Genomic DNA, 105,962 nt, shown 5'->3' on the forward strand with positions numbered 1-105,962 from the left:
GTTAACATTTATTTATAAATAAATAATTTCATTATTTTGACATTGACAATACATAGATAATATCACAAAATAGTAACGTCAATATTATAAGAGGATTTTATTCGATTTTTTTATTTATTTATTTTATTTGATTCGCCCAAAAGGGGATTTTGGGATTTACTCGAGCGCGGCAGATCAATATAGTGCGGAATACCTTACACAGTTGAGTATCTAAACCTGTAACTGTTTATTAATTCTATAACGCACGAGTAAATCACCATTTAGCATCATGGGCTCCGCTACTATTATTTCACATATTATAATTTCATATTACATATAAAATTTGGATTTGTCCAACATTTACACAGTTTGGGGGTAGCTAGAAGTCATGAGAGAAGCACGGTGAGCATGATCCTAGATAATCTCACCCCTCCGATAATCTTGATTTTACTCAATAATAAAATTAAAATAACGTCTTGTACTCAAACTCGCCTTCTTCCATGTTATACAGCAGTAGATCTACTCCTGTAATACTCGTGGAGCACGCGGCATCGCTCATGTCGTGCGCAGTGGAGACGAGCGGGTGGCTGTCAAGCGGGACCACGCGCCTTATTCACGTCCAAACGCTCAGGAACCGCTGTTAGTGACGTCTCGGCGAAACGCACACCTAAACGCGGCCTTACCCGTCCATTCTGTATAAAACAATACAAATATGCTTCAGTACTTACAAAAAACTCACATAACATAAGGTTCTATCAGTTTCGATTTGTTTTTCATCTATTGGAATACGCATCAACTTTTTTTCAATTCTTTTTTTTAATTCAACTTTCGCATGTTTGTATTTTAATTGCTTGCAAGCGTATATATACACTCGATATTATATGTCAAAGGATGCTTAGGACTTAGGACTTAATCCACTGAACGAATGCGAACGGATGCTTAAGCATTCCAATGTCACCAATCGTAGTTTTTTTAATCATGATGCGCGTCCTTATTATGTCCAAAACCATTCAGCGAATAGACGCTGATAGACGTTATTAGGCCTTTAAGAACGATCTTGTTAAGGCAACCTTTATTATATGAAGACAAGCGATAAGATAATAATTATCTTAATGAAATAAAAAAGTTGGTGGCATATTGGCGATGTAAGTAATGGTTAATAATTCTAATAACGCAAATGTCTATGGGCGGTGTCCGTCTGCATCTTTTATAAATAAATCTATATTATGAGTATATATAAATAATGATAAATTTTATTATGTAATTTATATCTCAGAAAAAAAAATACTTATTATGATTGAAGTGTTTTTTTTTGCATGTTAGTTTAGCAAAATGTTCAAATAAATTTTCTATACAATAGAATTAGTACATAAGATGAGTAGCTGTGTATCTTAAAACTCTTCTAGCTATTTTGAATATCAAACACCATAAACAAGTAATTTATACAAATATCGAAGTTTTCATTTCCCGTGGCGTAGGCCTTAATTACAGTACAGTAACAGCCTGTTAATGTCCCACTGCTGGGCTAAGGCCTCCTCTCCCTTTTGAGGAGAAGGTTTTGAGCTTATTCCACCACGCTGCTCCTATGCGGGTTGGTAGAATTCACATGTGGCAGAATTTCAATGAAATTAGACACATGCAGGTTTCCTCACGATGTTTTCCTTCACCGTTAAGCACGAGATGAATTATAAACACAAATTAAGCACATGAAAATTCAGTGGTGCTTGCCCGGGTTTGAACCCACGATCATCGGTTAAGATTCACGCGTTCTTACCACTAGGCCATCTCGGCTTAATTGAATGTTTTCAATTATTTACTAAAGCAATTATTTACGTTATCTATAGATTTTAGTACAATATATGAGCTGATATTGAACACATCAAATTACTGTTTACAGTACTGTTTGAACACATCAAATTTATATTTTTTTATACACTTACCCTCATTTCGTTATTAATGATTAACACATTAATTGGCTTATGAAAGTTTTGTTGTATTTAAAATTTAACTATAATACTAATTGTTTCATTTAAAAAAGTTTTTTTACTTACCTTAACAGACTTATCGAGACATGCACCAGGTGTATTGTTGTTCCTATGTTTCACAGAACTGGAGCCTGAGTTGGCTGAAACAAAAACAGCATTTCATAATTAAACAATACTACAATCGATTGAATATATTTCAAGCATTTAAATAACATAAAATTGATTTAAAAATGTATCTTTGCATAAATTCATACTCCATTCGTAAAAGATATGAGATAGATATTTCGAATGGTGAATCCTAATTAGCTAACTAGCTAAAGTCCGTCATAATGTCAAACGCATAGCAATTTGCAGATACAAACATTTTCCTATTACTCAAGTTAAAAGTCAAAAGCAAACGAGCATACACGATCCTTTTTTTATGTTTAAAACTTGCAAAACTCTGCAGACGTTATCTTGTTTATTTATTGAATTGGGAAGAAAACGGCAAAAAAGCGGTATATGCTCCAGCGCCATCTAAAAACCAGTTGGTAAAAATACATGAAATATGTTGGTTTTCTAACGATTTTTCTTCAGCGCTAAGCACGAGATGAATAATAAGTATAAATTAAGACCATGAAGATTGAGTGGTGTTTGTCATCTTGCGTCATTTCGGCAAAGTAATTATAGGTTTATAATTAATTTAGCTTTTTCATAATTCTTCAATTAGTTGAATTAACTAAATATATTATTAATTCGTGTCATAGTTAAACCATGTTCTTGTGGTCTATTTAGGTCACGATTTACTTGGTTTCCGATCCCAAATTCCAGAGGATTTCGCAACAGAATAAAAAAATTAACCGATTTATTTTAGGCTGGACACGCGACGTGAGCCCCTAATAGGATATACAGTCTATTCCATCTGAAAAAGGAGTCAAGATCAAGAAACCATAGATTTAAATATTTTAGTACGCGATCACGATTAAACACTATAACAGTTTTTGATTAATTTATTATCTTTATTTACACTACAATACAATAGAACACTTAACTGCTTATATCCATTTTAATTCCCAAAGTTCTGATGTTAGCTTCGTTAAAATTTAATACACTATTTTATCATGAATACAAAAGTTTCTACAGCAAAGTTTTTGTCGATTAAGCTAGTAAAATCAACTTTCATCAGTGTTCAAATATCGGCACGGATATAAAGCGAAATTATTTAAAACGTATATATACCATAGGACGCAGCGCGATTCTGATAAAGTTTTAGTATATAATATTATTATATAAGTTTCACCCACTTTATATTTAGACTATTAATGAAATCAGCGAGAATGTCATGTGTTCTTTTTTATTCAAATAGATTATTTGATTATTAATATAATAACATTAAAATAAATTATTCGGTTCTTGTATTAAAATAAAGCCAACGTTTTTTTATTTTTCTGATAAATTTAAATGTTATCAACATTTAAAATCAATAATATTACGTTTTAATTAATTCATATGAAACACATATTATCATTAACCTTTAAGAGAAGCTTAGAGGATATCAGTTAACAGAATTTTTATTTTTTATACTAATATTGAATGGATTTTATCAAGATTAAGTTATAAATCTGATTTTAATATATAAGACTGAAAGGTTTGGGTTTTTGATCACTAATATCAGGATTTATCAGTTTGATTTGATATAATCTCTTTGAGACATTATTGAGAAAAAATATAAAATGTATAACAAGAAGATACGACTAACGTTAGGCTAGGATTAAACATTCACACGGTAGCATGCGCAAGCGATCCCGTGGCGCTTCTCGTTAAGACGAACAGTGTACTGCTGGTTTTTTAATGGGTATTCCAATGTTCAGGGCACACTCGGTGCCATGGATACCGGCGAGCTCCACATACTCCCCACCATTCCCGTGGAGGAGGGGCATAATGCGTTTTTTCTGCATTAAAAAAAGGACGAAACATTCATCAGTAAACAATACTATCTCATGTTTCGTTACCAACAACCTACCAACCTACAATAAAAGTCAAATCGTTTATATAAATGGAGGATGAGATTTGGATTATGAACAGATCTTTGACGGACCGCTGGACCGTACAAAATGGAGCGCTAGGAAAACACTTTATATTTACGTCAAGCTTTCAGATGCCTCATATAAATCGCCTTTGTAAATCCAAATTGTTTATTATATAGCAACTTGTATGTGGCAAAATTATTTGTTTAATTATAAATTTTTAATAGAATCTTGATAAGACATGGTAGTAGTGAGATAAGTCTATAATTATTGGGATCCGAAGAACTATAATATTTTGTATATAATAATGAAGAGCTTTCAGACAAATCTTGTAATCTAAATTGTTTGAAAATTATTTTATTATTGAACTCAAGAAACCCAACAACACGAGTAATCCAATTATTAATTCGGGTAAAATAATTAGCTCGGGTTACTCTTAGAACTTTTCTAATTTCCCTCTTTTTTACAACTCGCTTTAAGAAGGAGTATTTCGTTATTTTTATTAATAAGGAATGCTTAAAATTAATCTGTCTGTACATGGAAGATATATGAGTAAAACTATTATAAAGCCTTTATTAACGCAAAAGAACCCAGAACAATGATTGTTAGTATTTGTTTCTGTTTGTCTGTGCCTTTGTACGTGCTAATCTTAGAAACGGCTTAACTGTATTGGTTGCAGTTTTTACTAAGTAATGTGGCAAATTTTACTCAAAATTTAGTATTTATTTTATTTAAATCGGTTTATAAATAAAAAAGTTATGTACGCGTTAAAGCGCGCCGCTTGCCGCACTGTTGCCTAAAGTAATGATAGTTATTTGCAGCGAACGCACGTATTTATACGCCGGAGATACACGGCGCTCCTTGATAAGCCGCTGTCTGTATTCGTTTGTAACATATTTTGTTAGGTTGGGATAGTAGCTTATTAAAAAAACTATACATATTACGGATTTAAAAAATATATAACAATATATGTAATACACATTTATTTTGTTTTTCGATACTATATATTCAACTAGCTATTACCCGTGGCTTTGTCCGCGCGTACAGTACGTATGTAAAGGATAAATTATTGTATAGAAGTCTGTGATTTTAAAGTAAAAGCATGAAGTATTAGTCTGGTTAGAACACTACGACCAATACGAGTAGAGAATTTATGAAAAATGTTGCTTAAACGGGGAAAATTTATTCCTTTTGAAAGCTTCCGTTGCATGCGTTGCGTCAACGGTTAAAGTTACACAACAATCATGTATAACGGAATTGTTTCTTTTGAATGGTTCTAAAAAAAGTCCACGTTAGCGTATGTCTATCTTTTTTTTTAAGAATAAGAAGGCGGACTAGCATATGGGCCACCTGATGGTAAGTGGTCACCAACGCCCATAGACATTGGCATTGTAAGAAATGTTAACCATCGCTTACATCACCAATGCGCCACCAACCTTTGGGAACTAAGATTGTGCCTGTATTTACACTGGCCTTGCCCGAACAACAACAATACCAAGTACTGCTGTTTTGCGGTAGAATATCTGATGATTGGATGGTACCTACCCAGACGAGCTTGCACAAAGCTCTACCACCTGCAAACTTTTATGGTTGACTCACGATAACCTATTGGATGATTATCAAATTTGTTTTGCCAGTAGAACATTTACTTACTGTATTAATAGCGGTTACTTATTTAGTTTTATTAGTAGTTGGGTTGTATGTTAAATAGGTAGTCTCAATTGTTAGTAATTTCCAAAAAAAAAAACATGTGATTCTTGTAAAAGTTCTTATCTATAAAGTAATAAATCTAAAGCTCAAAAATCAAACAGTTGGATTGGAGCGTCCGACGCTCGCAAGATGTACGTACATATTAAGTACATTTCTCATTTCTTTTATTTTTCTCTTAAGAATTTCCAACTGTTTCTGAGCCAACATTTACGTTTCTAACAAAGAAAAACAAAAGTTCAATATTAAAAATCCTCTATGGAAGATATGAAAATGTTAATAAGTTCACTGACGCTGTATTTGATAACAAATCAAAAATCTTAGACGTACCTAACAGTTCATAGGTCTTTCCAAATGAAACTTGAGTTTTTTTATTGTAGTTTTAAATTACCATAAAGTTTTAATAATATATCGAGTAATTAATTTGAGTTCACTATTCGCTCGGAACAATATATGGATCGATATAGAAGTACATTGACATATAACCACGCTTAATAACTTAATTATAACTTGGAACACTTTATAACAACTTCATCGTGGTATTTAAACTGCCAGGACGATCCAATGTTACAGGTCTTAGAGCGTAAATAATATATATAATATGTGTAGTGAGTGTAAAATTTTAAATTTGTTTTTTCTACTTTTCTGGCAAATGTCATTTTTCTTACGTCCGATTTTACCGATATATCCGGTTATTTTACCGGATGGTCCCAACTATTTTTTCTTTCTGTAGACTTGCCTTGATAGGTACCAACTATATTTCATAAGTTATTACGCGAAACATCAATAAAATCTGTATGGATATTATGTTAAGTTTTGTTGTTTTTCTGATTCCAACAATACATACATATCGTTTTTTTTTATTTTTATAGAATAGGAAGGTGCACGAGCATATGGGCCACGCCCTTAGACATTGGCATTGTAAGAAATGTCAACCATCGCTTATAGCCAATGCGCCACCAACCTTGGGAACTAAGATGTTAATTACACTGGCTCACTCACCCTTCAAACCGGAATACAACAATATCAAGTATTGCTGTTTTGCGGTAGAATATCTGATGAGTGGGTGGTACCTACCCAGACGAGCTTGCACAAAGCCCTACCACCAGTAAATTTTTTTCGCATTTTGCGAGTTACAAGTATGTTATTAATGTAATTAAGCTGATTTATACCAAAATTACTATCTTATTTTTAATTACAAATAAGTAAAACAGACATTAACATGATAAATAATTAATAGCTTTAGATTTATTACTTATTTATTCATGATTTTGATAGTAACTTGATTGCGTTGTAATATAAATTTCTGTCGCTAACATTAATAATTAAAGCAGCTTTATAAGATATCAATATGATATTTGTAATCATTATATTTTGTAAATAAAAATTCATAAAGAGAGAATATTAAAAAGAAAGCAAAGTTATAATAGAAATAAAAGTAAAGAAGATTTAACGTTTTTTAATTGAACTTTAGAAATTATGTATATATTATTATTGCGAAAGCTTCTATGAAAATACTATTCTCCCAATTCTATGAAATAGCGAACCCTTGATTTATTTAAATAAATTAGAAAAAAAAACCATAAAAACCATCTTTGTTCAAAATTAAAGCAATATTTTTTAGAGAAATATTAATAATTTTTACTTATAATTATTAGACAAAAATCATCAAAAATAAAAGAATTCCATTTCTGAATTATAAGACGTAGTACGAGATGCGATATCAGAAATATATACCCTTATCTGTTATTTGATTTCGTGCCATAGTTTTGACAAGGCAACCTAATACTGTTGAATAGGGAATTTAATAACCTTTCGTTTCATAAAAAAATATTAAATAACCCAGGTATATTGATGACACATGTGTACCTGTTTGTACCTTGCAAATGCATAGTTGTGCTAAAGCGTAAGTAAACAACCTATATTTTTCCAATTCCTTGTGTAAAATTCTCTCGACTAATGTTAAATTTTCATCAATAACATATCGAGGAAAGTGATCAAAGTTAATATTAATTAACAGCGTTGGCCCGTGATTTAGCTAGACAACCCATTTGCGATTTATCAATGTACATATTATCTAACATATAAGATTTGTAATCAAATAACAGATGAGGGTATATATTTCTAATAAAGTACTTATCTTAGACTATTGTTTAATTCGATTGGCTCAATATACTTTTAAGGTTTTACAGCAATCAAAACCAATAACATTTATATAGAGACCTTGACTCCAATGAAATTTAAGATTTAATTATTTATATATAAAGAATTATATAGGCATAAATACAGACTATCTTAAAGTATCGGAATTAACTTATGTTTTATAAAGGACTATTTTTTTATTCCACTGCTTCATACTATGTATTATAATTTATTTCTACTGTGTACACAGTATGCCACAGTAGACCAACCACTAAAGTTTTATTTAAAATTATTTAACCTTTGGCCATAAAACTCAGAAATTGAATTATTTATTATTGATAATTAATTTATCTCACAGTTAAAAACTCAGTAAATGTGTAACCGAGCTTCTTAGGTCTTCTTTCTGATATATATATTTATTTAACATGTGTGGCTGTTAATATCCCACTGCTAGGCTGACACCGCCTCTCTTTATTGAAAATATTTGGAGGTTATTCCACAATGCTGCTCCAATGTGGTTTTGGTAGATACACATGTCAATGATTTTCACCCGATACTATTATACCTAGGGTAGGTAGGTGGTACGGCTTTGTGCAAGCCCGTCTGTGTGAGTATCAACCACTAATGAGATATTCTGCCACTGAGCAACAATACTTCGTATTGGTGCGTTTCGGTTTGAAGGGTGAGTGAGCCAGTGTAACTACAGGCACAAGGGACTTAAGATCTAAGTTCCCAAGGTTGGTTCATGGGCTCATGGGCGATGTATGGAATGGTTGTTATTTCTTACATCGCCAATATCTATGGGCGGTGGTGACTATTTACTATCAGGTGTCCCATTTGCTCGTCCGCCTGCCTATAACATAAAGAAATACTATACGTACTAACTAATCAAAGAGATTAATATTTTCCCAAAAACAATTTACTAGTTTTAATTGGTTTGAATAAACTTGATGGAACACATTAATACGTCAACTTAAAGACTTGACCTTGAACGTCCCCACTGTTGCGATGTGATTAAAAATTAAAACTCATATCACATTTATTTCAAATCAAACTCGTTATTTTATTTCTCGATTTAATACGTTTCATCTTAATCCGTTTTTACTTTTTCTTTTTTGAATTGTTCTTTACCCGTCACATTCTCGAATCTAAATTTAAATAAAAATCAACATAAAAAGGAGGTTACATTCTAAACACCCACCGCAACTTATTCGAATCCTACTATATTATGACAGCTCTAAACAGTGTCTTCTGTCTGTATATGCATAGTGCATGACACTTATTTTAAAAGTTTTCTACAACATCGTGTTACAAAATCTACGTTTGCATGTCTATATTTTAAAGCCTTAGAACAGTATAAGGGTTAATAATTGGATCTGTGAACATTAAAATTGGATAACTAATGAGTTAAATAATTAAATAATTCACACAGAATATGAAGCTATTATCAACGTAATGAGAAATACTAGAAATAAAAAATAAAAAATAAAAAATAGAGTGAGATAAGGAACGACTGGTTCGTAATCTTTTATTTGTACGTCAAAGCGAATAAGGCTTAAACTATAAATACTTAATATAATACAAACAGCACACAAATTTCCGCACACACTCAGATTCAGCGTTTATGTTGACTGGATAAGCAACTTATTTATTTATTTGGTGTTGAAGCAAAATGTGTGAAAGAAATATATACAGTGCGAAACTTACCACAATTTTATTTATATTAGGTGAGTATTTTGTTGTTTAAACTATATTAAGTGTATTTGTATTAAATAAATATATTTATAGATTTATTGAATATTCATATAACTTAAAAACACATAGACTTTATAATTATAGGATAATCGTGTTATCTATTACTGCAGAACCCTTCGTAGGGTATACAATTTTGTTTCTACTATAAGATTCAGCAATTATTTTAACTTTATCTACCAATATACTTAAATATTAAGCAAACTTTAATAAATAAGTCTTATTACCCAACAACATAGAATATAAAATAATATAATATTCGTTGATGTTTAAACGAGATAAACAGTAATTTAATTGTATTAACATATAACAAAGTAATTTACATTTTTAAGCAGTGGTTAATTTACATTTCATTATTGTGACTTGATTATCCAAAAGTGCTTAAAAGAACTTCGAGTGAAGAATAATTTGATAAAATTGTTATGTTTAAATTTTAATAAGTGTTGTAGTTGAGTCTATACCTGGCTGGTGATAAAGAAATAAAGTTAGTTGTCAAAGAGGTGATGTCTATAATTTACAACATGGTGACAGCGGTTGATGATGCACGGAAAAAATGGAAGCAACAATTTTTACTATTTTTGAAAGCTTCAGGAGTACATGCAGAATCAATGATTGTTCAAGCCAGTCTATTGATAAATCTCATAGGCCCAGACGGATTTGATATATATCAAATTTTTACATTTAATCAAGAAAATGATCGTGATGATGTAAATGTGTAATTAAAAAAGTTTGATAGCCATTTTAATGTTAAATCAAATGTCACATTGATGAGATATAAATTTTTCTCACGAAACCAAGCGAGTCGATTCAAGAGTACGTTACAGCGCTGCGCCTTCTAAGTAAAAGTTGTGAATTCTTGACATTAGAAGAGGATTTGATCAAAGATCGAATTGTATGCGGTGTTCATCAAATTACGATTAGGGATCGTTTACTAAGATGCGATGAGTTAAATTTAGAAAAAGCGATAAAGATTTATCAGGCAGAAGAAATATCAAAGGAAAGTGAACGTCAAATGAGCAGTAAGAGTGGTGGTGGTAACATTAATGCGGGTAAAAGGCCTTGTTCAGGGTGTGGTTATGCACAATGTGATATAAACGGCGAGTGTCCGGCACGATATCTTCGGTGTTTTTCTTGCGGTAATCAATGACACGTTGCGCGTATGTGTAAGTTGTATCGTTTTTCAAACTGCTCATAATAAGGTCAAGCATGTGTATGAAATTGAAGATGACAATAATTCTAGTAATATCAAATCTACCGATGATATTTTTTTAATTTCTGTTATAGCAGGTAAAAAAAATACTTCAGATTACTGGAGTCAGGAACTTATTTCTATATATGGAAAGGAAAATTTTAAATTGGATACAGGAGCTGATTACAACGTTGTCTTATCGTAGATTTAAAGAGTTAGGATTTAATGATAATATTATAATTAAAAAAGAAGTACCTTTAGTATCGTATACACAAAACACGATACCAATAAAAGTAATTTGCTTTATGCCTTGGTTATATAAAAATGTGATATTTTTATACATTAAAATTTGCATTAGCTTCGTCTTCCTTTGGTATCAATTGTGCATCAGAAGTGTTTCATGGTAAGTTAAGACAATTTTTAGAAGATCTTGACGGAGTAGAAAGTTATATTGATGATGTTATTGTTTGGGGTGAAACAAGAGATATTCACGATAGGCGTTTAAAGGTATTATTAGAGAGAGCTAGGGAAATTAATTTGAAGTTTAATAAGGATAAATGTAGATTTTGCGTGGACGAATTTTAATATTTAGGACACGTTTTTAATGCCAAGGGCATAAGTCCGGATAGTGATAAAATCAAAGCGATTAAGGAGATTCAAATACCAAAAGATAGAAGAGCTTTGGAAGTATTTTTAGGTGCAGTTAATTATCTATCGAAATTTATTCCCAATTATTCGAAGTTAGCTATTCCTCTGACAAATCTTTTGAAAAAAGATAACCAGTAGCGTTGGGAAGAAAGCGAATGTTTTGCATTTGAACGATTAAAAGAAGTAGTCACGGTTGCTGGTGTTTTGGCGCTTTATGACCCATGTCAGCCCGTTGTAATGTCAGTAGACACGTCATGTAACGCCTTAGGAGCTGTATTGCTGCAGGGTTGTCGCCCTGTAGAATATGCCTCTCAAACGCTTACTGACGCACAAAAAAGGTATGCACAAATCGAAAAAGAAATGTTGGTGATCGTTTTCGTATGTGAGCGTTTTTATCAATATGTTTATGGTCAAAAAGACGTAGTTGTGGAATCTGATCATAAACCATTAGAAAGTATTTTTTAAAAACCTTTAATGTCTGTCCCAGCAAGATTGCAGCGTATGATGTTACGAATTCAAGGCTATGATTTAGTTGTTACGTACGTTCCTGGAAAGTATATGTATATTGCTGACATGTTGTCCCGAGCAGCACTTCCAGAACGTTATAGTGATGAGGTTCATAATAATATTATATATCAATTACAAATGATAGTTGGAAATATACCGATGTCTAATGACAAGTTAAGTTTAGTAAAAAGGGAAACTAAAAACGATCCAGAATTGCAAATATTATTAAATTACATTAATTCGGGATGGCCAAGTCATGAATCTAATGTTTCTAATGAAGTTAAATCGTGTTGGTCTTTGAAAGATGAATTGTATGCTATAGATGGAGTCTTGTTTAGAGGTAACGTGGTGTTAGTACCGTGTGCATTGAGGAATGACATGTTAAAGATTGTCCACGAAGGATATTTAGGCATCGATCGTTGTAAAAGGCGAGCGAGGCAAGTTAGTTTTTGGCCTAGTATATCCCGTGATATTGAGCAGTATGTAAGGCGTTGTCGTATCTGTCAAGAACACATAAACGCACCTTCAAAAGAACCCATGCTATCGATAGATATTCCTGAACTCCCTTGGGCTAAAATAGGGTCAGACATTTTTGAATTTCGTAAAAAATATTACCTTATAGTAATAGATTATTATTCCAACTTTGTAGAAGTTATCTATTGAATAATGTTACATCTGTTACCTTTATAGATAATATGAAAGAAATATTTGCAAGACATGGTATTCCTAGCGTTTTGATAACTGATAATGGCCGCAGTATTGTAGTAGAGAATTTAAAAAGTTTGCTTTTAAATGGGGATTTGATCACGTTACTTCTTCTCCGAACTATGCACAATCGAATGGGAAAAGTGAACGCACGGTGCAAATTATTAAAAATATCTTAAGAAAATCGCTCTCAAGTAATGGCGATTTTTTTTAGCACTTCTTAATTACAGAAATACTCCTAGAGATGGTTTGAGTTCTCTAGCTCAGTTACTAATGGGTCGAAGATTACGTTGTCAGCTACCTGTACATCCTAATATATTAAAACCTAAGCCTGTTGATCCATTAGAGTATAATACTATGATTAATAAATAAAATAATGCTAAAATGTATTATGATCAACGTTGTAAAACTCTACCGATTTTAAACGAAGGTGACTCTGTTATTTGTATTGATGGAAAATATAGGAATAGAGCTAAAGTGGACATGCTAACGCTCCTAGATCATACATTGTGCAAACTGATATAGGCCGTAAGTTTAGACGAAATCGTCGTCATTTAATAAAATGTAAATCTAATGTAAATCCTGTATACGACAACAGTTTTGAAGTGTTTAGTGACGCCAACGAGTATGTTAGTTCATCAGAAAATTTCCCTGTGGCTGAAAATTTTGAATATTTCAAACGATAGTTGCATTGAAAAACCTATATCCCCTAGACCTTTTCGTAGAGCCAAAGAAATTGCTAAGCAACGTCTGGCTCAGAATATATCTAAATAAATTATTTGTTTTAGGTCAACAAATGTGTTGATATTTTTCTCTTCAGCTATTGTTATATTTAATTTAATTAAAAGGGGTAGGTTTTGATTATAGTTATATTAATTAGTAATATAAATTATTTTAGTACTTAAGTTTTTGTTTTGTTTATCTTTAATTTTAATTAACTTAAAAAAGGAGAAGATGTTGTAGTTGAGTCTTTTTGGTTATAATTATTTTAATTAGTTATATTTATTATAACTTATTATTTAGTACTTAAGTTTTTGTTTTATTTAACTTTAATTTTAATTTACTTGAAAAAAGGGAAGATGTTGTAGTTGAGTCTATACCTGACTGGTGATAAAGAAATAAAGTTAGTTGTCAAAGAGATGATGTCTATAATTTACAACAATAAGGTACTTGATTATGACGGCCTGGTGATTCGAACACCTGAATCTTAACCGTAGCTTGTATATATATATACATATATATACATAAGCCGAGATGGCCTAGTGGTTAGAACGCGTGAATCTTAACCAATGATCGTTGGTTCAAACCCGGGCAAGCACCACAGAATTTTCATGTGCTAAATTGTGATTATAATTCATCACGTGCTTGAAAATGAAGGAAAATATCGTAAGGAAACCTGCATTTGTCTAATTTCATTGAAATTATTTCATATCTGTATTCTATCAACCCGCATTGGAGCAGCGTGGTGGAAAAAGCTTCTTCTCCTCAAAAGGGAGAGGAGGCCTTAGCCCAGCAGTGGGACATTAACGGGCTGATACTATTACTGTATACATATAAGTGCTTGAATATAGATAGCGGTTCAGTTTAGATGACGAACACTTTTGTTTTGTGTATTAGCTATAGCTAAATTAATTATATAAGCTTATAAATATATAGAGGCATACATTCTTATATATACATGACTTCATTACATTTATTATTGTTTCCAGTATTCCCTCTGCATGCTCTCGGTCAGTCACACGATGCTACTCAGCATGATGTTAATGTAAGTAAAGTATCACTTAATTATAGTAATAATAGATACAGAAAACGGAAGTATCTCTATATAGCCCTTATGGTTTCAATATTTTCTTCTTCTTCGTTTTTTTTCTTAGTGAAAATACGATATTTTTTTTTCCTAGCGTTCGAGACCAATGTTCAATGGCGTAGAAGTCGCAGACATAATCGACTTCCAGTTTGATCAAAAGGAATTATGCCAATATAAGAAAAACGACTTAAAAAGAAATTTCAATTCCCCCAATCGTAGAATCAGCGAAGTCAGTAAGTAATCATGACTTTAAGACAAAATAAAAAAGAATGTAATTCGAATGCTTTGATTGTGATGCTGCCTGGAAATAAAATCATATCAAACTCTAAAATGATAGTAAGATACTCCAAATGCTCGGACAAACATAATTACAAATATAACAACTATTTCTATAACTGACTTCGATGATGGTCTAATGGAAAAATTGTTGTTCGTTGAACCCCCTACAAGTCGAACCCATGTCAGTTTGGCTAGTTTATAATGCGCTTTTGAGATCCTGGTTTCAAAGATCAGGCCAGTAAAATGTTATTGTGTTTTTCTGCTAATCGATTTTCATTCTACAGTCTGGTGCTTGGACTACAAAAGGACGTAAATCCATTATTCATTTCACGCTACTAGATGGTACTAATTATTCTAAAGGAAAAATTAAAATGCATGTGCAATTTAACTATGATACTTCGAAAAATATTTTGAATTAAATTAAACATTACATTCCTTTCAGAATGCCTTGAATATGTCTGGGAATCGTTACAGTCTGAAATCGAAATAGAACAAAATGAATTATGTTGTAAGTAAGAAATATTATTTAATTTTCCGAACATTTAAAAAAATAATACAGACCCGGACACTCAGATTTATGACTTTAATTATATCGTTTGGAAGTTAATTAGCTAAATGCTGTGTCTTCGTCACACGAATCAATGATGAAAGAAAGAGAGATGATGTCTTACTTATTAAAGTCACATACACATGTGTGTATGTGACTTTAATAAGTAAGGCCGTTAATGATTACTTAAGGCTGTCTTTATTATAGATTTTACATGTAAAATCTATATACAAGGAGCGTCTGAAGTAATGCTACATTCACATAACGGTCTGTTTTACAGGCTCGTTTAGCCTTATCTAGCCTGTAAATGAATCACTGCTAGGCTAAGATCTTCTCTCCTTTTGAGGAAAAGGTTAGGAGCTTATTCCACCATGCTGATCCAATGCGGATAGGTGGATACACATGTAACAGATTTTCATTCAATACATTTAGATTTCCTCATGATGTTTTCATCGTCGAGAACGTGATGAATAATAAATAAAAAATAAATAAATGATAATTCAGTGAGTTTTACCCGGGTTTGAGTCCATAATATTCAGTTAAGATTCAGGTGCTCTAACCACTGAGCCATATCGCCTCATATCATTATAATTAATATAATAATTATATTAATATCATAATTAATATGCTAAGTTTAACATATTTTAAGAATCTTATTATAATAATAACAAGAAGATCAAAAGAATGTATTGACTTGCGAAATTTGTCATTAATTTACCTCTACTTCTCGTGGTTATACAAGCAGTTAGTTATAAAATAGAAAAATTGTGATTTTTGAGATTTATATACATATTTAAATTTAATACATTAGCTGTCCCAAAACTAATAATGCTAAGTAACAAATATTGACCAAAAAGGTAAATAGGTAGTTTTCGAGATTTTTACTTTTACTTTAGGCTTTTTGTTTTTCACGCTAGGCTTTGTGGTAGGTGGTAGGTACCCCCCACGTACAACAGCAATAAATACTTTGAACAATACAAAGTTCCAGTTTAAAGGGTGAGCCAGTGTAACTATAGGTACAAGGGACATAACATCTATGTTTTCAAGGTTGGTGAAGCATTGGCCAATGTCTACGGCAGTGGTGACTTTATTAAAAATGATGTTGTCTTTATGGCTCTTTAATTTTGGAATTGCAGCATTGTAGTAAGTGTAAAGTTGTTCCTAAAAGTTGTTTTTTTTTTATATAGAATAGGAAGGCGGACGAGCATATGGGCCACCTGATGGTAAGTGGTCACCAACGCTCTTAGACATTGGCATTGTAAGAAATGTCAACCATCGCTTACATATCCAATGCGCCACCAACCTTGGGAACTAAGATTTTATGTCCCTTGTGCCTGTAATTACACTGGCTCACTCACCCTTCAAACCGGAACACAACAATATCAAGTATTGCTGTTTTGCGGTAGAATATATGATGAGTGGGTGGTACCTACCTAGACGAGCTTGCACAAAGCCCTACCACCAGTTCCAACGATGTTGCTTCAGATTACAGTTGCAAGGCTAACATTTTAAACTGTTTCGATTCAACATTTTTCAATGCTTCTTGCAGATAAGATTAGTAAGATTTTGACTTAAAATGTTTTTTTTTTTAATAATTAATTGAATCTGTTAGGTGGGTACTTAGATAAATGAAAGGATGGAGTTGAGGACCCAGGGGGAGGTAGAAGTTTATATAATACTACATAATTAGGTTTATATGTTTTCAATCACATGAGTCAAATTGTTTCTTCATAAGAGCTTATTAAGTCATTTGATATAGTTGGGCAGATCAACATCGGACACAGAGCTGTTTCTTATGGAAAATTCCCACACCTGGTAAGTAAAAAATGGATTGTAGTGACTTTCATATAACAATTTTAGTATCTTGTCAAATTTAATTAAAATTTTTTATACATAGGGTGCGTTAGGCTGGAGGTCAGCTCAAAATAACAGTGAATGGGTATATAGATGTGGAGCTACCCTTATTAGTGAGAAATTCATGTTGACTACTGCCCGCTGTTCATATGTAACGCAGAAAGATATGAAAATCGCGAGCCGCACACCAGAAGTGGTGAAAATTGGTGACAAATTTATCGTCAATGTAAGTAATGATTATTGTCATTTTGATTAATTTCTAGACTAAATAATGAATGATTATGTACCAAATTTGAGTTCATAATCATAATATGTTATGTCATCAACGAGACGAACGAGAACATTGTGAGAAAATATGTTCAAAGCCTATTAAAATCACAAGAAGACACAACCTTGATATTGAATTGACATGATATCATTAGTCGACTTCTTGGATATATGATATTTGTATAGATTAATATATGATATTTGTTATGGATTCGCGAAAATATGGATTTTTGAATATTAGCGAAGTTGTCATCGGAACCCTTGATAAAAAAGTGTATATTATACTCGTATAAGTAGATTAGTACCGGTGCCGGAACCGGTGGTATCACTTGACGATTCAAAAGTACTTGTAAAAGTCTATTTGAATAAAAAATATTTTAATTGTGAGTGAAATAGTGTCGTATTTTCTATACATATAATGAAAAGGTAATCAATCGCTGACTGTACATGATCTGTATCAACGCAATAGAATCAAAACAATGATTATTACAATTATTGTCTGTTTGCCTGTTCGTTTGTGCACGCTGATCTTAAAAACAGCTTAACTGATTTGTGAAGTCTTCTGATCGACTGTTTTTTTTTCTATACTAATATTATAAAGCTGAAGATTTTGTTTGATTGAACGCGCTAATCGCAGGAACTTTTTGAAAAAATATTTTAGTTTAGGATACACCATTTATCGAGGAAAGCTATAATAGGAGCGGAGCATCAATGAAAAATGTTCCGTTTCATGTATGACGGAAGCGTTCCTCTTGAAAGGTTAAAAAAACTCACAATAGCATATGTCTATCTTTTAACTGATGATGATTCACTATAAATTTTTGTTTAATAGTTAAAATTGATTCTAAAATAATGCATTATTTGCAAAGTCGTTTTTATGAAAGATAACGAGGTAAGATCATAAAGAGTTTTCAGTACATTTCATAGTTTTGACATATTTCAACAGATAGTTGAGTAGGTTGTTTGAAAATAACCATACTAAAGTATTTGTTTTCAGTTTGTAAATAACTTTGTAAGTTAAAGTTATAGGTTGGGTAGGTATTTCGTTTCGTCGCCGCGTTAATTTTTTTCTCATTGTTTTGTTAAATTTATACTTAGTCGGTTAGCTGATAATAATTGTATGTTTTCCTATCTAGATCAGGCGCGGAGAAAACCAATAAATACTAATATCCCACGAAATAAAAATTAAAAAATGTTGTATACACTGAAATATTATAAGTCTGCTCTTAGTGATTTATTTAAGTTATACGCGTGTGAAACCGCGGGCACAGCAAGTAAGCTAAATGAAATGAACTGCTCGTAGTGCATAATATAACAGAGTTGTTATCAAATCGCATGTAATATATACATCCAGGTTTTCTTTATCTTTACTCCTTCTTCGATCGGAATGGGCTTTAAGATAGATATATATAGTTTAACTCAAGGGATAAGATCGAACGTGTGAATATTGACATATAAAACAAATACATTACACAATGTATTCTGCAAAAACTTTTTTGGCGTATAGTTGTTTAAGTCTAATGAACTAGTTTGAAAAAAGGACTTAAGAGAATTCTTCGTAAAAAAATAAAAAGATTTATTCACCTATTATATAAGATATAAATGCTTAATTTTTCGATTTAATTTACGTGCATATAGTTATTTGTTAAATGTAATGATATATGTGAATATTATAAATTTTTAGAATTATCCTTCGGGTATGCAAAAATATCGCTATACTGACTTTAGCGAATTAATTTTAGATATCAAAAAATACAGAGGACATGTGAGTTGACAAAAAATATTCGATTTGTTCATGAATAGAATACAATAAATTATGGGTTTCAACTTCTGATCTACTCCTGAATTTTTAACTGTATATCCAACTGCATAGGTAATATTATAGAGCACAAGTGTGTGCGTGACCACAGGTACGACATGATTACGCTCTGATTATCCGATTGGAGGGCATTTTTAAATAACATGTGTCGACGGTCTACCGAAAAAGACCGGGGAAGGAAGCATCGGCGATAGGCGTACCTTCTCACCCCGCTATAAGCGACGCTCGACTGGGGGGATTTCCCTGTTCCCCGGGAACCCCAATAGATATTTGAGACGCGCATAGGTGCCTATCGTGGAGCGTCATGCAGACTAAGTTTTTCTAGCGAAAAAAAAGGAATAGTATACAAGCGATTGTGAAAATTCTTAAATTTCATACTCCGGGCTGTTACTAAGAATCTTATGACAAAAAAAACAATAACCATAACGAATAACTCTTTCTACACCGACTTAGCATTATAACCTAGAACCTATATACAGCCTTATAAGCTAGCCACTAGACATACAAGATATTTACATGATATATACAGTTATACTAAATACATACATACTTTTATATTTATTACGAACATACGTCATTTATCTTTAAACATACAAATTGCAGAGAATAGACAATTATAAAGGACCACAACATGTACCGATTCTGAGATTTATAAAACATGATCAATACAAAGCTCCAAAGCGATACTTTGACATTGCTATAATTGAATTGGCTAAATCTGTGAGCATCGGTCCACTTATTCGGCCAGCATGTCTATGGAGCAGTTCTGATACGAGTCCTTTAAATAAACTTAGTGTTATCGGCTGGAGAGTCACTGATCCTGGTAAGATATAGATTGAGGCCTTTTTGCTACCATTTTTAATATAAAATTTGTGCTTAGCTTGGTAATTGTACTAATAATCATATTAATTGACTGCCTCGTTGGTCTAGTGGCTTGATATAAGGCCGCAGACCCAGAGGTCCTGGGTTCAATTCCCAGGTCGGGCCAATAACAAGTTATTGGGTTTTTCTGTCAGAAAAATTCTCAGTAGCAGCCCGGAGTCTGGAAGTTGGAAGTGTGCATGAATACATTTTTTACAGAAACCCGACAAACAACAACGGAACTTCAAGTAAATCTTATTGATGACAACACTTGCGATGAAATATTAAAGCCCAACCGTAACAGACACTGGATAGGTCTTGCTGACCACCAAATATGTGCAGGATACCTTTCTCGTGAAATCGATACTTGTCGGGTAAGATTAACGTTTACAATGTGTGTGTATGTATTGTGGATGAAGGGACGAAACAGAACAAGTTTCAACGAAACATAGTAACGAACAAAATACAATTTGTTTATCAACTTCTGACGGTACACACTAAGGGTTACAATATAGTTTTTAATATTATTGTTACTTTACTTTATTTAGCATGAAGGAAATGCACTAAACTGTACTTCGAGTACATCTTTAAAAGGAGACACATATAAAGTTCTACCTAAAGGCCACTTAAATAAATAGTTATATTTGATAAGTAAAGTATCTCCTTTCGAAGATCAGAATTGGAGATTTTGTTCGGAGCGTTTTCTATCACACTGTTTGTGAATATACAAATGTAGTGGTAGATTTTCACCCGATTTATGCAGGCTTCAATATATGAAGACTTAATGGTATTTGTACCAGTTTAAAGCTGCAATCTTCGGATAAAATGCACGTGTTTTAGCCACTGAGCTTAGCTCGGTTCTTCCATGTTTAAAATATCTAGCAAATAATTACTATGTCAATATTTATTTTTCAGAATAATTAAATGTATTTTTGTGGTTAGGTTGTTACTTATTACAAATATATACAATAAATAATATATATATATATACATATATACATCTATCTTTAAATTATCTTTTTGATTTTTTAGGGTGACTCAGATTTTCCATTGCAAGCCAAAATGAATCTCACACAAAAATGGCCCATGTATTACTTAGTTGGTTTGACGACATACGGCATCAGCTGTGTACCAGGTATCACACAACAAAAACAAACACCGAGTGTTTATGTCATGACTTCGGCTTTTATCGACTGGATTGAGAGCATAGTCTGGCCAAACGCCAAGTAATTATTTGATGTATCTCTCCTTATATTTCTTACATATGTAATCGGAATTAATTACAAGTTCTTTTTGATTTTGTTTTAATAAATGTCATTTAAACTGAATAAATATTAACTTTATTCAAGTCAATGATATTATTGTGTTTCCATATATCTATCACGTACATATACGAACGGGCCATACACGAACACAATTAGTGCTATACGTGCATAGTTTTAATAGTATGACGTTAGTTGTCGTTAATAGAGGAAAGTCCATATATTTTTAGATGAGTTCAATAGTTCACCTCCTAATTAGTTATATATATATATATAATAGTAACTAAATATAGTCTTAGTTTTGACTCGTGTACGACTACTGGCAATATTGACAGTGACATAAGACGCTTTGACAGTTACATGTCTTATCGTGAGTATGTACATAGAGCAGGGTTCGAAACTTATAAATCATTGTATTGAGAACACTCGACCGTGCCGCACGTGCACACTGACCATGTCGGACGAACAAATTATACATAGTACCTCGGCTTCTGCAACATATATATATATATAAATGTTATATTAACCGTTTAAGATAATGAATTATAGTTTAGAGCTGAAGGTCGCTTAAAGTAAAGTAATAATATACATATCTATGCCAGGAGACTTTTTTTCATATCAATGAATATACGCTATAAACTATTTAAAAATTAACGTTATATTATGTACATAGCATTTAAATAGCGCAATGGATCACAATGGGCTGTCTAGCGGGTTCGACCCTGACCCCTTATTGTTCCCTCTCCTAAGTCAAGTTTTACGCTTCATTGGAGTGATAAATAGGAATAATAATAAGTGCTTAATAAAAAAAAAATTAATTCTTAGATTTATATCTAATTTTTTTTTCTTAAATTTACGTCTAATAAATTGTTTTGTCGAACATTTACCAAAAAGAAAACTTTTTTATAACCTCTAGGAATTTTAGTCTTAAAAATACTTACCGGCAGTATCGGAAGTAGAAGCGGACCAGCAAAAGGTTCGCTTGAAGAACCTTTGAATTGCACCACTCAGACGCAGCGCGTACGAACCGTACACTAGCGGATTCATGCAGGAGTTGGAGACAGCCATCGCAAAGAGCAGGTCTTGAACTTGATTTGACACTTGAGATGCTGAGTCCCTGTCTACCATGTACCTGCACATAGTATTTCAAAATACACATAATCGTAGGGATATGGGCCATAACATTTTAATTATCAAGATTGTTGACGTAATGGCGATGTAAGGAATGTCTTTTGGCGACCACTTGCCATCAGGTTGCCCATCTACCATAATGATAAATTTATAAATATATATATTTTACGATTTATTTCTATAGCATTGTTATAACGTCGAGATAAACCATCTTTTTTAAAAAAAATATTTGCCGTCACGGGATGCCTAGTAGATCTGATTATTATTATAATCATTTATAGTGACAAAGTGTATCTATATAGTGCACGCCTCGTACTGTCTCGTTGGTCTAGTGGCTCGATGTAAGGCTGCAGACCCGAAGGTTCTAGGTTCACTTCCCAGGTCGGGCCAATGAAAAAGTTATTGGGTTTTTCTGTTAGAAAATTCTCAGTAGCAGCCCGGAGTCTGGAAGTTGAAAGTGTGTACACTCCCGTGCCTCGGAAAGCACGTTAAGCCATTGATTCTGTGGCTGAACTCTTTCCGGTCGTGTCGGATTGCCGTCCCATCGGATTATGAGAGTTAGGGAATAGAGGGTGCAACTGTGTTTGTGCACACACTTGTGCACTATAATATATCCTGCGCAGTTGGCTAATCTCTCTTGAGATTCGCCGCCGTGGTCGAAATCGGTCTGGAGGACATTATTATTATATAGTACAAGCGTATACGCGCCACGCACACACGAAAGAGTCTAATGACATAAAGGAGCTTCATACCGTTTACCGTCACGGCATACGAGATCACGGCCTCTTAAAGCACAGCAATAGATTTTATCATCAAAAATCTTTACATGAAAGTTAAATTTGCAATATTTAATTTATATTATTAGGAAAACTAGTAACTTTACAATCAGGTGGTAAGTGGTTACTGTCAACCATAGTCACTGGCATTGTACGGAACACATAAATAAATCACTTCTTGAAACATCAACGTGCCGCTATCCACGGGATCTAAGTTCCCTTGTGCACTTAATGCTGTAATAACTCTGGCTCACAAACTATTCACCACGAAACATATATCACACTTTCCTATCATTATATTTACATATAATAATGATCGTACACTATACATAAAAAATATAATCAGGACCTAAATATGTTTAATAGACTTTAAAAAACATATAAATAAAGGAACAAACGTGAAATGTAACGAAAGACGCGATAATAATTTAAACGTGTTTTATTATTGTTTTTTAAATATAAGCTCTTATTAATGCAAATCGACGATTCAATCATTGGTGCATTGAATGATAATAAGTTTTAAATCATATATATTCTCAGTCACGGACGCATTAGCAATTGAAATATCTGATTAGGGAATTAAAATTGCTTGAATCGCTTCGAAAATTCCATCACACGATCTAGCCTGACCTTGAATAGGAATACATATCGGATCAAGCGGTATGTTAGGTCAATTAAACTATAATATTAATTAGTAATTAATAAACTAAGCTAATTCACGCATTGACGTTAAAGCGGCATCAACAATTTCATAATGAGCGAGAGATTGGCCTATCTCTTGGTGGAAGGACTCATCAAATATTCTACCGCCAAACAGTAATAATTAGTATTGTTGTGTTCCTGTTGAGAGAGTTAGTGTAACTAAAGACACAAGGGACATTACGCCTCAGTTCCCAAGGTTTGTGGCACATTGACGGTGTAAGGTATGGTTAATATTTTGTACAGCGCCAATGTTTATAGGCGATGTTGACCATTTAACACTAAGGGGCCCATCTGCCCGTCCGCCTTCCTATTTAATAAAAAATACCCTAACTAATTCAATTGGGGATTTATAGTTATTTAAGCTAAAATTCAATTTTATTTTAAATCAATGCACTCGTATAAAAGGACAATACGATTCCGAATTCTAACATCGACGCAAAAATATTTGATTAGCAAAGGAATTTTTCGTTAGTATTTTTATTGTGAGTTTAACGTATTGTTGTTTAAAAATACATAGGTTCGAATTTTAAATATTTACCCACGATATTTTAAATAAATGTATGTTCAGACATAAAAAATGTCCTTAAAAGTTACGAAAGGGACAGAATCTTATAATCGTGAAGGACGTTTTTGTATATAAAATGTTAACTACCTAATTTATGAAATCCAAGAGTAATCAAGATGATTGAGTTTCAGCTTCAAATCTTACCACATAGTGATGGTGGCGTACGGCAGCCAGCACAGCGCAAACACGGTTACAATGGTCACCGTCATCCTTAGAGTGCGACGTCTTGCTCGTTCCAGCACCCGTCTGTCAGACCGTCGGAGCCTTACTGTATTTATGTTATGCACGCAATTTTCTAAAACAAAAAAAAAAAAATTGTAAAAGTAACATTCATAAAGATTAACTTACGTATTAAGTTTGTTTGTTTATTTTGTTTGATATCATGAGGGTTTGAATTCTTGGTTCGTATAAGTACTTTTAACGGTATAGATGGGCCTTGGATAAAGTCCCAGGTCTGATCTGTAATAAGTTATAGGGGACTAGTAAACTCCAAATAAAAGTAAGCCTGTTGATTGTGCGCCTGACCTTTTTTAGTTCGTTTCGAATTTTGTCCCAACCGACTAGTAGAGAAATGACTCGTATATTTTGTGCAATTACATTTTCACACATACCTATGCACTAATATGTCGCTTTTATAAATCTTGTTTACGCGAAAAACTATAAATATGTACAGCGTACACTTATAATTGATTAACATATCAGAAATCGTTTATGTGTGTATGTTGTGTGTGTTATTGTGTAATTTGTATATTGTTTTGTGCTTTTTAAGTAAATATATATACATGTATATCCTGCGTATTTGGTCTATTATGAAAAAGACCGCCTGGGCCGGTATCGATACTGCTCGTTGATTATATTCGTTATTACATAATACATTTTACAGCGATGCTGAAAATAAAATTCTTTAATTTCATTATAATTAAATACACTTATACTGGTGGTAGGACTTTGTGCAAGCTTGTCTTGTGGGGTAGGTACCACCCACTCATCAAATATTCTACCGCCAAACAGCAATACTTAGTATTGTTGTGTTCCGGTTTAAAGGGTGAGAGAGCTAGTGTAACTAAAGGCACAAGGGACATTACGCCTTAGTTCCCAAGGTTTGTGGCACATTGACGGTGTTAGGAATGGTTAATATTTCGTACAGCGCCAATGTTTATAGGCGATGGTGACCATTTACCACCAAGGGGCCCATCTGCCCGTCCGCCTTCCTATTCTATAAAAAAATACAATTATGTACTTATAAATTAAAATAACTACTATCAACACGCAATCCGTAAAAAGAATTCAAAGTCTATCAGTTTCGCGCCATAAAGAGTATCTGTCAGTGTTCTTGTTGCCAGATTAAAAATAAAGATTATTATTGTTTAATATAAAATGACAGATACTCGCCAGTAATATTTAATAATAATTCGTATCACATCTAATATTATATATTACAATCTGATTTAGTCTTAAACGACTGGGTCACTGTAATTCACAGCAATGCGATATAAAAGGAGAGCCCAGTCTGGCCGCCTTCACAGGAATATATAATAATAAATAATAAAGCTCAAAATCATTGTACGAACTCTGCGAACATGCCAGGTGCTTATCCCCATTTAACACGTAAAATAATATATTTTGTGTTTATATGAGAATTGTTTGTATAGAAGCTGCTAACAGAAGTCCACGAACATTTTTTTTAATAAGTAATTTAAAAAGACTTAAGTAACGATATCACCGGTTTGATCTCTTATTTAAAATCTTTTTCGTTGCAAATAAAAATGTGAGTTGCAATATTATAAAAATGTTCGTTATTAAAAATTGCTGTAGTTAATATATTCAGTAAAATATATATTCACGATCAAACCTATATTTTAGTTGTCTTTAGTAACTAGATTTTTTAATTATCTACTACAATTTTTACTACAATCTGTGTTCACATAGTTGTTGGGTTATAACTTGGCTTGCTTATAATGTTTACTTATATATTAAATGTGTCTTTAGTTATAATCTGTTTTGTGGACCATAAATAAATAAATAAATAAATAAATTAAAACTTTAGAAATGAACCTTTGAAAGAGGTACATATTTTTTTGCGTTTTTCTTTCCTTAGTCAGGTCAGATAGATAGGTTATATTATTATTTTATTTATATAGGTCAGGAAAGAAGCTTAATTATATAAAATTGACTATTCGGCATTTACTAACCGAGAGGTTTATTGTATACCGTGAGATAGGTTATGTAATGTTTTTGAATAATAATAATGAGATAAATATTTTACAATAGCTTGAGATGAAAAATTTGTCTTAAATCAAATTGCCCTTATTTTTGCCCTTTTTTAGCCTATGTTAAAAAATAATTAGCACCAATTCCGACAAGCTTTCAAACCAAGGCAAGAAATGAAAAGCGATTGTCCAGTCTAAGGAGCCCTTTATAATATTTACTTTGTCTTATGTGTACAACAATAAACCGTAAAATATTCTATTAGTTGAACATTTTTTATTATAAGCTTTGAGTTGAGTTTGAGTATTTATGTGTGATGACATTTATCTCATATTCTAGTTGATGAATTAATATAATAAGTCTCTGGCCTAAAGAGATGAATTATATCTCAAAGTCAAACTTATAACTTGGCAACATCCTAAAAGTATTTACCTACTTCGACCCTTATTACATTTATACTGGGCTAGTTTTCGACTTGTTAGTGGCATATATATGTATTATGTACAGTATTGAAAAGTTTAAAAAGTTGATAGAAATTTCAATAATTTAAAACATTAATAAGTACCTAACATTCCTCTTAACATGAGACGAAGCTTTTGTCCAGCACTATACTACACTACACATTTACAGAATTCTTAATTATAGTCGTATTGAATTTTCATTTACATTTTTTTTTTTTTTTTTATATGCATCGATATTGACAAGATCACATAAATAACAAGTTCCTTTTTTAATGTTTATATTGCATGACTTGTATTAACCGAAGATAATAATAAACATTATAATTGGGAAATGTTATTAAAATAAAGTAAAATGTAAGGTAAACTTGTTAATTTTCTACAGCTGGTCTTAAGCATTCTCCTCTTCTGAGGGGGCTATAGATCAGCACTGAGATTGGCACAATACTGCTTAAGTATTAACGTCGTAATATTGCTATTTTTATGTAAAATTTGAAATTTAATTATAAATTGATCTAAATTGGAAATTTTATTATAAATTTAATAAAATTTCTAATTTTTTTATATTTAAAATGTCACAGCGACTTGACGAAATGCCACTTCACTCAAACTTCATGAATCTTCAAAAATCGGCGTGAAAATACTATTTCCCTTCACTTTTTAGTAAAAAAAAATTGTAATTAAAGAAAATTGAATATATTTATTTGATATTTATTATACGGAAACGGAAGTGATTAATATTATCTGTTATTATATAATTTGATTGATTTTGATTGCTTGTTTTCACTGTCTATTGAGTTTCCAATTATTTTCCTACAAAATATCCCAGCCAATGAATTGGTTTCGTATCGTTATTACTTTTATTTAAGATTAAAGATAAAATATATATTTTTTGTACTAATATCATAGATGTCAAATTAATGTTCCTTCTTTGTTTTATATCAGTTCAACTTACCCGAATTTTACCCGAAAATTAGTTATTTTTATGAAATTTACCATCTTGTACTGTACCTGGGTTGTACCTGGTTGGTGGTGACCACTAACCACCAGATGGCTCATTTCAACGTCCGCCTACCTATTATAAAGACAAGACATAGACAGACTAGATTAGATATGAGAATTGTAATAAAATTAGCTTTTAGTTGCAAAAGTTGCAGTGTAGCGTTATCCTGTAAGAATGATCGGTTTCGTACTTGGGTCAAACAAATGATCAATAGGTATTAGGAAGCGTTACATAGTAGGATATACAAGCCAACATTGTACTACGTAGCGGCTTTTTTGTTCTTTATCTGCAAACATTTTTTTTAATATTGGATCGGTCAATTTGATCTTCGATCCAACCAGTCGAGGGTAAAGCAATCCTAACAAAACTATTTATTCTACCAATGAACTTGCGAGTTTTGTAAAAAGTTATATAAACGAATATATATACATATGTTTTTTTTTTTTTTTATAGGAAGCCAACACAATGTACAATGTTTTTACATGTCTGTCCCAGAAAATAACAATTCAAAATAATGACACTTATTAACACTATACATCGCAATCATAGGCTAACTCATCATGCAATTTCACATTTTCAGCTAAACAACACCTATACAAATAAATTAAAGAAGAATAAAGAAATTATATTATATATATACATACATACACATTATATATAAACATATATACACATACACACACACAAATACACATATATATATATATATATATATATATATATATATATATATAAGAAAAATAAAAAAATTATACACAAAAAAGTTGTTCTGCCATATAAATTATATATATATATATATAGGCCTCTGCATCTTTGACAGATGATTTAAGCGGCATCGCGAAGGCACTTGCGTTCATGACTGAAAAGACCAATGCGAGAGAGGATCCCCCGGCCGCACTTCCGACAAGTGTATGCGCCCCCAGATGGGCGGGGGTTTGAAGCCCGCTCATAACGCCTAGTGCGTTTTTCTTTTATTAGTTTAAACCAGTCATTGTCATGCTTTGATTGACCTTCGTAAATAAGGCGTCGCCACTTGGCACGGTCCTCTGCCAGTTCCTCCCATCGATTGCTAGGGATGTTAAACGCAACCATATCACGCTTAGCGCAATCTTTGTAACGGAGCATAGGCCGCCCAACAGACCTCTTTGCATCCACAACCTCTCCCAGTAGTATTTGCCTTGGAAGACGGGTCTGCTCCATTCGATGCACGTGTCCCAGCCACCGTAACCGTTTTTTTTTGAGAATGGCCATGATGCTAGGCAGCTGTGCCTTGCCTAGAACAGACTCGTTTGTCACGCGATCCTGCCATGTGATGCCCAGAATGTTCCGAAGACAGCGCAAGTGAAATGTGTTTAGTCGGCGTTCTTGTTTTGCGTACGTTGTCCACGTTTCTGCTCCATACAAGAGTGTGCTTAGGACACATGATTGGTAAACAAGCATTTTCGTTTTTACCGTAAGGTGTCTGTTATGCCAAGCCCTTGAACAGAGCCTCCCGAACATAGAGGCTGCTTTGCCGATGCGGAAGTCGATCTCTGCATCAAGCGAGAGATTGCTTGACAAATGCGACCCAAGGTACCAAAATTTGTTAACCACCTGTAAAGGTGCGCCGTTAAGCAAGATGACTGGTTGCTCTAAACATCCTTGCGCTAAAATAACGGTCTTCTTGCAGTTTATGGACATTGAGAAGAGGTCGCACGCTCTGGCAAATTTGTCCATTAGACTCTGGAGTTGAGCTTGGTCATGAGCAACGAAGGCAGCGTCGTCAGCGAAGAGGAGACTATCTACAAATAGGTCCTCCCTGTAGCGTTTGGACTTGAGCATTGAGATGTTGTACAGCCTACCATCGGTTCGCGTGTGTAAGTGGACGCCTTGCTGTTCATCTCCAAAAGCAACCTTCAGAAGCACCGAGAAGAATATTCCGAACAAGGTGGGGGCCAGTGCACAACCTTGACGAACGCCACGGCGTACGTCGAATGGCGTGGATGCGTTGCCATTGTGCAGGACGGTGACTTCCATACCTTCGTGGAACGATTGCACTATCCTTAGGAGTTTTGGGGGGCATCCAATTCTGACAAGAACCGAGTACAACCCCTCTCTGCTCACGGAGTCAAAAGCCTTATTTAGGTCTACAAATGCAATGACTAGGGGGGTGTGTTGCTCCCTACACTTTTCTTGTAGCTGTCTGAGTGAAAATATCATGTCGACAGTTGACCGTTGGGACCTAAAACCACATTGTGCTTCAGGGTATACGCGGTCGGCGAGCCTTTGTAGTTTGCCTAAAATGGCCCTGGCAAAGGCTTTACCGACGATGCTAAGAAGAGATATACCGCGGTAACAGTTGCAGTCGCCACGATCGCCTTTGCCTTTATAAAGAGTGACGATGTTAGCATCTCGCATATCCTGAGGGACGTAGTTTTCTTCCCAGCACTTAGCCAGGTGGTTATGAAGGATGGGCAAGAGGCACTCAAGCTTGACGACTTCGGTGACAACATCGTCTTTTCCGGGGCTCTTTCCGCATTTGAGCTTCTTGACGGCCAGATAAAGTTCCTCTACTGTGGGTGCAACGTCTAGCTCGTGCCAAGTTGCCAGATTCGGGACAAGCTCCATTGCTTCTGGCTGAATATCCACTGGGCACGAGTAGAGCCCCTTGTAGTATTCTACCCATCTTGCCATCTGACGGGTGCTGTCTGTTATAACAGAACCGTCGGTTTCCTTGAGAGGTGCCGTCTTTTTTGGAGTAGGTCCAAGAGCTCTTTTGATGCCCACGTACACCCCGCCAATATCCCCCGCGTTTGCGCACGCTTGGATGCTTTGGCAAAGCTCTGTCCAATACGCATTTACAAAGAAGCGCGTGCTACGTTGGAGTGAGGCTTTTGCCTTCGTGAGATCTTTACGCGTCGCATCGCAAGGGTTAAGGCGAAAATTTAAAGCGGCTTGGCGTTTCGAGTCAATCAAGGGAAGTAAGTGCTCCTCGTTTTCTTGAAACCAGTCGTAAGATTTTGCCTTTTGATAGCCAAAAATCTTGCCTGCAGTGTCAGTGAGAAGAGACTTGACTTTTTCCCATTCGACTCGCGCTGATGCCGTACTATCCCAAGTTGCAACTTCTTCGCGGACGAGTTCCCCAAATGACTCCACTACTTCCATGTCACGAGTCTTGAAAAGATTTATCTTTTTACGACCGGGTGGCTTGGAAGAATGGACTCTTCTAGGGACAAGTCGGACTTTAGTAGCAACGAGGCTGTGATCGGTGTCACAATCGGCACTGTGAAACGCCCGCGTGTGGAGCGTTTCCCGTAGATCCCTCCTTCTTGTAAGAGCAAGGTCTAATTGGTGCCAGTGTTTAGATCGAGGGTGCATCCACGAGACTTTCCGCATCATTTTGCCTTTAAAAAAGGTGTTGGTAACACACAGCTGGTGCTTTGAGCAAAACTCCAACAGTCGTTGTCCGTTGTCGTTAAGCTTCCCTATGCCGTGTGCACCGAGGCATTCAGGCCAGGCTGATGTGCCCTGACCGACGCGGGCATTAAAGTCACCCAAAATATGCAGTCTGTCAGTTGGATTTACCCTGCGCACTGTCTCATCGAGCTGGCCGTAGAATTGATCCTTGGTCTCGGGTTTTGAACTAAGCGTCGGTGCGTAAGCGGAAATTAGCGTGACAAAGCCGCTTTTTGTGTTTAGACGCAAGACCATAATTCGCTCGGAAACGCCTACAGGTGTTTCTATGGCGTTGATGAGATGGTTTCGAACCGCGAAACCTACACCATGCTCTCGTGTTTCCAAGGAACTCTTGCCCTTCCAGTAAAAAGTGTAGTTAGCTTCACGCAAAGACCCTTCGTCTTCAGTTCTGGTCTCTTGTAAGGCTACAATATCAATATTGAGCCTTGTAAGCTCCACGTCGATACTGTAAGTTTTGCGCAGTTCTTGGGCGCAATCGGAGCTTCCGTAGGTGTTCGGGAAGCCTGTCCTCATCGTTCGGACATTCCATGTCGCAAAGCGCATGTAAGCAGCGTTGGTGTGGGTTTTGGGATTTATGTTCCTTTGAGCAGGTGGTTAATGTCACAGCGTCAACGTCTAGCTGTAAGGCTTGTGTTCCGTTCACCCAGGCGGAACAAGTTAACGCTGAGGCGGATCAGTACCTTATTGATCGGGGGCTGCCCGACTTAAAGCAGGCGGTAACTGATCAATGGATCTACGATGGATCCTCCTACTGTCAAGAGTGGCCCCTGGCGTCCGCACTTACGCCTATTCGTGCTGACTTATAACCGGTGACTGCCACTCTCCGTGTTGTTTTCCACCTGCAAGACAGGTGAGCGAAGTGTCCTCTCCGTGGATGCTGCTACGCCTGGGCCTGGCGACTTTATGGCAACACGGGCTTGCCCAGTACCCATGCCACCCTCTCCTCCTCCCCAGCAGGATCCGCAGGAATGACGAGTCAATACGTGTGGTGCTGGTTTGGCCGCAGGTGACTGGCTTACGCCTAAACGGAGGCACCGCTCCGGGTTTAATATTAGTTTTCCTTCTTCTTCAATTCATCATACGAGTTCAGCTAATATTAAATTTTTCTTAAGTTATGTAACCATTACGGCAATTTCAGTATCTGAAAATTATTGACGATTATATTTTAACTATGTTCTGATAGAAATGTTTTAAAAAGTGTAAATTCATTGTAAAGTGTTATCTATAAATTGGCTCATTAAACATGAATTTTGTAAATTACTTGTTTATAAATTTGGGAATTAAGTACGTAATGTATATAAGATAAGCGTGGTAAGGTATGTAAATAAGTGCCACGTTGGAATTGTCACGTAGAGTAAAGCGGCTCGGCGAGCAGGCGAGGCGCGCGGGTGGCCGGCGGTACGTCATGCGCTGCGTGCAGCGCGGCGCGCATGCGACTCTTAGCTCTGGAACGTAGACAGCACAGCGCTATTACAGCAGTGAGCGCAGCGAGTGGCAGAGCAGCGGCTAAAAGCAATAGCGCGCGCTGTGCCGGTGAGTGCTGCGTGCTGCGCGAGGGCCCGCAACCCGCCACGCCGCGCACGCCATGCTCCAATAACACCGCTTGCAACTCGTCTCCCGCAGAGCGCATAGCGGCGCGCGTTGCCTTCGGGGTCAGCGCCTCCCCTGTGTCCGTCTTGCGGAATTGAAAGCACGGCCCGACGTTGTCATAGAAAGCTGCATGTGGAGAGTCGTGTATTTGCAGTTTCAAGTTGCGGGGTTCAAGAATTTTAGAAATTTGTTCCTTCAGGGAAGCGAGATATAAATTATATGTACTGAATTTTTCGGTTTTTAAAAAAATAACGAGTTTATTGTAAGTGTGTGGGGGGGGGGGGGTTGCGATCTATGACCGAAAATGGAAAGGAGCGCTGTAGACAATGACCGCCGATAAAAATAAAAAAACACCAACCATTTATTTTCTCAATTCAATGTATTTGATTAATGTAATGGATTAATTAATTTAAAATTAATTAACTAGTTTAGGATAAATATGTATTACTTTTTTCACTTTACATTTAACTTTTAATCTGTTCAAGATCGAAATACATTACGCCTAATATTATTTAGTTTATCTTCTCGAATAATAATATAAATAATATATATAAATTCTAGCAGACCCAGCAAACGTTGTTCTGCCATATAAATTATATCTACTGAATATCTTGGTTTTTAATAAAAAGTAATGTATTTATTGTAAGTGTGTGGGGATGGGCACTATGACAGAAAAAGGAAAGGAGCGCTGTAGACGATAACCGCCGATAAAAACAAAAAAACACCAGCCATTCATTTTCTCAATTCAATGTATTTCATTAATGTAATGGACATATTCATTGTTTGATTAAAAGTTAAATGTAAAGTGAAAAAAGTAATATATTTTTATCCTAAAGCAGTTAATTAATTTCGAAGAGCAATTGAGTGTACGATATTTTTTTTCAGTGCTTCTTTAGCCAACACAAATAAACTCGATGGCTTGCCCACCCGAGAACATGCCACATATTGAACATGCCAATTGTCCATGTGATAAACATGGTGTGTCCAATTCTAAGCCACAAACGGACATGATTGGCCTTGCGACTTATTGATTGTCATTCTACATATATACATATTATATGCATAAAGCACCACCCTGCGAATTTTTTCATGCGTTTATTATTTTTTTCTTAGGTTATGTCTACAGATTTTTTGTGTGAGTGGTGCCTCATCGTACATTCGTCCCACATTATGAGACCGAACTTTTGAAATAGCTGGACCGTTATTTGTTTTATTTATAATATTGGTAAATGGTCACCCCCACTCATATACATTAGCACTATAAAAATATGAACCATCCCTTACATCGCGAATGCGCCAGCTCCTAAGATATTAATTTAAATTACTTTTATAATTTCAGTGAGGCAACCGCGTTTTTTATTGCCTTTCAATCGATTCAATTATTAGCAACTAACTGTTTCTATTAAAACAAACAAATTGCTGCTAAATATTTTTTGAAATATAATTTAATATTTTACACAACTCGATATGATTTATTTCACACGAACTATATAAACAAACATAGTCTGTTCAAAGGTGGCGCTGCTAACAGAATTCAAATGAAATTAAGTTTTACTTATTGCATTAAATAATTAAATTTGATTCAGAATAATAATATTATTTCTAAAGGATTTTATTTTGAATGATGTCAAAGTAATAAATTAAACATCAAAAATGTCTTTAAAAGTTTCAAACAATCAAAACAGTCTACTATAAATTAAATATTGTTATAATAGCTTGATAAATAATGGTCATTGATTTTGTTTTTTTTCCGATAGTTTTTTTATCATTTCTCTGATTATAATGTCAATAGTAAACACTCGAATCATGTGTATATTGAATGTATGTAATGTATGTATACTTGAATTAATTTACATGATTTATTAACTTATTTTTCAAGATTACATTATTTATACTTGCTACAATTTCGTTTTCTTGACTTTCCTCCATAAAATTGATGAAGACACGATATAAGTCCCATGTAAATTAAAACGATAACAAAAAAACAATATACGGTTGGGGAAGAAGGGACCCGGGAAGGAACGAAGTCTTTTGCTATATGTTTTCGTGTGTGAATGGATTTCAGGAACAGCCTTGCTACTGGATACGTGCCGATGAGCACACCGTTCAATGGTGACATTCCCACACGCACATTTTCGTTATTTTGTTGGATTTGTTCGTCTTTTCTTTCTGCTCTATTACCACGCATGCTTGATGCTTTATTAGTTCGACGGCCCAAATGGACCCCCTTGCGATTTTCTGGCAGTTTTCACTGTAACGCACACACAAAAATAGACCAAATTGTTGTATTTACTGGTAAAAACGGTATACTGGTAATGATCTTTTAGTATTTTACTAACCTTTTCAATATCATAAAACACGTTTATATTTCTTATCAATTAAATAAATCGTTAAATATTTTGCAAATTTTTAAGTGTCAAAATGATGCGAAGCTTCTTGTGAATGACGTGGACGAAAGTTCGATGAGGTTCACTATAAGTAATTATTTTGATATTGTTCATACAAAAATTCTAAAATCGTGTTTACAAAATGGGATGATGGGTTAGTATGGTGAAAATTTGGGGTTATCTGTATTTTTTGACACTAAATCTAAATAAAATACAAAATTTGAAAAAAAAACTGGAAACCCTTAACACCTAACGGTATGAAATATACTTTACGACCGATTCTGATACCTCCCAAATATACATTACAAATTTCATAAAAATCGGTTGAGCCGTTTTGGAGGATTTCGACTACAAACACCGTGACACGAGATTTTTATATATTATATTAACAAAGCTTAAATATCTGCTTCTTAAACTGTCTGTGTTTGAGATGAAAAAGCTTAAGTACCGAAATAATTTAAGTAGCATGGCTTTCTCCTGAAATTAACACGACCATAACAGAACGAACCGCCAAAAGAATTTTAAATGAAGTTTTCTTGAATGTTCTCAATAAATTCTAAGAATATTTTATGAAATGCCAAGTTATTTTTTTTTTCGAATATTTCCTTACGTTCTATTTACATTTTCTTTGTAATAAATCTTTATATTAAGCTTATACAAAGCTTGTGCTATGGAAACCAGACAACTGATATACTACTTATACTACTTTTCTTTTGTAAATACATACTTATATAGATAATTACACCTAGACTCAGGACAAACAGACATGTTCATGCACACAAATGTCTGTCCTCGGTGGGAATCGAACCCACAACCTTCGGCGTGAAAGGCAAGTATCTACCAACTACGCCAACCAGCTCGTCAAAAAAAATGAAGCAAAATATTAACGCGTTCGTATAGTTTGTCATTTACACGATACTGAAAACATTTGTTCCTAACAACATACATATTCGTTAGCATCTTTCTTAAGATTCTTTTTTTGTTATTGACGGTGTAAGAAATATTAACCATTCCGTAAATCGGAAATGCGCCACCAACCTTGGTAATTATGATGATTTGTCCTGCCTGTAGTTAAACTGGCTCATTAATCCTTCAAACCGGAACATGACTACGAGTAAGTATGGCTATTTGGCGGTAGAATATTGATGAGTAGGTGGTACCTACCCAGATGGACTTGCACAAAGCCCTACCACCAAGTGTAAGATTTCTAAGATTACTGTAACGCTTTCCAAATGAGAATTTAAAAAACAATTATCAGTCTTACATCGTTTTTATGTAAAATGATTTATATTTAAATAAGAAACAAATTAAGAAGTGTTAAGGAAATAATGACATTTCAATATTGTATCAGAAACTTTTTTTTTGTTTAGACAAGCGTATAGGCCACTTGCTGGTAAGTTTTTTCGTTTGCCCTTGGTGTGCTTAGTGCCTTACACCTTCAAGACGCCTCCAACTATGCAATTTAGGATGTCAAAATCCCTTGTGATTGTAATAATTGATTACTTAATCTCTCAACTGGAAAACATACAAAGGAATTAATGCTGTCTTGCAAAGCAAGGCTCAATTAACCTATATAGATATTATTTGTCCATTTCCAAGTAAGGTATGTATGTATGTATGTATGAAATAGTATGTATTTTATAATTATCTATATATAATTTTATACTCTATAATTTATATAATATGTATATGGTATATAATAATTATAAATACATATATATATTTATATGTATGTATGTATGTGTGTATATGTATGTATGTATGTATTATTATATGTGGTTAGTGGGATGTAAAAATGTGTATTTTATTAAATATTTAGTATCTCATTTTTATATGTAAATGCACTTACCTGTTCTCTTACAAAAATTCTTTCATCAAAGGTTGTCTGTAAGAGATCGCTATAAGCGATAAGACCGCCTTTGCGCACCATTTTTATTTTATTTTTCTTTGATTGTTTCCTACTTCTCTCATCTTATTTATATGTTGTGCAACAAGTGTTAAATAAATAAATAGATAGATATGAAAACAATATCATATATTATATGATATATATATATCTATAAATAATATTAAATATTTTAGTCTCACAAATGTGCCCCTAAAGTTTTTTTGTTGTTATATTAAAAAATCATAAAACTTTAATGGTTAAGTATATTCCGATTTGTTTAAAGGTTGACTGGTATATACTGGTATATAAATTAAGAACCTCTGTTCGAACTACAATATATTGATCAATAACATTTTATTTCCTTATAAAAGTGTATTTGTATAAATAAATTATTTGTAAGTAAATATGTCATAATCTATATTAGCAAAGTAAAATTACTAAGAAATATTAAAGTTATCTTATTGTGTTTGCTTGTGTTTAAAAACACTCGAACGGCTCGATTCTAATGAATTTGGGTAAAGAAGGCGTTTGTTTCGTAGAATAGTATTATATTTGGTTGTTTTATTTAATAATTCATAAATAGTACATTTTTATGTTTTCCTCGAGGCGTGGAATATTAGGTTAGGTTAATAAAGTAAGAAAATTATATTATACTTTACCTTCCAACTTTGAAAATTGTTCAAATTACAAAATAGTTCTTATAACTTTAAACAACGATTTCTATCATTTTAAGGTAAGAAAATTAAATTAACTCAGAATTTACATACTTATCGAATAGTTTTATTTGTTTAAAATTCCCAGTCGGCTTCAACGTCAACTTACAAACCAAACATTACTACAGTGCTTAAAAATATACGCCAAATTTAATAATATAAATCCTTCTTTGCGTAAATAAATTTCACAAACGCTTTGTCCGGGCCTTTGATGTATCTTTCCATTACTTTGATTTTATTTTGATGTACCTACATGTTTTTATTTCCAGACAGCATCACAATCGACATTTTAGGATGACGGTGATGACGATGAGGCTAGCCAACTGCGCAGGACATATTATAGTGTATGTGTGTATGCGTAAACACAGATGCACTTTCTATTGACTCTTATAATCCGATAGGACGGCAAACCCACACGACCGAAAATAATTCAGGCAAATGATCTATGGCTTTACGTGCAAGGCACTAGAGTGTACACATTTCAAATTTCCAGACTCAGGCTGCTACTGACAGTCTTTGACAGAAAACCCGATAACTTTTTATTGGCCTGACCCAGGATTATGACCCATAACCTCAGGATCTGTGTCGTCATGTCTAGCCACTTTTTTAGAAGAAAGCTACCCAGCTCCCACGGGGGGGGGGGGGGGTAACTGGGTTATGTGGGATTCTTGCCCACTAAAACTACTGCGATGGCCGTCCTCGGCACGGATCGGAGAGGCTGCGGGATCGTGTTGATATAACGCATCCGCGGCCTCTCCCGTGCTTTGCTCCGCTCGTGGCTCGGCGGAGCTCTCCTCAGGGGGCAAAGGTATTCCCTCCCTGCACTCCTCACTAGTTTGTACGGCAGCACGAGGCTATCCCGGCTGCCGTCCTCCTCAGGGCATATCTAGCCACTAGACCAACGTGACAATTATTTTAGGATAACTGATGTGACTGTACAATTTTAACTGTCCTCTGGTGTTATAATTTTATTGTTGCCACGTTTTTTGAAGCGGAAGTGTGTCAGCCATCTTCCTTGAGGTAGTGTTATAGGATCACGATTATGTATCGCCAATTTTAAAATGTATTTTTGATCTAAAATAGATAAAACAATGTTTACTACCGTTTTAAGATAATTAAACAAAAAATAGTCTTTAAAAATACAGTAAAAGTAATGAAACCCCACTGCTCTGCTAAGGCCTCCTCTTCCTTTTGAGGAGAAGGTTTGGAGCTTATTCCACCACGCTGCTCCAATGCGGGTTAGTAGAATACACATGTAGCAGAATTTCAATGAAATTAGACACACGCAGGTTTCCTCACAATGTTTTCCTTCATCGTCAAGCACGAGATGAGTTATAAACACAAATTAAGCACACGAAAATACAGTGATGCTTGCCCGGGTTTGAACCCACGATCATCGGTTAAGATTCACGCGTTCTAACCACTAGGCCATCTCGGTTCTTTATACTACATAAATACAGTATGTTAAATTGAAGATATATGAAATGTGTATGTTCTTTGAGTACTGGTGCAAATAGGAACTGATCAGAATACCAAATTGACAATTAACTGTATTGGAATGATCAATACGCCACTTGTCTCTCAGGATCGTTGATTAAACATACTTGAATTGCTTTGAATTCAATTGTAAGCAAACAGTATCTTAGTTTACAATAATTTCTAAAATGGCAACGACACGACGATGACCGAATGCATTGATTTCATATTGTATTAGTAATCGTTATTTATTGAAGCAACAATAAGGTATAAATTATGTTTTTATTACAATAACGCCCATAACATTTTATACGACTACCCAAAAAAGTGTAATGTATTCAGCGTTCATGTATGTATGTGAGCTTTTTTGTTCGGCCGTAACTTTTCAATGCCTGAATAGTTTTGGTTGTATGTAAGAAAGTTTATCCTACGATACCCTTTATCAATTTGAGTGCTACTGACTATAAATTTATTCACTAGCTAAACCCGAATTCCATACAAATCACATTTAATGTCAACGCTTTCGAATTGTTAAAAAAACTCGTACTAGGCACGCTGTCACCGATCGTATATGAGTTTCGAGCAATGAGATGTTCAGGTCGATCACGTCACGTACATGACTTCGAAACGTACGAACGTTTTTTATAGTTAACACCTTTTAATTACGCCTCAAAGCAATTCGTAAGCAAAACGAATAATTTCTTGAACATCCGGAAATAAGCAAATAATCATTTTAAAATTAACAACCGATAATTAAAAAAAAAGTAAGTTTGTAAGTTGTAGTAAACGTCCACAGCATACACGGCGTGCCACACTCTGATGGAGTGTATCGCTTGAAGGCCTGGCGACCTTAATCGGCGGAGACCTCTCGCCGCCGAGTGTGATCAATGCCATGCTTGTTAGCGAGAGGTGCTAGATGGAGATGGTCTCCTTCGGCGAAAATGTCATGTCGCATAAGGAAGCAGCGGAGCGGGAGCATGAGGAGAGTACCTCCGCTGACCCTCTTCGCCGTAAAAGACCGGGGAGAAGACGTTGGCACTATGCGTATCTTCTCCTCCTGCCGTGAGTTTCGCCGGGGCTAGGGGGTCTTTAAAGCCCGAGAACCCCCTAGGCCTACAGAGGCGGAACAACCGTCGGGACGGCGCGGTAGTATGCGCAAGCGATCCGCTGGTTTTTTAGTGGACATTCCGGCGCCTTCAGTGCCGGCGAGTCCCACACACATGAGTAGGGGAAACACATACATGTGTTTTTCCTGTCCAAAAAATGTCCACAGCATGTAAGTAGCATTACTAAATATTGGATAATATATAAAACTAAAAATAAGGCGAGATGGTCTAGTGGTTAGAACGCGTGAATCTAAACCGATGATCGTGGTTTCAAATCCGGGCAAGCACCACTGAATTTTCATGTGCTTAATTTGTATTTATAATTCATCTCGTGCTTGACGGTGAAGGAAAACATCGTAAGGAAACTTGCATGTACCTAATTTCATTGAAATTCTGCCACATGTGTATTGTACCAACCCGCATTGGAGCAGCGTGGTGGAATAAGCTCCAAACCTTCTCCTCAAAAGGGAGAGGAGGCCATAACCCAGCAGTGGAACATTAACAGGCTGTTACTGTTATATAAAACTACTACTACTATATTCATTTTAATACTCTTTTATCAAGGAAAGAGCGAACAAAGGCTGCAAATATTTATCTCTTATCCTAAATTGTCTTTGTTCCGCTTCCATTGAAACTCTTAAACGTTGTAGTTATATTGAGAAAAAAATTATTAGAAATAAAACACGTTGTCTAATTGCTTCAACTGGTAACAGATTGGCTTGTTCATTAATTTCACACAGAGTATCGGTCAACGGTGAAACGCATTCTTTCTTTCAAACATTTCACGCGGTCGTCATTTGAACAGTTAGTATTTTATTTCTATATATTTAAGGACTAAATTCGTATAATTATTATGTTTTCGAAACATTTTCGAGATCATGGTTATCGATCGCACTAAGCCGTTCTGTTGTCTGAATGTAATGGCAGTTCTAGAAACTCCTTTGTTCTTTCCAACACAATATGTACACATTGAATAAAAATTGCTCAAAAACAGTAGATATCCTTTAATATTTTCATGATAGGAGAGCATTTAATTATATTAGGTTTAGGTTTGTTAAATTGTATTCAATAGATTCAGGTGGTTATATAAAGGTGGTAGGGCTTTGTGCAAGCTCTTCTGGGTAGGTACCACCCACTCATCAGATATTCTATTATAAAATAGCAGTACTTGGGATTGTTGTCTTTCGGTTTGAAGGGTGAGTGAGCCAGTGTAATTACAAGCAAAAAGGACGTAACATCTTAGTTCCCAAGGTTGGCGGCGCATTGGCAATGTAGGCAATGGTTAACATTTCTTACAATGCCTTTGTCTATGGGGGCTGGTGATCATTAACATCAGGTGGCCCGTGGCCCATATGCTCGTCCACATACTTTAACTATAAAAAAATACATCATCGATACTGAGCGAAAATGACAAGCCAAGTTGTCACGAATTATTTGCTTAAAACAAATAGACAGCAGCAAATCAATATCGATTTATGTACTACGTCTATCTTCTAAGTATATATACTTGGAATTAAACTTTAAGTATGTATACTTGACCTATATATCTACATATATTCGATAAGCAAAATAAATATTTTTATAAGAAAAACTAACATCTCGAAAGTGCCCAACTGTTGGACAAAGGGCACTTCTTTTTAAATGATGGCTTGGTATTCATTTGATCACGCTCTTCATGTGCAGAATACACGTGGTAGAATTTCATCCGACGCGTGCAAGTGTTCCTTATCCATCACATAAAATAATAATAACTTAATTTAATTTGTCAATTCTTTTATATCCCATCAAAAACATAAATGTGAAATGAGAGCCAAGTTCAATATTATGATATATGCCTTGGTTATTGACTTCAACGACAAAAGAAGTGAGATCTAAATGGGTGCCAAGTCCAATGGTCAAATTTATTTATAACAACATAAAATAATATATAACAACTTAAAATATCATTTCTTCTTATAACTTAGGATAATATATTGAAGCCTAAGGTCTGACTTGGCTAGTTCTCATATACTATCATTACTTATTGTACAGATTATTTTATCGCAGCGTTCCCCACCCCGTTGCTCCACGGCCGTCGCACCGTGTGCCGTGGTCCGAAATACCTGTTATCTAATTATTTATAAGTAATGATCTCACACTATTGATGGGCGTTAAATATTGAATAATAATTAGTACTAAATCCCAGTTACTAAAACGAAATAAATACGAAAGTCGACTATACTCTTAGTTATAAGTAGTTATAAGTACTAAATCTGACATGTTTGGATTTAAAAAACATTAAGGGTGGTCCATTCGTTATATATTCAAGCGAAGATCTTAAAATCCACATAACGACCGACTGTCATCAATTTTGATTGCTGATTCTTACATTACAGGTATATGTAAGTGTTCCTAATAGAATCAATTAATTAAAAAATTATAATAAATTGATAAAAATGTATTTATTTAATTGATTGATTGATTTAATAGTGTCTGATTTATTTCTTTGTATTCCCCGAATTACTAACTGGGTTAGAGTTTTGGTCTACAGGTCATTCAGTGATAAAAATGTCAAGTTTTTGACGTTAATATCTAAATAACCGCTTGAGATGTGTTTATGAAATTTGGGACACATATGTATCTCGCAAGCCTTAATATATGAGCCAAATTTGACATGTTTATGTGAAATGGTTTTTGAGTCGTGAGGGTCTCCAAATGGTTCGTGTAATATTACACACGGTGCTGCTCGCCAGATCAGCAGCTTGGCTTGTCACGCTACCGCGTGTCTAGATTTTATTTTATTGTATTAATTATAATTTACTTATTTTTTTTAATTAATGTTTTTTCTTAGTTGATTATTGTAATTTAAATGGATGAATTATTATAATTTAATTTATTAATTTATTGAATTTTATTAACAATTATAAGCAACTGACTGTATATAAATTATTTTTTTGATCATCCATGTACACACGCTTTGGGGTGTAATTTTTATTAAAATTAGTTCCCTAATTTTTCTGTATGCCCTAATTACATTCTGTTTTGTGTACCTAAGTAAATAAATAAACATATAAATGTTAATCTTGCTCGAATCGGAAACCGCAATTTTCGGTTCAATTCGCGCACGATCTACGTATTATTTTCACTGCGTTCACTTATTACCAATTATAATACGGGGGCTAAAAGCATGTATTTGTTTTGTTTATTGCTTCGTACATTCCCTATGTGATCCCAACAACGTGGATAATTTAATTAAAAACGGTTTGTTGATACAATTTTATAAGCTCGTCAAACAATAAAAATACTAATCCATCGTGATTATTGTAAATGCAATACTAAATTTTTTATCCATTTGAGCTCGTCTTTCACAAGGTTCTGTGAAGTGAGGCGATACGAAATTCGATACTGTGTTCGACGAAATACTTTAAATCGTATCCAAGTTTTGCAACGGAACTAAAAACCTCTTTGAAAAGAAGTTCTAACACGAACAGAAATTATTTTTAACTATTCGCTAAGTGGAGCTTATTATATCACGCTGTCTGATAAAAATTTTAGTTGAAGATGAAGCCAAGCCAGCTTAATATATGATCTTTCGTAAATTATTTATAAAAGTTACTTGTAAAGTTATTCTATAAAACTTGAAGCTAAACTAAAATGAGATACGATTTTGACTATAATAATAATAATAATATCCTGGGACATTTTTCACACACGGCCATCTAATCCCAAATTACTTTTCTTTTGTAAATACATACTTATATAGATAATTACACCCAGACTCAGGACAAACAGACATGTTCATGCACACAAATGTCTGTCCTGGGTGGGAATCGAACCCATAACCTTCGGCGTAAAAGGCAAGTATCTACCAACTACGCCAAACAGCTCGTCAAAATAATAGTGATCATTACAATATTTGGACAAAAAACTCATAAATTTATTAAAATATTAAAAAATAATATATATGACATTGGAAGAATGTCATCGCCATCACATCACACCTAAAGAGTTAAGACCTTTTTGCGGTGGGTAGATATTGCATTCCTCATATGAAGCTTTATTTACAATGCTCATCTTCAACGTCTGGCACGAGAAAAATTAACACTTAATGAACATAATATCAAAACATATGGACGACTATTACACTTATGATATTAGGAGTACGTAATAAACAAGTGTTTTCCTACGCAATACCCCATCAATATCATTTTGACGTATATAATTTAAGCTGGTATATTGGATTTTTCTAATAAGTTATTACGAAGTTGGCTCCTTGGGTTATTAAAGTAATGCCTACGTGTCGATAAGTAGATTAATTATATCTATGTCGAGTGATAGAATAATAATAAACGAATAGTAAAAAAAAACGTTTTCAAACAATGCTGTATCTCCTTCTAAGGACTTTCAAATCAATCATGATAGACAGAAAGAAATGCTGCACACTGGTGTAGCTCTCTGAAAACTAAATGCCCTCACTTATAAACGTTGCTTAGTGCGGATTACTTCCTCTCATCATTGATTTCACATTCGAAGAAGGCACATAAATGTCTAATTAAAGTCCCGCTAAGCAACGATTATAAGTAATGCTGTAAGTTTTAGAGTAAGTTTTTAATGGTTTGAGTTACATGAGTACATAAGAGAACTCCGTCTTATACGTACCGGTCTTATTCTAATCTTATATATTGTATCTTCATTTACCAAAAAAACATTTAAGATAAAATGTCAAAATGTGTTTGTAACTTTTATATTATATATAAATTAGAAATTATAGACACATCTCGAAGATCCACGAACCCGTTTAAACACTATCGGTGTAAAAATTACCGAGCTTTTACGAAGTGTAAGAGCGTTAAGGTAAGTGTGAAATTTATATAATGTATTAAAATAAAGCTATATCTACTTAGAACGCTACGCCTATCTGAGAAGCACCATTTACGAGTCACTTAATTTAGAACCAAACAGTACTTTACTTTACTCAATGTTCAGTACCTTTAATCAATAATATTTCATACATGTTTCACTCCATATGTACAATAAAATATTCATTATCACTGATACAAAATTAGTTTACAACAAATGATTTAATTTAAAACAGGAAACATTATTTTAAGTATTTAAAAATAGTTTTTAAATATTCAGTATTCTTCAGTATTGCTGCGATTCAGAAAACTTAGTTTAAGTTTAACTAGATTTGATACTTCAGTAGAAATCTTCAGTAGAGAACTTTTGCAATATATAGTACATCTTACCGTTTGATAAGTAATTGATATTAAGAGTGGGTATAAAGCAAAACTGTCAATCTTTGACTTGCTTTCGCAATTCAAGGGTAAAATTTAAATATTCTATGTTTAACTTAACAGTCGCATCTAAGTTTTTCATTTGTTTTATTTATACTCGAAATTCTATTGGTTATGAAGAGAAAAACTCCTGACACAAAAAGTCCTCTAAAAGTATAAAAACATATGTGTTTGTTCGCTCTTTAACTCTATTATACATATTGTATTTTAATAAAAGCGTCGTCGTGTCGGGAGACTGCAATTTCAAATAAAACGGATCTGTGAACATTGGTTGGAACAAGATCCTGTTGTCAAGTAAGCTGCTGATGATCTTCAAAGGCTAAATCAGATCTAAATAATTTATAGCTAAGAACCGTCTCAATCACTTCAGGTTTTAAAGAGAAAACCTAATCAAAATCGGGCCATTTGTCTGGGAGGTACGATGCCACAGGCAAACATAGAGCGTTAAAACTTACTTGGCGTTACACGTGGTCTTAATAATGCTCTGTCATTATTTGATTATCGTCACAGTATTATGTATTTCAGCATATTAATTTCATATATTTGTATTATAACCATTTTTATTCTGTTTATGATATGAAGGTATGTAAGTCGCCTTTCCTTGATTTTATTTATATTTTCAGTAGACGAGTCGACCCGATAGAAAAACTTGATAAAAAGAAGAAGATAAGAAGGACGTTTATCAGAATTTTTCTATTTCAATTTATTTTTGTACAATATTTTAGTTTTAAATATATATACTAATACTGCAATGATGTTGAAAACTACAATTTTATTTCCATTTATTATATTGGTATACAAACTTAATCTCACAAAGGAAAACCTAGCAATCTGAGATTTAACAGGATCGTAGATTGAAATAATGTACAAAATCACACAATCTTGTGAGACATTGCCAAGAAAGTTTAAACAACATAAAACGTCCCTCAGTTAACTTTGTCTTAATAGAATTTATACGTCTAAAGCTTTTACTATGAATGAATGAAATGAATGAATGCATTCAGTGCGCACTGATACCGACAAAGTTTACTGTTTCTATAATAAATGTTGTATGAAACTATCTTAATACAATGTGTAGCTATAGCGTCGGTGGGACACGTGTATCGTTTAGAATGTAAGCTGCATTGCCGAACCGAATACAAATAATTATATTCAAATTTCAAAATCACAGGCAATCGTTAATAATATTTAATGTTGTAAATTAAGTAGAAATTTGTTTCGAACGCGATTTCCACATAATTAACTTTCTATTTGATAGCGAAAATCCGAATGGAATATATTTTGACACGCACACATCGTACGCTCTCACACACCTATACACGGACACGCAAGTTCTCACACATTCAGAACTGAACAAGACGATTTACTAATATTTGATATTCTACGGACAGATCGATTACAATATCTTCAAATCAAAAGTTAGTAATTACGAATACGTTACTTACTTCGGTTGATACATGAGTTGATCCCCAAAACTTATAATTATTGCTCAAGCTCAAAGTTAAACTATGTGAGCTTTAGACAATCATGTTATCTAAAATATCAACAAATAATACCTATCTGTTTATATATCTCGTGTCTATGTATACTCTGTTAAATAATTTAATAATTAATTATTATTATGTATAAAAATCAACAGCCCTGATATACCGTTTCTATTACTAATTTTTCAACATACGCTTTAAATGAAGGACTTAGCATATATCCGCAAGGTTTTATTATATATATTTAACAGGGGGCGTAGCTCAGATGGTAGAGCGCTCGCTTAGCATGCGAGAGGTACCGGGATCGATACCCGGCGCCTCCAGACTTAAATTTTAATTTTAAAATAATTATATACAAGTGGCATTCATATACTTTTCCCGCCGCCTTGCGGAGAGACGGAAATCCGGGGAGGTTTTAGTGGGTAGGACGGTGGCCCTCTGCCCCGTGAGTCCCACATACCCGTCCCGGTCCCCCCGGACCGGGCGGCAGGCGTAAATGCCTATCCTCCCCGAAAAAAAAAAAAAAAAGTTTTTATTATATATATTTTGTTTTTAATAAACTAAAAACTTTAGTGTTCTTATTGAATTGTTTCATTGCGATAACAGTTTTAGTTAACACACATGCTCACAGAACCACACATATATGTAACACAACACATATAAATCATAATTCACATGCCCTTTGTCGAGATTATTTGGGGCGACGAAGTGTGTAAGCTGTACGGAAACGACTTAGCAGGCTTTTACAGTCGGCCGCTTGCCTGACGTAAGCCCTCTTTGGAATCGCTTTTGCAGTTAAATTGGTTTTCGTCCACCACACACGTGGTCGAAATACTTACGTGGTTGATTGACAAATTTGCTTAGCCAACATTCAATATTCAACTCTTCTTAATTGATGCTAAAATTCAATTTTGTTAGTATTGTCATTCAAAAAGACTTCAGCTGCGGTGATTGGAAAATGATTTTCACGCAAACACAGGTTGCAGTATCCATTTCTTTAATATTAAAATCGGTCAGCAATCATGACACGTCCAGAGCTCTTTTTTGGCGTGTCGGATCATGCATGACCTTACGTTCATTCCGAGGCATGGAAAAACTGAGGTATACCACAGAGAAGTTATTGACAAAAAAAGTTAAAACCAACACATTGAAATCGTTTCTCTCGTTGCACACAAAGAAGTGTCACTTCGAAATAATACATTAAATTTATCTTGCTTTTTTTTGTTAAAAAAAAAACAAGATTTTCATTAAGCCGTCCAAGTAAGCTGAAAAGTTAATTTACTAGGATATAAGCAAAATACGCTATACGAGTATGTCAGATCTTCTAATTTAGAGGTAATATGCTAGCGTTAATTGTAACTTAAGCTCGCTACAGCAGCCATTTTATCATAAAATCCTGCGTTTCTCTCTGTGATTGCTTACATTACCATAGATATTGGGCGTTACGATCTGCTTTCTTGTTTTATTAAAAGTATATAACAAGAGATACATTAATAAACTGCTATCAATAGCAATATCTATGACAGCGTCTGCCAATATTATGAGGCAGTTTAATTTGCCAAGAGTGATGATTTTCTTCTGATATATTTTGGTCAAGATGATTTAATCGTAAGACAAGACAAACCATTTTACGGTTTAAGAATTTATTTTTCAAAAAAAGAAAAACAATTCCCTTTAATGCTTGGGAACTGAGATGTTATGTCCCTTGTGCATGTAATTACACTGGCTCACTCACCCTTCAAAACTGAATGTAATAATGCCAAGTAGTGCTGCTTGATATGATGATATCGGCCTACATGCATAAAGCCCTAATTTGAGCAATTGTCACTAGTTTGTGTATAAAAAAAAACAAATACCATAGACATAATAAAACTGTCACTATCACAACAACGCCAAGTACTGCTGTTTTGCGGTAGAATATCTGATGAGTTGGTGGTATCTACCCAGATGAGCTTGTACAAAGCTCTACTACCATCTACCATCACTATACTATCATGTGCAAACACATGTGGTACACATGAAAAGTCTTAATGTTTTTCTAAATTTTCAATATTTTTATGATTAAATTCCGACCAATGAGCTAACACTAGTAATATTTAATATATCGTTTTAATTCGACGTATGGTCTCAATGTATAGGATAACCTTAATATTAATAATACCATTTTATACATGTATTTTAAGGTTCATGAATAAATAACAGTAACGACAAATCTTTTCGGATGGTGAGCCAATGTAGGTTTACCAGAGCATGTGTCTATTTGCGAAGGTTATCTCACTATGTGACTATTTACTGGAGTCCCTTTTAAAAATAATTAAAAAAAAATTATAATGTGTGTGTTTTATATGAAATCTTAGTGTTAAGGACCAGCAAGTTTTCGTTTCTGTTTTCATAATCATGTAATCTATATAGGAGGTAATCTCGGTTGCTTTGATTATTATAATAAAAGAATATTAGTAGTGATTACTACTAATATTTTTTACTTCGTTATATATAAATATGTATAAATTTCGTTACTTACCGTTCAGTTCGTTACTGCTTCGTCGTATCTCGCAAAATATGCAAACATAGCAGACGGTGATGATCAGAAGAGGCACAAAGTACATTGCGCAAAGACAGAACACGTTGTACGCGACCTCGAGCTGTGCGCTTGCGAATGCGTCGAACGAAACGCACTGTTCAAATCCAACAATATAGGGATGGTGCATCACGCGGAACACGACACTCTGCGAACAAAAGTTTTAATTTAGTTATATAATAACACTTCTAATACTAGGAAAGTGTTAATATAGATTCATCTTAAAAATAGGTAGTGTTTGTAACACATAGTTATATTATACTGTAATAATATTAAATACAGTGTTTATGTGTGCGTAAAGTATGAAAGTGTGAACCGTGAGCATTAATTGGGTGTTGTTTATTCCTCTTTGTTCGGTTATCAGTAGTTTATAGCAGAGTACATTTGAATTAGTTTTCAGGCAAATACTTGGATTCTAGTATTGACGAACTTTAGCTGAATAAATTAAAAAAGAAATAAGAATAGAAAAAAAAGAAAGTTATTTTTTTACATTTTTAATACTACGCCCTCCGCCATCATGCAGAAAACCGGATGTGTCCATTATATTTTTTTATGTTTCTAACATTTTTTATGCCCATCAAATTTCTGTAAGAAATATTAACCATTCATTACATCGTCAATACGCCATCAACCTTGGGAACTAAGAAGCTATTTTCCTTATGCCTGAATTACACTGGCTTACTAACCCTTCAAAACGGAATGCAATAATGCCAAGTAGTGCTGCTTAATAGTATATAATAATCGATGAGTGGATGATATCGGCCCACATGCATAAAGCCCTAATTTGAGCAATTGTCACTAGTTTGTGTATAAAAAAAAACAAATACCATAGACATAATAAAACTGTATTTTTTTGCGTTCTGTATTATCTGTATTCTGTATTAAACAGCTTTTGTGATTGGATAATTTCTGACTCTGGTCTCTAGGGCCAATATCTATGGGTAGTAGTGACCTTCAGATGACCCATTTGCCAGTACGCCTACTATGAATTAAAAAAAAAACTTAATTTAATATATCATGTTCCGTTTTATGACAAATATATTCACGAACAAAAAACACCGCAAGTTATCGTCGCAAAGATAATATCATGCTAAAACTGCCCTTTAAACATTTAATATTAAACTTCAAACGGGATTAAAGTTCGTTTATTCAAATATTATGCATATGTATGCACGAGAGACTTTGAGAGAAAAAATTCCTCATATATTATTAACCTTAGCATAACATTAAATATTCGAGGCTAATACAAAAGAATAATCCTTTGATAGCCTTATTTTTAACGGACTGTATTGTATGTAAGAATCAATATGTTGTACAACGCATTCAGAATTTATACACGTGATTTTAGTAATTCTTCTTCGACACAAAAATCCGACACGACTGGAAAGAGTTCAGACGCAGGACCAACGGCTTTACGTGCTCTCACGTGCATTTACGTGCACGGGAGTACACACTTCCAACTTCCAGACCCCGGGCTGCTACTGAGAATTTTCTGATGGAAAAACCCAATCTTTTATTGGCCCGACCTGGTAATTGAACCCAGAACCTTCGGGTCTGCTACCTTACATCAAGTTACTAGACTAACGAGGCGGTCAATTCTTATATATTTGCATTAATGACTGTGATGGAGTGAATGTTTTATTTACTTATTCGATAGTGTTGACGTTAACTGTTGACGTCGCTATTTTCATTCCTACAAATCGCAGTTAACGCTATCGTATACGCATCAAAACTCGCCCTAGGTACACAGGCACTATGTTTTTCATTTCGCCGATGACATGTTTCTACTCGGGGAGCTGGAAAACGACAAGAATGACTTGTTTCGGTGTAATATATGTTTAAATAATTGTTAATTTCCATGGTAACTTTTTTCGGTTAATTTTTTTAATAAAGTTAATATTATAATAAATAATAAACAGTCTATTAGTAGATCTTACAACACCCACGGGAAGAAATGAGGGAGAGCTCCCAGTACTCTGCGGGGCACTATACAAAATAGCAGCAAAAAGAAACCAATAACGCCTATCGATTAGGTTATTTGATAAATAAAACTCTCTTTAGAATCTACATAATAAACACACATGCTTCTAGACATGTTTGCCTTTGTAGTTGTTTAATATATACAGTGATAAAATCCGGAATAAACTAGTTAGCTCTAGCTACCAACAACTTTAAACTCCCCCATTTTGAGTTTTATTCTTTTCTTACTACTACTAATTAGTAGTCCGTTGTTTGTTTTAGGTCACTCATTGTTATTATTTGATATTAAAATTCACATTAAATATAAATATGATAGTCAAAAAATGTCACATTAAATATGAATGGTATAATGATATTAGCTGAGGGAAATAGAATTTACTAGTGGTAGGGCTTTATGCAAGCTCGTCTGGGTAGGTACCACCCACTCATCAGATATTCTACCGCAAAACAGCAGTACTTGGTATTGTTGTGTTCCGGTTTGAAGGGTGAGTGAGCCAGTGTAATTACAGGCACAAGGGACATAAAATCTTAGTTCCCAAGGTTGGTGGCTATGTCTAAGGGCGTTGGTGACCACTTACCATCAGGTGGTCCATATGCTCGTCCACCTTCCTATTCTATAAAAAAAGAATGATAAAACTGTAGTGGAATGAAGAAATGTTAGTTGACATGCTATTGAAGAGGAAAATAAATTTCGGGATAAATCGAGGCTTTATATCCAATATCAGAATGTAATTATCATAAACATAAATTATTCATCGGATTAAAACGAAGTTCAAAAAGACTACGAAAAACCGGGAGTTGAAATTTAAATTAATTAATTAATAAGTTTAAGTTAAAAAAAATATTTTTAACGTTAAATATGTATAATATTAAGTACCCATAAGTATAAAATCTATTTGATTATTTATTTTTCACAACTACAAACACAAAAACGTCTCAAAAAATAGGCTATGACAACCGTTAAAAAGCATTTCGTATAAAAGTCAACGAACAAAAATACAGATTTGTGTGGGAGTATTTTAGCAAAGGCGTAAGAGTACATTATTTAATATAAATATATATATATATATATATATATATATATATATTATATATATTTATATATATATAATAAAATAATATACATAAGACAAACTTTTCTATTGTAGTTCTATAATTAGAAAGATAATAAATACACATTATGATATATATAATTAAATTCACCACATCGAATTGCCTTTATCAGTACGTCAGAGATCAGACCAAATATTATTGATGTAATTTTTAAAATAAAGCATATTTATAACGATTTGAATAAGAATCAAATTGATGTAATATATGTGTATATGTAGCTTACAGAAGAGTGCCCCGGTAACATTTTCAAGCACTACACAACCCATCGACAGAATAAGAATGGCAGGAATCTTTCCTTCCGTCAAAGTAGGAGCAGAAACCCTGGATAGGTTGCGGAGTTGCTGACCTTCTTCCAATAAAGTAAGAAATAAACATCTGCTTTACTATTCAATTTGTATGTCAACGAGCTAAACGTAATCGTCTGGAACTACTAGAGAACCTAAATAAATAAATATACTGCTAAAATCGTAAATGACATATTTTTTAATAATATACACATACTTTTTTTTGTAAATACATATTTATGTAGATAATTACACTCAGACTCAGGACAAACAGACATGTTCATGCACACAAATGTCTGTCCTGGGCGGGGATCGAACCCACAACCTTCGGCGTGAAAGACAAGCATCCACCAACCACGCCAACCGGCTCGTCAAAAAATATAATAAATAGTTTATGATAACTAACCTGCGGTAAACTGCATCCTAATGCGAAGATCCAAGCGCCGTACAACATTTGCTTACTTCGTCTTCTTGCAACAGACAGCTTCAAAGGGTACAGAACAGCGAAGAATCTGTAAGAGGGAATTTTATTCGATATTTAATATTAACATTGTTGACCTACCGATTGTATCCGACCAAAGCGACGCGTTTCGCTTGGCCAAACATTCATCTTTGACCAAAAAAGAGCGCAAGGTTTGACTTGCTTCAATATATAGCACAAATTGTAATGTCAAAAAGTAGTGTATCTTTCGGGTTTTTTTTTTGTTTCAATATTCGGGTAAATCGGCACCAGCTTTGATCAAACATTCAACTTTGGCCAGAAAAGAGTGGAAGATTTGATTTTGGCTGATCTCATAACATTAAACTATAGGTATACACTTCAACTAGTTTTTAAGTCTTTTATTTTAGGTCGGTTGTGGCAACCTGGTTGTGTTAATCATTGGTCATAGACAATGGCACTGCAAGAATAAAAAACTTCTCCTTACATTAACAAGACGCTATCAACCATGGGAACCATCTTTACAATTTTGCATAAGGGAATTAGGCGTGTTTTGGTTCCATCTTTATCTTAATTTGTATTTGTTAGCTCGTAATTAAAAATTGGTAAGCAAAAAAAGATACAAAGAATCCCACTGTTTCTTTTGCCGGTTCTTCTCAGGTCGCAGGTATTTCTATCCCAATTGATTTTAGTGTTTCTTTATTAAATAATTTTTACGTTTTAACTAATATTGGTAAATTACATACCATATTATGTTATTACAATACATAATTTTCATTATCTAGGCAGCCGTGGATACTGTACTATACTGTACTGTATTGATTTTACATTATTAGTCAACGCGTCACTGCCTTCTATCCAAGATCTAAGATGTTATATATATTGTGGTTATATGACTTTCATAAGTGGGTGGAATCTATCAGGCGGACTTGTGCAAAGTCCTAATTGGCGACTTTAAGTCAACATTATATAAGATTTGACAAGAAAAACAACTGTCACGCAACAATAAAGAAATCACTACAACAAAATATAATTAAAATTGTCATCCTGGAATCTCGATTCATATGCTGTCTTGAAATAAAAACATATTAGCATCAAACTATTAAAATTTAACGAGATGATAGAAAGAAGCACTATAGACACTGATCACGCTTTAATTAAAAATGACCATAAGAGTTTCATATTAATTCAATTCGATTAGATTTGCACGAAAAAAAACAAAGTAAAGGTAGTAACACTTTTTATATAGTATATTTAGTTTATTGATAGTACTGCCTCGTTGGTCTAGTAGCTAGATAAGATCGCAGACCCCGAAGGCCTGGGTTCAAATCCTAGGTCGGGCCAATAAAAAAGTTGTTGGGTTTTTCTGTAGAAAATTCTCGGATCGGATTATGAGAGTTAGGAATAGAGTATACCTGTGTGTACGCATCTGATTGGCCGCCGTGTCCGAAATCGGTCCGTAGTACATTAATTATTTTGATAATTGTCTGTCACTTTATAACAAATTAAAAGCAATTCATATAAAATTAAAATAAATAATACACTAATTAGTTTGAAATTTATAGGGTTTTAAGTTAATTAAAGTAATTTCAAGAATCGATCCTGTGGTTTCCGCGTTCAATCTGGGCTGGGCCACTGAATCTTCCTTGTGCATTATTTGTGTTTATAAGTTATCTCTTATGAACAATTGGTGGTAGAGCTTTGTACAAACTTTGTCTGGTTAGAAACCATCCACTATAATAACCACATCAAATATTTTACTGTCAAACAACAAAACTTATTGTTGTGTTCCTGTTGGAAGGAAGAGTGAGGGTAACCACAGCCACCTCATATTACATTATTTGCTAAGGTTATGGGCGTATTGGCGATGTAAGAAATGGTAAATATTTTTTACGGCCACTTACTATCATGTGGTTCATTCGCCCGTTTTCCTATTCAAAATATAACAAAAAAAAAAAAAATTAAACAGCTGGGTATTAAGAAAAATATTGTGAGCAAAACTTGCATGCTTCGAATGAAAATTCTGCATAACCAATAACTTAGACCACCGATGAGATAGATAACAAAATATTTTTTTCCACTTTACAATATTATTATTTTATAAATACAATATTATGGGCGTGTTACAATTTCAATTTCAAAGTTTACATTTTAAAACATTTTCTAACTTTAATTTAATTTATCTTTATATATAATTGTTTTATTTTTATCAGACAAAATGTGATACTATAAATTAACTTCTATAACGTACTAAGTCGTACGTAGAGAACCCTATAGTACCTTACGTATACATGTATAAATTACGTATGTATATATACGTATATATATATATATATATATATATATATATATATATATATATATATATATATATATATATATATATATATATATGTATATATATGTATTTCTAGTTTTTGCCCGCAGCGTTATTACTTTACTACTATTATTTGTTTTACTTCTGTTATTTATGTAATTGTGTGCTACATAAAAATATGAACTTTAATTAAGGTAGACATTTTTTGACATCAAATTAAGTGTCTTTTAATATTAATTAGGTTATATATGAATTAACCTTGAATTGAAATTGAAATTAAAAAAACACTGTAACTAGCTTCTATGTTGGTTTTATTAATATTTATTATAATTACTTTATATGATTACTCCACTTAATATTAATGATGAATTAACTATATATGTACTGGTTGGATCTGTTGTATGTGTATAGTAGTCTATAAATTTTTTTTTGCTAAAAAATCGCCTTACGCGTTTCCCCAACATGAGGTGAGGGGAAACGTATGTGGGACTCGCCGGCACCGAATGCACCGGAGTACCCACTAAAAGACCACCCATACCCTTACCGTCTTTGGGGGGGGCGTCACGGAATCGCTTGCCCATGCTACCGTGATGTAGTAGAGCCATATCTATAAAGACAGATAAAATTTTAAGTGTCTATATGTGACTTCAATATGACAGTATAACTTTTTTTTAAAGTTAATATAGCTGTTTTCGAGATGCTAAAAGCATAACAAGATTTTTTTATTTTACTTTACTGTTGCTACGTAATAATTTAAATATTTTTTAGAATTTAAAAGGATTACCGACACAAGCTGAATTTAACGCTGGCGAAGCGGCGGCATTCAAATAACTTCGCTTGATACTCGACAAACATAGTGTAACTACTGCCCAGCTGATATTTTGTTAAAGTAGTTTTGTTTCGCTCGTAACTGTTGACGTTTAATTGAATACCTGCAGTTACAAAGTAAGTACATAATACTGTCCGTACAAATACTTTTAACTTATCGTGTTGGTATTATTGTGAAGTCAACGTGACGCCTTTAAAATTCATATTATATAAAGCTTTTTTAAGAGCTCGTTGATTGAGAGTTTTCTTTGAACTATTTTTAGATATTTCTACAAATATCTAACAATGGTAATAATTAACGAAAAATTATTGTAATTAATATCTGAGTAGAATTTATACTACAATTTTTATTTATAAGACAACACAATATTAGAAACAAGATTTATCTAGTTTTTTATTTCTTTTTTTGAATAAGTCTGAGTATTGTCTTCATTCATAATAGAGGAAACAGAATAGCAACGTTCCTATTGGTTAGACGCGTGGCTGCAGCGCCACATGCGTTGAACTATTCTCATTTCATCAAGTGTCATCGATATCCGAACTGACAGGTTTACGTGCTCTCATAAAATACTGTAATCTGTGTTCTCAGTGAGTTCTATGGAAAACGTATAAATAGGAGGATTGATGACACGTCCTGGACCCAGTCTATATGGTAGTTTAGTTTCGTCATCGGTAGGTGCTTCTGGTACAGGGTTCAGCTCAGGCAATTAACCACAAAGTTACAGGATGATAATTCTTGTTTTTTATGTAGGTAATCAGAAATAACAAATTACAAAGTAGGTATATTATAACTGTCAGAGTTGCGTGAACCAACGGTCCCGTTTGGAAGGTCGAACTGTATCGCTCTCTGTAATGAATTGAGCTTCCGACTCATCCCTCTCCAACCATTAAAATATGACAGTTCTCCTCCAAACGATTTCGATCACATGACTTGTTACGTCCCGGCTTTCACACCCCACCGTTACTTTCATTAAAATATTAAATGGTAAAAGCAAATTTACCTCGGTTTTCATCGAAACTGCTACGAAAATTAACCGTCCCAGTAAACTTTTATACAGTTAAAATTACTGTTAAAACCGCTTTACATAAATAAGCGCTTTACATAAATACAATATTAGCGGTTACTATATTCGAGAAACGATTCGTTTTACCTATGAGGAGTATTTCAGAAGCTGTTATTGGTGCTTACGGAGAAGGCTATGAATAACGGAAAGGTGGGGAAGTTAAATGTATGAAATTGTCAATTACTAATCCTAACTAATGTTATAAATGCAAAAGTGAACTTGTTTTATTGTTTATTTATTTGTTTGTTTACTTGTTACGTTTTTACGTCTTAACTATAACGATCGTAAAATTTCTCGTACATGTTTTAAGGGTACAAAAAAGACATAGCGTACCTAATAATATTAATGCAAATTCGTTTAAGTGATTGTTTAAACTTGCAGTTTGCAAATTATCAAAGTTGATGAATATTTAGAGCGCCTAAACCTAGAAAAATTTTACATTTCAAACGCACGCGCTTATACGCCTCTCGGTATGTCAACCAACAACCTTTATTGGTCCGTCTCGAGATTTTTATCGATTAATCCAGTTATAAGCTAGCCCTTAGACTAACCAGGAAGTTACGTTGTAAATTACATAATAAGATTGTTTTTGAAATTATAATCAAATCAGTTACGTGTGATTGACATTAATATATTCAAAATCCAAGGTCGCCGTATTTATGAGATGGGGTAGATATTACTCAATGTCTAAGAAATTATATAACAGTTTTAAATATTAATAAAACCATCCAACCAACAAAGGATTTTTTTCGTTAATGGATTATTCAGAATATTATTATGCTCTTAAAACGTTATATAGACATGTACTTTCTACTATTATCTGGCGAAATTAGAAAAATCTAACCTATTAGTTTTGAATATAAAAACACAAAATGTATTGCAAGATTCTTTTGTTATTAAGTAATTACAATATAATCTTGCAATCATTTTGTCTGAAGTAAATTGAAGACCGCGCAAATCCATCTGAGTTTTGATGTGCCTGAATTGGATTCAAATAATTTTAATTATTTATCTGGTATCTGGTTATGTGGAAAACTTAACATTGATTTAATGATACTTGAATATTTTTCATTTTATTAGATGTTAGTTTTAGATTACTTACCTATCGATAGATATGCACACAAGCACATTAGACGATAAATACAAGCCAAAAGCTCGCATCACGAGTAGCACTTTGCACAGAATATTGCCCACAAGCCAAGCGTTCGTGTACTTCCAACCGATCTGAAACAAAATGAGACCATTAAGTAAGCTAACTTACTCTTTAGTCAGATTTAGTGTGATGACATGAACACAACACGAAAAGCGCAGCAGACAAGTTATTTTAAAATAACGACAAGAACGGCTATCAGATGGATGTTAGTTAAAATTTTGCATAACCCAGCCAGGGAACTAGTATCTTTGGATTATTTTCTTTTTTATAGTCTGTTTTGATGCAAAGAGCGTTTTTATTTTAGTAGGTTACGTGACTTGATGTGAGATACTGTGATGTAGACATCTTTATGTGTCGCAAATATGCTAATACTAGTTCCTAAACGTATCAAAGTAAGGAAAACTTACTTGAGTAGAAAAGGGAATAATTTTGTTGTTACATAAACAAAAGATAAGCGGCACAGTTATGGAAATGAAGTGTAAATGACTTTTTTTAAAAGAATACATAAATAAGTATTTGACTTTATAATAAGAAATACACAAATCAACAAAACAATCATTAATTATTTTAAATGCTAACAAGGTTTTGTTTTGTAACTAAAAATGATAATTCAAGTTATTGTATCAGACACGCGCGAGTCGTTACGGTGTTCGGACGTGTTGTTTGCGCTTTGCTAATTTTATCAATATACCCTCATAAGTTTAATAAAGTGAGGATGAATGTTAACGATAGTGATGAAGAGGAAAATAATGATAATTTGTGATTTGAAAATAAAAGTGGGAGGGAAATCAATATATTAATACAAGATTAAAAATGTTGTATTAAGCTCTAACCAAATGTGGGAAGAAAAGGTTTTTGTTTGTCTAAATATTTTATTTATTGAATAGAAAAAGTATTAGTTAAGTTTATTTAAAAGAGCAGAGATCTTTAAGAAGGAGGAATAATCCTCCAACAGTAACAGTATTGAAAAAAAAAAAATTATACAATGGAATGCACTGTGTCTATGCCCTAAATTGACTCGTTTTGATGCTTTATTAATTCAGAACAATATCCACATAGCTACAATTAGTGAAACGTGGCTTCGTGAATATACAATAATATTTATTAAAGACTACAATATTTTTAGGAATGACAGACTAGATTCATACGGTGGAGTAGCAATTGTTATACATAAATCTATTTGCGTTACATCACAACCACTAAAGATTAATAATGTAGGTATGGAAGTCATTCATACTAGGATGTAACTAATTAGGATTAACTGTAAATTTTTACGAAATGTAGTTTTTGTCTATTGTCGAATTGTACTGTTCGAACTTCACAAAGTGACTGGGATAGTATTTTTTCCTAATTCCTTCCTGCTTCCCCCTTCCTTCTTAAGTCCACGCGAGCTGGTTTTCGATGTCACCGCCTAACTGTGACATCAATTCCATCGCGAACAAAGAAATTTGGCAACTCCTTTCTTTGTCGCACTTCCAAAAAATGGAATTCCTTACCAGCTCACGTGTTCCCCTCCTCTTACAACCCGGGTTCCTTCAAACGAGGCATCTTGTGGGCCGGCAAGGCGAAGGCGGCTAGTGCAGAACGTTTTTCCCGTCTGTACTGGCCGTCGTCGCGTTTGGACTCTACTACCACTTACCAACAGGTGGAGTAGAGTCATTTGCCCTCCCGGCGAATATAAAAAAAAAAAAATATTTAATAATAGAACAATTATAGGCGGCGATTTTTATGGTCATCATTCAAACTGGTCTAATAGGAGGGATGTCAGGGGAACACAACTTTTTGATGCTTTATTAGATAACGTCTTCATAGCACTTAATAAAGGACAATCAACCTGGCTAAAATTAGTTAACAGGATTCTTCAACAATCATCACCTGACATTACCTTTGTATCAACTGATATAACAGTGAATTGTAATTGGAATGTAAGCAATAAAAGTCTAGGCAGCGGCCATTTAATTATTAGTTATAATTTTAACTGTACGGATACTTTGCACTTAGTACAAAAAAGAAAATATAAGTTAGCTGATTGGAAATCTTATAGTTAGACCCTAAAAGAAATATTTGACAGTTATTGGTATACACTTTAAGATAGCAATATACAAATTATGTACGATTTTCTTGAAGCTGTAATAAACAAGGCCGCTGACATATATATACCCAAAGCAAAGATTTGTACAGACCCCACGAGAAATTTCACGCCTAAGCAATATTGGAATGCAGCTTTATCTAAAGTAGTTGCGGAACGTAGATTAGCTCTAAGTCAATTTAGAAAGAATCCTATCCCAAGCAATCTTAATTCAATTGAAAACAAAGTAATGGAGAGCTAAACCATGATAAAAAAAGCCAAAAGTAGTAATTGGCAAAAATTCTGTAGTGACATAGATGGAACAGTAACCTTAACAAATATGTGGCAACGTATATGTTGAGTTAAACGACTTAAATACAAAAAAAGTTTTCATTTACCTGAAAAAAAAGAGGAGTTATTATGTTCCCTTGTTCCTGACTATTGCAATTATCGCCCCAATTTAATTCGTCTAACTATTGCCTGGAATCTGATTTTACAATACACGAGTTAAACAATTGCCTCAAGAAAAAAGACACTGCTCCTGATGTCGATAATATTTCATTTTCTATGCTTCATAATCTGCCAGACATCGGTAAAGAGTATTTGTTAGTCGTTTATAATTGAATTTTTTCTACGGGCATCATCCCAGAACAATGGTGAAATGTCGAAATTTTACCAATTCCCAAAGGAGATTCTACCTATGTAGAACCAAAACTTCGACCTATTTCAGTCATGTCGTGTATTTGTAAAATATTCCATATTATAATTGCTAAGCACTTAGAGTAGTTCGTGGAAAAAATAAAATATTATCACTTTATACTAACGGGCTTAGAAGGGGACAGTCGTGCTTAGATTGTTTGACTAGATTAGTGTCTCAAGTCCAGATAGGTTTTTCAAAAAATATTCCTACGGTAGCTTCCTTTCTTGAAATTGGAAATGCCTATAATAACGTGTCTGTGTATGAATCGGTTAGACATCTGGATGAGTTACAAATCGGTTCTAAAATATGTAATTATTTATGGTCATTCTTGAGTGAGAGAAAGCTAAGAATTAAAATGGAAACAAGGAACAAGGAACTTGTCAGGTGGCTTAATAAAGGACTACTATCGCAAAGGGCGACCCAATATCACCTCTTATTTTTAATATCGTAACTCATAAAATCTGAAATATGAGTTTAAATAATCTATCAACATGTCAAATCGTTATGCATAGAAACCTAAATTTAATAATTTCAATTTTGACTTAGTTAGATTTAGAAGTGTCTCCATTAAAGTCGAAAATATGTTTCTTTAGTAGAAGTCATAGACGACAAACTATTTCCTTGAAAGTTATAGGAGTACAATTACAGCAGGTGGAAAATCTGAAATATTTGGGAATATGGCTTGACAGATCACTTCGGTGGACAAATCACATAAATGAAACTATTAATAGAATATCTAAATTTATAAATATTTTTAAAAAGTTTAGCGGGGTCAGGTTGGGGGATGCATCCAAATAACCTACGTAAAATTTACATATGCTTAATACGGTCTAGAATAGATTACGGCAGTTGTATTTGTGACAATAGTAGTAAAGTTAATTTATCTGAACTCGAAAAAATTCAAAACCAGTCTTAGAATAGTAGACCCCTATTATATTTATAAAAATTACTCCTATTCATGTAATGGAGAGCGAGTTAAGTATTCCCCCATAATTCACAAGAAGGCAATTTTTCGCAAACAAATACTGTTTAAAAGTGCAATCTTGCTCAAACAATGTCACAATAGATCTTTTAAATGAATTAGGTACACTTTGTTCTGACAATTATAGACAAAAAAAAAGGAAACCTTTATTAGCATCCAGATTTTTAGAGACAAAAGATAATAATATAGCTAGTAGTAATACACTTGAATTGTTTTTATTAGATACGTGGATGTCGAGAATAAATTCACAAAGTTTTATTAAGCATAAACTACCTAATGTCGTTTATAATAAAAATCTTACGAAGTAAAAGCGATTAAACTTAAGGCAGTAGAAGATTTAATTGAATTGTATAGAGATTTTGTAGTACTGTGCCACGTTGGTTCTGGTGTCACGTTCCATGTTCCAATAAGAAATTTTAAAGAAAAAAAAACAGAATAAACATTAATCTTTTGTCCACAATGTCAATATAATTGCTGGTTATTTCAAAAGCACTAACATATATTCGGTTTATGGGCTTACAACATTTCGTTTTATTAACAGACAGTAAAAGTGCATTACTTACAGACAAAAAAGCCAGATGACCCAGTGGTAAGAACGCGTGAATCTTAACCGATGATAGTGGGTTCAAACCCGGGCAAGCACCACTGAATTTTTATGTGCTTAATTTGTGATTATAATTCATCTCGTGCTTTACGGTGAAGGAAAACATCGTGAGGAAACCTGCATGTGTCTAATTTCACTGAAATCTGCCACATGTGTATTCCACCAACCCGCATTGGAGCAGTGTGGTGGAATAAGCTCCAATACCTTCTCCTCAAAAAGAGGAGAGGAGGCCTTTAGTCCAGCAGTGGGACATTCACAGGCTGTTACGGAAAAGTGCATTACTCCACCTCAATCGATGTATTTTAGGGCGAAGAGGATTACCCATAGCATACAATATATTAAGCAAATTGCACCAATTTCAGTGTAATAATGTTAATGTAATTTTACCTTGGATTCCGTCTCATTTAGGCATCAATGGTAATGAGGAGGCTGACCGTTTAGCAAAAGAAGCAATTTTATCAGGAAGGGTAATTAATAAACAACCAGATTATGCTGAAGTTTTAATTAAGTACAAAAAAGAGATTTATGGTAATTGGAAAGAGTATTTCGATGAAATATCTAAAAATAAGGGAATTTGGTATCGAACGATTCAAAGTGAGCCTTTTCACATAAGGTATGGTTTAATAGTTATAAAATAAAGAGGTTATATTATTATATTATTTCAGCTCATGTCTGAGATCAAAAAGCTTTAGTTTCTTTAGGAAAAAAATTGATTCTCCTAATTGTGATAGATGTGGACGTATTGATGATCTACATCACTTGTTGATGGAATGTGTCAAGGCACAGAATCAGAGGAAGTTACTCTTAAATAATTTAAAAGTATGTTTGTTCGATGTTGGATTAGTTCAAAGCATTCTATCAGATCCTTTATCAGAATCTGCTAGGATGCTCTTGGAATTTTATCTAATAGAAAGCAGTATTATTTAAATAAGTGATGTTACAAAATATAGAAGGGACAATGGGACTGACGTGCCTGTGTAGGACAAAAGTCCCTAAATTATATAAAGAAAAAAAAAGTTATTGTATATTCGAAGCACCCAAACTTCGCGCCAAAAGTAATATTCTTTCTCTATGACGGGCGATGACGCACTTTTCTTTTTTTAAATATATTTCGGCACAAGGAACTGATACATTCGGTCGAAGATTTTTAAGAATATAAATATTTCGTAGACCATGGAAACAGCTCTATAGATTTAGCTTAAATATTGTTTAGATAAGGTTTTGCTTATTAAGTTTATCTATAAAGGTCTCATTTGAAAAGGCCTACAATTTCACAAAAAAAAAATAGAACAAAGCGAGGCTCGGTCACCTTGGTACTGGTACTGATATTTAATCCTGGAAATGAAGTCAAATTCAAAACTTAAGTTTTTTATTCTTATTTCGTCTTTAACTAAACGTTAAATTAAATGATATGGATCAAACGAGTTACTTTCACCTCGTCTGTCATCACGAAATTAACATTTTATTTATCTGAGAAACTACAAATAAAAATTTTCATTTAAATCCAAATGAACCTGAAACTTGACATTCGAAGTTTAAATAACGAAAATAATCTTTTTATTAATATTTTAAAGTCTGTACAAAGTCCTCGTACTTGAATTTTCTGCATTTTAATATTGGATTTCAAAAAGATTTATGATATCAAACATTTGAACTTCTAAAGGCATAACTTAGCTTTACGAAAAATTTACCGTAATAAATAAAATTTAAAAGTCAAAGTAGAGTAGAATACATCTTTTATAGAGCTTGTGAACCGGACTTAAGTCCAATCAAGCTGACTCTTTAATGTGCTTTTTATTTTATATTAATTCTAACATTTAAAAAATAATAAAATAGTTAGGCGGACGGACAAATGCATCATCTGATGGTGAATGCTCACCACCGCCCACAGACATGGTACAGTAAAAAATTACTAACCACAACTAATGTGAAAGATATTGCCATTGCGCCACCAACCTTGGGAACTAAGATGTCATGTTCCTTGTGCCTGTAGATATACTGGCTTATTTACCCGCAATACAACAATACTAAGTATGACCTACTCAGATGGGTTTACACAAAGTCCTATATAATGTTTATTATATATTATTGCCGCTTATGGCAATATTTATTTTTTTATATTACTAGCAAAACCCGGCTTATGTTGTCCTGGCTGTTTTTAAATACCAATTGTCATACAATCGTTATAGAAATTGATTCATTGCAGCGCCATCTAGTTGCGAATTACAATAAAGTATATAATAGATACTAAAATGAGTGCTAACTTTCGTGGTCGAACTTTCATCGAACAAACGGTGTCGATTTATCTATTAATCTCAAAAAGATTGTAAGATCAATTTGACTGCCTCATTGGTCTTGTGGCTTGATATAAGGCCGCAGACCCAGAGGTGTACACTACCATGCCTCGGAAAGCACGTAAAGCCGTTGGTCTTGCGCCTGAACTCTTTCTGGTCGTGTCGGATTTCCGTCCCATCGGATTATGAGAGTTAGGGAATGATAGTGCACCTGCGTTTGCGCACACACTTGTGCACTATAATATCTCCTGCGTAGTTGGCTAATCTCTCTTGAGATTGGCCGCCGTGGCCGTAATCGGTCTGAAGGACATTATTATTATTATAAGATCAATAACATTGTTAAATTAAGAATGTTCAGATTGTACAAAGTGTCAAACAAACAAAGAATAAACTAAGAATTGTTCTATATTTTCTAAATATAGAACAATATCAAAATATTATATTAATTCTCATTTTCATGTTAAGTTTATGTAACATTAATTAATGCAAGTGAAATATTACAATTGTTCGAATAATCTTGAAACTTTTATAATATACTTTTTAAAATAAAGAGAAACATACATAAAATTTAACTTAGCTGCTTTGTGAATACATCAATTAAAAGCAAACATCTTGGCAACACAAAAGTTGCCAAGATGTTTGAGCAGTTCACGGTTGTTTTGCTTTAAGCTTGTTTTTTAACTCTAATACATATTTATTATTTTAGTCAGTTCCTTGCTTCCTATGTAATAATGGGAATATTGTTTAAAATCTATGCTAATGAAAAGATAAATGAAATTTTGTATAATACTTACACTACACACTAACAACCTGTTAAAACCAACAGACAGGCAACCTTACGACGGTGTTCCAAGGTCTGGAGTTACTATGATGTTGGATATATCATCACATATTCTACCGACAAACACCAATATTTAGTATCACTGTGTTCCGGTTTGAAGTGAGTGCGCCAGTGACACTACATGCGCAGGGGCCATAACATCTTGGTTTCCAAGATTGGTGTCGCATTTTTGATGGAAAGAATTGTTACATTTCTTACAGAGCCAATGTACCTGTCATTTTATGAAATCTGTATATTGCTAGAAACCTATGATATATGTGACATTTCTAACTTCACTTTTTTTGATCGATAAAATCAATCTATGACGAGTTTTTTTTTATATATTCATTGTATTGAATGAAAACAGCGTCATTTAGGAACAATAATCAAAATTGCATATAAATCGCAATTAACGACAACGATATATATTTGATAGGTAAAAAAAATCACACTAGGCACACAGTTCTAAGCTTTTGACTAGGATGTGGTTTAGATTTGATATTCGATTGACTATGAATATAAATTCGCTTCTTGGAAACTGTTCGCTAGGATCGCAGCATGTTACTTGCTTAGTACATAGCGATGTATGATATGTTCGGAGCGCTTTGTACGCAGGTTGCTTGCAATGCATACTTATTGGATTTTAAGTACATTGAAATTTTTTTGTAACATTAATTCATGGCGAAATACAAAATTGAAAGTTAAACGAAGTACACTTAATCAGTGAAAAAATATTACTAAAAATAATGGAAATATTACTTTGAAGTAAAGACGCTTTTATCAATGGATATTAATGATTAATATATCGTATGGAACTCGTCACAACAAATCGAATAAGCCCAAACTCAAGATTTACTATTTTTACATTGAATATTTGATTACATTTTATTCACTAAATCATTTCTATTGTACTAAATTATTGTATTGTCACTCGAAGGATACGTACTTGAAAAGCTTCAAATAAATTCAAAAATTATGCTTAAAATCGACTTTTTATATTTTTTTGTATGTTGTTGATATTTATATATCGGAGACGCTAACGTATAAATGTGAGACAGTCAAAATGGAGGATTTGTTTTATAGTAAATTCAATATCTCCTGTTGCATGTCACGTGTACTTTAAACATATATTTGTTTCTTCAATCAGTCGTTGCGGCGCTTTTGAAACACGAGGACTACGGGAAAAAAATTGACAATGCTTTTTCACATTACTATTTTTTTTATGTTTTAAATATAAATATTTAGTTATATTTAAAAATGATATGCTGCTAGTATAGCTAGTATTCTTGCCACCATTCCACGCGGTCACGATTTGTACAGTAATTATTGTTAATTTTTTTTTTGTATATATTTAAGGCCTTAAACAGAACTATTCCGTATTTTTTAGATTATTTAAAACAATATGACACAAAAAAATATATAATATTGAATATCGTCAATATTGACGAAATGTTGGATATTAAAGTGTAAATAAATATCGTATATCACTTAATAAAATTTGATGACTTCAGTGGTTAAGAGCCGAGATGGCCCAGTGGTGACGCGTGAATCTTAAGCGATGAACGTGGATTCAAACCCGGGCAAGCACCACTGAATTTTCATGTGCTTAATTTGTGATTATAATTCATCTCATGCTATACGGTGAAGGAAAACATCGTGAGGAAACCTGAATGTGTCTAATTTCACTGAAATTCTGTCACATGTGTATTCTACCAACCCGCATTGGACCAGCGTGGTTGAATAAGCTCCATACCTTCTCCTCAAAAAGGGAGAGGAGGCCTTAGCCTAGCTGTACTTTACTGACTTCCGCGGTGAGCTTTGAATTTATTCTGGTGAGTTATGAGTACTAGATCTTCTGATTTTTTCTTTTGAGTCAGAAAATTTCGTTTTAATTACATTAAAATTCATATTACCTTTTTTTCGCGTCCTATCAGGCACTATAGAATGCACTTATGTTTGCGACCAAGTGTATGTACTGTGCCAAGTGTGTGTATGTACATTATAATATTTTCTGCTAGTCTCTGTTCAGAATGGTGGTGAAGGATTGGTCAAGGGGTCATCATCATTATCAACTGATGACTTGCAGCAGACTTATTGAAAAAACAATTATACCCCAAATAAATGAAGCAATTCATTGACCGATTTGAATACGAATAAATGAATAATGAAATACTAGACGTACTAGCGTTATGAATACCGTTCTGTTATTAAACACGCGATGAGATAGAGGTTACAATTTCATGCTAAACAACATGTGTTCCGCGATTTTTTTCGAGTAATAATTATATAATTTCATTCATATCTCGTTAGTCTAGTGGCTAGATGTAAGGTCGCAGACCCGGATATCCTGGATTCAAATCCCAGGTCGGGCCAATAAGTTATTGGATTTTTTTGTCGAAATTTCACAGTAGCAGCCCGGAGTCTGGAAGTTGGACTACCACGTAAAGCCGTTGGTCCTGCGCCTAAATTCTTTCCAGTCGTGTCGAATAGCCATTCCGTCGGATTATGAGAGTTAGGGAATATCCTGCGCAGTTGGCTGATCTCTCGTGAGATTAGCCGCCGTGAGCGAAATCAGTCCGGAAGGACATCAATATTGTTATTATTATTATTATAATCATAAAACCGGAGTATAATGTAATGTAATGTAACATCAATTCAAAGTATTATATAATTTAATAAAATTGGACTAGTAGTTTCCAACTATTAAATTTCAAAATCAAAAATGCTATATGTAGAGACTGGTTCGTGATGAAAACGCTTACTGGAGCTGACAGGGGATAATTTGAACAGTAAAATTCCCCGAGAAAAACTACACCTGTGACAATAGGAAGGCTCGGACGAGCCTTCCTATTCTATAAATAAAAAAATACATAATAAATAAGTGGTCACCAACGCCCGTAGACATTGGCATTGTAAGAAATGTTAACCATCGCTTACATCACCAATGCGCCACCAACCTTGGGAACTAAGATGTTATGTGCCTGGATACATCAGTATTTATAGTTTTTGTTTTCTTTTTTATTAATAGAAAGAAATAGTAAAAATCGTTTATTTTCTGATCTTAAGTCGAGAGCCTCTATGTTATTGAAAACGTGTGATAGGAGTCCTCGCTCTTCAACATAAAAAATCTGTTGATTTGACTACAAACTATACTTAAATAGGGAACACAAAAAGAAGTAAAAAAATAATGCGTTTTACTATTAATTTAAAATAGGCTAGCTAATAAGTAATATGGAAAATGGGCCATCTGATAGTATGTGTCCCTCAACGTCTACAGACATTGGAGCTAAGAAATATTAACCATCCTCAGGGATATCAATGCGTCATCAATTTTAAGGTTTTCGTCTCCCTTGTGTTTCTTGTTACAATGGATCGCTTACCCTTCAAAGCGGAAGACAAGGTCACCAACCGTAATATTACTATAGATAAAATTCAAAGACAATAATATTTTCAAATACCGCCAACCCATCGTATTTTCTTATATTTTATTCTAATTTTTTTTTCAGCACAAATACAAATATTCACTGTCATATCAATATATTTTATGATTTATTTTATGCAAATATGAAAACATATAACGCAAACTCATTTATATAGCTAATACGTTCTGACAAACAAAATCATTTAACAAAATTAATTTAAATTTAAAGTTACAATCGATTCGGAATGTATATTCCAAGAAGCATCGGCGAGCTAATAAATCGGTTATTTCTCCCAGAACCTTAATTTCTTTATTATGTTGATTAAATAGAAGAAGCCTGTGATTGTCCCACAGCTGGGTTAGGACGCCCTCTACATTTGAGGAGAAGGTTTGAAGTTTCTGAAGCCGAGATACCCTAGTGGTTAGAACGCGTGAATCTTAACCGATGATCGTGGGTTCAAACCCGGGCAAGCATCACTGTATTTTCGTTTCCTTAATTTGTGTTTATAATTCATCTCGTGCTTGACGGTGAAGGAAAACATTGTGAGGAAACCTGCGTGTGTCTAATTTCATTGAAATTCTGCTACATGTGTATTCTACAAACCCGCATTGGAGCAGCGTGGTGGAATAAGCTCCAAAACCTTCTCCTCAAAAGGGAGAGGAGGCCTTAGCCCAGCAGTAGGACATTAACAGGCTGTTACTAAGTTTGAAGTTTATTTCACTAATGTTCCAGTAATGGATACACATATGACAGAATTTTAGTGAAATTAGACACACGAAGCGTTCTTCAAAATGTTTTCCTTCGTCTTCGAGCACGGTATGGATTTAAAACACAAATTATTGACATAGAAAATCAGGGGTACTTGTCTAAGTTTGAACCCGCGATTATCAGTTAAGATACATCGTTCTAACCACTTGGCCATCTTGGCTCTTCAATTTATTAAACTTAATGTAAGTGAATTATAATTTATATATAAACAAATTCTAACTCAAAGCTATTCTTTCAGGAAAAACTCGCCTTATTAATGAAATTTCTTAACATCAGATTTATTTATAAGCTGCCAAAGCTAATATTAATATTTTAAATCACAAATTAACTTGAATGTGTGATGTTTACATTTAATACTGAAGTTGAGTTTAGTGTGAATTCAATGAATATACATTAATATTTTCATTATAAACAAATACTGTTACGAGTGACAATAATTTAAATTCATACATTGCCTATTTACTTTTAATTTGATCAATTATGTTGATAATAACACAATTGAAATTTAAATGACATTTATATAAATTCAGTTCATCGCTGACGTTTCATTTATTCGAATTTGTTCATATCGGTTTGTACATGTTAAAATATTACATTTGTTTTGTGTAAATGCTTTACTCAGATAACAAAATAAAAATGGTTGTTTGATTCAGGATAATACGTCAAGAGAAGTATTTTCCTAAGCAGTTTCCCTGTATCGATTCTTTAAGCTTGACATTTTACTAGGTGCAAGTCCGCTTGGCTAGATACAACCCACTCATCAGATATTCTACCGTTAAACAGCAATACTTAGCATTGTTGCCTTCCGATTTGAAGGATGAGTGAGCCAGTGTAACTACAGGCACAAGGGACATAACATCTTCATTCCCAAGGTTGGTGACGCATTGGCGATGTAGGGAATGGTTAATATTTCTTACATCGCCAATGTCCATGGACGGTGGTGACCTCTTAACATCAGGTAACCCATTTGCCCATCGACCAATACACTGTCTTGTTAGCATCTGACATGCTGATTGAAGTAATCTAAATCGAATTGGACAAACCTATGTCGGAAAAGATTTCAAACAAAGGTAGTTAAGTTAGGTAGTAAAGATTGGATTTAATTTCCAACCATGGCATATTGTATATTATGTTTAATATTATTAATTTAAATAATTTCTAGTAGGTTCGGTTGGGATCGGTCTTTAGTCTCCGTACCATCATCAAACCGTTGAGAATGGCCATTTTATTTTTATTATTATTACTATTTCTTTCTATACTAACTATACTTACACGTGCGAAAAATAATTGCCTCGTTGGCCTTGTGGTATAAGGCTACGGGTCCTGGGTTCAAACCAGATCGGGCCAGTGAAAAGTTTATAGATCTTTCTTTCGAAAATTTCCTATCGTTCCGCGGAAAGCACGTAAGGTAGTTGGTGTTGCGCCTGAACTTTCGCGGCCGTGTCGGTTTTCCATCCCATCGGATTATTAGAGTGAGAGAATAGAGAGGTGGAATGTTTGCTCATACATTTCCACTATAATATTATGTCCTGCGCAGTTAGCTAATCTCTCTTGAGATTGGCCGCCGTAGCGAGGACATTGCGTGCGAAAAGTTTAATTAGTTAAATATAACGCTTATAAAGATACAGTTCTGTGACGTATACACGTGGGATTAACGCATGTCTAAAATACTTATTACGCAATATTTTATAATAAAAAAATTAACTAAATATTATAATGTCTTAATTATTAATATAAAATGTGTCCGACATGAAAAGTCAGGCAAATACAAAATGTCGATATTGATATTTATTATTTAAGAAAATTAATAAATAAATACCTAAGAACATTAATATATTTCTTATTATCATAATATATATAGCGCAATACAAGGGAGAAAAAAGTGCCAGTGGACCCCTCTCCACGTGACGTCATAAGACTGTCCTGCCGTGTTTGAGGTTACCCAGTAATACAAACATAATTCAATTAATTTTATATCAGTGGGCTTACTTTATCATTAAAACGTACGATGCAATATTGGAACTTTATATTTATATTTTAATTTGTGGTTTTGTTACGGATTAGTTGCATAAATATATTACGTGGATAAATTTAATAATTATACTAACACTTTTGACTACAAAATGGGATAGATAGTCCATTTCTATACATACCATTTTATTTCCCATATGTATAAATATATTTATATAAAGTATTAGTTAAACACCAAATAAATATATTCCCTTTCTGAATATTTCAAGCTAACAAAAAAACATCTTATTCGTACATAAATATACTTTGGTCGTATTTTATTCGTGTAGTGGCTAAATGGAATGTGGATCATCTTACGTGTGTTCAGTTTTTGACATCTAATGTAAGATAATACTTAAGAGGAAGAGTTCGTTGTTCAGATCATGTATAACAACTTGAAAAAAAAACTTTGATCTCGTGAAATTCGATGATCTAATAAGAAAGTTATATTCGAAAAGATCAACTAGAAGTATAACTAGAAGGTATTATATATTGTGTTATATATTATATATATATATATATATATATATATATATATATATATATATATATACATATTATGCTAAAATGCGTGAGTCGTAACCGAAGACTACGGGTTCAAATCCTATAAAGCCCCGTGAGTTTTTCGTGTGCTTAATTTTTAGGAAAATACCACGCGGGATGCGTATGTCAGGTGAAATTCCAAAAAAATGTGTATTCACCAGCCCGCATTGATGCAGCGTTGTGAAATAAGGAGCTTATTTCACAACGCTGCATCTGCAACCCTTCTTTCCCAAGAGAAGAGGAGACTTTTGAGTAGTCAGATATTACATTAATTTACATTTACTTTAATAGTCAGTTCGACTTGTTTTTAATTTGCTTTCAGTTTGTAATTTAGAATAGCATATGGGCCACCAGATGGTAAATGGTCACCAACGCCCATAGATATTGGCATTGTAAGAATTTTAACCATCGTTTACATAGCCAATGCGCCACCAACCTTAGGAACTAAGATGTTATGTATTGTGCTTATATTTACACTAGCTCACTCATTGTGGTATCACAAAATTGTAGGTACAATTTTTTGATACCATACCGTAACAGCCTGTGAATGTCCCACTGCTGGGCTAAAGGCCTCCTCTCCTCTTTTTGAGGAGAAGGTTTGGAGGTTATTCCACCACGCTGCTCCAATGCGGGTTGGTGGAATACACATGTGGCAGAATTTCAGTGAAATTAGACACATGTAGGTTTCCTCACGATGTTTTCCTCACGATGTTTTCCTTCACCATACAGCACGAGATGAATTATAATCACAAATTAAGCACATGAAAATTCAGTGGTGCTTGCCCGGGCTTGAACCCACGATCATCGATTAAGATTTACGCGTTTTTACCACTGGGCCATCTCGGCTCTTAACCGCGGAAGTCATCAAATTTTATTAAGGCCATCTCAGCCGATGAAAAGGTCACGCTACTCCAATGTGACTTGATACACATGGTGCAAATTTTTATCCGACACTTTATAAATAATAATTCTTCTTCACGATATTTTCCTTCACCGCCAAGCACGATATGAGCTTACACACATATTAAGTACATGAAAATTCAGTGTTGCTTGTCCGGGTCCAATCCGCAATCTTCGATTAAAAATCACGTATTAATCACTGTGCCTTTTGGGATGTTATATCCGTAACTTATGCTTTGTGTGATGAAAGCAATATCATGAATTCTGTCCGTGCATTAAACAGGTCACCGCATCATGAGAAATTGAGAGCATGTTATAACTTAATAGCAACTTAATCGCAACTTCCTTCAACTAAATACTAAGATTAGAATATCACGAACAATAAGACTATACTTCATCTTATTCCTCGTTTCAAATGGATATCAAGATATAAGCTTAGTTTAATGTTGAAGCGTAGTCTTGGATATATAAGAAAGTTGCGAACCGAGCGCTTTCCAAGCAAACGTTACCAAAATCGTGAACAAATTTGACAGAAAAACTAAACTTAACTTTAATTTGAATATGTTGTTCAATATAGATTTTTATTATATTAAGTCTCGTATTGATTTATGAACATGGTTTACAGCGTGGAAATGCATTATGGGCAGCTTTGCGTCGGGTGAGAATCGGGAGGGACTATTTTAAATTTGAGTTAAAAAAAAATGACACGGTTAAATGGGCTTGCTACCGGTACAACTGTTTAAATATGTATACTATATACATAAAAACGATTCGCGTTTAGAACTGTTGATATTTTTAAAAATATCAGTTTTTCGATTTATAGATATTTTCTAAATATCAAGATAGGTGTTTGATATGTCAAAAAAAAATATCGATATCGGCTTTATTAAAGAAAAACTAATGGTAAGTCAGCTACAAAATTATTTACCCATTTTTTAATAATGAAAATTTATATTTACAACGATATCGGGTATACAGTATACACCAATATCAGCGGATATCTGAATATACTGTGTTCTCCAATACATAGATACCATTATATAGATATTGTATCTATATACGATTTATATCGCCCATGCTTACGTTGTGTCTTTAATTTGCAATTTTGCTGATGTTTTAGCCATGGATATAATATAATTATATTATATAATTATATGAAGATGGTCACGTAAGTCATGCCAATGATATTGTTGTTCTAGTAACTGGTGGTAGGGCTTTGTGCAAGCTCGCCTGGGTACCTACTCATTAGATGTTCTACCGCAAAATAGCAGTACTTGGTATTGTCGTGTTCCGGTTTGAATTTAATAATACGTGCTGCTTTTTAACCAATGAAATATAAATATTTGACAACGATCTAAGTATTATATGGCGTTAAATAAATAAAATTAATAAAAAAAAACAAACGACTTATCCTTACTAAGAAGGCATCTTGCGGGCCGGCAAAGCGGGGGCGGTTAGTGCAGAACATTATTTCCGACTGTACTGGATGTTGTCGCGTTTGGACTCTACTACTACTTACCATCAGGTGGAGTGGAGTCATTTGCTTTACCGGTTTATATAAAAAACCAAAGCCCTTTTCGTCTTATACGGAAAAAGTTTCGAAGACTATTCAAAATCAACATTTTCAAATAAATTGGATATGAATTTCAAAAATTCCTGCTTATGCAAGTTTCTACCAAATATTCAACTTCAATTACTCGCCTTTATATACTTTTTTATAGTTCATACGAAGGCAATCCTACGTAGTCATAAATAAGGTCAGGTCAGGCGTTTCGAAGCACAGCATTATAACACAAACAACTTCGCACTCGAGTTCTCAAAAATATGGCCATTTTGAAGATGTCAGAAATAATCATGCTGAATCAGAGCTTTACTGGCGTGCGCCGCGAAGAACAATAGCGTTATATATATTAGGATATTAACGCTTCATACAGACCCTTATTATACCCGTGTGAAGTCAGAAGGTAGCAAGTATAGAATATATTATATTAACGTCTGAATATTATTTCAATTCGGCATTTAATTCAGATCAACCGGCCGTTAAGTCATTTTCATTAGTCTGTGCTGTGAACATACACATGTCCTGAATATGTTAACCCCGGGTAAACGATTCCAATTTCAAATGCATTCGGTTCACCCGTAACATCATTGCTGAACATACAAAAGGAAAGTGACATTTATTGATTTACACTAATATTAATCTATAAAACTCGAAACTAAAATATATAAAGCTTTGGCGCAGTCAATATTGGAATACTGTATTCCTGTATGGGGAGGAGCTGCTAAATCTAAGTTCATTGAAGTTGAGAGAGCGCAAAGGCTTTTGCTAAAAGTTATCCACTTCAAGCCATATCGCTTCTCAACGGACACGCTATATTCAATGAGCCAGATACTGACTGTCAGACAAATGTATATCCAACGTATCATTCTTAAAGCTCATAAATCATTAAAATTCATTAAATCCAGTTCATTAAACAGAAGAATAAAACATAAAATTGCTGAAACGTATGGTGCTAAGACTACTTTTGCTAGCAACCAATATATAACACGTTCTGCCTACCTTTATAATAAAATTAATAAAATTCTAAACATATATCTCGAACAATATTTTAACGTCAAACAGAAATTATTTGAATGGTTAAAAACAAAAACATACGATGACACCGAATTAATTCTGTTTCATAAAACATAATCTAATCTACTGTAATCTACACATACACCCACCTACTCATACACACTCACATACACACATACACACACACACACACACACACACACACACAAACACACAAGTAAAATTCATTTTGATATAATGTTAGTTTACCTACTGATTGTGAGTTTTAGTATATAGTAAGATATTGTTTATTCTTTTTAAGAACATGGACAGAATTGTATGTTATGGAAGAGCGGGTCCTTTTGTCACGAGTATTATATTATACTCACTAGAGGGTCCCAACCTTTATATGCTATGTACAACTTGATAAAGAATAAACTATTTTTTCATTTTCATTTTCATTATATATTTTCATTAACTAACTAAATAAGGTTTATTTTATTAAAATGTTTTTAAAACCCGCATTAGAGCAGCGTGGTGGAATACGCTCCAAAACCTTCTTCTCAAAAGGGAGAAAAGGCCTTAGCCCAGCAATGGGACGTTTACAGGCTGTTTCTGTTACTTATGTTTTTGACAAGTTCAAAAAAAGAAGGAGGTCCTCAATTCGTTTATATATATTATTTTTTATGTATTTTCATTGTTCGGTTGTAAAACTTTTTTGATTATTTCTGCGTTTGTTTTAGTTTAGCTTCAAATCGGTCAATCCATCAATGCCGTGATGGTCAGTAGAATTGAGTTTTGAATTCCTAACCGATGATTTTGAGTTCAAACCTGAGCAACAACTACTAATTTTTACATGTTTAATTGCCTATTTATAATTGATTTTGTACTCGTCGGTGATAGAAAATATCGTAAGAATTCCTGCATGAGGCGAATATTCAGTGTATCCACCAACCTGCATAGCAGCAGCGTGGAGTAAGTTTCAATCCGTCTCCTAAATAAAGGAATGTTCTTGGCCCAGCAGTGCAACATTTACAGGCTACTTTTTTATACTTTACAATTAATCAATTTCATTATTATAGAACATTGTTAAATTTTTATGTTATTCATACATTCACGTGATTTTATTAAATTGATTTTTACATTATCGGAAAAAATATTAGGAAGAAACCAGCAGGTTGGTGGTGTGACCATAATTTCAATCGACAGCAAACTGTTTTTTTTATGAACTTTTTCTTCAACTCACAAAATTAATTGCCACTCTATGCTTTCCCGCATTTGAACCCACGATTTGAGGGTAAGATTTACCTCGTGTTTATAGCCACTGGGCTGTTTCGGGATCAACCTCATTTAGTGAGTGTATTTATAACTTATTCTTCCTACTAATATTATAAAGGCGAAAATTTGTGAGGCTGGATGATGTTTGTTATACTTTCACGTATAAACTACGGAATGGATTTGGACTCAATTTTGAATAGAGATAGCTTTTACCTTGATTTACACTAAGACTTCATGACACCTGCCCGTCGTAGCTGTGGGCGGCGTATCATAATAAGTGTTGAGTTTTTAATACAACTTTTTGTCCTCCCCTGACGTAATATCGTTACTGGTAACCAATCGATGCAAGCATGTCTCGGTAGGTACACCACCCACTCATATATTCAATCGCCAGACTTTGTTGTGTTGACCAGACAAAATACTTTGTTGTGGTGATGAGAACTAACCATTCGGTTGCCTTGCCCCATCGACTACCAATTTTATTTACAGAAAATTGGAAAATTGAGCTTGCTTTCGAACTTCCATTATAAAAATCATATATTTTTCTCGAAATTTCAAGTTAATAAAAGGCACTTTGATATATAATTTTGAACATCGCAATTCCTTATACATCTGAATACAAATTGTTTCAAAATTTAGAAATACGCATCTACATTATATTAAACGAAAAACTTTGCCATTTTGCCAAGCTAATGGTAGCTCAAAGGGATTTTATTTACACGTCATTTATTTATTTACATATATAAAAATTACACAATTAGATGTGAATTAAACACACTTATATCAAAGAAAAACACGAAATGCTGAAGTTATTTTTCAATCATGTTGAGGTTATTAAAATTTAAATACTTATATACAAAAATATGATCAAATGTTAGCAAAAAGGTTTGTTTATTATTCAAATTCAATGAGCGTAAAGGATAAAATGACTTTTAATTTGGAATATTTTTGTTGTTGTAGTTTTGAAATTAGTTGAATGAAATGTATTTGAGAGATTTTCAAAATTACTTTTCAATCATTCAACTACTTTATTCATAATATAATAGGTAAATAGGTAATAGGTAATATCCCGGGTCATTATTCACACAAGGCCCTCTCAAACTAAGCAGAGCTCGTACTATGAAAACCAGACAACTATTATACTACATATACTACTTTTCTTTTGTAAATACATATGTAAACTCTGAACAAATAGACATGTTTATACATACTAATGTCTGTCCTGGGTGGGAATCGAACCAACGACCTGCGACCTGCGCGAAAGGCAAGTATCTACCAACCACGCCAACTGGCTCGTCAAACAATAAAATCATTACACTGTCTTATTGATGGTCCAACTTTAGAATTGCTGCTCAATAAACGTAAAACGTTTTGAGTTTTTTTCTCAGTTAGCTAGAATAGGTAGTAAAAGTAAATAAACAAAGTAAATATACAAGTAAATAAATCAATAAAATTATTGCTTATACACTTACAACGTTTTAGTAATAATTGTAAATTGTTTATCAAAACATATTTCAAATAGTGATCTCTTGAAAGACTTGATTTGATCTAGAGAAAGTAATATTTCATAGCCATAATATTTTTATTAGTATTATATTACCGTTATTTTTAATTAGATATCAAATCTTTACTAATATTATAAATGCGAAAGTAACGCTGTCTGTCCATTACGCTTTCACGGCTACATCACTTAACAGATTTATATTAAACCTTTTCATGTCTTAAAGCCGAGACCATCAAGCAAATACAACATGCAAGCGAAGCGGGCGGAACCATGTTAGAAAAATCAATATATTCTTATAATCCTTAATAATATTATAAATGCTAAAGTGAGTTTTTCAAAACGACTGACGACGTCGATTTAAAATTATCACTTAAAAGGCAATTAATCTCTAGAAAGGTTCAGAGGCAATAGTGCCAGTGTGTTAGATACAATCGAACCGAACCGAAACAGCCTATGAATGTCCCACTGCTGGGCTAAAGGCCTCCTCTCCTCATTTTGAGGAGAAGGTTTGGAGCTTATTCCACCACGCTGCTCCAATGCGGGTTGGTGGAATACACATGTGGCAGAATTTCAGTGAAATTAGACACATGCAGGTTTCCTCACGATGTTTTCCTTCACCGTAAAGCACGAGATGAATTATAATCACAAATTAAGCACATGAAAATTCAGTGGTGCCTGCCCCGGTTTGAACCCACGATCATCGGTTAAAATTCACGCGTTCTTACCACTGGGCCATCTCGGCTTTTTAGATACAATGCCACAGGAAAATCTTTTAAATTGCGTGTTTTTGCTATAAATTTGTAATGTGTATTTTGTTTTAATTTTATATACTATAAAAATGTCTGTACATAGTCTAACTAATAATTTATGTCTATCGATTTTATATTAATATGTAGGTTTAAGTAAATATTATTAAATTAATCATTATTAACATTCGAAAAAAAAGAAGAAAAAAGTCTAAACAAGTAAACAAGAATTAATTTAACCGCTTCAAACGACTATTGACATGAATTTCATGTTTTTATACATATATTATAATAGGAAGAAAAACAGTAAACGCACATACGTCATTTCAATTAATGAAGTTGATACTTTAGTATATAAGTAACGCAATTCTGCGTGGGAGGGTTTATTTTTTCTCTGATATTTATTATTTTTCTCCAGTTTTTCTTTTGGTTTCGATTTTAAGTCGGGCTGCTAATATTATAAACATTTTATATAACAACCCGGCAAACGTTGTTCCACCATATAAATTATATCTACTGAATATTTTGTTTTTTTTTTTTATATACATATATGCAAAAAGCACCAACCTGTGAATTTTTTCATGCGTTTATTTATTTTTGTTTTCTTAGGTTATGTCTACGGATTTTGTGTGAGTGGTGGTTCATTATACATTCGTCCCACATTATGAGAAAGAACTTTTAAAAAAGGTGGTCCGTTATTTGTTTTCTTTATAATATTGGTAAATGGTCAGCCCCACCCATATACATTGGCACTATAAAAATTTTAACAACTTCTTGCATCGCGAATGCGCCACCAACCTTACACTGGCTCGATCGCCCTTTAAGCCGGAACACAACAATATTAAATATTGCCGTTTGGGATAAACATAGTACATACGAATGGAACATAACCTTTGCGCTGGCTATTTCGCTGTCACATCGTTGGCCGTCACCATAATTTCTCTTCTTGCGCGAGAATTTTAATTTTGCCATGATTCCTAAGATATTAATTTAAATTAATCCTTTTATAATTCCATTGAGGCAACCGCGTCTTTTTATTGCCTTTCAATCGATTAAATATTTTTTTTATTTTGAATATTTTCAAAGTAATTTAAAACTTTTAACAATAAATTACACATCAAAAATGTCTTTAAGAATTTCAAACAATCAAAACAGAGTCTACCATAACTTAAATATTGTTGTAATTGTTGTTTTCTTTCGATAGTTTTTTTGACTATACCCATACCATTTCTCTGATTATACTGTCAATAGTAAAAACTCGAATCACGTGTATATTTTATTAAATGTATGTAATGTATGTATACTTAAATTAATTTTCACGTTTTATTAGCTTATTTTTCAAGATTGCATTATTTACACTTGCTACAATTTCGGTTTCTTGACTACTCCATAAAATTGCGATGAAGGCACGATATAAGTCCCGTGTAAATTAAACAATAACAAAAGAAAATATACGGTTGTGAAAGAAGAGACCCGGGGAGGAACGAAGTCATATGCGATATTTTTTCGTCTCCGAATGGAATTCAGGAACAGCCTTGCCAGATTACGTGCCGATGAGCAATGGTGACATGCTCACACGCACATTTTCGTTATTTTGTTGGATTTGTTCATCTGTTCTTTCTGCTCTATTATTACGCATGCTTGATGGCTTATTAGTTCGATGGCCAAAATGGGCCCCCTTGCATCTTGCTGGCGTTTTTTACTGTAACACACACACACACACACAAATAGACCAACTTGTTGTATTTACTGATAAAAATGGTATACCGATAATATATTTGATCTTTTAGTATTTCCCACCTATTCAATATCATAAAACACGTTTATATTTCTTATCGATTAAATAAATCGTTAAATATTTTGCAAATTTTTTTAAATGTCAGTATGACGCGACGCTTCTCGTGAATGACGTAGACGAAAGTTCGATGAGGTTCACTACAAGTAATTATTTTGATATTGTTCATACAAAAATACGAAAATCGTGATTACAAAATGGGTAACTCATCAAGGGTTAGGAGGGTGAAAATTTGGGATTATATGTATTTTTTTATGCTCAATCAAAATAAAATACAAATAAAAAAAAGGTCTAAAAATAGAGAAAAAAAAATCTGAACAGGGACACTCTTATCAGCTAGCGGTATGAAATATACTTTACGACCTATTCTCATACTTCCCAAAAAAACATAACAAATTTCATAAAAATCGGTCGAGCCGTTTCGGAGGAATTCGACCACAAACACCGTGACACAAGATTTTTATATATAACAATAAAACGATTATTATGTGCCGAAAGAAAACACAGCAAAAAGACAGAAAAATGCGTCTACGAATATTACGGAACACGTAACTCTCGCTACGTGTACACGTGTCTGATTTTCATTCGCCACATGCAGGTTTTCTTACGATATTTCCCTTCATCGCCGAGCACATGATGAGTTAGAGGAACAAATTAAACATGAAAATTTAGTAGTGCTTGTCAAGGTTTGAACTCAGAATCATCGGTTTCTAACCACTGTATCAGGCAAGCGTGCACAAATACAATTGCGCCGTCTATATCTATAGCAAGATTAGAATTCAATACGTTTCACGTGGTTTCCAAGGACACCCCAATAACTTGTATTTGTACCTAGGAACAGCTAATAGACTCCTTGACCGACGAGCACATAAAGAAAATAATTTAATTTTTCATTATATATTATATAAAAACTCTTGTCATTCGATATCCTTTATGATCTTTTATTGATATCAGCATCTTATCAATAAACGGAACAAATATATACTTATTTATATTGTCTAATATGTTTACCTGATAACAGAGGAAATGTGAAATATATAAATTTCTTAAAAACTCTATTTATATAAAAATATTTATAGATAAAAATTGATACACGTAGTAAAGAAGTTTGAAAATTACTTTTAATTCATTTCATAAAGGTTACGTTGTTACGAACTTTATAATGGTAATTTTACGGATGTTTTTTTAGGTTATAGGTAGGCGGACGAGGTAAATGGGTCACCTGATGTTTAGTGGTTACAACCGCTCACAGACATTGGCGTTGTAGGAAATGCTAACCATTACTTACATCCCGATGCGCCACCAACCTTGGAAACGAGAAGGTACATAACCCTTGTGCCTGTAGTTACACTGGCTCACACACCCAAACCGGAACGCAACAATGCTAAGTATTGCAGTTCAGCGGTAGAATATCTGAGCCCTACCACCATGTATCCCCAATCCCACCCAACAAAAATGTAGATCAGATAAAGTGTGTAAGACCAAACCAGCCAAGCTTGCGGTAATAAGACGTCAGTATCACTTTATGAGCCCTGTGCAATATAGCCCTGTATAATATAAATAATAGAACTCTAAATAACTATCCACTTACTTAAAGAGAATTTAAAAGGTTCACAGATGATTATCTCCATAGTCTAACCTACGATGAGTTCCACACACAGAACTTTCTCCATTCGTAAACATATACAGCCCACTACACATTCATTTCACACATATACACGTAACATATTAAGTTTATATAAATAATATTACGTAAGAACTTTAATATACAGAAACTCCGCAAGCTAATGTAATTCTTTGAGCAAGTCGAAAGTGAAACGAATGTTTTAATAATAAAATTCCGCTAACTAGTTTAGCCTAAATCTTATGTTAAGAACAACATTAATAAATGAGACATGTTACAAATATTTGTTATTTATATAAGTATATACTTGCATTGAGTAAAATTACGTATATAATTTTAATTAAGTCGCATGAATTTTGTAACTGTTGAGTTTAATTTGTATTTTCTTCTCGGTAGAATCTCCAAGTAGTAGCTTTAATTTTAAATGATCATTTATAAATACTTATAAGAACGTCCTTAATAACCTTTAATTTTGAATTTCTGTCTATTCGAACAGCGCGTAAAAGCAGGAGGTGACTAGAGTGACTTTGTTGAAACATTTCTATGTAACTTTCAACTTAAAAACGACTTTGTTTTTATATATCAATAAAAAGCAACATAAACGTCGAATGTAAAAGTTCCTTTTCTTAAGTCGATTAATAATCACATTTTTTCAGAACAATGTCCAACCAAGATAAAGTGAGCTCCCGATTTAAGTATAGGCATATTTACTACGGGTCAGGTTTCAATTACCTTTACTATAGATATAACGCAGGTGGAGCTGTACAATATTATTGGTGAAAAATTGAGTTATTTGGGTTGCTAGTTTTATGGCCCTAATTAAAAATAATAAAGTATGAGCGTTTTTATGGTAAAAGTAATTAGCTTAGAAATGTTAGTTGATAATAAGTGTTTTTTATTGCAAATTATTTAGGAGTGTTTCATGACATAACTTTACGCTACGTCGCTAAGGTGTCGCTGACATGGACATTAACTTATCAGTCAAATAATTTGAAATAGTAATTTGTAATCTAAATACAACGCGGATCGAGCCGCAAAGTGCAGTTAATAATAAATAAATTTGTGTGTGTGTGTGGATTTACTAGTTCACTGTATTTAATGTTAGTATTCTTCTCTCATTCTTAACGGAAAACATGTATAACATAACCTCACCTCCAAAGGGATAACGCCGCACGTCACACAGATGTCAGCTACAGCGAGGTGAGTCATTAAGAGATCAACGCGTGATCTCCTACGGCGAGCACTGGCTAGCGCTGTTAATACCACGATATTCCCGATAGCGCCTACTGCCATAAGCGCACCGTAAGCACTCAGAACAGCGCCTTGCTGCCGAATAGATACATCCTCCCATGTCGTGTTCCGTTTCTCTGGGGTTTCAAAGTAATCCCAGAACTGACGATCTATCGCCGACGTTGACGTTTCTAACCATGCTGTCATATTCTTTGGCATTTTTAGTATATAATTAATTTACAATTTTTGTTTTGTTTATAAAAATTATAGTACAAGTATTTAGGTATCACGATCAACTTTTGTTCTACATATTTAGTTATTAAAAATGATACAATACTTCTACGTTAAATAGATCGCAACTACACTTCCTTTTTAAATAATGGATTTGTAATTTCACATGAATTTTAAAAAGGGTAAATATGTGTAACTAAGTCCATATTTTTCTAAGCTCACACATGTCAACTACATTATAAAAAGTAAATAACTTTCTTTAACTGTAGCAAACTTTTGTTGCAAAGTTCGTGTAAAGCGCTAAGGCGTCGAGGCGACGTCCCACAGCGAGTGATAACACCGACTGACGCTACGCTCCGTAGCCCGTAGCTTTGTAGCATGGCTTATCAAAGCGGGTTTTCATCATTGTTTCAATAACCTTCCTCCGTTATCTATTGAATTTGTTAAACTTATAGTATACAATATATTCTATATTATTAAATTTTAAGATAAAACCTAAACTGAGTGTTCGAAAAAAAAACATAATTATTATGTAGTAAAACATTTCGATTCGATTGCGATAGTGTCATTTTTAGTAGAACTGGTTTCCTCACGATGTTGTTTAGCAGTAATAATAAATTATAAGCACATATTAAGCACATGAAAATTTAATAGTGCTTCTTTGTTGGTTAAGAGCTCCAACCATTGAACTATCTCTGTTTTAAGATAATCATATTAAGAGGTGGATACACGTCGTTGATCTTGCCTCCCTGTCTAAAAAATCTATAAAAAAATATTAATAAATATATTATGCAAATATAATCCGAAGGTTCCCCTAATATTGTGTTTCTCAATATTCCGATGTAATAGAAAAATCTTATGATAGATAACTTATGAAAATAATTCAATGGTGGTGGATGAGGTGCCTGGTAATCTTTACCACAAAGTATAACGTAAACTAAAACCTCTAATATAAGATAAGAAAAAGTCGGTAATTGCTAAAGCAAGACAATAAAAACCTATTAATATGGGATCTACTTGATGTCGACATCGCAGATAGACAACAAAAGACGTATAGGAAAAGATAAAATGGCGTTAATACCACACATACTAGCTTCTCATCAAATTTATCAATTTAGGCTTTTTCTTATTATTATTTTGTTAGTTAAGATAATTTTTTGGCTTTTAATAATGATAATTAAAATTTTTGTTCTTACTATTAATTAATTACAGTTCTTAATATTATTTAATTACAGGCACAAGGGACAAAACATCTTAGTTCCCGAGGTTGGTGGCGCATTGGCGATGTAAGCGATGGGTAACATTTCTTACAATGTCTATGGGTGTTGGTGACCACTTACCACTAGGTGGCTCATATGCTTGTCCTACCTTTACTATGACAATAAACCTCTAACAACCTTAGAAACAATATATTTCATTAAAATGTCGAAGATTCTAAGTGTGTACATAAGTTTGTACAATCCCGTGCCTCGGAAAGCACGTAAAGCCGTTGGTCCTGTTGCTGAACTCTTTTCGGTCGTTCCGCATTGACTTCCCATCGGATTATGACATTCAGCACTATAATAGGACCCGTTTATTTGGCTATTTTTTTTTGAAATTTGCCGCCGTGGTCGATATCGGTCAATAGGACATCATATTTCTTATTCATGAATACTTTTCAAAATGGTATGCGAAATTATATTATAAAACAAAAGGATGTATAATTGTGTGGAATATTACTATTACTATGATATATATGATTTTTTATTACCATGAATGTAAACTGACTGACCGCTTTTCATCGTTATGTTAAAAAACGAACAAAATTCTCAACATTAAATTCTGCATCGTACTCAATAAAACTTTTAATACTTGTTGAATTTGCGTTCCGTGATTTATTCTACAGTCCACTAAAAAGCCGAGATGGCCCAGTGGTAAGAACGCGTGAATCTTAACCGATGATAGTGGGTTCAAACCCGGGCAAGCACCACTGAATTTTCATTTGCTTAATTTGTGATTATAATTCATCTCATGCTTTACGGTGAAGGAAAACATCGTGAGGAAACCTGCATGTGTCTAATTTCACTGAAATCTGCCACATGTGTATTCCACCAACCCGCATTGGAACAGCATGGTGGAATAAGCTCCAATACCTTCTCCTCAAAAAGAGGAGAGGAGGCTTTTAGCCCAGCAGTGGGACATTCACAGGCTGTTACGGTACGGTTACGGATTTATTCTAACAAACGTACTAACTTTCGTTTAGTGCCTAATTTAAAATGCTGGGTATATCGAATTTCTAGTTTTATAAAAAAAAATGTTTTTATTTTAGTAAGTTGGTGATGCAAGATAGCAGCTCTTACTTAGACCTTGGAAAGCGTTTTAGTCCTGCCGCTGAAATCCTGCCGTTATATTACTGTCCCATTAGATTAGGAGAATAAATAATAAACAGAGTCCAAATGTATTTATGGACTTACATTATAATATCAATACGTACTTAGTAGTTTAGTTTTTGATATAATATAAATTAAAACAATGATTGTATTCTTATTTTGGCTTCCTTGACTAGAAAAAATATATTTAATGTAATAATTTTATATACAAAATGTTGGATACCTCATACATATATATTGTGTTTTACGGTCGAACGCGTTTACCTCAGGAACTACCAATCAGATTTGAATACTTACTTATGCGTTACACAGAGCATATATTGAGGAAGTTATAAGGCTATATAACTTCGAGCAGAGCACTCAATATAAATGCCAAGCTAATCTGAAATACTTCAATGTACATAGTGAATTATCTATTATGTACAAAACAAATACATTTAATCCAAATCGTAAGGGACCGCGTGACACAGCTAGTGTTTTAACTAATGTTAGCATTGATAAAGAAAATAAAATGGAATATTTATTAATTAAACAATATGCGTTCTAATTTGTAATTAATTTTATCTCTTTAATCACTAGAATTTCATAATACTAATTATAAAAATTGGTAAATTAATTTGAAATAACAAAATATTATCATAAAAAACTACTGTGATATGTGTAAAACATTTAGGATAGCTTCGACTCGTATTAGAGTACATTTATCTTTCTTAGGGTACATTTCATTATTACTTGTACATATTAATTTATAGCGACAAATTTAAGGTTATATATTCCCTTACGAATATTTGTTATGATAAGTATGAGTGTGTCAATGACGTCTGATCTTTATAAAGATGTTTGTATCGATATTGAAAATGTTAAATTAAAAATAGTTATAGAGCAGCTTGATCACTTTGAAATGGACATTGTTACTGGTCGCCAATCGCAGGCTTCAAGTTCTTTTTAAAAAATCAACAACGTTACAATGTAAAAAGTGCAGCGAGAAACTATTTCCAATTTATTATTTTTACTCTGTGGATTCATTTTCAAAACAAAATAAAATTTAAAAAAAAATCAGTAAACGGTTAAACTGCTTATACGTATTAACCGTCTGTGGCTGTTAATATTTACATAATATGTGCCTTTGAGCAAGCCGGATATTACGAAGATAGGGTTTTAATTCAAATAAAAAAAATGCGTCTACGTACGTTAGAAGTTTTTTTTTTGTTGTGAATACATTCGAATTCATAGATATATATTACACCTAAAAGACATTTAAAAAGTTTTAGTTTGCAGTTTTATCTAAATCTGGGGTTTTACATAAGCAAGGTGGTCTCTGAATAGGAAACTAATATAGATTTATATATTTAATATATTTAAAAATTTTAATTAAATTAAAAAAAATTATATATTTAATAGAAATGTAATATATAATATAGAATCGGCAAGCGCAGCGTAGGGCACCCTCCAGCCAGGTGGACTGACGACCTTAAAAAGATGGCGGGCACCAACTGGATGCGGAAGGCGGATGACAGGGAGCTTTAGCGCACCTTGGGAGAGGCCTTTGTTCAGCAGTGGACAATGATTGGCTGTTGATTGATTTATTGATTGATATAATATTAGAGCTGAGACGAGAGAATCTATTTGCGGAAACATACGTACGTGTATTAATATATTTTTTTGTGTAGGCGGACGAGCATATGGGCCACCTGATGGTAAATGGTCACCAACACCCTAAGACATTGGCATTGTAAGAAATGTTAACTATTGCCTACATCGCCAATGCGCTACCAACATTGGGAACTTAAATGTTATGTCCCTTGTGCCTGTAATTACACTGGCTAACTCACCCTTCAAACCGGATCACAACTATAACAAGTACTGCTGTTTTGCGGTAGAATATCTGATGAGTGGGTGGTACCTACCCAGACGAGCTTACACAAAGCTCTACCACCAGTGAAAAACACCAAATAAGAAAAAGAAAAGATAAGATTGACTCAGAAGTCAGTACTTCGCAGTAAATTTTTTTGTTATTATTCCCTTTGCACCAAAATCGAAATAGCTTACTAAGAGTCGCTTTTATGCGCAAAATAATTCACAATAAAAATATCATACTAAGTGGTAAAGGGCGTAAAACACGCTCTAATATCCAAACGTCCAGAAAGCGTCAGTCTCTGCCGTCGGCTTTCGAACAGAGGGTAAATTGGTATTTCCTAATAATATACCCAAATACACATAAAAAGGGAAAATAAATGGATTTTAATAGGACATAATTTATTTATTTGTATATGTAGGTATACAAACATAACACACTAAGAACATACATTAAAATTACGGATTCACACAGTTTTAAGCTAAATAACATTCCTAAACATGTGGTTTGCTTAATATAATAATGTTAGTACAGTTAGGTGATTTTTTATATAAAAATCAAAAAATAATAAATTACAGTAAATATCATAACATTATAAAAGTAAGCAACAGCCTGTAAATATCCCACTGCTGGGCTAAGGCCTCCTCTCTCTTTTTGAGGAGAAGGCTTGGAGCTTATTCCACCACGCTGCTCCAATGCGGGTTGGTGGAATATACATGTTTTTTTTTTTTTTTTGTTTATAGAATAGGAAGGCGGACGAGCATATGGGCCACCTGATGCTAAGTGGTCACCAAACGCCCTTAGACATTGTCATTGTAAGAAATGTAAACCATCGCTTACATCACCAATGCGCCACCAACCTTGGGAACTAAGATGTTATGTCCCTTGTGCCTGTAATTACACTGGCTCACTCACCCTTCAAACCGGAATACAACAATACCAAGTACTGCTGTTTCGCGGTAGAATATCTGATCAGTGGGTGGTACCTACCCAGACGAGCTTGCACAAAGCTCTACCACCAGTAAAATTATATAAATGGCAGAATTTCGATGAAATTAGACACATGCAGGTTTCCTTACGATGTTTTCCTTCACAGCAAAGCACGAGATGAATTATAAACAGAAATCAAGCACATGAAAATTCAGAGGTGCTTGCCCGGGTTTGAACCCGCGTTCATCGGTTAAGATTCACGCATTCTTACCACTGGGCCATCTCGACTTACAATTGAATATTTTAAACATTGAATATTTTTTACTATTTCATATGGAAAGTGTAAATTATCTTACAATTTTTTCAATCGCATCGATTATAGTAACTACAATACGCTTCTGAAAACTGTTATGTTCGGTCAAGATCAAACTTGCGATATCTGCCGATAAAATCCAAGCGTTATATCCACAGAGCCTCACTTCACATGATGAAACACGATAACGAGAAACTTTAACGTGGGCGTGTGAAATTGAGGCGTGTCGCAAAAAAATAACTATTCCCATTTAATCTTATATATAAAAATAATAATCATATAAATGACTTTTATTGAATACTTATTATGAATATAAACTTATTAATCTTGCACATCAAACTATGATACAATATTAACATCCAATTCATGTAATTATAGATCAGCGGACTGTATCCACTGATCTATAGCAGCCATTTATATACTTTGAGTGGACAACAACAAAAACAACATGAAAATATGCTCTAAGAGCCAAAGTACACACGAGAATTGCTCTGTAAATATGTACCGATCTCACGCACTTACAATGACAAATATTTAGCTATCTAACGCTCGAAACCTTACGCTGATGTCACCTGACGCTCGATATCTCAGTTAGCGGGTACCGAGCGCAAAAATGTTTACACAAAAAGAAAATCAGTTGACGAACAAAGTAGAGAAAAGTACTATAGTGCTGTTAAAAGCAAACTCGAAACTCACAGCGGAAACCGATCGCAAAATGTAAGAAAGTGGTATGCGACATTGACCGTAATCATTGTAACATTTTAGGTATTTCTTCTTCGTCGTGGCACTCTTGTCAGAGCGGTCGTGGTCGCCATGAAATATTAGGTTCTTACATATGAAATTAGCGTTTTGTCGTAGTGTACACTTTGATCTGAAATATCTAGTTTTTACAAAAAAAAGACTTTATATACCTCCCGTACAAAATGTTATTCGCCTCATGAGCCTTAGCCATATGTCCCTGTCAGTGGTGAGCCTGGTGCATTCATGCAAAGGACCGCCAACAGTTGTTTTTATTTGGTCGGTCCATTGCATGGGTGTCCTTCCATGTGGTCTGGTGCCAACCACCTTGCCTTGAATGACAAGGCGCTCTATGGAGATATTTCCTTGCCGGGAGACGTGTCCAAAAAATGTTACTATGCGCTTTCGAACCAGCGCCGAAAGACGCTGTTTGATGCCGAGTTCTTGAAGTATTTGATGCCGAATTTCGGTCCACGAAACTCTTAGCATTCGTCTCCAGCACCACATCTCCAGAGCATCGATCTTCTTTTTTTCGACCTGCCGCAAAGTCCACGTTTCCGCAACGTATAGAAATATGGGGAAAACAAGCGTTTGTACGAGCCGGATCTTGGTTGCTTTGGTAATGTTTCTGTTCCTCCATATTTTCTTCAGCCTCTCCATTGCAGTTCTCGTAATTGCCATACGTCACGTGACATCATCTTCGCATCCGCCATTATTTGATATTAAAGCTCCCAGATATATATAGGATTGAACGACCTCACAGTTCGCAATCTGAGTGATCTTGGACGAGTTGTTTATCGCCCGGTCTACGATCATCATCTTCGTCTTACTGTGGTAAAGCTTTAATCTGAATTCTTGGCATACGCGCTCCATTTTATGAAGCAATTCTTCCCTATGAACCGCGTCAGACGCAAACAGGGTCGTGTCGTCGGCATAGCGCAAATTTGTAATCTTGCACCCATCAACTGCGCATTACCAGTTCTGTGTAAGCACTGTACAAGAGACTCCAGCGCTGGGATGAAAGTCTTCAGATAAAACATCGTCCGTCCACACGGATGAAGTCCCATCTTCGTAAAGACGCCTAAGAAGATGGACTTAGTGTTTTGGTGTACCCATGTCCAGCAACACCCTCCATAGTTTGGGCAATTTTACTGAGTCAAATGCCTTTGAGAAGTCAACAAAGCAAATATAAGTAGGCTTGTTAAACTCTCGTGCCTTCTCTTTTATCTGGCGAACAATGTTGTCGCTTGCACGTTGCAGCTGATGATCTCGAGACCGAAGCAGACTATTACTAGTTTTTTGGTTCGGTCCCACAACCTCACAGGCGTCTCCTCTGTAAAGTCTGCATTCGCCAATTCTACCCAGTTCCGTTTTGCAGCAGCGTAAAACTTTGAGTTGTCCTAAACTTCAATTCTTCTCTGTTTTTTGGTGACTTCGAGCAGCTTTTAACTTTAATTTAAACTTTGAAATCAGGAGTTGTTGGTCAGATCCATAATCTACCCCGGGTAGTTTATGGACATTCCTAATCTAATTAGGACATAATCTATTTGATTGCGATATTTATCATCCGGCGATGTTCAAGTGTATAGCCTGCGAGGATGGTGCTGGAAAAGGTTATTGGCTTTCACCAGGTCATTTTCATTTAGAAACTGTATGAGACGTTCTCCTCTTTCGTTGCGTGCTCCAAGTCCAAATTTGCCCACACAATGTCCAGCCTGGTGAAAATTTTCTCCAATTTTGGCATTGAAATCGCCCAGTATTATTAGAGTTTCTCTATTAGGTACTTTAGCAATGAAAGTTTCTATTTCGGAATAGAACCTCTCAATGTTCTCTTCACTTGCAGTGCTAGTGAGGGCATATATCTGCATGATGTTCAGATTCACTGGTGATGCTTTAAGTTTGACGCTTAATATTCTGTCATTCACTGTTTCATAACCAATCACACAGTTCCTCTTGTGGGCAGGTATTAATAGAGCTACTCCATTCTGGCTGCTGGTGTCATTTACAGAAATGTATACGCCGTGGGAATAAACAGTGACGAAGTAGCCGTTGCCTATCCAGTGGATTTCACTGAGTCCACAGATGTTAAGACTGCATTTGACTATCTCCTTTTCCTAGATCGTAAATTTCCCACGGCTGAGTAGTCCGCGCACATTTCATCTCCCTGTCGTCTGGATTTGGCGTAGCTTGACATACGTTCCAGTTGCTAAATATCCATGGGGGAGCCTGGTTCCCTGCTACCCCGTGGCCGGTAACATATTTCACACCGCCTGCCCCGGACGCAGAATGGCGCCGGTTCCTACGCGGGTCGCATGGTAATCGTATTCTCTCTGTTCGTAATTTTATGTCGACTTTCTTGGGAAGGACAGTTGCAGTGGTTTCCCCTTGCCTTCTGCCCCAGACTGCTGAAGCCTCTTCTGTTAGGTTGCCCAGCCAGGTGTTAGTGATTATACCACCACAGCTCGGTCGCCAGGGCCTCGTCAGTTATCTAGCAAGTGGGACCACGGTCAGGTGAGGTTGGCGTTTTGGGTCGACTAGATGGTATTGTCGTTCTCTCCCTTACACCCTTCCCCTTATTTTAGGTATACAGGCTTCAAAATTTAAATTTTATTATTTATAATATTGTTTCCTGTAATTGAAGGAAAAAGAAAATTAAGGAGCACATAGACATATAACTCGTATAATGTGTGAGCTTGTGATGTGTATTCCTTGTTGGATATCCTAATAAAATTAAATGAGCCTTATATATTAATTAATTATTGTTCTGGAGTGGAGACCACGCTTTGGCAAACGTAGCGTAGAACGCCCTCCAGCTAGGTGGAGTGACGATATACGCAAGGTGGCTGGCAGCGGTTGGAGATTGAGAGCTGAAGATCGAGCTCAGTGGCGTGCCATTGCCAGCAGTTGACTAGAAAAGGATGATGATGGTATATTAATGTGGATTAATATAAGATATTTTATTAATAGACAAAGTGAAAGATATTAGATATTTTTTGTGATCTATTAGATACCGCGCGCGGCTTCATCCGCGTGAAGGTATGAAGCCAGGTGTTAGGTACTCTATGTCCTTTTCAACCGACAACGTGTGTGCAAAATTTCACGATTTTCGGTTGAGTAATTAAGACGAGTATTTAAGACGAGTAATTAAGCGAGACAAATAAACTAAGTCACTTTCGCATTTATAATAGGAATGTCATTTATCGAGCTCTCGTGTGTTCGCTACTTTATTTATCTTAAACGGATTAAATCGAAACAAGAACCATCGTTTTCTATCAGCGAGTTCTATTCGTACACCTGGGTTTACTTTAGATAATGAGATCGCTTTGAATATAAATACAAGTGAATTTAAAATAGAACGAGAGAACTTAAAGATTTTCATTTCATTGCGAATTTATTCTTTAAACATTTACGTAGGTGTTTAAATATTAAATTAAGAAGATAACGTTTGATATTACTTATACATATTTTAACACCATTGATCATATCGAGTTTGTAATGTATGTAAATGTAAAAAATACTCGTTATAAAAATACAGGGTGGTTTTTCCAAACCGTCAGGTGGGCCATTTGCCCGTCCAAGAGCGAGAGGACTTTGGAAAATACTAGACAGTGATTTGTATAAATTATTAACATATATTAGTTGAAAGATCTACACCATATTCTTCAAAATAATTTATAAAATATATTCAACAGCAAAAAAAAATGCAATTCGTTGTAGATAGAAAAAAGCATAATAATAAGATCGCGTCGCGAGAGGAACATTCAGGTGAGGACTGAAATTTTGGTAGGTAAACGCTGGTCTTAAATATTCGTTACTAGCTGACTACGTAAAATAAGGATTTTATCCCAAGCATTTATAAAACAATAAGGTATAAACATTCGCCAATCGATCTCTAGTTGTAAAGGCATGTTGGAATGCGAACTAACACTTACTATAATGTGTTCGATAGTCTCACTACAGGACGAAATATAAATCACTAATTGGTTCAGACGTACATATATAATTCGTAACACAATACAGTCAGGAGAACATTAACAAACATATAAAGTCAATCACGGTAACGAGAATAGAAGGAATATTCGGAATCGCATTAACATCAATTTACATAGACGAGAACATAATTATTTTAGGGCGACCGCAATATATCACTAGTGGATGTAGAGTGTAATGCAAGTAAACGATCACCGACGATCGTGGACGGCGCGTAGGCACAAGCCATCGGTACTTTTTAAAAACGCCGTCCAATCGGGTTTGCGTCGTAATTAATATCAATTATTTTAATATTTTTTTTATTGTGTGTGTGTTCTCCACAGATCTATTCGCCCATACAGTAAAATGCTAAGCGACTGCTAAATAAGGCTGTAGACCCCAAGGTTCAAATCCCAAGTCGAGCCAAGTCATTGAGTTAGTAGCTGCCCGAATTCTGGAAGTTGATGTTTATGGTTTATTTATTCTATGTTGAGTAATGGCCCATTATACATCATCGCACATTATGAAAATAAAAAAAACAGTTCGTTTTTATTATACAAATACCTTGTCCTGAAAATAACGAACACAATAAAGAATAATTTAATTTGGTGCAGTCGTTCGAAATTTATGCGCATACATACATTTCGGCGATTCAATTTTGTTTATATAGTTTTAACTTTTAACATTTAATTATTCTTTTCTAAGCTAAATTATATTTTTAAGAACGTTCAAACATCACGTCAATTGTCTTATATAACGTAGGTGTAAGAAAATTGTTAAATGCTATCGCTTAGTTGGGTGATGTGGAATGATAATCATCCCAAATGATAAAATCATGAGGTCATGATTTAATAGGTTATGATGCATAGGTATGCAAGCATTCAATTTTACGGGTACGTGACGTCATTAATCTCAGTAATTTCTAAATTCATTCATATTCCAACTTGAAATTGAACGTTAAATTGAAATCTTCAAGTTAATCGAAGGATTCGATCCTATGATTAGAAATTGGAAAGCCGAGTACGAAAAAAAAAATGTGGCCGTCATGGGACACCCCAAGGTCAACACCGAAATTAATGTTCTTTGAAAAAATATATTATTAAAGAAAACCAATGAATAAATTTTCTTATAATTATTACGATATATAACAACAAATTATATATTGTCATAGCGTCTGAGACACAGGCTCGGCCTAGTTCAGGCGCTTGTACTTAATGAATAAGTACGTAATAATAATATTATATCCATATGTTAAGTACACTAAGCATATAAATTATTGATTATTAAATAAAAAATAAACAAAACGAATTACGTAGCATACCATGCATACAAGGTAGAGAGCGTCCGGCCGTTTGTCTTTGAAAGAAAAAATTAAATATTTTCTACATTTTTAAGTCGCTACCAAGTAAAACATGAGAAAAACTATAAATTCCTTGCTACTGTAAGAATATATATATATATATATATATATATATTTGTTAAAGGTATGCGGACGGGCAAATGGGCCACCTGATGTTAAGTGGTCACCACCACCCATAAACATTGGCGATGTAAGAAATATTAACTATTCCTTATGTTAGCTTGATAAAATAATCATACTGTAATTTCAAATAACATTTTGTAAAGAATAGCCGTGCCCATTAAAATAAGTCTGCATTATGACAAGAATTTAATAAGTTATCATTTATATTATTGTCATATTTACTACAAAACGTGATTTTTGCTTGTTTATTTTTTATATTGTATATTTAAATATTTCTTACTTTTATTATTTAGTAGCTCTATTTTGACTACCGGTTCTGAAAAATATTATATTATGATTAGTCAGTTGAGTACTAGCAAGAAGCTCGCATTTTTTGGTTTTTTAAATAGAGGAACGGTAATTTTTGAGTTGTAAAACAAATTGTATTACCACTGTGGATAATATTGAGTTATATTAAAATAATAAAACTATTAAGACGGAGAAGAATGTTTGAATTTTAATACCTTACTAAGAAAGTTTACACTTACATTGCCAATGCGCCACCAACCTCGGGAACGAAGATGTTATGTCTCTTGTGCCTACACACTGGCTAACTCATCCTTCAAACTGAAACGTAACAATACTAAATATTGCTGTTTTGTGGTAGAATATCTGATGAGTAGGTACCACCTAGTAATTATACTTGAACTCGTTTTAAATTTATTTTAGAAGTCGCACTTTTGGTCTCAATTTTATTTTTAATTTACTATTGTCAAGTTAAAAATATAGATGGACATAGAATAACGGCCAAAAAAGAAAGATAGAACCAGAAATAATACAACTGCGAAGTCTTGCTTCTTCGTCTAATTGAGGCTTTATGCAAACTTACTAATTAAAAATTAATGTATTAATAATAGTAATTTATTATTTTCCACTCTCTTTGACTAAGTGATTGGCTTATCGAGTCGCTTATCTTATTAATGTTGCCATGAAGTAATAAATAATAACAATAAGTTAATATATACGTTTATGCTGTTTGACGTTATGGATCCGTCGTATGCCCTTCTAATCCAGGTAGAGCCCAGTCCAGCACATTCTTGATCATATTTAGGTATTACTTGTTTTGTGATTATATATATAGCCCAATCATTACATGCCATTATAATTTGAGAAAATCCTGCACAATTTTAATGGGACATATTTAATCTAAGGCTAAAAAACTTAACTTTTTTTAAAATCGGTTAATAAATAAAGAAGTTATGCCCGAAATTATAATAAAATAGTATATATTTACAGACGAATTGAGGACCTCTGCCGTTTTTGAAGTCATTTAAAAAATTTGAAATCTTAAACTATTTTACCAACTAATTCTCTTACACTATTTTTAATAAAAAAAATCACTTCAGAAACAAAATTCAGATAACTATCGGTTCACGATTCGTGCGAATATTAAAAAAAAAAATAATAATTATTAGTTTATCCCGAGATGGCCTAGGGGTTAGAACGCGTGGGGTGCATGTCAATCACCTCCACGTGGTGCACCCTGGGCAACGGGGTCGACCAGCAATCCGATGATTTTCCGGAATGCTTGTCGATCGCGGCTGAGACTGACGCGGCGGAAGTGTCGCGGGCCGCTCCTGGGACTTCTCTGTTGCGCAGACCACTCTGCGGACCACCAGCGAGCGGCTTCGTGGCAAATAGGAGGACTCCGGAGTCCTTTCGGGCCGCCGGAGAGAGGAGGAGTTGGTCTCCGGAGTCCTTTCGGGCTGCCGGAGACAGGAGTAGAGGAGTAGAGGAGGAGGGAGAGACGGATTCGTCCAGTTTCGGTGTCGATGCTGGGCGGACAGACTTCGGTCACCGCCTTCTCAAACTCGTTTCCCCATCCAGGCGCCAGCCTGTGGTGGGACCGAGGGCCTTGCCTTCACCGGCCGGGTCGAGAGGAGAAAACCTCAATAAAAAACAACAGGTGGGTTGCTCACCCAAAGCGACGGCCACAGGTGGGGTCGCGGTGGTGTGCTAACGCGTTCCCGTAACCCCGCCACCATGCGGTGAGAAGGAAACGAGGAGGTTTTAGTGGGTAGGACGGTGGCCTTCTGCCCCGTGAGTCCCACATACCCGTCCCGGTCGTGTCCGGGTGGCAGGCGTAAATGCCTTTCCTCCTCGAAAAAAAAAAAAGAAAAAAAAGGGGTTAGAACGCGTGAATCTTAACCAATGATCGTGGGTTCAAACCCGGGCAAGCAACACTGAATTTTCATGTGCTTAATTTGTGTTTATAATTCGTCTCGTGCTTGATGACCTGAAACCTTTATGTGTCTAATTTAATTGAAATTCTGCCACATGTGTATTCTACCAACCCGCATTGGAGCAGCGTGGTGGTATAAGCTCCAAACCTTCTCCTCAAAAGGGAAAGGAGGCCTTAGCCCAGCAGTGGGACATTAACAGGCTGTTACTGTTATTGTATTAAAATTTAAGTTTAAGCCGATAGTGGTGCTTGTGCTGAACGAATATTATATTTCACAGACATAATATATTCATACGTTAGTTATATAATAAAAGCATATATTTATACTGAAACAATATGGTATGTTATAAAACGTCTATGTAAGTCGGACTATTTATGCAAACGGATTGTTCACAGTACTGCCAATAAACGATCCAGAGAAACGATCCAGAGAACTCTTGAAATGCTTGATAGAATATACGGAATATGTGTTGCATACGGAACGCGTACATACGTACAAATTTTAGCCGACTTTAAAACAAAAGAGTCGACACGTCCTATGTTTACCAGTCTATAGGTCTAATACATTAAATTGTTTTCATTGCAATTTGAACTCTACATACCCGAAAAGTATAATATGAATTGCGTTGGACGCGTCGGAGTAATAACGTTATTCGGTTCGCTTAATATCTTGAAAAATTCAGAAAGTGTCGAATACTGATGAATTTGTTAATACACTCATTGTGTATTAATTAATTATATCTTAATGATATAACTAGCTGTGCCCGCGGTTTCACCCTCGCGAATATTAAAAAATCATTAAGAGCAGACTTATAATATTTCAGTAAATACAACATTTTTAGTTTTATTTTCGTGGAATATTAGTGTTTATTCGGTTTACGCCGCAAACGGATCTTAATAGAGCAACATACAATATTTAATGTAACTGCAAACTAATATATAATATTTAATGTAACTGCAAACGATACCTTCACAGGATTTTTGTTTCTTTTAAAAATAAAACGGAAATTTGTTTTTTTTAATAAGTACTTATTATCACCCAATAATTGGTTCATTTTTCGCCCAGAGAATCGGAATTGCGATTCAAAGGGGAAATACTGCTAGTATTCTTGCCATCATTACAAAGTTTTGTACAAACCGAAAATAAATACGTATGTATTTTCAAACAAACTACTCAACTTCCCTTTGTCATAATATTTCAAAACTATAAAAAGTACTAAAAACGGTCTTATCTCGATATCATTCATAAGAATTAATATTTTATAAAAACGACTTTGCAAATCATGCATTATTTTAGAACAAATTTGATTACCATACAAAATGTTATAGTCAACCTATACGAGTTAACCTACAATAGCAGCATAAGCCGAACCCAATTTATATTATGGATCATATAGATCTGAGTTCAACTTACATTGGAAGTCCAGTTATTTTACAGCAATTGTATCGAATAAATGTTCGACGTGATTCTTTAAATTGATATATCTTTATTATTTATAAACCGATTGAAATAATACAAACACTAATTTTTAGCTAGTGAGTGTGTACTATACTATACTAAAGCATGACTACACACTAAGTGAAGTTAGCTACTATACACTAGTGAAAATCCGTTAAGCTATTTCTAAGATTAGGGTGCACAAACGCACAGACAAACAGACAAAAATTCTAACAATCATTGTTTTGGGTTCTATTGCGTTGATAAAGGACCCCGGTAATAGTTTAATTCATATGTCTTCCATGCACAGACGGCGATCGGTTGCTGATTTATTATATGTATAGGTTTGGTGTGCCGATTAGTAATTTGAGTTGAATCACTAATGGCGATCGGTTACAGATTTATCATATATATATATATGTACACAACATGTATGTCTAAAAAAGTAAAATCCATTTCCAAAAATATACACTAATAAAGTAAAAATTTTAAAATAATATTTAAATGTTCAATCTCACACAAACAATGATACAAAATCGGGTTTTATTTTTATTGAAATTATATACAATAGCTATGCTTTCAGTTCGTGAAAATTTAGTTATTTCTTCTACGATTCCGTTTATCGTATTTCGACAAATTCTTCCCAGGAAATCGAAGAATGAATTCAATTGTAACTACGACGACGCCTTTTTATTACTAGATCCTCAGTTAGATGGATTCGTTAGTCGAGTGTTTTTTTTTTTACTTCTATCTTCACAGACTTATCCGTCTGTGTGTCGTGGCGTTTTTCGAGTGTTTATTTATGTTTTTGTTTCGCCCCGTTAATTTCTAGTATGTTATATATCATAATCTACATATTCAATATACTAGCTATCCATTCCGACTTCATACTGGTGAAATAAGGATTTTTTTTTGTTCAAATGTCTGGAACTCAATCGGAACTACCACATGTAAAGCAGTTATATTTATATAAAGATAATATAATGTTGCTTTTATTCTTACATAGTATATTATAAATATTTTACATTTAAAGCATATTCTTATAATTATCACCACCAACGGGTAGTTGTGAAAGAACTCTATGGAATATTTGTCAAATATAGTTTAAATTTATTATTATTATTTAAAAAAAATTGGATTTGATATATGATAATCTTTAAACTTATAAACTTCTTAGTTTTGACATTCTTTACGTTCGCCACATAAGTCTTTAAGAATCAGGATATTATATAACAAAAATATAGTTAGGAAATTCACAAAAATTTAAATTATTTCATAACTAAAGTTGAGGAAAGAAGGCACTGAACTGCTTTGCCCGTTCTCCTGAAATTTGTAAGTACAGTTTGTTTGATCAAAGTTTGTTTTGGAAAGTTACACTTCACAAAAGAGTCCATGACGTAAACGCTTTTGTAAAATTTCAAACACACCAATAGTTCACTAAGAAAACTACAACAAAAGTAAATTTCCGATTTCAATTCTTTTATCAGTTTTCATCAATTCTTTCGATGTTTGAACTAAAAATAAGTTTCTAAGTTTCCTAAAAATAAAACTGAGTTCCTATCGCAGACAATCATTTATAATAATTAAATCATGGAAACGATTGTTTACTTTTCCATTAATTATATCTACATAACATTTTTTGACACATAATAAACATATAGACACAAATGCATAGTTTCCTATATTAGAATTATTACGAAAGATTTGTTCACGCCTATAAAACTCTTATAATATTATCCAGACTGACTTGCACAAAGCTCAAAATAATTGATAATCATGATTGTGTAATATCGTAAATTCGTATCACAGTAACGTGAAACGTGATATTGACTGAATGCGAAAACCCTTAAGATGGAGACATTTAAAATATAAAATGAGTGATAAAGTTAAGATTTAAAATGGAAATGATTCAGAACAGAAATGCAATAAGGCATCCAGGCTGATGATGACAAAACCAATTTTAAAAACAAAGATGTGAAGTAGAAAAATATTTCTTGTGTTGCGTTACGTTATGAATAATTGACTGATATTGCCGAGCGTGCAATTTCCCGAGTAAGCGCAGCCTTTTGAAGAAACTGCGCAATTTTTGAAGTCAACAAAGTTTTGCAACTATTAAAATTCGTTTGCTAACATTCTTTAGTTGGTATTTTATACTTCCTGTTGCAACAAATGTTATCAAAGATAATTAATTAAATTATGTGAAAGTTTAGAACGTTCTTTTTTAATTATTTACCATTTAGTTAGTTTATTTAGCATTTAGTCGCATGCCAGCTACTGCTTCATCGAATTAAGTATGCATAATTTATGTTTATAACAAAGTGTATATCATGGTCCTACAATACATTAACCTATTATCATATTAATTATAATTAAGAATGATGAAATATTTCAAGTTTATTAAATTTATCTTTAGTTAAATATATATTGCATCGGATTAATAAATTTAAAGGAGTAATAATTGTAGTCCGACGACGACCGAGTGACGATAGTCGAAGATATTGGGAAGTGTATCACGAGGTTAAATTGGAGATGGGCCAGACACTGGGCCAGACACTTGGCCAGACGAGAAAAAGGAAGGTGGACTAAAGTTGTCACGGAGTTGTGGCCTATAGGAGTGAAAAGGCCAGTGGGCAAACGATTTTAGAAAAATGGCGGGTGCTCAATGGATGAGATTAGCAGCCATAGTCCTGAAGAAGTGCGCGGCGGAGCTGTCTCCTGTGTTAACGCGCCTGTTCCAACTTTCTCTCTCTTCGGGATGTGTGCTGGAGGCTTGGAGAAGAGCTAATGTGCAAGCGGTTCCCAATAAAGGGGATCGGTCTGACCCGGCAAATTATCGACCAATAGCTATCACCTCAATACTTTGTAAGGTGATGGAACGGATTCTGAACAACCAACTGATCCATTACCTAGAAGATCACTGTCTAATTAATGATCGTCAGTATGGATTTCGACCAAAACGGTCCACTGGTGATCTTCTAGCGTACGTAACACACCTCTGGGGTGAAGCTATCGACAAGCAAGGAGAATCGTTGGCTGTCAGCCTCGATATCTCCAAGGCTTTTGACAGGGTCTGGCACAGAAGTCTTCTCTCCAAGCTACAGGCTTATGGTCTGCCTGCTCAGCTATGCACCTGGATTGCCAGCTTCCTACACAAGCGTAGCCTTCGTGTTTTAGTAGATGGTTGCGCTTCAAAATTCTATGTAGTGAATCCTGGGTCCCCCAGAGATCTGTGCTATCTCCCACACTCTTTCTTTTGCATATCAATGATATGCTCTCTCTTGGGAACATACATTGCTATGCAGACGATAGTACAGTGCATGGTGGATACCACGGACGCGCAGTGGCTGGGCGGACGGAAACTGAGGAGAGGCGGGAGAATCTTGTCATTGAACTCGATAGGACGTTAGAGCTCATCGCCAAATGGGGTTCTGATAATCTTGTTGAGTTTAATACCAAGAAAACACAGGTATGCGCTCTCACAGCGATAAAGTCACCATTTTCCCTTCTTCCCTCCCTCTGTGGCACACCGCTGATGATACAAAGCAAAATCGCCATGCTCATTCGCCATGGGATGGACGTTCGCTGCGACCTTAGTCCAAGGGATTACATCGAGGCTATTATAAAAACAGCCTCATGGAAACTCGGAGTTCTGAACAAGGTGCGGCGTTTTTTCACGCCACAACAACTGTGCCTGTTATACAAAACACAGGTACGGTCTTGCGTTGAATATTGCTCACACCTTTGGGATGGCTCTGCTAAGTACCTACTGGAGGCCCTGGACCGATTGCAGCGACGTGCAGTACGCATTATTGGCGACGTAAAGGTCACAAACACCCTTGAACCTTTACAATTGCGTCGCGAGATAGCAGCACTCAGCGCTTTCTATCGACTGTATCACGGCGAGTGCTCTGAGAAATTATTCTCTCTAATTCCTGCTTCCCCCTTCCTTCTTAAGTCCACGCGAACTGGTTCTCGATGTCACCGCCTAACTGTGACATCAAATCCATCGTGCACAAAGAAATTTGGCAATTTGAAATTTCTTTGTCGCACTACCAAAAAATGGAATTCCTTACCAGCTTCCCCTGGTAGTACGTGTTCCCCTCCTCTTACAACCCGGGTTCCTTCAAACGAGGCGTGAAGAGGCATCTTGCGGGCCGGCAAGGCGGGGACGGCTAGTACAGAACATTCTTCCTGACTGTACTGGCCGTCGTCGCGTTTGGACTCTACGACCACTTACCATCAGGTGGAGTAGAGTTATTTGCCATCCCGGCGAATATAAAAAAAAAAAGGACCGGGAGAATTGGCGCCTGTAAGGAGGCCTATGTCCAGCAGTGGATTAATGTGGGCTGAATATGATGAAGAATTATACCAACATAATATGACGGATATTTAATAATCATCAATAAATTATATTGTTACGACCGTATTTTCTTATATATTCTTAAAACAGTGTTCAACGGGCATTTTCTTAAACTTGTATAAAATAGATTCAATATATTTATCAGGAAAATTATAAAATATGATTTATGTTTATAAATTTCTTTATATATTTCTGAGGGAGGTAATTTTCACGAATCGTTATTTATTGTTATGTACTTTATTATTAACACATACCGAGAATGTTCGCGATATTAAATAGTAGCTCGTTCCGCGAGTGTACTGTAGCTATTCAGTTTTGCGGTAGCATTTCATTACCTACTCGCTCCTGGCAGTATTGTACATTGTACGTATTATATTGCAATACCCCTTTATTTTCCTTTTTCTATGTTACATATTTTTCTCCAATTACCGTAAAATACGAAACGTTACGGTAACAATAGGATAGCGTGTTTGTACAAAGCTGGCAAAATGCGAGTGAGATTAAGCATTATTGGTTCCGTTGCACAATAAAAATTGACGCATCCCATCTGCATCAAGTATTCATTTGTTCAAACTGCTTTGTTTTGTTATTATCATTGGTTAATGTTTCGAACATATAAACCATAGCCGAAGATTCCGGGTTCAAACTAGGGCAAGCACCGCTGAACTATATGTTTCATTGGTGTTAATAAATCATCTCGCGCTTTCAGAATAGGACTTAGCTCAGCAGTGGGATGTTAATTGTCAAGGTTTAACTATTTTTACTTATATTGTAGAGCTATTAAGATGTACGATAAAACGTTTGAAGCTTGTATGTAGGATCGTTCTTCAAATACAGCAAAAACAAAATGCGTTTAAATAACGAATCAATATGATAACGAAACGATAATAATTATATAATATATATTCTGAAGTTTTTTTTT

At 34.1% G+C, this 105,962-nt stretch overlaps 1 protein-coding gene and 1 non-coding gene across 2 annotated transcripts; one reads left to right on the forward strand and one right to left on the reverse strand.

Annotated features, from left to right (window-relative positions):
• Nucleotides 1–461: 461 nt before the first annotated feature.
• LOC126773515 (adipokinetic hormone/corazonin-related peptide receptor variant I-like) lies at nucleotides 462–85,352 on the reverse strand. The gene is made up of 8 exons (XM_050494464.1): nucleotides 85,056–85,352; nucleotides 59,241–59,362; nucleotides 53,897–54,002; nucleotides 50,057–50,261; nucleotides 24,635–24,785; nucleotides 22,258–22,448; nucleotides 2,031–2,104; nucleotides 462–671 (listed from the first exon to the last, which is right to left on the reverse strand). The coding sequence occupies exons 1-8, from the start codon at nucleotides 85,350–85,352 to the stop codon at nucleotides 570–572; spliced, it is 1,248 nt and encodes a 415-aa protein (XP_050350421.1). The 3' UTR covers nucleotides 462–569.
• Nucleotides 47,786–47,858, forward strand: Trnaa-agc (transfer RNA alanine (anticodon AGC)). Its single transcript has one exon. It is a non-coding gene; the product is annotated as a tRNA-Ala (tRNA).
• Nucleotides 85,353–105,962: the final 20,610 nt, after the last annotated feature.

This window comes from Nymphalis io, chromosome 14 (assembly GCF_905147045.1).
Source record: "Nymphalis io chromosome 14, ilAglIoxx1.1, whole genome shotgun sequence".
Classification (NCBI taxonomy): domain Eukaryota; kingdom Metazoa; phylum Arthropoda; class Insecta; order Lepidoptera; family Nymphalidae; genus Nymphalis; species Nymphalis io.

What these genes read in the sequence shown, in the direction of transcription:
- LOC126773515 (XM_050494464.1), bottom strand. Translation starts at nt 85,352, where the DNA reads ATGCCAAAGAATATGACAGCATGGTTAGAAACGTCAACGTCGGCGATA. An exon ending in TAGGATGCAGTTTACCGCAG is followed by an intron (nt 50,262 to 53,896) that starts GTTAGTTATCAT and finishes TTTTGTTCGCAG; the next exon opens with AGTGTCGTGTTCCGCGTGAT. An exon ending in TTCTACTTCCGATACTGCCG is followed by an intron (nt 2,105 to 22,257) that starts GTAAGTATTTTT and finishes TTTTTGTTTCAG; the next exon opens with CCAACTCAGGCTCCAGTTCT.